This window comes from Triturus cristatus, chromosome 5_1 (genome assembly GCF_964204655.1).
Source record: "Triturus cristatus chromosome 5_1, aTriCri1.1, whole genome shotgun sequence".
NCBI classification, from domain to species: Eukaryota; Metazoa; Chordata; class Amphibia; order Caudata; family Salamandridae; genus Triturus; species Triturus cristatus.
In genome coordinates, this window is record NC_140587.1 from 337,939,440 (window position 1) to 338,083,618 (window position 144,179).

Genomic DNA, 144,179 nt, shown 5'->3' on the forward strand with positions numbered 1-144,179 from the left:
TTTAAAAAAAAGTTAAGAGGTAAGGTTGGCTCTTAAAAGAACCGTTGTGTTCATAAAGGGAAAGTGGAAAGAAAGAATGGGAATACTAACAAGGACCACAGACGTGCTGGTCTATCCTATTGTTTATGAGGGAAACACTGGTCTCCGCATGAACAATAAGGCCATGACATCTTGTGCACCTCATTGTAACCCTCCCAAAACGAGGGTTTATATCCAGAGGACCAGAAAAGGGTGATGCTCCCACCGCAGAGGAAGGGCTCAGCTGAGCTGCCGAAGATGTACTCGGATGAGCTTCTGCAGGTGTGCTTGGGTGACTTACTGGAGATGTTTCTCCAGTATGTCTAGCATAAGTCCTGGGATGTTTATCCTTAATGTGTCTAACCATAGAGTGATTTCCAAAGGAATACTTCTTCCTAGGATTCCCTCTAGATAAGACACGCTCACAAAGTGAGCAGGTGACTAAAGGAGCATTTACCTTTTTCTGCCCCTCTGGATAGGTGAAATATTCCCATACAAAAGAAGTCTTTTGTTTCCTCCTTCTCTCTCTGATGATGCTGCTACCTGGCTCACTCTCAGAAGAGGACTGCTGTTCTGCCATCGTATCACAAAGACAACTCAGCTCCTTCTCCTAAGGGATCACAAGCAGAAATGAGGGGAATGGGTGTGGTGTAGGAGAGTTCTAGAACTGAAAGTAGTTTAAACCAATCAAAAGTGTTGTTTCTTGATCACATGACCCACCGTGCGCATACGATACGCTTACAGAGCGCTTACGGAGCGCTTATGGTAAAAGTACGCATGCGCGTATAAAAGACACGCGCACGCGCGCATGTGCATAACAGGCACGCTCCAACACTTCCGCGTAACGTACGCTTGTAACGTATGCGCTTACGCGTCGCGTACGCAGTACAGACGTCTACGTAAATTGCGTAACCATACGCAAACAGAGTAGAAATATTACATACATAAAGCAAAACGTGCGCTTACGGTAAGCTTACCGTACGCGCACGTAAAAAAAATAAAAAAATAAAATAAAATTGGAAAAAAAGATTCACTATGGTATACTACTATATCTTACCTGTTTGGTTAAAAAAAAAGGTGGAAAATTATATATTGCAGAATTTTTTAAATTTTACCACAGTGTTTAAAGAGAATATAAAGTAAAAAAAAAAGATGTAAAAAACCTTGCAAAAATAAAAAAAATAAAAAATTTCACAAACGTTAAATATAAGAATTAGCATTTAAAAAACCATACAAATTCACTGAAAAAACCATGGGTTTCACACACGTTATAGTTAGGAATTAGCATTTAAAAAACCTTGCAAATTCAGTGAAAAAACCATAGGTTTCACAGACGTTATAGTTAGCTGGACATTTCACTCGTAAAAAACCAATGAAATTCCCCCGTTATAGTTAGTTAAGCTAACTATAACTCGCGCACCCGCAATCCACTGCTGATGACGTCACATATAACATCACTCATGACATGGTCACTGACATCACTGATGACATCACTGATGACATCTCAAATGACATCACTGATGACATCACTGATGACATCACTGATGACATCATCCTTGTGATAGAGTGGCAGACCTCCTCTCACCCTAATATAACCTTTGATACACACATTCAAAAATAGAGACTAAAAAATAAAAAAATATTGGAAATTCCAATACCAGTTTCAACAATCTCTTCTGTAATTCTAAGATCCACATACACATCTACTCATTCACCAACAGTCCTATACAGTCACTCATACATGTACTCACTCATATGTACTCATACACCTGTACATCCTGTTACACAATGCCACTCATCCATAGAGTTACTCACACACATAGTCACTCATGCTAATAAAGAATCAAACATCCATTTACCTTCATATACAGTTATACACACACCACCACACTTACTTCTACGGAAACTTACACATACTTAGTCTTTTAAACAATCACTTATAGAAACACATACTTATTGATACAGGAACTCTTCCAATCTCTCACTATCACATATACTCACTTATATACACCAATAGTCACATATACTAGTTTAAAACATAAGTAGTTACTCATGGAGACACTATTGAGACAGTCACTCACTCACTAACACACCCATACACACACTCATCCACCCATACAGTCCTGCACACATGCTGTGTTCAACACATACAGTGAGTCAAACATTCATGCACCTATGCACTACGTAATACCCCCCACCAAACCATGCAGACACTCAGACTGATACACAAAAAACCAACTAATAACCTAAATAGACACCCATGTAGCTACTCACCAACCCATGCAGCCACTTATACACAAAGTGAAAAAATGATACAGATATTTACATATTAAAACATTACTCACTAAGCCATGCATTCACTTTGATACACTTTATCAGTCAGTTACAAAATATATTTTTCAAAAAAAATCATCCATTTAGACACTTATATACATATTTATTCTTCCATCGACCTTGAGATATACATATATAAAACATATTTAATTTTCAGAAAAACACACATTCACTGGATGATGTCATCAGTGATGTCATCAGTGATGTCATTTGAGATGTCATCAGTGATGTCATGAGTGATGTCAGTGACCATGTCATGAGTGATGTTATATGTGACGTCATCAGCAGTGGATTGCGGGTGCGCGAGTTATAGTCAGCTTAACTAACTATAACGGGGGAATTTCATTGGTTTTTTACGAGTGAAATGTCCAGCTAACTATAACGTCTGTGAAACCTATGGTTTTTTCACTGAATATATATATATATATATATATATATATATATATATATATATATATATATATATATATATATATATATATATATATATATATATATGCAAACACCAGGCGCATTCTCCCACTTCCAGGCGGGCGAGGAAGAAAGCACACGGACACCAAATCGTGCTTCAAAGGGGTTTATTGGAAGTCAGCACCAACACAGCATGTCATTACGCGTTTCGGCCACAGGGTGGCCTTGATCACATAAATATATATATATATCCACGAAAAACCACTGCGTCAAACTCCTCCATCAAAGGGGAAAGAACCAACATTGGAGCCGTGGCCTCAAAGTTTTGAGGTCATGGCTCCAGAGTTGGTTCTTTCGCCTTTGATGGAGGAATTTGACGCAGTGGCTTTTCGTGGATAATTGGGGGCTACCCCTGCCGTGTGCCCGCCGAAAGAAAGAGGCTTGGGAACAGCCAGATACTGTGGTGGATATATATATATATATATAATATATATATATATATATATATATTATCTACTGGCGGTCGCCAGTAGATAGTTATAGTTAGGACCGTGTTTCCATAGGAAATCCGCAACATTCTATTTGGAATAACTTTGGCGCCGGTTGACGAATCCTGCCGAAATTTTCAAAATAGGTGGGGCGCTCCGCTCCTACCCTGAAAGTCTCGGGGGGATTCGTCAAGCGGGGGCTGAGAAAAAAGGGGGGTCCCAAAACGCGTTTTTCCCATGCAATTTTTCATAGGGACCTTTAGTCCAAGGTACAGCCCGAACGGCTGAACAGAATTACTTGAAATTTGGCAGAGAGGTAGTCCTCAGCTCAGGGATGTGCCTTTTGCATATATGGTGTCAATCTGTTCAGTAGTTCCTGAGAAAAGCAAAAGTAAAATCATATATATAGGTGGGCGGAGCCTAACGACACATCTCATCCTGAGATCTGATTGGCTGTCAGCACTTCATCCAAGAAGTGTTGGCAGCCATCTTGGGACCAATATAAATGATAGCACCTCATTAAAAAGCATTGCAGTTAATAGAAGGTTTTAAGACTTTAGTTACATTATAAATCATTTGTTGATGGTACCATACTCATTTTAGGAATTGTGGTATGTTCTAAGGTGATTTCACCATGTGAAAAAGCCTTCTGCTGGGATATCATGAGTGAGAGAAAAATATTTTCTCATGCTTTTCCCACAGAGGTTTGGAAGGTGATCTATAAGCTAAACTGAGAGCTTATTTTCTGTAAATTCACATTATCTTTCTCAGTCATGTGAGAATGAAGTCTGACATTCTCAGTAAAACATGTACATCCAACAAGGGCAGAGACTGTCAGTTGATTCCTTTGTGTTCTACTGCAGCTTCCCAGAGTGTTCCAAAGAACAACTAGAGCGCTAACAGTCCTACTTATGATAAACGTATGGCACACCTGAAGCCAGCTTGCTTGGATTAAAGTGGTAACTCTTAAAACATTTAATTTAAAAAGGAACAAAATGAGGGGGTTCATTTTTCCATAAAAAGTATGATTAGTGCTGCAGAAAGAAAAATTAGGGCACATTTTGAGTGACTTCTCAAATCCTCTTCTATTTCATTAAAAAATTCTGACATGCAGACTGAAACATGCACTTTCAATACCAGCAGCAGTTTTCCCTGGTGAGCAGTAGCTTTACTTCAGTGATCTAATGAGCAAAAAGAGTGCTAACATTCTGAATTTATGGCAAATGTGTGACACATCTGAATGCCTTCTTGATGGAATCAAAGTAAAAAACTGAAAGTATTTCCTACTGAGGAGACTGCAGTAAATGAGAAAATTAGGAAACTTCATAACAAATAAGTCTCCCAAGATGGCCACCAGAGACAAAAGAGCCCAAATGTAGCCCAAATATCACCAAGATGTAGCCCAAGTATAGCCCAATGACAGAATGTCCCAGAGTGTTCTTAAAAACAACTAGAGCGCTTACTGTCTTCATTATGACAAAAGTATGGCACACCTGAAGCCATCTTGATTGGAATAAACTGGTAACACTTAAAACATTTAATTTAAAAAGGAACACAATGAGGGGGTTCATTTTGCCATAGAAATTATGATTAATGCTGAAGAAAGAAAATGAGGGCATTTTTTGAGTGACTTCTCAAATCCTCTTCTATTTCATTAAAAAATTCTGACATGCAGACTGAAACATGCACTTTTAATACCAGGAGCAGACTTCCATTGTGAACAGTAGTTTTACTACAGCGATCTAATGAGCAACTAGAGTGCTAACATTCAGAATTTATGGCAAATGTGTGACATATCTGAATACCTTCATGATGGAATCAAAGTAAAAAACTGAAAGCATTTCCTACTGAGGAGACTGCAGTACATGAGGAAATTAGGAAACTTCATAACAAATAAATCTCCCAAGATGGCCACCGGAGACAAAAGAGCCCAAATGTAGCCCAAAATCACCCAGATGTAGCCCAAATATAGCCCAATGACAGAAGTGTGCAAAACACTTAATATTTTGTGTTTTTGCAGTGTTATATAGTGCAGACTTGTCAGGTATTGGAGTGCTTTACATGAGCATTGGTTACATCACACAAGAACAAATTCATTTTGGTTGTAGACATGGGGAGACTAAGTGATTTGACCAGAATCACAGAATGTCGAGCTGAAGCAGAAACTCCAACCTGGTTCCCCAGTTGCAAAGTCTGCAGTTCTGGAAGTAACACCACATCCTCTCCCCTAAGTGCAACATTTAATCAAGTGGTCAACTAGATAAAAAACATAAAGATAACAAATAATTTAAAAGTGCTTTGTCGCTATTTGAAAACTCAGAAAATATGTCCTTATTTTAGTCTTTTAGAGCACTAACCATAATTTTGATGCCAATAAGACGCTCTCATATATCAAATTTCTAAAGGAAATGCTCTAGGCATTACAGTTTTGATTACATCAAGATGACGTCAGGCGTTCCACACTTTTGTAATAAATATAGAATGTTAGCAATCTAGTTGTTCATTAGGATACTGTTGAGAGGCAGAGGCCAGGGGCACGGACTCTGAAAATTGAAGGCAGGTAGGAGGGTGCAAAGGCAACAATTTAACCACACTGAGCAGGCAGGAAGGGCCGTGGAAGCACAACAGACTATGGAGGGCAGCGGTAAGGGGGCAGGGGCAACAAACCAACAATACAGGACTTGCAAGAGAGGCTGTGGCAATGTAATAGACCATTGTGGGCAGAAGGAAGAGGCAATGGTAGTACAACCATACATGCCAACAGACCCGATTCAGCCAGGAAACCTCCAATGTTTTTAAGCTCAAATGGGCTTTATTTGATCTGTCTCCTGTCTACAATCTCCTCTTTTTCAATGTAACTCAAAGGGGAAAATCAATACCCCAGTTTTTTTTCAAAATCTCCCTCTTACCAAGTTCAAAATGTTCGCAAGTATGGTACATTGGATCATGGAAGGAAATGGGGTAGGGACATGGACTTTGATAACAGAGGACAGGAGGGACATGGAGAGATGCACCAAACTGACCCTGCAGGGCAGGCATCAGGGTTTGCAGCAGCACAATACACCACACAGGGCATGCGGGACGGGAGTGCAGCACAACAATCCATAGAAAGCAAGAGGGAGGGGACAGGAAGATGCACATGGACAACAGAGAACAGAGGGGCAAGAGGCAATGGTAGCTAGCTGACCATAATGGACAGACAGGAGAGAAAGCTGCAGCATAACAGACCATAAAGGGCAGGAGGGACGGATCAGGGGCATTACAATGGAACAGACAAGCCAGGAGGGAGGGAGTAGGGGTCTGCACATGTAAACAGAGGGCTGGGGGCAAGGGGGAAGGGCAGGAGCAGCAAGATAGCCATGGAGGTCAGGCAGGATGGGCACTAGAAGCAAGACACACCATGAAGAGCAACAGTGAGACTGTGATGGAATACACACAGACCATGGAGGGAAGGTGGGAGGGGGTCAGGGGCAGCTAACTGACCACACAGGGAAGGTGGGAGGGGCCATGGCAGCACAGAAGACCATGCATGGCAAGTGGGAGGGTTAGTGGCAGCACAATGGCTATAATGGGCAAGAAGGAGGGTGCAGGGGCATGCACAAAGGACGATGGAGGATAGAAGGGAGGGTCAGGACCTGTGCACAGACAAGAAAGTTCAGGGGAAGGGGCCTCACAACAGACCGCACGGGGCAGGCAGGAGGAGCAGTTGCAGCACAACAGACCAGGGAGGGCAGAAGGGTGTGGCAGTACAATGGACCATGTAGGACAGGAGGAAGAGGATAGGGGCATGGCATGTGGACAGGCAGGATTGAGGTGGCAGGGACAGGTTACAGTCATCTGACAATGCTAGGCAGGTGGGAGGGGAGAGGCAGCTCAACAGAACACTCAGAGTAGATAGGAGTGGCAGTTCCATGGAACATGGTGGGCAAAAAGGATGGAGCAGGGGCATGCACAAAGACATCGGATGGCAGGGTCAAGGAGAATAGGGGCAGCAAGCTAAGCACAGAGTTTAAGCAGGAGGTCAATGATGGTGCATAGAATTGGGCAATGGAGGGCAGGAGGAGTGGACTGGTACATCATACTAAATTGAGGGCAGTGGCAGCACATCAGACCATGCATGGCAGGAGGGAGGAGGCTAGTCCATGGATTCACACAACAGAGGATAGGGAGGAGGGGGATGGGGCAGCAAGCTAACTGTTCAGAGAAGGCGGGTATTAGGAACTTTATTGTTTTTAGAACGTGTGTCTGTGCGAACTACTTAAAATATGAACAAGTATGCAGCATAATCTCACTTTTATTCAGGAAGAAGAGGACGTTTGTGACTGTGACTCCGGGCTCACTTGGCAGAAACACCCCCTGACCCTCCACCCCCTACCGCAAAATGTAATGCCCGTGAAAAGGGTAGGTGAACACAGTGTTATATAGAACATAGTCCTGAGAGCATGATTGAAAATGAAAACTAGATATAGTGTATGGTATAAACTATGCACCAAAAAGTGTGATATAAGATGAACCGGGCGTGAAATATAATATGCAATACATTGTGCGCAATGACAGATTCATTGGAGAGCGCGAGATAGCACAGGCACTAGCGCGTGCTATGCGATATGAGCCTTGGAGTGTAATATGCACAGGGCAGTGTTGTGTAACCTAACTAGCCTCTAAAGTTGTAATATAAAATATGTGCTGGGGAGTGTAACGTTGCATATGCACTGTGACAAAGATATGGATCCCAGATTGTAATATGTATGGCATAGCACTGTGCGTTATAACATAGGCATCGAGGAAGGCACGTTAGATGGGGCAGTATAACCCGTGCGAAGACAAGTGTGGCATGACATATTCACGGGGTGGTGTTACAGTGCACATGGGCTAGAGAGTGTCATAGCATATGCACTAGCTGGTGGAATACAACACAGAGGTGTGTGGCACTCAGCAGGCAATGGTGGGTGTAACACAGCATTGGGCTCTGCCAGGAGCGTGCTGTGACTCTCAAGTGATGTTCGTCCCCTTTCCAGAGAGTAAAATAAAAAGTATTACACATCCGGCAGTGGATGTGTGTTTTATTAACCATGAGGGGGGTTTCTTGCATAGTTTTGGTCAAATTTTTGTCGAATCCCCTTTGAATGGCTTGGTGTGCATGTGTATTAAATGTGCCCGTCAATAGCTACCCATGTTTATATAAATAAACGACAAGGGTGTCTACCGGGATTAGGCACGGTAGGGCATCAGACATGTCAGAGCTTCACTAGTGGTGTAAATACATTCCACGTGGATTCATTGTATGCATAGTCGCCTTTTAATGAATATCACGCAAATCGTCATGGTGATAGGTGCGTACGGTTTGTCAAGCATGTCCTAGGTGTGTCTATAAATATATATTTTTTAAAAATAATAAAAAACAGTGGCCGGCCCTGGGGATTGGGGTCAAAAAAATATAATTAGGAGACAGGCCCTGGGGGATGGGGTCATCAGGGCCAATAAATTAGAATAAGAAGGGGAACCACACAGCCCCCCTTCTTAAAAAATTAAAATAAATAAAAGACTGGCATCGTGCCGGAGGCCACGCCCCCTCCTTGCAGCACTCTGCAAACGCGCCCCCTGGTGAGTTGTAAGTTGGGGAATTAATTCCTCTTCAATACTGAGGGTCCCTGAGGGCCAACTAGCCCAACAGGCATGTCCAGTATGCGCCAGGGAGCTGCGCTGCAGACAGGTGTTCTGAGGCCAAGCCCCTTTTTACACCTCTCTGCAACGCAGCTCTGTGGCGCTTACTGGAGGTACCTAGTGGTCTAGTTTGACCCTAGGGACCCTTAGGATTCAAGGGGACTTAATCTCTCAACTTAGAACAGACACAGGGTGCGTTTACACAGTGGTGAAGGGAGGGGACGGGGCCTGAGGTGACATGTGCAAACACGCACTATGGCACGTTTTAAATTGGGGATATAATTTCCCTTCAATACTGAGGGCCCCTGGGGGCTAACTAGCCCACCAAGTGCTTCCAGTAAGCGCCACTGAGCTGCATTGCAGAGAGGTGGTCCAGGCCGTGCCACTTTTTACACCTCTCTGCAACGCAGCTCTGTGGCACTTACTGGAGGTACCTAGTGGGCTAGTTGGACCCTAGGGACCCTCAGGATTCAAATGAACTTAATATCCCAACTAAAAACGGACACAGGGCGTGTTTACACAGTGGTGAAGGGAGGGGACGGGGCCTGAGTTAACGTGTGCAAAAACGCCCTGTGGCCTGTTTTAAGAGGTAGTTTTAATCCCCCTGCCCTATTATATACTAGGGGCTTACAGAGGAGGTCATGCTAATCACAGGGGGACCCCAACGCATAATGTTCCCTAGTGTATGTAGGTGTTTTCACTGTATTCTAAGTGTCTTTTAACATAGCACTGGCTCTAGGACTGGTTAGTCAGACTCCACCAGTATCCGTCTGAAAAAGTTGAGGGTACAGGATGATTTTGCAACAAGGCTTCTTTCTGCTCTTCTTTTTGTTCTTTCTGCACGTTATCCTTCTTCCTGCACTTTTCTTCGTCTTTGAGGACTTCTGTTGCTTCTTTCTGCACTTCTTTTTTTTCTTTCTGTGCATTTTTTCTTCTTTCTTCACATGTCCTATCTCTGTAGGCATAGTTAGAAATTATCATTTAAAAAACCTTTGAAATTCACAGAAAAAAACATAGGTTTCAGGCACGTTATAGTTAGGAATTAGCATTTAAAAAACCTCAGAAATTCACTGTCAAAACCATAGGTTTCAGGGGTGTTATAGTTAGCTGGACTTTTCACTTGTACAAAACCATTGAAATTCCCCCGTTATAGTTAGTTCAGCTAACCATAACTCGCGCGCTCGCAATGCACTGCTGATGACGTCACATATTACATCACTCATGACATGGTCAGTGACATCACTCATGACATCACTGATGACATCTCAAATGACATCACTGATGACATCACTGATTTTTTCAGTGAATATATATATATATATATATATATATATATATATATATATATATATATATATATATATATATATATATATATATATATATATATATATATATATATATATATATATGTTACCTGCGGTTGCCAGTAGGTAGTTATAGTTAAGACCTAGTTTCCATAGGAAAAGCATTTTCTGTTTTCCTAATAACTCTAACGCCGTTTGACGAATCTTTGCGAAAGTTTCAAAACTAGTGGGGGGCTCCGGTCAGCTCCTGTCTTGAAAGTTTCAGGGTGATTTGTGAAGTGGGGGCCGAGAAAAAAGGGGGGCCCAAAACGTTTTTTTCCCATGTTATTTTCTATAGGAAACTTTAGACACGGCTAAAGCCCGAACTGATGAACGGAATTATACCAAATTTGGCAAAAAGGTAGTGCTTTGTTCAGAAAGCGTCTTGTTTTTTTAAATGGTGTAAATCCATTCAGTAGTAGCTGAGAAATTAAAAAATAAAATTTTCGATATCTAGGTACGCGGTGGATTCGCGAACCCTCCCAACCACGAGCTTCACTGTGATTGGCTGCCAACACTCCAAACCAGGAAGTGTTGGCAGCCATCTTGTGACTCGGTAGAACCGAGACACAAGAAAATAGTAAAAGCAAAGGGGAAAAACAAGAAAAGGGGGCAGGGTAAAAACACCCTGAGCCCCCAGACCTGCTCAGGGTGTCCCACAAGGACCCCCAGTGCCCCAAAAAGCATTTGTTTTATAATTTCTGAGGAAATCGCGTTGGGGTCGTGAATCCCGCTGAATTTATTTTAAAAAAGCCTGTGTTTCCTTTTGTTTAAGCCCCCAGGTGGGCCAGGTCCCGGGGGCATTGTGTAATTTTTAATTTGTTATTGCAGGGGCCCACGGGGGCCCCCACAGCCCCGGGGACTGCCACCTCCCCGGGGCTATGTTTATAATATGCAGGAGGGCACGCGGCCCTCCCGCAGCCCCGGGGACTGCCAGCCCTGGGGCTTGTTCTTTAATTTGTGAGGGGGCCTCCAAGGCCCGCCAATCCCCTGGGACCACCACCCCCGGGACTTTTCTCAAATATTCGCGGGGCACACGGCACCCTGCAGCCCCGGGGACCTCCACCCCCATGGGCTTCTTTTGAAATAAATAATAAACCTGTGCAGGGGGGCTTGTGCCCTCCCACACACCCCAGGGACCACCACCTCCCCGTGGCTTCAATCACATTAGGTGGGGGGGCCGTGCAGCCCCCCTCCTGGTGCCCTCAATGGCCCTGGGGACCGCCACCCCCCAGAGCCAGCTCCTGCAGTGTCCCGGGGTGCCCACCTCTAGGACATTGCTGTTTGCTATGGCAGGGTGGGAGCCGTGTGGCTCCCTCCCTGTTATAGCAAACTTGCTTTGGAATTTGGAAGCGAGAGCAGGGAAACCTGCTCTCTCTTCCAAAATCCAAAGAAGATTGCTTTTCCACATGGGGAGCTGCATGTCAACAGCTCCCAATGTGGAAAAGCAATGCCAGCTCCTGCAGGAGGCCGGGAGCCAGCGGGATCGTGGGGGCATTGGGCCTCCCACCACGGTCCCTAACCATGAGGCCAGGTTCCGGGGATGGGGTCCCCGGGGACCAAAATGGCTTGTGAGGGGGGTGGTAGTCCCCACTCCTTCGTTAAAAAAAAAAATAATATATATATATATATCCCTGGGGGATGGGGTCCCTGGGGTGAAAGTAAATTAATGAAAGTGGACGTTTTTTTTATTTTTTATTTGGAGTTTGCGAACCTAGCGCGGCGCTCAGTGCGCCGCCCTGGTGTGCATGCGGGATGTGTGCGGCCCCCTAATGTGAACACAATGGGTGCGCGGCTCCCAGCACAGCCTCTGGTGTGAACGCAAGGGGTCCACGGCGCCCACCACGGCCCCATAGTGTGAACGCGATGGGTGCGCGGCTCTAAGTCACGCTGGGTGTGTGACTCCTAGCACAAATAATTAAGATTTTTTTATGTAAACCTAGGTTATATGTTGGGTTATTGGGTGGCTCTAAAAAGAGCCCTTGTGTTTATTATGAGTTTCCTGTAGCTACATGTAAGTGCAGATGCAGAGCTTTAGGTTGTTGAGAAACACTCTGTTCCCTTCATCAGTGAAGTGTACTCTGTCACTCCAGTAGATGCCCTCCATATGGAAACGTAGATTGTTGTTGTATATGGACCCCATACTATGGTCTCTGAGTTAAGCAGAAACAGCTTTACAAAGTAGTTTGGGGGAAAAGCAACATCAATTCTGCAAAGGTGTCCTTCATGAGCATTTCCAGACCTACCCCAGTGAATGTGCCTAGGTCATTGCCACCACAGTGCACAATGATGAGGTCAGGGGGTTGGAGATGCAAAAAGGCTTTAACCAATGGCATCAATTGGTGTCTCTTTAATCCTCTCTGTCCAATCCATTTAATGTCTACATTTTGCAAAGCTAGGTCTTTGTCAATAGCTCTGCATTCAGCATACCTTTTGCACCAGAATACATAGCTGTGCCCAACAATCTACACTGAAAGCATCTTGAAGAAATCTCTGTAGGTGATCAAAAGATGTCTGTAGCTGAGGTAGTCAGTTGGTAGAATGAGAGATATCTAAAATGGTGGAGAAGGGGCTGTTTTTAAGAAAGTAGAGATTTGATTGGCTGTTTAAGAAGATTATACATTCAAAAATAGGGTGCATTTTACTTTGTTTAAAAAGCATGTTTCTTATTGGTTAGTAAAAAATGTTTGAAAGGTACAGCAGAAAGGATAAGGGCATGTTTTGCAAAAGCAACCTCACTTGCTGTTCTTATTTGCAACATTCTGTGGTGAACTTTTGACCTGACAGTTAAGTTGAATGTTGCATGAGCTGTTGCTATGGAAACTGACATTAAGCAAAAGGGATGAAAAAGTCAGTTGAAATGTGTTATTATCTATGACCAATGGAAATGTGTTTTCAATTGGAAAATCTCTTGGAAGCAATGTGATTTGTTGCTTATGTGTATTTGTATAGCAATATAGAGGGAAATCTTGCCATTACTGGTTTCACCTTGCAGAGACTGGTGATCTATATTAACTGTGTGTAAAAGAAAATCCAGTCTGTGTGTGAGATGTTTCATTCAACAGATTTATTTTAAAGGTGAGTTATATATTTTTGAGGTTTATTTAAAATAGATTTGACATTATTGCAAAACTGTGTTGTTTGAAATATATTATTAAATGTAGAGATGTATATTGGTATTATTTTTATTGTACTTGAAGTTTGTTTAAAAAAACAGTCTGTACAGTGATATATATAATTTTAAGTCTGTTCAAAGGTATACCTAAATGATGCTTCTTATTTTTAGATAGTTGGTTGAGCATGCACTACAAATGTGTATTTTCAAAGGTGTTCATATAAGGTTTAGTTTATTAGACATCATTTTTTCTTCTTTCTACAAAGGTATAGTTTAATGATACTGCAAATTTATAGATAGTTTGGTATAATGTAGCACAACTGTGCTGTTTGAAAGATGATCATATAAGGTGTTAATAATTAAGTTTCTGTTATTAGTTCGTACAGAAGGTAAAGTTAAATGATGCCATATGTTTTAAGATAGAATGGTGAAATAAGGTGTTGTTAATTATGCTTCTTTTTGTAGTTTGAGCTAAGGTATAGTTGAATGATGCTACATAATTTTAGATATATTGAAGATGTATAATAAAAGTGTGGTATTAGAAATTATCATTAAAGGTGTTGTTTATTAGTCTTCTTCCTTAAGTCTGTTGAGAGGTATTGTTTGATGATGTCGCATATTTCTAGATTTAATGGTCAAGATGTAGCTCAAAAGTAAACCACCACATTTTACTCTCTCTGGTATGTTGTAGTTGTCTACTTAACTAGATAGTATGTAATTACTCATGTATGTGTTCAGATGGTATTTATATAGTTGTATGTATATTTACTGAATTATTGAGAGGTACTTGACTGATTACAGGAGTGCAAAGGTAGTGAATATATGATTTTATAAGTACGTGACAAATTATTTACTTATTCCATATTGTGCAATCACCCAGCTAGTATCCAAGCACTACCCATGCATTCATGCAATTACTCATGCACTAACTTATGCAGTGGTAAAATCTCCAAAGCACTACGCATGCAGTCCAGCAATCCTCCTGTCACTCCCTGTGGACTCTTTTAATCACCCTTCCATGTCCTTATGTAATCACGGTGCCAAAACCTAAGCACTTATAAATTCACCATACTGTCAGCTTGCAGCACTCTAAGTATCCAGTCACTATCCATGTACTTGTACAATCACTCAGGCATTAACACATGCAGTGCTACAATCAAATGTGCACTATCTATGCAGTCTCCGAACAACCTCCACACTATTGATTCACCCCTCCAATTACCCAAGTAGTACCCATGCAGTCTAGCAATCACACTGTCACTCTCTGTGTACTCCTGCAGTCATCCGGCCAGTACCATGTCCTTATCTAATCACTGCGCCAAAACCCAAGCACATATAAATTCACCATGCTGTCAAATTGCAGCACTCTAAGTATCCAGTCACTATCCATGTACTTGTACAGTGACTCAGGCATTAAGACATGCAGTGCTACAATCAAAGGTGCACTATCTATGCAGTCCCCTAACCACCTCCACACTACTGATTCACTCCTCCAATTACCCAGGTAGTACCCATGCCGTCCAGCAATCACACTGTCACTCTCTGTGCACTCCTCCAATCATCCAGCTAGTACCATGTCCTTATCTAATCACTGAGCCAAAACCCAAGCACTTATAAATTCATCATGCTCTCAACTTGCAGCATTCTAAGTATCCAGTCACTATCCATGTAAATGTACAATGACTCAGACATTAAGACATGCAGTGCTATAATCAAATGTGCACTATCTATGCAGTCCACTAACTATCTCCAAAAATTCTGATTCGATCCTCCAATTACCCAGGTAGTACCCATGCAGTCTAGCAATCACACTGTCACTCCCCGTGTACTCTTCCAATCACCGAGTCAGTACCATGTACTATTCCAATCACTTCGCTAAAAGCCAAGCAATTAGAAATTCACCATGCACTCTCCTTGCAGTACTCCAATCATCCAGTCAGTACCCATTTACAATCCTTTGAGTGCTATCTATACAGTTTAGTAATGTCCATGTTACTACCTATGCACTCCTCCAATTACCCAGCCAGTCCCATGTTCTTATCCAATCACCCTGCCAGAAACCAAGCACTTATAAATTCACCATGAACTCTCCTTGCAGCACTGTAGGTATTCTGTTGCTATCTATGTACTCATGTAATGACCCAGGGAGTACCATATGCAGTGTTATATTCACATGTGCACTATCAATATAGTCATGTAACCACCTGTCCACTACTGATTCACTCCTCCAATTATCCAAGTAGTACCCATGCAGTCCAGCAATAACACTGTCACTCCCCGTGTACTCTTCCAATCACCGATTCAGTGCCATGTACTATTCCAATCACTTTGCTAAAACCCAAGCACTTAGAAATTCACCATGCACTCTCCTTGCAGTACTCCAATCATCCAGTGAGTCCCCATTTACAATCCCTTCAGTGCTATCTATACAGTTTAGTAATCTCCATGTTACTACCTATGCACTCCTCCAATTAACCAGCCAGTCCCATGTCCTTATCCAATCCCTCTGCTACAACCCAGGCACTTATAAATTCACTATGCACTCTCCTTGCAGCACTCTAGGTATTTTGTCATTATCCATGTACTCATGCAACGACCCTGGGACTACCACAAACAGTGCTACAATCACATGTGCACTATCCATGCAGTCCTGTAACCAACTATTGATTCACTCCTCTATTACCCAGAGAGTACACATGCAGTCCAGCAATCACACTGTCACTCCTGTGCACTCTTCCAATCCCCCAGCCACTACCATGTACTAATCCAATCACTCTGCCAAAACCCAATTACTTAGAATTTCACCATGCATTCTCCTTGCAGTATTCCAATCATCCAGTCAGTACCCATGTACTCATGCAATTACTGAGGCCCTAACTCATACACTTCTACAATCCTTTGAGTGCTACCTATACAGTTTAGTAATCTCTATGTTACTACCTATGCACTCCTAGATTTACCCAGCCAGTCCCATGTGCTTATCCAATCACTCTGCCACAACTCAAGCACTTTTAAATTCAACATGCAGTCTCCTTGCAGCACTCTAGGTTATCCGTGTACTCATTCAATGACCCAGGGAGTAACACATGCTGCGCTATAATCACATGTGCACTATGCATGCAGTTTTCTAACCTAGGTAGTACTCATGCAATCCAGCGATCACCCTGTCACTACCCATGCACTCCTCCAATCACCCAGCCAATATTATGTACTAATCCAATCACTCCACCAAAGCACAAGCACTTATAAATTCACCATGCAGTCTCCTTACTGTTTTTTAATCAACCAGTCACTACCCATGTACATATGCAATGACCCAGGTATTAATACATGCACTGTTAAAATACTTTCTGCACTGCCCATGCACTCCTCTAAATAGCTAAACCATTGTCATTCACTACTACAATTATCCAGTTAGTATCTGTGTACTCCAGTACATGTATTGTGAAATCGAACAGTGAAATACATCCTGGGTGGGCCTGGAGAAATAGAGCCGATTGGCCAATCCAAAACAACTGGGGCCCTCGGCAACAGTGTGACGGTTTCTTTAGGGGATCAATCTATAACAATAACAACTCCTTGCAAACCCGGTATAATGAACTAAGACCACGATTCCAGGGGGAAGATTATCTAGGACGGTTTCCAAGTAATATCCCCCTAAGAAACCGCTTTGATGCACTTGCGGGCATGGAAGAGATAGACTGACTATCACTAAGTTCTCCCGGTGATACTAATGCTCTGATATCAGGAGAGCCGAGCCAGAGGGAGAAGGGAGAAAGCTGTGACGATAACTCACGGGAAAATGTTTCCGTTGGTGACGATTGTACATCCAACCCCCAAGTCCCTGAGGCTGGCCATACTAAAGAAAGCGAATCAAGTCCAATCATCTTAAGGCACAATCCGGAAGTACTACCTGAATTAGGCAGAAAAAACCAAAGCGCTGTAAGGATGCGCCTTATTTCCTGGAATATTGCTGGGCTCGCCTCAAGATTGGAGGACGAGGCATGGTTAGATTTTGTGGGTGACTATGACATCCTGTGCCTTCAGGAAACATGGAGCCGCTCCACTCAGAACATCGAGGGCTTTCAAGCTTTTAATACCCTTGCGATACCCTTCAAAGCGGGTAGGGCAAAAGGGGGCCTAATGATGGCAACATCTTTAAAACTATGTAAACTTGTAACTTCTAAGATAGTTGACTCCCCATGGTTTCAAGTGTTAATGCTGGTTAATTTGTTTCCTGAACCATTGCTGCTGATTAATTGGTATTACAACATCTTTGACAACAAAGAGACAAGTGTAATGTTGAAATTGGAGGAGGCCATAGCCAGGGCACGCCTCGAGCAACCCCTACTATTTGTCATCTGGGTGGGAGATTTTAACTGCTCATTATGCACCTACGGGGACTCGAAGGCGTGTGGTTTGAGTGACTCCCATGATCAACCCTTGTTACACTTTAAACATACACCCCAGGGGGACGCTCTAAACAACATCATTATCTTAAATGATCTATGTATAGTGGAACCATGGGTTGGTCCAAATTCTGCTCCAATACCGACGTTTCAGGGAAGTAGAGGTACGATGAGTTTTATTGACTTTGTAATTGTCTCTAGTGGACACCTCCATCATGTTGACAAGTTGGAAGTAATCGCTAATGCTGCTAGCGACCACAATCCTCTAAATTTATCCTTGCTTTGTCCCGTTAAACCCAAACATTCTGTCTGGGAGCAACCTGTAAAGTACAGTAGGAACAAAGGTATCACACTTAAATGGGGCAAAATAGACGCGGCAGGTCTTGAGGCTGAGATCCTAAATAGATATAGCTCTGAGTACGAGGCATGTTTAACACCTATAACTAAACCTGAAAAGGTTATAGGGAATTTTGAATCTTTATGTGGGTATGTAGCCGAACGCCTCACAAAACCAATTGGTAAAAGCAAAATGCTTGGTCCTAGATGGTTTGATGCCACATGTTCGGCAACACACAGATCCTTGAAAACGGCATTAAAACAAAAACCCAGGGACATAGAAGTGGTTAGAGCATCTAGACTGGCATATAAAGAAGCCATAAGAATAAGGAAGTTGGACCTAAAAAACCAAGCCTGGGAAGATCTAGAGAAGGCCTCGGAATTGAAGGACAGCAGGCTCTTCTGGGAAGTTATCAATTGCCCCCTTTTTACAAGTAATGGCAAGGATAACATTGTGATGCAGATTGCATGTGAAACATGGGAATCACATTTTGGGAACATTTTTAACCCACATGGTACTTTATCCAATGAACCATCACTAGGAGACGTTAGGGATTTGGTGGTCTCTCAGTCTTCTTTGTCTTTGAGCGCATCGTTCACCTTAAAAGAAGTGGAAGATGCTCTGTCGAAAGGCATACTATTAAAAGCACCCGGCCCTGATCTAGTGCCTTTGGACTTTTTTAAATATAATGTTAAGGTTTGGGCCCCCCTGTTATTAAATGTTTTTAGAGCAGTTGTTATCAGCCGTATTCCGGCATCATGGAAGGAGGCAGTAGTGGTGCCAATCTTTAAGAAGGGCGATAGATCAGATCCCCGATGCTATCGCCCAATTTCATTAATTGATGCATCGTGTAAGATACTGGGTAGGGTCATTTTAGCTAGATTGGAAACTTGGGCAGATTCGGTGGGCCTTATTGTGGATTCCCAATATGGGTTCAGGAAAGGTAAAGGTACTGTTGAACAGTGCCTGAACCTGGCCCTGATCATAGGCAAATACATGAAGGCAAGGAAATCCTCCATCCACCTTGCCTTCATGGACCTTTCAAGTGCATTTGATACTGTGTGTCGGAGCAAGCTATGGCAAATGATGGAGGTCATGGGTTTCGAGGAACCCTTGGTCACCTTGCTCCGCAGACTCCATGAATCAACTACTGTAGCCATAAGGTTTGGGCCAGGGGGAGAGAAAACTAAGTCTATCCTCTCAACTGAGGGCGTTCGACAAGGGTGCATATTAGCTCCTTTTTTGTTTCTTGTGTACACCAATGGTCTGGAAAAATACCTGTTGGATAACTGTCATGATTTTCCAAAGGTCAACGGCAGGAGCATTCCAATGCTTTCTTACGCCGACGACACGGTACTTATGACACTCACAGGAAACAGTATGCAGCACTGTCTTGATGCCTTCCACAAATTCATGTTGGACCTACATTTAAAAACTCTGTATAAAGCTAAATGTTTGTCGGTTGCTACTTATGGGGCAGGAGTTTGGGGGACTGAAAGCCCTGACTCATTACAGATCATGGAGAATAAATTTTTAAAGCGTGTATTGGCTATTCCATCAGGTTCCTCAAACAGATTTGTTCATAACGAAATAGGTCTAAGTTATGTGAGTGACACCATTCGCCTTTCACCTTTATTGTTATGGGGCAAAATATGGCAATCAGAGGACTTGCAGCTCACTAGAGATATCCTCCGGGATTGTTTAAAATTGGCAAACATGAAACAGATCCCCTGGCTATCTTATGTAAATGAAACGTTTCATAAATTAGGCCTGGGTGACATTTTTGACAACCCCGAAAATATACAGGGAAATATCAAAGCTGTAATTAAAACAACTTATTGGAAATCACCGTTTGTGAATTCCCTGGTTAGCCCTTATGCTCCTAAGGCTACTTTGCTGCACCAGTTTTATTTATCCTTCACAAACCATGTGCAATGGCGATTCTACCTGACAAGGTTTAGGTTACACACCCTGCACTTTCTCCTTGCGTTTCCTAAACAGGGGGGTTGGTGTGAGAGACTGCCCCCCTGTCCTTGTAATGACAAAGATAGCCAAAGCACGATGCATATTGTTCTTTTCTGTTCCCTATATAAGGACCCGAGAATCAGGTTTATTAAGCCGATCCTTAAGGAAAAGCAACCATGCAATTATGAAGAGGGCTATGATTATTTACTATCCCTATCTTCACCTGGTGTCTGCTGTGCCATGCTAAATTTTATACGGGTGTCACTTTTGATTAGAAAACGGTACGGTTAAATCTGGCACCATGAAGCTGACCCTTGATTATGTATATTGTATATTATTGCAGCGTGATTTTCTGATTTTCTTATTTGTTTTAACTGGCACTTCAATGTATGCCCTGGCACGAAGAACCAATGAAATCATCTAATTTGATTGGAAGTAACAGCTATGGGGTTTTCTTTTGTGATTATTTTAGCTAATGAATTTTAACAGTTTAGTGTTATAATTGTAAGAATGTCTTTTAAAAATGATTTTGAAATAATGTTTGTAAATGAAATTGTTTGACTTTTATGATTTTTTGTTCTGAATCGAATAAAGTTTTGAAATGAAATGATATCAAAACAAAGCGTTTAAATGGTTATTATGTAGAACGTGTTTCTTTAGTAATAGATTGGTATATTTTATAGATTTACATTAATAATATTACATTTTTTTTACAGATATTCTTCAGCATCATTAAAAAAGACTTATCATGACTAAAACAACAGTAAAGAGGTAACAACAAAAGAAAGACTCTTACTTGAAGAAAAGAGAACAGCAAGAATTAGATGATGTACAACATGTGGGAAAAAAAAAATCTTGCGGTAAGAGAACATAAAAATGTATTAAAAGACTTTTAAAGACAAGAAACAGTTTGCACAATGTAGAAAGTACAAAGAATACCTCAACAACAAAGAAGAATGAAAAGAAAAAAGGAGAAATTAACGGGAAATCTATGGTGAAAGGAGAAACAATCAATCTCATGAAATAAGGAATTTTTTTTTTCACATATAGAGTAGTACTTAATTTATTAAAACATGCCAAGAAATATAAAAAAAGATCAGTATTTTATAAAAAAAAAAGAAACAGGTTGAAACTATTGTTGAAAAGGCTTTTCAATTTAAAAGGAAATTATTAATTTTAATTTTAAACAGGATTCGATCATTAGATAAGCCAATAAATTTTATGAAGTCCAAAAGTAAAAAGAAAAGAGTAATTAACAGGACTAACTTTTGTGAATTTTTTGGGGGTGAATGGAAGCACAGTTCAAGTTCAGAGCCTTTTTTTAATGAAGAGAGCTATTTTCAAACCAATACATTAGTGTACGCAGTTGAAACCAGTGGTCATGCTTATGAAGTGAAGAACGATTGTCCAATTGAAAAAGAAAAGATGGTTCCTAGAAATGCAGAAGAAGAGATAGCTGATGAATTTCTAGGGAGACGTAGTAAAGGCCCAGTGTATACTTGGGATTGTAGTAGTATTTATAGTATACGACAGGAGTCTATTGATATTTTACACAATTTCTTACGAGCGTATAGTAAAAAAAGTGTTAAACAAAAGATTAAGATGTTGCAAGGACTAGATCCTTGCAAAGTGAGAAAAAATACTGGTTTGCAAGGTCATTCTCTGGCTTGTCTTTCTAGAAAAGTGTGTCAAAGTGTTTTTCATCATTTTAGAATGTTAGCAGTACATCACTCTCAAATGCGGAAGTTAGTCAGACGATTGTATTACGCAAAAAGTCCAGCAATATTTTTAAATGACTTAAACAGTGCTCTTTTGTATGGGTCAATATCAGATGTAAACAAGTTAGTGATGAAATAGAGTTTCATTACTTTGGTCCTGAAGAAGAGTGTGGACAAAGTGAGACATTGATAAAAGTAGGTGTTAAAGAAGACGTGGAACAAAGTAGTACTGAGAAGTTTGAAGAAGAAATGACAAAGTTTAAGGTAATTTTGTGTGAAAGATCAAATTATGCTTGTATTTGTTGACGACGAACTCACTATAGAAATCAGATTCAAAATATTGATCTGTATTTAAAAAGTGAAAGAGAAAATAATGATAAGTGGAATTAATTTGCAACTGATTTGTTGGTAGAGGATTGCCTTGATTTGGGTACTGATCAACGTATTTGTAAATATTGTTATAACAAATTATAGGACAACAAGATGCCAGCTAGAGCTGTCCATAATAATCTAGAGTTGGTAGATATTCCTCCAGAATTGTTAGATTTAAACACGTATGAGTCTATTCTCATTCAATCTGTGCACCCGTTTCAGGCTATTGTTCGTATGGAGCCTAAAACAGGTATATTTCCTCCCACAAATTTACAGAGAGGATTAAAAGGAAGAGTTGTATATTGACCTCTAGATTTAAAGAAAATATTGAAACTATTGGTGTAGAGAAAGAGGAAGCTGAACCAGTAGTTATTCTAGTTAATGGTGTTCCTACAAAGAGTAAGAAAATATGGCAAGAATGAGTAGATATCAGCAAAGTGTAAAAGGCAACATTGTATCTTATAAAAACAATGATTACTAAAAAAATGTGTATGTGGAAGAAGAATATATAGTTTTAGGAGATGACAGTAAAATGTCAAGTGGTCAAATTAAAAAAGTGGACATGTGCAAAAGTGAAGACATTTATGAACATTATAGTGTACATCCTTTACATTCCAAAGAAGTGATGGGGAATATTATTGAATTATTCCAAATGAAGAAATCGAAGCGGACTCCCATGTGTGTTTGGGAAAAAAGTTTGGAAGCTCGTTGTTTTCCACAGCTGTTTCCCACTGGAAAAGGTGGACAATATGATGAACGACCAGTACAGATTCCCGCATCAGAATATCGGACAACAAGAATGTACGCAGAAGATCCAATATTTCGACAATGTATCCCATATATTTTTCATCTTTTGTTTGAAAGTGACTTGTCCGGACTTTCATATGCAGTCAACCACATATTAAAAACAAGAGTTCATCTTCAAAATGTTTCTGCAAAGGAATTCATGGACAAAGCACATGAGAGAGATGATCATTTAGAATCTCAATTGATTAATTTGATGGCATGTCAGCGTGGTACTAATGAGTATTGGTATCATCATCATGGAAAACTTAAATACATGCTAAGGAACTTAGGAGCTCCTACGTGGTTTGTTACGCTAAGCTGTGCTGAATACGCATGGGACGATTTACTTCAGTTTCTTCGAGAAGCAAATTCAAATATTAAAAACATTGAATTCAAAACACCTGGAGAACTGTGTTCCTTGGATGCTGTAAATGTGTGCAGATATTTTAATCATGGGTTTCAAGCTATGATGTCTTTTATCTGCAATAAAATCAGTCCTCCTCTTGGAGAAGTTATTGATTTCTTTTGGAGAAAGGAGTATCAAGCTAGAGGTGTTCCTCATATACATATGCTTTTATGGATCAAGGATGCACCCAAATTTGGAACTGATTCAGATGAGACTGTTTTATCTTTTATAGAAAACTATGTTACATGTGGTATACCAAAAACAAGAGAAGAAAACACCTTAAGGCAACAAGTGTTACGGTTTCGAAATCATCGATGTGGGAAATACTGTTTTCAGAAATGCAAGTCGAAGGAAAAGTTATATACCAAATATCGTTTTGGATTTCCACGTCCAGTAATATCTAGAGGAAGAGTGAACAGTTTTATGTCAGCTGTGAGACGTACCATCACTAGAAAATCTCCCAAAAATACTTACAATTTAAAAAGAAATGAAGAATCAAAGTATATTAATGATTGTAATCCGGTTATTTTGTCGATGTGGAATGCTAATATGGATATTCAGTATGTTGCGGATAATTCCATTGCTGTTGCTCGGTATGTAACGTCATACATAACAAAGTCAGAAAAGACGGAGTTGAAAGAAATGTGGGAAGAAATTTCCCACGAGAAGAGTCTTAGTAAGAAATTGTACAGCTTTAGTTTGAAGATGCAGTCCCATCGAGGGATTGGATCCTACGAATGTTCAGATCACTTGTCCTCTGCAAGTTTATATTCAAAGTCAAGAGGAATAATTTGGGTTAGTCTAGGCCTTGCTGCAACACGAAATCGAGTACTTAAATCTGTACAAGAAATCGATGGGCAGATTTACAAGCCCCTTGCGCCACTTTTATGTCACTTTTAACATAGAAAATATGGCGCAAAAGTGGCACAAGGGGCATGTAAATCTGCCCCAGAATATTTAGTATTAAATTAAATAGAAAGCACAGATATTGTTAAAACAAACAGGTTGGATACATACTATCCAAACAGAAGTCCTCATCTTGAAAACATATGTCTTTATGAAGTGCTGCAATATTATACTTTTAAGATTATAATCCGATTATTTTGTCGATGTGGAATGCTAATATGGATATCCAGTATGTTGCGGATAATTCCATTGCTGTTGCTCGGTATGTAACGTCATACATAACAAAGTCAGAAAAGACGGAGTTGAAAGAAATGTGGGAAGAAATTTCCCACGAGAAGAGTCTTAGTAAGAAATTGTACAGCTTTAGTTTGAAGATGCCGTCCCATCGAGGGATTGGCTCCTACGAATGTTCAGATCGCTTGTCCTCTGCAAGTTTATATTCAAAGTCAAGAGGAATAATTTGGGTTAGTCTAGGTCTTGCTGCAACACGAAATCGAGTACTTAAATCTGTACAAGAAATCGAGGGGCAGATTTACAAGTCCCTTGCGCCACTTTTATGTCACTTTTAACATAGAAAAAATGGTGCAAAAGTGGCACAAGGGGCTTGTAAATCTGCCCCAGAATATTTAGCATTAAATGACATGGAAAGCACAGATATTGTTAAAACAAACATGTTGGATACATACTATCCAAACTGAAGTCCTCATCTTGAAAACATATGTCTTTATGAAGTGCTGAAATATTATACTTTTAAGAGAAATATCACAGAGAGCATAAATAAAGAAAAATATGCAGTGATTGGTTCAGAAGGATGTTTGGTGAAACATAGCAAAGGAAATCTGATTAATCACAGGAACTGAGTTGCAATACTCCTGATAAAAGGGAATTTTACTATTTAGCACTTCTGCAACTCTTCAAGCCTTGGCGTACGGAACTGGAATTACTTGGAGATTTTCAGTGCTATGAAGATTCTTTTAATGCATGTAAAGATAGCATTGAATGCACAGTTTTTCCAAATTATCTCAAAATGTTGAATGAAGAAATTGATCAAGAAGCTACTATTGCAGCTGAGATTGCTAGTGACAGTTCTTAAGATAGTCAAAGATCTGCTCCACTGAGTCAAGATCAACTAGGACAACCAATTGTGGAAAATGAAGCAGCAATCGCCATGAGTGAAGTGGAAACAACAATGCATCAAGCTCAACATGATATTATGGACTTAGGAAATGTGGAAGAACAACTAAATATTGAACAGAAAGAAATATATCAGCAAGTGAGGCAACAGATCAACCATGGTTTTCTTCATTAGATAAAAGAATGCATATGCACATCATTTCAACCTATCTGAATGTATGTCAGTGGTCAAACTGGTACAGGAAACAGTTTCTTAATTAAAGTTTTGACTAGTTATCTACAGAAAACCACTGACTCACAGTTATCTTATATTGTAACCGCTCCAACTGGGTTAGCAGCACACAACATTAAAGGAATTACATTACATCGCCTAGTAATGCTACCTGTTGAACATGAAAACAAATTGGAATACCACAAGCTATCTGGAGAAGCTTGTTATGAAGTTTCAAGAGTGCTAAAGAAAATTAAACTTCAAATTATTGATGAGGTGAGCATGGTCTCAAACTTAATGCTTGTCTTTGTGCATTTAGGAATGCAGCAAATTTAAAAAACAGAATATGATGTCCTATTTGGGGGAAAACATGTGATAGTTTTTGGCGATATACAGCAACTTACTCCTGTAAAAGGGCAACCAGTATTTAAAACACTTGTGCATGAAGACACCAGAAAGTCTTTGGGAAGTGTTGGAAACGTGAACATTTGGTCATATTTTGAATACAAAGAACTTATTAAAAATATGCGACAGGCAAGTGATGAAGATTATGGAACCATTCTTCAAGATATAAGAATTGGAGTATTGACAGAAGATGGCAAATAAGCTTTTCAAAGTCGGCTACTTACAAACTTTTTTCCAAATGAAAATGTAGCTCCAGAAAAAATATACCCAAAAATTGGAGAAAATAAATCTATAATCTGCCTAATGCCAACACTGCGAGAGTGTTCTACATTCAATGAAGAACTTTTAAAGCTGGAAAAACAACAAATAATAAAAATGGAAGTCATTGATAAAATAGAGCATGAAGGAATTACTATTATTTTGTCTGAAAAATTAAAAACAAAATTGGATTCTTTGGAAATATCTATATCTAAAACTGCTGGTTTAGAAAAGAATGCATTTGTATGTGAAAACTGTTGGGTAATTTTATGGCGTAATTTGGATGTGGAAAGAGGTTTAGTAAAAGGAGCAATGGGAAAAGTTGTTGATTTTGTTAATTATCAAAATAGAGATGGAATTGAATTTTTGAAAATCAAATTTGATCAGATTGAATAAGTAAAATAGATTGCTCGTTGTTCTGTTCGTTTTTTGCTTGTTAAAGATTTGTATGTTCGTAGAAAACAGTTTCCTCTTTCTTTAGCATTTGCAGTGTCCATTCATAAATCTCAAGGTTTAAGTGTAGACAGTGCTTTGATAAACATTGGAAGTACCATATGTTGCATTGTCCCGAGTCAGAACTTTATCTGGATTGTATTTGATTGATTTTGATGAGAGAAAGATTAGTGCAGATGCAAATTGTGTAAGAGAGTATAATCGGTTAAGAAGACTGTATGCTACCAACTTAGGTGAATCTCCTGTATATGAAAAGCGTGTAGTAGGTCGAAAACGAATATATGAGAATGTGTGTAGTGAAGTTGAAAAGAAGAAAAAAAATCAAGACAATGTTGAGATTCCAAACAAAAAGAAAAAGGACACTGTGGAAGAGATTGTAGGATATCAGTTAGAAAATAGTTCGGGTATCAACTGCTATGCTAATGTAGTGGTGAACGTTGTATTTTTTCTAGAAAATCTCCAACAGCAAATTATGGAGAATCGAGAAAAAAGGTTTAGGGGCATATTATCAAGGGCCTATCGCCGCTTTAGTGGCACTTTTCTACCGCTAAAGCGGCTATAATTTTATCGCCCTATTAGCAAGCTGCAGCTAACGGGCCTTAGCGCGAGTTTTTGGGCGATAGCGGCTTGTTTTTTTATCTCAAAGCATGTTAGCGATATTTATCGTTAATGACATGCAAAGTAGGCGTTCCCGTGCAAAAAGGCATGCAAACACCACTACTTCATATTATCAAGGGGGTCCTTGGAATTCTTAAGAGCCAAAAAACTGGCTCTAACTGCAGTTAGAGCCAGTTACTTAAGACCAGAAAATAGCTGGTCTTAAAACTGGTGATAAAACTTGGGCCCATATCTCTGCAGGTTTTGGTGCTGTCCAGCTCTGCAAGCAATCTTGCAGTGCTGCCCTGCCACAAAACTACAGTGTAGGAATGCACACAATCAATAAGATAGTGCACATTCCTGTGCCACAGTCATGAAAAGTGTTGCTACGCTGTGACAAGACAGCGTTGCAACACTTCTCACTACACCCTTCTTGCAACAGCATGGATGCGCTGTAATCACTGGACAGCGCTCCATGACGCAAGTAATGAAAGATACGTCAGGAATCCTGACGTATCTGCCTGCGCTAAAGTCACGCATTGCTGCAGTTGTTTCACAACCATGATGCAATTCCAGCAGTGCATGGGGTCAGCCTATCCCTGTGGCACTGCCTCACCCTCATGCCTGCCATCAGGCAGGTGGAAGGTACTGACGCAGTGCTGTTCATGACGGGTGCCCGAAAGTTGGCGCTGTTGGAGATCCATAGGTGGTGGTTGCGTGCTGCGGTGTCATCGTTTGGAAGCATTGGTGGAGTGTTGGTGCGGAGGGAGTTGACAAGATGTTCTTTGCTGGCCTTGATCCAGATGCAAGGGGGTGAGATGATGGCGGTGACGTCCAGTGGGCAAGGTGAAGACGTGATGTTACCAATGATGGTCGGTCCAGGAGAGTCCAGTGTTTTGGCTGTAGTTGAAGTACCCGCTGGCGGAGGTGACGTGCTTGACCGTGTGTCCTGCTATGTGGTCTGTTGAGGTGACTTGCTGCTTGCGTCTGATGTCGGTGACCCTCCCCAGGAAGGGGTGGTGCTCTGGTCACTGGGGTTGTTCAGGTGGAACTTGAGTTCACCGCATTGGATGTCATCGGTGGATGGGAGACCCTGGGGTGCAATGAGGTCTACAATGGTATTTGAGAATGGGGGGCCTCCACATGAGGGTGTCGCAGAGGATCTTCTTGGGCTTGGTCCGGATCTGGGAGTTGACGTGGTCCATGGTCACCCTTGGCACATTAGAGTGCATTGTCAGTCGGAGTGTGCCTCTGTAGGTGATGGCAATGCCTCCTCCTTGACGGTTGGGGTGATACTGCAGCCGTCAGTGATGGCAAAGGTGATGTCCGGCATGGAACAGAGGTTGGTCCTGGCAGGCAAGGTGGCGTCCAGGGTTGATGGCGAGTCAGGAGCTGGCGTCGTAGCGGTGGAGTGTCCAAGAGGAATGCTCCTTGGTGCTGAGCGAGGTCCAGGGGCAGACGGACGCAAAAGGTGTAGCCTATGGGTTGCCTTTGGCACAAGAGACAACCATTACAATGCAGGCAGTACATCGTTAATAACGCAACTCCGACAACGTGGGTTCCTTAACATCGCATTTGATCACAACATATTGTGAGGTCAGTAATGGGGTAATTTAAAGTTTCTCAGGTGTGTAAGGGTTTTGGGGTAACATTTGAAAATGTACTTTTGTCTTGGGGTAAAATATGAAAAATGGGGTGTTTGTTGGGGTAAAATATAACAAATGGTGTGTTTTCTAGGGTAAAATATGAAAAATCAGGTGTATTTTGGGGTAAAATATATAAAATCAGGTGTTTTTAGGGGTAAAATATGAAAAATGGGTTGTTTTGGGGGTAAAATATGAAAAATGGGGTGTTTCTTGGGGTATAATATGAAAAATGGGATGTGCATTTGTCTCACATGTGATTTTTGTGTGTGTATTGGGGGCTCAAAAAAGGAATTCCAGGGTTCACGGTTGGATTTGTGTTGCTAAGGTTAGTTTTGGGTTGCTCTCACTGAAGTTATGTCTCCGCTATGCAACACCCACTCTACTGTTGCAATGTGCCAAGTATTAGTACGCATTGGAATAGAATGCGAGGTGATGGCATGCTTCGCAACTACGTATGTGCCTTTAGCACACGAGTGGTACGCCCACTGTGCATGGGTGCACAGTGGCCACCATTGAGAAGTGCGGGGTGTGCTGGACAGCTGTGAGGTGGTAAACACCGGAAATAACACTGGATGGTGCGTAGACGCGGGGATGTGTGTGTGAGCGTGTGTTGTTCAAAATGTATTGAGGAAAGTCTTTCCTCGAAGATGTGTCCCGTGTCTTTGTAGCTCCTGCTCTCCTGTGTCTGCTTCCAGGAAAATGAAGTAAGCAGCCAGGCTCTCTCCCCTGAGTCAATCACAAAGCTGCGATGCAGCGGTGGGATTGGTAATCGGCAACGGGACAAGTCATGCAGCTAGGGGCCGGAGGGGTGGCCATGTTCTCCATGCAGGCTGTAATGCAGCCTGCATTTTGAACAGGGAAGTGCGCATGACTTCTTTGGACGGCCTGAGTGGGCCGACCAAACAGTCATTGCTCACTTGAGTGGGCATGCCAATCCGCCCATGCCCTGCTCTGTGTTTGGACACCCTCTGCATCCTCCGCAAGACCTTCAAATGGAGCCTCCCGGAGTCAAGGAAGACAGTCACCCATGCACTCATCACCAGCAGACTGGACTAAAGAATCGCATACTACACCGGCATTTACAAGTTCCTTCTCCGCAAACTCCAGACATTACAGAAAACCACCGCCAGACTCATCCTCAGCATCCCCCGGCATGAACACATCAGCCAATGCCTATGTAGACTCCATTGGCACCCCGTGGAGAAAAGAGTCACCTTCAAAATCCTCACTCACGCCGACAAAGGCCTACGCAGCAATGGAACCAAATACCTTAACGACAGAATCAACTTCCACATACCCAAAAGAGGCACCCGATCTTTCAAACTTGCACAGGCCGAAACCCTGTGCATCCACAGAACCAGAGCAGGAGGCAGATCCTTCTCCCACATTGCATCCAAGACCTGGAACGAGCTGCCGGCAGACATCTGATGCACCCTCTCCCTGAACACCTTCAGGAAGACCCTCATGACCTGGCTCTTCGGCCAACAGTTCTGCACCCCGTACCCCCTCAGTGCCTTGATACCCTCACGGGTGAGTAGCGTGCTTACAATTCCCCTGATTGATTAATTGATTGAGTTATCATCATGTGATGAAAGTTCGTCTTCTGCACTGCTTGAGGTGGTGGGGCAACGCCACTGGGGATGTGTCATCTACGTATGTTAGGCATGAGCGACTCACCACCAGCCCTCTTGCGCTACGCATCCCACCTTCTCCTTACCTGGACATTGACACCGTGGCACAATCCACTGCACTCTCTCCAAATCTGTGACTCAGCCAGTAGGAGCCTCAGCCAGGTGTGATTTCACTCGGCTGGGCACAGCAGTCGCCGCCTAGTATGCTGGCTGACCTCCCGATGCAGTTGATGCAGCAGGGTCCCCTTAGCCGTGAAGGCACAGCGCTCACGCCACACAAGTTCACTGTAGCACAGGGGCCTCAGCCTCCACAGCCTACGGCCAGCCCAACATCATCCGGCCTGTAATGCAGGGAGACGGCACACACCTCTGGGAATCCCCTCCGTGCACCCCGGTGTAGTGGTGGATTGTAGTATGCGATGCGGACCTCACTACATTGGTGCGCAGGAGCGCCTCTACCATTAACTGCTCCAAGGGTTGCAAGGCGGTCTTCTCACACAGGTCAGCTACGTGGCTCCATGACAGACATTACCACCAGGTACTGGTGATCATCATGCATCAATGTCTCCCGCCACGGCTCATCGACTCCACAGCTCCTCCACATCCCACTCCAGGCTCCAGCCGCAAGTCCAGCGAGGAATCCAGGCTCAAGACGCAGGTCCAGGGAGGCATTCAGGCTCAAGACAGTGGTCCAGGGAGGCATCCAGGCTCAAGACACAGGTCCAGCGGTGCATCCAGGCTCCAGACGCAGGTCCAGGGAGGCATCCAGGCTCAAGACGCAGGTCCAGGGAGGCATCCAGGCTCAAGACACAGGTCCAGCGGGGCATCCGGGCTCCAGGCGCAGGTCCTGGGAGGCATCCAGGCTCCAGACGCAGGTCCAGGGAGGCATTCAGGCTCAAGACAGAGGTCCAGCGGGGCATCCAGGCTCTCATCTTGGTCATCCTGGATGTTGTGTGGCTTGAGGGAGTTGCTGATGTGTGCTGCATTTGGACGTGGCTGCTCCAATCTGCATAAAACTTTTTTTTGGGGCATCTTTTCTATGGGACTGTTAGGCTATTTTTTAAGTTAGAGGGAAAAATCACTCATGTTGGGCTGCCTAACGTGCGTTTTTTTATTGCTCATGGGCTTATCACCACTTTTTTAATGTTAGCGCGAGGATTTTTATCGCCGTCCCGCTAATTTTATTGCCGGACATTTCAGCCGGTAAGAGAAACTATCGCCTGTTAGCGGCGTGTTGTTAATACGCCGCTAACACTGTGATAATTTTCCGTGGTAGACGGCGATAAAAAAAGAGTCACGCTAACTGCGGTTAGCAATATTTATCGCCACTTCTTGATAATATCCCCCTTAGTTCCTTGTTGCATTCTATTTTTGAAAAAGTGAGAACTGATAAAAACTAAAATCCAAAGTGTTTTTTGGTATTCGGAATCTTCTGGATATATATTCTGGTTCTTCGCAATTCACACAGAATGTGCAACAAGATGCTCAGGAACTTCTTATGTATATGCTTGCAGTACTGGAAGATGAAGGAATACAAATTGAAAATCTGTTTGGACTTTGTTATACATGGAAACATGAATGTAACAATTGCACATTTACTTCTACCACTAAGATAGACACTGAGCGATTCATATATTTGACAATACCAGATTGTAAAACAGTGTCTTTTAACAAATTAGTTAAATCAGCTAATCAAAATATGGAGTGTAGCCACTGCAAATCAGAAATGTTATCAACATTCTTTATACAAAGATTTGAAGAATATATAATTTTAATGATACAACGTTGTAGAGCAGATGTAAGAAAATTGGAAACTTTAATAACGATTTTTGTAGCAGGTTAACTATCAATATCAGGAAGAACTTTTGTAGCAGTAGTAATTATTTTCTATGATGGACCTTCTACGACATTTGGACACTTCACTGTCTATTTAAAGTGCAATAAAGGATGGACATATTGTAAGGATGCCCAATTGGTTTTCAAATATCGTTTGCCTAATGAATTACCAAATTCATAACTAATATTCTTAATGCCAAAGTTCGGAGAACATAATTCGGCCTAATGGGAATCTGTCAATATGAATTAATGAGATCATTTTGGATATTTTCAATATAAAGGATTTCAGGAATATCATTCGGCCTAGTGGAAAGATATCAATATGAATTAAGAAGTTTATTTTGGATATTCTTACTGCAAATGTTTTAAAGAATATCATTTAGACTATAGGGAAGTTATGAAGAATTGTTGATTCAATTATTGTTTCTGTTCCTTGATATTGTATTTAGAAAATTCTCTTACAAAGATGCATTTTATATATTTGATATTTGTATGATATGCAATGTTATTGAGGATGTTTATTTTAGGAAATGTGAAGTGATAGTTGACTTTGTTGTAAATATTTTGGACACAGATTTGTTTTTTTTTTAACAAGCATATTTATTGTATTTTTTTGCCCGCTGTTATATGATAAGTAACATTGAAATCACAGTCTACGGTGAAATTCAATACATTCTGAGAACAGCAAAAAAGGCAAACTGAATATGTTATATAATGGTAAAATTATGTTGTGTTCTTAAAATTACAATATTATATGTTATAACTATATTTTTTCTTCTCTTTTACAGACCCTAATTCTAAAGTTTGAAAGTTTTTGAAATGTAAATTATAAAAAACAACTACAAAAATTATTTCGAATACTTTGATATCTACTATTGTAAAGGTAAGATTAAGTAACACAAACACTATCTATGCACTACTACATTCACCTCTGCACTATCCACACAGTCCTCTAACCACCTAGACACTACTCATTAACATCTTAAATTCCCCAGGTACTATCTATGCAGTCCAGCAATCAACCTGTCACTCGCAATGCACTCCTTGAGTCCCCCAGTCAGTACCATGTAGTAATCCAATGCCTCAGCCAATATCCAAGCACTTGTAAATTCAGGCGCTCTGCTTGCAGTAATCTAATCATCCAGTCGCTTCCCATTTAGTCATGCAATGACCAAGTTACAAACACATGCACTGCTGCAATCCTTTCAGTGCTACCTATACAGTTTACTAATCTCCGTGTTACTACGTATGCACTCCTCCAATCACCCAGCCAGTCCCATGTCTTTATCCAATCACTCTGCCAAAACCCAAGCACTTATAAATTCACCATGCTGTAAACTTGCAGCACTCTAAGTATCCAGTCACTATCCATGTACTTGTACAATGACTCAGGCATTAACAGATGCAGTGCTACAATCAAATGTGCACTGTCCATGCAGTCCCGTAACTACCTCCACGCTACTGATTTACTCCTTCAATTACCCTGGTAGTACTCATGCAGCGGAGCAATCACACTGTCACTCTCTGTCCACTCTTCCAAACATCCAGAAAGTACCATGTCCTTATATAATCACTGCGTCAAAACCCAAGCACTTATAAAATCAAGATACTGTCAACTTGAGCACTCAAAGTATCCAGTCACTATCCATGTACTTGTACGATGACTCAGGCATTAACACATGCACTGCTACAATCAAATGTGCCCTGTCCATGCAGTCCTCTAACCACCTCCACACTACTGATTTACTCCTCCAATTACCCAGTTAGTATCCATGCAGTCCAGCAATCACACTGTCACTCTCCGTGCACTCCTGTAATCAGCCAGCCAGTACCATGTCCTTATCTAATCACTGTGCCAACACCTTAGGACATATAAATTCACTGTGCTGTCAACTTGCAGCACTCTAAGTATCCAGTCACTATCCATGTACTTGTACAATGACTCAGGCATTAACACATGCAGTGCTACAATCAAATGTGAACTATCCATGAAGTCCTCTAACCACCTCCACTCTACTGATTCACTCTTCCAATTACCCAGGTACTACTCATGTTGTCCAGCAGTCACACTGTCACTCTCTGTGCACTCCTCCAATCATCCAGCCAGTACCATGTCCTTATCTTAGCACCATGCTGTCAACTTGCAGCACAATAAGGGGCAGATTTATGTTCCCTGGCGCATCCCTGCAAATCAGCAGGGATGCGCCAGGGAAGATGCATCACGCAAGTTTGCTCTTGCGCCACCGCAGATGCGCCACATTTATAATGCGGTGCAACGTGGCGCAAGGACAAGCAGATGCGTGACGCATCTGCTGGCGTAAGATTTGCGCAGTGCTGAAGTTGTGTTGCAAGCGCGACGCAACTCCAGCACTGTTCCAACCTTCCCTATCCCTAACATGGTGCGTCACACCTTACAGCTGCTTGAAGCAGGCGTAAGGATTTGACGCATCAGCGTCGGAAAAGTGACTGCGTAAAATCTTGAAGATTTCACTGCATCACTTTTCCGAGGCTTTTTGCGACGTAACGCCCACCCTGCATACATTAAACCTGACGTGGGTTTAATGTGGCGTAGGGCTTTACAACGTGACGCATCTCCCTAGATGCGTCACGTTGTAAATCTGTCGCAGCATGGCGCTAGCTTTGCGCCGCCGCTGCGTCACAAAAGTGACGCAACGGTGGCGCAAAAGGGGCGCACGGGTCTTGTAAATCTGCCCCTAACTATCCAGTCACTATCCATGCACTCACATTGTAGTACTCTAATCATATAGTCAGTACCTATGTACTCATGCAATTAACCAGGAACTAACTCTTGCACTTTTACAATCCTTTGAGTGCTACCTATACAGTTTAGTGATCTCCATATTACTACCTATGTATCCCTTCAATTACCCACCCAGTCCCATGTCCTAATCCAATCACTCCGCCAAAACCCTACCACTTATATAATCACCATGCACTCTCCTTGCCGTAGTATAATCATCCAGTCAGTACCCATGTACTCCTACAATAACACAGGTACTAACACATGCAGACCTACAATTACCTGTGCATTACTCATGCAGTTCAGCCATCTCCCTGTCACTACCCATGCACTCTTAGAATCAATCATGTTCTACACATGTACTCTAGCGATCACGTAGATGTTAGCATGCAGTTATTTCTCTTTTTTAACTAAATAAAGTAGTTCTGTAGAGAACTGTTTTTTCTTCTTCTTTTGTTTACAGCATCAAAATGTCATTCTAACTGAATTTTATTTTTTTCAGCGATGATTTCTTGCTGCTGAACATACAGTGTTAACTGATTGCTCTCCACAGCATCAAATGGCATTGCATTTATACAATGCTGTTTTAGCGTCGCAAACTCTGTACGAATATCCAGACCGCGAGATACAGAGGTTAAGCCTCCAAAAGTACGAGGACCAGCTCCCTGGTCAGTTTGTGGTGTCGCCTCTTTAGCTCGTCGCAGTTATTCTCTTGCAAGTTGTCTGGGATGTATAGTCTGCAGATGTTTATACATAGTAGAAGTGCCATTTGAGTACTTTTTCTCGTGGCCTCTTGATAAAACTCTGGGACAAAGCGTGCAGCTTACCTTGCTTGCATTCACTTTTCTTTCTTCCTCCGGAATTGTAAAGAATTTCCAAACAATAGACTCTTGTCTTTTTTTTGAGGTGCAGTGCTACAATCAAATGTGCACTATCCATGCAGTCCCCTCACCACCTCCACACTATTGATTCACTCCTGCAATTACTCCTGCAATTATACATACATATATATCTCCACAAAGAAAAGTCTCCAAGCACAAGGAGCCCCCGACTCCTCATTAACAATGGGCATGGAGCAGCCCATCAATCATATAGGATATGGAAATATGTGCTGCTGCCTTCGGAATAAATGCTTTGATTTCTGAAATGGGCCCCACTGTTCATATATATATATATATATATATATATATATATATATATATATATATATATATATATATATTTTATCTACTGGCGGTCGCCAGTAGATAGTTATAGTTACAACCTAGTTTCCATAGGAAATCTCAAAATTCTATTTTGAATAACTTTGGCGCCGGTTGACGAATCCTCGCGAAATTTTCAGAACTAATGGGGCGCTCCATTCAGCTCCTAACCCTCAAAGTCTCGGGGTGATTCGTCAAGCGGGGGCCGAGAAAAAGGGGGGGTCCCAAAACGCGTTTTCCCCATGCATTTTTCCATAGGACCTTTAGTCGCAGCTACAGCCCGAACGGCTGAACAGAATTACGTGAAATTTGGCAGAGAGGTAGCCATAAGGTAAAGGAAGTGCCTTTTGCAGGTCTGGTGTAAATCTGTTCAGTATTTCCTGAGAAAATAGCATTTAAAAGCATATCAATATCTATACGCGCGCACCGTGCGCGCACCGTGCACGCACCCTGCGGTGCGCAAGCGCAATTCTGATTGGTTGTTAGATGTCGGTAAACATTCGAATCGGTCGAAACCAGGAAGTGTCGGCCGCCATTTTGTCTCTCGCAGTCTGAGGGGGTGGAAAAAAAAGGTGGAGAACGTGAAAAGGGGGCAGAGTGGACAGTTCCTGACCCCCTACCCTTGGTCAGGAGGTCACAGAACGACCTCCAAGGGCGAAGAAAACATTATTATTATTTTTTTTTTAATTGCGAGTCGCGCGCACGTAGTGCGCACGGCGAACCGTGGGTGCTTGGTGCGCGAAGTGCACCGAGCGCCCACAGCGCGCGCACGGTGCGCGCATGGTGAAAAACCTGAAAAAAAAAAAATAAATAAATACATAACTTAGCATTTAAAAAAACGTACAAATTCACTGAAAAAACCATAGGTTTCACACACGTTATAGTTACAAATTAGCATTTAAAAAACCTTGCAAATTCACTTAAAAAACCATAGGTTTCACACATGTTATAGTTAGCTGGACATTTCACTCGTAAAAAACCAATGAAATTCTCCCGTTATAGTTAGTGCAGGCAACTATAACTCACGCGACCGCAATCCTCTGCTGATGACGTCAGATATTACATCACTGATGACATATGTGTCTTTATGAAAAATAAATATTTGTAATATATGTATAGCTAAAGATTAATGGAAGAAGACATCGGTAAATAAGTGTCTAAATACAGTGATGTAATATCTGACGTCATCAGCAGAGGATTGCGGTCGCGTGAGTTATAGTTGCCTGCACTAACTATAACGGGGGAATTTCATCGTTTTTTTACGAGTGAAATGTCCAGCTAACTATAACATGTGTGAAACCTATGGTTTTTTCAGTGAATATATATATATTCACTGAAAAAACCATAGGTTTCACACACGTTATAGTTAGGAATTAGCGTTTAAAAAACCTTGCAAATTCACTGAAAAAACCATAGGTTTCACACATGTTATAGTTAGCTGGACATTTTACTGATAAAAAACCAATGAAATTCCCCCGTTATAGTTACTGTAGGCAACTATAACTCACGCGACCGTAATCCTCTGCTGATGCTAATACTGTATTTAGACACTTATTTGCCCATGTCTTCTTCGATTAAATTTTAGCTATACATATATTACAAATATTTTTTTTTCATAAAGACACATATGTCATCAGCAGAGGATTACGGTCGCGTGAGTTATAGTTGCCTACAGTAACTATAACGGGGGAATTTCATTGGTTTTTTATCAGTAAAATGTCCAGCTAACTATAACATGTGTGAAACCTATGGTTTTTTCAGTGAATTTGCAAGGTTTTTTAAATGCTAATTCCTAACTATAACGTGTGTGAAACCTATGGTTTTTTCAGTGAATTTGTACGGTTTTTTAAATGCTAAGTTACTTTACGCCATTTGTGGCGTGCGCGCCCACTTAACGCAGTTCGTTCCGTGCGCGCGCGGTGCGCTTCGCGCACCGCGTGCCCACGTTACGCTAGATGGGCCATGAACGCACGATGCGCTTCGCGCACCGTGCGCACATGGAGGACATATGATGAGCATCGTTGTGACAGGTAAAATATATGTTTTGTTTTGCTGTAATAAGCCATTCACAAATGGTGCCCTTCGGGCACCATTTGCAAACGGGGTGGGGAGAATGTGGATATTTTTTTTTTTTTTTATTATTTATTACCGCACGCATACGGTAAGCGTAATCGGCGAAATTTTCGAAAAAATTAAAATTGCCTTTTTTCACTTGGGGGATCGTTGGGGACTCCCTCGACATGGCTAGGTGCTTGGGAGCTGTCTAAACAGCCCCTTTACATGTTTTTGCACTTTGTTTTTCAACCCCCTGTCAGAGTGCGAGAGAGAAAATGGCGGCCGCCGCTTCCTGGTTTCGACCGATTCGAATGTTTACTAAGATCTAACGGCCAATCAGAATCGCGCTCGCGCACGTCACCGTACGCGTACGGTAAGCGCACCGTAAGCGCACCGTAAGCTGGCTCAGATATATATATTGATTTAAAGGCTATTTTCTCAGAATCTACTGAACAGATTTACACCAAACCTACAAAAGGCACTTCCTTGACCTGAGGACTACCTCTCTGCCAAATTTCATTAAATTCTGTTCAGCCGTTCGGGCTGTAGCTCTGTCTAAAGGTCCTATGGAAAAATGCATGGGAAAAACGCGTTTTGGGACCCCCCTTTTATCTCAGCCCCCGCTTGACGAATCCCCCCGAGACTTTAAGGGTAGGAGCGGAGCTCAACGCCCCACCTATTTTGAAAATCTTGCGAGGATTCATCAACCGGCGCCAAAGTTATTCAAAATAGAATGTTGCGGATTTCCTATGGTAAGAGGGTCCTAACTATAACTATCTACTGGCGACCGCCAGTAGATAATATATATATATATATATATATATATATATATATATATATATATATATATTACCTACTGGCGGTCGCCAGTAGGTAGTTATAGTTAGGACCACGTTTCCATAGGAAAACCTCAACATTCTATTTTGAATAACTTTGGCGCCGGTCGACGAATCCTCGCGAATTTCTCAAAATAGGTGGGGCGCTATGCTCCGCTCCTACCCTGAAAGTCTCGGGGGGATTCATCAAGCGGGGGCTGAGATAAAAGGGGGGTCCCAAAACGCGTTTTTCCCATGCATTTTTCCATAGGACCTTTAGAACGAGCTACAGCCCGAATGGCTGAACAGAATTACTCAAAATTTGGCAGAGAGGTAGTCCCTAGGTCAAGGAAGTGCCTTTTGTAGGTTTGGTGTAAATCTGTTCAGTAGATTCTGAGAAAATAGCCTTTAAATCAATATATATATCTGAGCCCGCTTACGGTACGCTTACCGTACGCTTACGGTAAGCGTACGGTGGCGTGCGCGAGCGCGATTCTGATTGGCTCTTAGATCTTAGTAAACATTCGAATCGGCCGAAACCAGGAAGCGGCGGCCGCCATTTTGTGTATTTCACTCTGAAAAAAAAGAGTGAAAACAAGGAAAGGGGGCAATGAGGAGAGTTACAGACCCCCTAACATTTGTAAGGGGGTCAAAGAAGGACAGAAAAGTACAATAAAAACATTTATTGATTTTAAAAAAAATCACGGGGTACGCGTACGGTAAGCTTACGGTAAGCGTACGGTAAAAAAAATAAAAATAAATAAATGAAAAGCAGATTTAAGAGTTTAGAAATTAGGGAGCTCTAAAAAGAGCTGTTGTGTTTATGAAGTCATTTTTTTAGTGGTACCTACAAGTAAGTACCGATGCAGAGTCTAAGGTTCAAGAGGAAGACTCTGTTCCCTTCATCATTGAAGTGCACACCATCTCCTCTATAAATGTCTTGCATGTCATAACGCAAGTTGTTGTGGTAAATGGCACCCATACCATAGTCACGGAGGAAAGCAGAAACAGATTTGTTGACGTGCTTTCTTGCTTTGTCAATCTGCGGACAGAAATGATTGGACCAGTTCCATTTTTTCCTTTGGCATATGTTGGAAAACACAAAGGCAGTTTTAGGGAAAAGTGTAAACAGTTGTGCAAAGGTGTCCTTCATAAGCATTTCCAGACCTACCCCAGTCAAAGTGCCTAGGTCATTGCCACCACAGTGCACTATTATGAGGTCAGGGTGTTGGATTTGAATGAAGGATTTTACCAATGGCATCAATTGGTGCCACTTTAACCCTCTCTGACCAATCCATTTAATGTCTACATTTGGCAAAGCAAGGTCTCTCACCATATCTGTTTTCTCTGCATACTTTTCACTCCAGAAGACATAGCTGTGCCCTACAATCCACACTGTGAACATCTTCAAAGGAGAACTGGATGCACTCAGGAGGTGTCTTTCAGTAGAATGGCAATAAGAAAAGAAAGACAGTTTGGAAATGGAGGCATACATATTTTTTACAAATTAAAAAGAACTGATTGGCTGTTTCAAACCATTCCAGAATAAAAACTAGGCTGTATGTGAAAATTAATAGAAGCATGTTTTGTATTGATACAAAAAAATGTGTAACCAAAGAACAGTACTATGGATTTGCTGTTAGGTTTGAAAAGTCAAGCACTCTTGCTCTGTGGAATTGAAACATTGTGTGTCGAACTTCTGACCTAACTGCACACAGCAATGTTCCATGAGCTGTTGCTATGGTAGCAGGCAGAAGTCAAGTTGGGGGAAGGGTACTAGGCAGAAGTCAAGTTGGGGGCAGGGTACTTTTGGAAAAGGGTTGGTTTTCAACCAATAGAAATGTGTGATTACATTTAAAAAAAAGGGGGAAGCACTGAGATTTGAAACTTACATGTATATGTGTGGAAAAATAGAGGGAAAGTTTGCCATTATCTGGTTCTGCTGAGAGGAGACAGGTGAACACAACAGAGATCCTGGCTCTGATAATCTGCTGTTTGAGTGTCACATTTCTTTCAGAACTAACTAATTTTAAAGGTGAGTTTACAGTTTGAGAGGGTATGTATGTGGTAACTTAAGAAATGAATAATAGAAATGGGAATTGTTTTTGTTGTAGTTACACATGGTGGTTTCATAATGTGTCAGTGTGTAAAAGTGATTTACATTTGCCCCTGAAAAAATAAAAGAGCAGTAAGTGTGCTTTGAAATTGGCAAAGAAATTTCGTTTTGGCACTAATGTGAAAACATGACTCTGTGTGCATAGAAGAATTATAGACAGAGATTTATTGCGTCTTGCTCTGGTGATTTCACAGTTGCATTAGATGGAAAGGGGGAGCGAATTTTTGGGGGAAGAAGCAGAGGCTTAGCACACACCCATGTCCTTGCCGTGCATAGTCATGCACAGTATGTACAAGCCAGTGGGGTTTTCAGGTTTAAGTCTGTAATGCAAATACATTCAGCATCACTAAGGCTGGTTGCCCTTGGTGGAGTGTAGGCAGTCACAGAGAATGCACATGGTGGTGGTCTGAAAAAAAAACAGCTTGGACACGTGCAATTAAATAAAGCAAAAATAGTGGTTTCATAATGTGTCAGTCTGTAAAAGTGATTTCAAATTGTAAAAAGAGATTTTCACTTGCCCCTGAAAAAATAAAAGAGCAGTAAGTGTGCTTTGAAATTGGCAAAGAAATTTCGTTTTGGCACTAATGTGAAAACATGACTCTGTGTGCATAGAAGAATTATAGACAGAGATTTATTGCGTCTTGCTCTGGTGATTTCACAGTTGCATTAGATGGAAAGGGGGAGCGAATTTTTGGGGGAAGAAGCAGAGGCTTAGCACACACCCATGTCCTTGCCGTGTATAGTCATGCACAGTATGTACAAGCCAGTGGGGTTTTCAGGTTTAAGTCTGTAATGCAAATACATTCAGCATCACTAAGGCTGGTTGCCCTTGGTGGAGTGTAGGCAGTCACAGAGAATGCACATGGTGGTGGTCTGAAAAAAAAACAGCTTGGACACGTGCAATTAAATAAAGCAAAAATAGTGGTTTCATAATGTGTCAGTCTGTAAAAGTGATTTCAAATTGTAAAAAGAGATTTTCACTTGCCCCTGAAAAAATAAAAGAGCAGTAAGTGTGCTTTGAAATTGGCAAAGAAATTTCGTTTTGGCACTAATGTGAAAACATGACTCTGTGTGCATAGAAGAATTATAGACAGAGATTTATTGCGTCTTGCTCTGGTGATTTCACAGTTGCATTAGATGGAAAGGGGGAGCGAATTTTTGGGGGAAGAAGCAGAGGCTTAGCACATACCCATGTCCTTGCCGTGTATAGTCATGCACAGTATGTACAAGCCAGTGGGGTTTTCAGGTTTAAGTCTGTAATGCAAATACATTCAGCATCACTAAGGCTGGTTGCCCTTGGTGGAGTGTAGGCAGTCACAGAGAATGCACATGGTGGTGGTCTGAAAAAAAAAACAGCTTGGACACGTGCAATTAAATAAAGCAAAAATAGTGGATTCATAATGTGTCAGTCTGTAAAAGTGATTTCAAATTGTAAAAAGAGATTTTCACTTGCCCCTGAAAAAATAAAAGAGCAGTAAGTGTGCTTTGAAATTGGCAAAGAAATTTCGTTTTGGCACTAATGTGAAAACATGACTCTGTGTGCATAGAAGAATTATAGACAGAGATTTATTGCGTCTTGCTCTGGTGATTTCACAGTTGCATTAGATGGAAAGGGGGAGCGAATTTTTTGGGGAAGAAGCAGAGGCTTAGCACACACCCATGTCCTTGCCGTGTATAGTCATGCACAGTATGTACAAGCCAGTGGGGTTTTCAGGTTTAAGTCTGTAATGCAAATACATTCAGCATCACTAAGGCTGGTTGCCCTTGGTGGAGTGTAGCACTGTGGACATGGGCTTTTTAAAAAATCTGAAAAGTGGTTTCATAATGTGACAGTTTGTAAAAGAGATTTTCACTTGCCCAAAAAAAAGAGCAGTTTGTGTGAATTCAAATTGGCAAAGAAATTTCGTTTTGTGACTATTGTGAAAAGAAATTTAGTAATATATTTAAATACAATAACGGATTTTTTTTTTAGTTTTTTTCAGGTATTGCTGAAGAACAGTGAACAAAATTTAAGATGCCTACAAAATCTCGAGTTCAAAAAACGCTAAAAAAAAAACTATATTTGAAGACAACTGGAGGACCAAAGTTAGTAGAAGATGCTGATGTTGGGAAAAAGAAAAAATCTTCTGGTAAGCAAAAAAAACAAATACTAAACAAAATATTCAAAACAAAGAAAAATGTACAAAATGTCTGTTCTCGGAAAAATGTAACAAAAAATAGAGAACAGCAAAAAATTGAGAATTTAGTTAATGCAAATATACCTTCTGCAATTGAAAAGTTTAACATAAACAGAAAAACAGCATTTAAAGAGATACGTAGAAAAATGTTTCAGAGAAGAGTTATGTCCAATTTGATAAAGGATATAAAGAAATATAAGCAAAAGGCAAAATATTACAAGAGAAAAAAAGAAATTGAAGCCATTGCAGCAAAGGCATTAGAATTAAAAAGGAAACTATTCATTTTAATTTTGAATAGGATGCGTACATTAGATAAAATGGTTAATGTACTGAAATCACAAAGCAAAAGCAAAAGAGTAGTGAACAGAACAAACTTTTGTAAAGTTTTTTTAGGAAAGTGGATGCATAGTTCAAGTAGTGAACCTTTTTTTAATGAAGAGAGCTATTTTCAAAGTAATAGTTTGCTGCATGCAGTTGACACCAGAGGTCGTTCATACGAAGTAAAAAATGGTTGCATAATGGAGAAGGAGATAATGGTTCCAAGAGATGAGGTACAAGTGATGGCAGATGAGGCAATGGGGAGACGTCCTAAAGCCCCAGTGTACACTTGGAATTGTAGTAGTATTTGCACTGTGCGTCAGGAATCTATTGACAGATTTCGAGAGTTTCTAAGAGAATATAGTAAAAAAAGTGTAAAACAAAAGATTAAGGTGCTTCAAAGTCTGGATCCATGCAGAGTGAGAGAGAATACTGGTTTGCAGGGTCATTCTCTTGCTTGTCTATCTAGAAAAGTGTGCAATAGTGTTTTCCATCATTTTAGGATGCTGGCTGTTCATCATACTGAAATGAGAAAGTTTGTGAGACGGTTGTATTTTGCCAAAAGTCCAGCAATAAAGTTAAATGAATTGAATAGGGCTCTGTTCCGAGGAACGGTATCAGATGTAGAGAAGGTTGTTGATGAAATTCAGTTTTGTTACTTTGGTCCTGAACAAAACAGTGCAGAGAAGGACACAGTAAATGAGGCAGAAGTGGAAGAGAATGTAGAACCTTGTGTAAGTAAGACATTTAATGATCACATAACAAAATTTGCAATAATCTCTAATGAAAGACCAAATGTTACTTGTATTTGTTGCCGCAGAACTCATTATAGAAAACAAACTAGGAATGTTGATCTCTACAGAAAGAGTGAAAATGAAGATAATTATAAGTGGATGGATTTTGCCACATATATATTTCTTGAAAATTGTTTTGAATTGGGTGAAGATCAGCGTATTTGTAAATACTGCTACAACAAGTTAGAGGAAAATAGAATGCCGACCAGAGCTGTACATAATAATTTAGAATTGGATGCTATTCCTGCTGAACTTTCTGAATTAAATACATATGAGTCTATACTCATTCAATGTGTTCATCCGTTCCAGACCATAGTACGTATGGAGCCCAAAACTGGTAAATTACCTCCTTCAGATTTACTGAGAGGTTTAAAAGGTAGAGTGGTGTATTTGCCCTTGGATTTGAAAAAAAATATGGAAACTATTGATGCGGATACTTTGGAAACTGAACCATTAATTATTCTGGTTAATGGTGTACCTACAAAGAATAAGAAGATTTGGCAGGAGTTGGTAGATGTGCGGAAAGTACAAAGAGCAAATTTGTATTTGAAAAAAAATAACAAATGGTATGAATCAATTTATATAGAAGAAGAAGAAGAAGAAGAAGAAGATTTACAAGGAGACACAGAAACACCAACTGGACAAATTGAAAAAGTGGACAAGTCAAAGGAAGAAGAAATTTATGAACATTTTAGCATACATCCTCTCCATTCGAAAGAAGTTATGGGAGACAATATTGATCTCTTTCAGATGAAGAAAGCAAAAGGAAATCCCGTGAGTGTATGGGAGGAGAGCTTGGAAGCTCGATGTTTTCCCCAGCTGTTTCCTAAAGGAAAAGGAGGACGATACGATGAACGTCCAGAACAGATTCCAGCTTCAGAGTATCGAACTACAAGACTATATGCTGAAGATCCCAGATTTCGACAAAGTATTCCTTATTTGTTCCATCTTTTATTTGAAAGCGACTTGTCTGCACTGTCTTATGCAGTAAATCACATTTTAAAAAGTGGAGTACATTTACAAAATGTGTCTGCTAAGGATTTTATGGAGAAAGTGCAGCACCGAGATGATCATTTGGAAACACAACTGATCAATCTGATGGCTTGTCAGCGTGGGACAAATGAATATTGGTACCGACGCCATGGTGAACTAAAATGCATGTTACGCAATTTAGGAACACCAACATGGTTCCTTACCCTAAGCTGTGCCGAGTACGCTTGGGATGATTTACTGGATTTTCTACGAGAGGCCAATTCAAACATTAAAAACATCGAATACAAGACAGCAGGAGAACTGTGCTCATTGGATCCGGTTAATGTTTGCAGATATTTCAATCATAGATTTGAGGCTATGATGTCCTTCATCTGCAATAAAAAAAATCCACCCCTTGGAGAAGTAGTGGATTTCTTTTGGAGAAAAGAGTACCAGGCAAGAGGTGCTCCTCATATTCATATGCTGCTGTGGATCAAGGATGCCCCAAAGTTTGGAACAGATACTGATGAAGCAGTGTTATCTTACATTGAAGAATATGCAACATGTGCTATACCTAAAAGCACAGAAGAGAACAAGTTAAAGGAGCAAGTTCTACGTTTCCAAAGTCATCGGTGTGGAAAATACTGTCGACGGAAATACAAGAGCAAAGAAAAATACTACACTAAATGTCGATTTGGATTTCCTAGACCTGTTCTTACAAATGGAAGAGTCAACAGTTTTATGTCAGCTGTGAGACATACTATCACAAGAAAATCACCTAAGAATACCTACAACCTTAAAAGAAAAGAAGAATCAAAAAATATAAATGACTACAACCCAGTCATTTTATCCATGTGGAACGCTAACATGGATATACAGTATGTTGCTGACAATTCCATTGCTGTTGCTCGATATGTAACGTCTTACATTACGAAATCAGAAAAAACAGAATTGAAGGAAATGTGGGAAGAGATTTCTCACGAGAAGACTGTCAGTAAGAAGCTGTACAGTTTCAGTTTGAAGATGTTATCGCATCGAGAAATTGGATCCTACGAATGTTCAGATAGGTTATCTTCTGCAAGTCTCTACTCGAAGTCAAGAAGAATAATTTGGGCAAGTTTAGGCCTTGCAGCAATGAGAAATCGGGTACTGAAATCTGTTGGAGAAATTGAATATTTGGCTGAGAATGACCCAGAAAGTACAGACATATTGAAAACAAACATGTTGGACACATATTATCCCAAGAGAAGTCATCATCTGGAGAACATGTGTCTCTATGAAGTGTTACAGAACTACATTTATTCACGGAAAGCTGCAGAAGACATCAACAGTGGAAAATATAAAGTTGTTGGTGAAGAAGGATGTTTGGTGAAGCAAACCAAAGGAAGTTTGATAAATCACCGGAAGCTGAGTTGCGACACTACCGACAAGAAAGAATTTTACTACTTGGCTCTTTTACAGTTGTTTAAACCATGGCGTACAGAGGATGAACTACTGGGAGAATTCCAGAGCTATGAAGATTCTTTTAATGCTTGCAAAGACAGCATACAATGCAGTACATTCTCAACTTATCTGCAAATGTTAAATGAAGAAATTGAACAGGAAACTACAATTGCAGCAGAAATAGCTAGAGACAGTTCTCAGGACAGCCAAAGTTCAGGAACACACAGTCAAGATCCCCTAGGACAACCAATCGTTGAAAATGAAGCATCAATAGCCATGAATGAAGTGGAAACGGCTATGAATCAAGCTCAAGAAGAATTTATAGACTTAGAAAATTTGGAAAGACAACTGAATCAAGAGCAGCAACAAATTTATGAAGAGATCAAAAACAAAATTGATCACGGATTTCTACATATCAAAAAAGAGTGCTCATGCACATCATTTCATCCAATCAGGATGTATGTAAGCGGACAAGCTGGCACTGGAAAAAGTTTCCTAATTAAAGTCATCAGAAGCTACCTAAAGCAAAAAACGGATTCTACTTTGTCTTGTGTGGTTACTGCTCCAACTGGGTTAGCAGCATATAACATAAAAGGAATCACCTTACATCGTTTGCTAATGTTACCAGTGGAGCATGAGAACAAAATACAATTCAACAAGCTAACTGGAGAAGCATCCTTGGAAGTTTCACGAGTATTGAAGAAGATGCAAGTTCTCATTATTGATGAGGTGAGCATGGTATCAAACTGAATGCTTGCCTTTGTGCATTTAAGAATGCAGCAAATTTTGAAGACAGACTATGACGTGTTATTTGGTGGAAAACACGTCATAGTTTTTGGGGATCTTTTGCAACTTACTCCAGTTAAAGGACAACCAGTGTTTAATACTGTGACACATGAAGACACAAAGAAGTCATTGGGAAGCATTGGAAATACAAATATTTGGTCCTTCTTTGAGTACAAGGAACTTACAACTAATATGAGGCAAGCAAACGATGAAGAATATGGAAGTATTCTGAAAGATATCAGGATTGGACTACTCACAGATGTTGGGAAAAAAGCATTACAGAGTCGGCTGCTACATAATTTATTTCCAAAGGAAGAAATAGTTGCAGAGAAAATATACAAGAATATTGCAGAAAACAAAAGTGTCATCTGCTTAATGCCAACTCTACGTGAATGCTCAATATTTAATGAGGAGCTTTTGAAATTGGAAAAGGAAGACATCAGGAAATTGGAAGCAGTGGACAAAATTGAGGATGGAAGAATTACAGTCACAGTAACAGGCAAACTGAAAAATAAATTGGACTCACTAGAGAAGAACATCTCCAAAACAGCAGGATTAGAAAAAAATTTTTATGTTTGCATGAACTGTAGAGTGTTTTTAAGGAGAAATTTGGATGTTGAGAAAGGCTTAGTGAATGGAGCGATGGGAAGAGTTGTGGGTTTTATTAATTATCAGAAAAAAGAAGGAATTGAATGTTTACAGATAAAATTTGATCAGATAGAGGAAGTTAAAGACATTTGTCGTTGTTCAGTTCGTTTCATGCTTGTGAAAGACTTATATGTACGTAGGAAGCAGTTTCCGTTTTCACTAGCATATGCTGTAACTATCCACAAGTCTCAAGGATTGACTGTAGATTGTGCATTTGTGAACATTGGTTCAACTGTGTTCAAAGAAGGTATGGCATATGTAGCTTTGTCACGAGTCAAAACATTATCAGGTTTATTCATGATAGACTTTGATGACTCAAAAGTTAGTGCTGATACAAACTGTGTAAAGGAGTATAATAGATTAAGAAGAAGCTATGCTCCTCATTTAGGTCAGTATCCTGTGTTGGAGAAACGTGTAGTTTCTCGTAAAAGGAGAAATGAGAATATCTGTAATGAAGATGTAGAGAAGAGGAAAAAAAAGAGGAGTGATGTAATTGCAAGCAAAAAGAATAAGGAAAATGAAGAACAGGTTGTAGGATGTCATTTTGAAAATAGCTCTGGTGTCAACTGCTACGCTAATGTAGTGCTGAATGTTGCATTTTATCTGGAAAGTTTGCAAGAGCAGATAATAGTAAATCAGGGAAAAAGATTCTGTTCAGAGCTCAGTCTCCTTTTTCAAAAGCTGAGTAAAGATAAAACTCAAATAGAAAGTGCTACTGAAATTAGAAAACTTTTAGATGTATGTTCAGGACGAACACAGTTTTCTCAAAATGAACAGCAAGATGCACACGAATTTTTGATGTATTTTCTTCAGGTAGTGGAAGAAGAAGGAGTTCCCATTGACATTTTTTTTGGTCTCTCTTATAAATGGGAACATAGTTGTGATAATTGTTATAATATATGTGGCTCTATTGTTGATAATGAAAGGTTTATTTATTTGACATTGCCAGAGAGTAAAACAGTCACTTTTGCAAAATTAGTTAAAGATGCTAATCATAGCATGAAATGTGGTGAGTGTAATTCTGACATGTTTTCAACATTAATTTTAAGGGAATACGGACAGTATGTAATTTTAATGATGCAACGATGTAGAGCTGATGGATCAAAATTGGATACTTTAATAAAGAAGTTTACAGGACAGCAATTATCAATTTCAGGAAAAACTTTTGTAACTGTTGCAATAATTTTCCATGATGGACCTACTGTTACTTCTGGACATTACACAGTTTATCTAAAATGTGAAAAAGGCTGGACACTGTGTAATGATTCCCAATTGATTTTCAAACAACGTTTGCCTTTTGATTTAGCAAATTCCTATCTAATCTTCCTGAAACCTAAATTTTAGAGAGATTTGGCAAGATCTGGACAAAATAATTTTACCATTTTACTGGATTACCATTGCAATTTTGTAGAAAAAAGATTTTTAAAATTATCATTTGGCCTAAAGGAAAGATAACCAATTGTAATGTGGACTTTTTTAAATTTTAATGCAATTTTCAAAAACCAATAATTTAGAGATAATCGGTAACTTCTGCACATTTTAAATTATGGAATGCTATTGGACTGCCATTGGAAATTTTTTCAAAAATGATTTAAAAAATTACTATTTGGCCATGTGGAAAAGTAAGCAATTCTATTGTGGACTAAATAAATTATTCAAAAAATTTTCGTGAACCAAAATGTTACAGAGAATTGGTGAGATCTGGACAGATTAAACTTTAGAATTTTAATGGTTTTCCCTTGGAAATTTATTCCAGGAAAAAAAAAAAATACTATTTGGCCTAAAGGAAATAAAATCAGATGTATTTTGGAGTTATTTGAGATATAATATTGTGATTATACTTCTGAAACAAACATATCAGACGGTATTTTAAAGAAAAAAGTATTGTTTTTAGATGATATTTTTTTAGAATAATATGCATTTCTGTAATGATAAGTTTAAGTGAGAAGACATTCTGGGCTTTTTTAATACAATCTTTGTGATTGTTAATTTTTTTTGCCCGCTGTAAAATGATGAATGCAATTGCTTTCACAATTAATAGTGAAATGCAATATATTCTGAAAACAGCAAAAATAAGGCAAAAATATTTTTTTGTAAAAAATGTAAATATGTGTATTGTATTATAAAATGGATAAAAAATATTAATACTTTTTTCTTTATTTTCAGATCGATATAGAAAATTTTCGGAAACTACAACCATTTTAAAAACTATTTTTTAAAAAAACAAATGAATAAATATTTTTTTGAGTGAGTATGGTAAGTTAAAAATAAAAATTGTAGTCTCTCAAGGACTTTGTAATGAGATAAATGATTTTTAGTGTTTTTTTTTAAAAAATAAAAAAAAGGTACGCTTACCGTACGCGTACGGTTAAAAAAAAAAAAAAAAGTTTTTAAAAAAAAAGAAAAAAAAAGATGAAAGATAAGGTTGGCTCTTAAAAGAACCGTTGTGTTCATGCAGGGACAGAGGAAAGAAAGATTGGGAATATTAGACGGTACGACAAGTGTGCTGATCTATTTTACTGTTCACCAGGGAAACACTGGTCTCCCTATAAGTAATTAGATCGTGACAAGTGGCGCACCGTACTTCAACCCTCGCAAACCGAGGGTTAATTTCCAGAGGGCCAGCAAAAGGAGATTCTCCCCCCACAGATGAAGGGCTCACCTGACCTGCAGAAGAAGGAGTCTGCCCTGCAGATGATGGTCCAGGCTGAGCTGCTGTGGATGCACTGGCTCGTCTTTCTGAAGAGTTACCTCCAAAAAGATGACCATGTGTCCTTCTGTGTACTTCCTGGAGGTGTCTCTTCATGGTGTGATTCCCAAAGGAATACTTCCTGTTAGGATTACCTCTAGAAAGTACACGCTTACACAGCTTGCAAGTAACTAAGGGTGCATTCACCTTTTGCTGGCCTTCTGGAAAAGTAAAATACTCCCAAACGTAAGAAGGCTTTACTTTCCTCGCTCTCTGCCTCAAGACAGTGCTGCTGGTGCTAGCCTCACTCTCAGAAGAGCTCTGCTGTTCTGCCATCGTATCCCAAAGACAAACCAGCTCCTTCTCCCAAGGGATCACAAGCAGAAATGAGGGGAATGGGTGTGGTGTAGGAGAGTTCTAGAACTGAAAGTAGTTTCAACCAATCAAAAGTTGTGTTTCAAGATCACATGACCTACCGTACGCTTACGGTACGCTTACGGTACGCTTACGGCAAAAAGTACGCGTGCGCGTAAAAAAGACACGCGCTTGCGCGCATGCGCATAACAGTCACTCCCCGGCACTTCCGCGTAACGTGCGCGTGTTGCGTAAGCGCGCACGCGTCCCACGCGTCCCACGCGCAGTACGCGCGGCTACGCAAAGTACGGAACTATACGCAAGCAGCGTAGATAGATTACGGGCGTTGCGTAAACCGTACGCTTACCGTGAGCTTACGGTACGCGTACTATAAAAAAAAATTAAAAAAAAAAAAAAAAAAAACTGGAAATAAATTTTACATGTTTATTTTAAAAAATATATATAAAAAAAATATTTAAGGATTTTAAAAATTTAAGCATAGTCTTTATAAAAGATAAGAAAATTAAATTAAAAATATGTTTGAAAAAAATGAAGAATAAAAAAAAAAATAGCATTTAAAAAACCTTGCAAATTCACTGAAAAAACCATGGGTTTCACACACGTTATATTTAGGAATTAGCATTTAAAAAACCTTTCAAATTCACTGAAAAAACCATGGGTTTCACACACGTTATAGTTAGGAATTAGCATTTAAAAAACCTTAGAAATTCACTGAAAAAACCATAGGTTTCACACACGTTATAGTTAGGAATTAGCATTTAAAAAACCTTAGAAATTCAGTGAAAAAACCATAGGTTTCACACATGTTATAGTTAGCTGGACATTTTACTCGTAACAAACCAATGAAATTGCCCCGTTATAGTTAGTTCAGCTAACTATAACTCGCGCGCCCGCAATGCACTGCTGATGACGTCACATATTACATCACTCATGACATGGTCAGTGACATCACTCATGACATCACTGATGACATCTCAAATGACATCACTGATGACATCACTGATGACATCATCCTTGTGATAGAGTGGCAGACCTCCTCTCACCTTAATATAAGCTTTGATACACACATTCAAAAATAGAGACTAAAAATTTCAAAACAATGGACATACCAATACCAGTTACAACAACCTCTTCAGTAATTCTAAGATCCACATACACATCCACTCATTCACCAACAGTCCTATACAGTCACTCATACATGTACTCACTCATCATATGTACTCATACATCTATACATCCTGTTACACAATGCCACTCATCCATAGAGTTACTCACACACATAGTCACTCATGCTAATAAAGAATAAAACATACATTTACTTGCATATACAGTAATACACACACCACCATACTTACTTCTACGGAAACTTACACATACTTAGTCTTTTAAACAATCACTTATAGAAACACATACTTATTCATACAGGAACTCTTTCAATCTCTCCCTCTCACATATACTCACATATATACACCAATAGTCACATATACTAGTTAAAAACATATGTAGTTACTCCTGAAGACACTATTGAGACAGTCATTCACTCAATAACACACCCATACACACACTCATCCACACATACAGTCCTGCACACATGCTGTCTTCAACACATACAAACAGTGAGTCACTCATTCATGCATCTATGCACTACGTAATACCCCCCACCGTACCATACAGACACTCAGACTGATACTCAAAAAAACAACTAATAACCTATATAGACACCCATGTAGCTACTCACCAACCCATGCAGCCACTTATACACAAAGTGAGAGATACACTTAATCAGTCAGTAACACAATCAATTTTTCAAAAACAAATCATCCATTTAGACACTTATATACCCATTTATTCTTCCATCGACCTTGAGATACACATATATAAAACATATTTAATTTTCAGAAAAACACACATTCACTGGATGATGTCATCAGTGATGTCATCAGTGATGTCATTTGAGATGTCATCAGTGATGTCATGAGTGATGTCACTGACCATGTCATGAGTGATGTAATATGTGACGTCATCAGCAGTGCATTGCGGGCGCGCGAGTTATAGTTAGCTGAACTAACTATAACGGGGCAATTTCATTGGTTTGTTACGAGTAAAATGTCCAGCTAACTATAACATGTGTGAAACCTATGGTTTTTTCACTGAATATATATATATATATATATATATATACATACATATATATTCACTGAAGAAACCATAGGTTTCAGGGGCGTTATAGTTAGCTGGACCTTTCTCTCATACAAAATCATTGAAATTCCCCCGTTATAGTTAGTTCAGCTAACTATAACTCGCGCGCCCGCAATGCACTGCTGATGACGTCACATATTACATCACTCATGACATGGTCAGTGACATCACTCATTACATCACTCATGACATCTCAAATGACATCACTGATGACATCATCCAGTGAATGTGTGTCTTTCTGAAAAATAAATATTTTTTATATATGTAGATCTCAAGGTCGATGGAAGAATAAATGGGTATATAAGTGTCTAAATGGATGATTTTTTTTTTGTAAAATTGATTGTATAACGGACTGATTAAGTGTATCTTAGTGAATACATGGGTTACTGAGTAATGTTTAAATATGTAAATATCTATCAGTCTCTCACTTTGTGTATAAGTGACTGCATGGGTTGGTGAGTAGCTACATGAGTGTCTACATGGGTTATGACTTGGTTTTTCAAGTATGAGTGTCTGAGCGTCTGTATGGTTCAGTGAAGGGTATTACTTAGTGCATAGATGCATGAATGAGTACGTCACTGTTTGTATGTGTTGAAGACAGACAGTATGTGTGCAGGACTGTATGGGTGGATGAGTGTGTGTATGGGTGTGTTAGTGAGTGAATGACTGTCTCAATAGTGTCTTTATAAGTAACTACATATGTTTTAAACTGGTATATGTGAGTATTGGTGTATATAAGTGCGTATATGTGAGAGTGAGAGATTGGAAGAGTTCCTGTATGAATAAGTATGTGTTTCTTTAAGTGATTTTTTAAAAGAGTAAGTATGTGTAACTTTCTGTAGAAGTAAGTGTGCTGGTGTGTGTATAACTGTATATGCAAGTAAATAGATGTTTGATTCTTTATTAGCATGGGTGACTATGTGTGTGAGTAACTATGGATGAGTGGCGGTGTGTAACAGGATGTATAGGTGCATGAATACATATGATGAGTGAGTACATGTATAGTGACTATATAGGACTGTTGGTGTATGAGTGGATGTGTATGTAGATCTTAGAATTACTGAATAGGTCGTTGTAACTGGTATTGGTATGACCGTTGCTTAGAAAATGTTAGTTTCTATTTTTGAGTGTGTGTATCAAAGGTTATATTAGGGTGAGAGGAGGTCTGCCATTCTATCACAAGGATGATGTCATCAGTGATGCCATTTGAGATGTCATCAGTGATGCCATGAGTGATGTCACTGACCATGTCATGAGTGATGTAATATGTGACGTCATCAGCAGTGCATTGCGGGCGCGCGAGTTATAGTTAGCTGAACTAACTATAACGGGGGAATTTCAATGGTTTTGTACGAGTGAAATGTCCAGCTAACTATAACGCCCCTGAAACCTATGGTTTTTTCAGTGAATTTCTAAGGATTTTTAAAAGCTAATTCCTAAGTATAACATGTCTGAAACCTATGTTTTTTTCAGTGAATTTCAAAGGTTTTGTAAATGTCAATTTTTCAATGTATTAATTGTTATATTTATTTTTTTGATACTGATTTACTACATTTTTTTAAACTATTTATTTAAGATATTTTATTTTTAAAATTACATTATAATTACATTATACATTACATTACAAAATATACTTTCTCAGAATGAATTACTTTAGTTTAAATACTTTGCAAATAGGCAATAGACTTTTAAGTACAGTAGTTACAGTTGTTGCAATGGGCAACACAATTTCAAACCCAATGCAACATTGAGCTCAATGGGAATTTCTAGTTAAATGCAATTAGTTACTTTATGGATTACTTTTCTAACTACAGGCCTGGATCCTAGATTCAGTCCTGGGACATCTCCTATAAACAGTTGAGTAAAAGCGTTTTGGTTACACTAGTGATTTTTAAGGAATATTATTGTATTTTAAAAGTTGACACTTAGAAACTTTTCTGGTGAAAACCAGACAATGGATTCCTATGGAAGGAAACACAACTCACTGGTAAGTATGGTTAGAATTACTTTTCAGGGTCAGTGCTGGGCTAAAAGATGCAGCACTGAGGTCTCTCCTGATAACAGGTGAGTAAATCGGAATTCGTAGTTCGGCTGATTTTACTTTGGTCCAGTATATATAGAACCACTTTCCTACACCATCCCCTCCCTTCACCACTTTGCAAACACGCCCTGTGGTGCGTTGTAAGTTGGGGAAATTATTCCCCTTCAATCCTGAGGGTTCCTAGAGTCCAACTAGCCCACTGCGAAAATTTCTGCCCCTGCTACCAGTCGAGTGTCGAAAAACGGTTGTTCACGCAACAATCACATCTCGACTTGACTATTCTAATGGCCTCTTTCTTGGTCTGCCCAAATATGCGGTGCAACGCTTACAGATCGTGCAGAATGCGGCTGCGAGATTGATAAAACGTGTCCCTTTCAGGCAGCATATCTCTCCGCATCTGCACGAGCTGCACTGGTTGCCAGTGGCAAGCAGAAGCAGAATTAAGTTCAAGGTGCTTACCTTGGCTTTCAGAGCACTAAAAGGCACGTGTCTCAACTATCTAAAACTTCGACTTCCCCGTTACCACCAAAAACGAGAGCTGCACTCAAACTCCTTGCTCAAACTAACTACTCCGCGTGTGAGGAAAGCTAGACTTGGAGGCAGGTCCTTCTCTGCCGGCACGGCTAAACTATGGAATACCTTGCCCCCTGCCATCCAATCTGCCACTACAGAAGCTAGCTTTAGGAAGCTCCTAAAAACTTGGCTCTTTATGCAATAATCTTGATCTTCCCCCTGACTACTCGCTCTTGGATGTAGGACTCGCTAGCGCCGGGACACCTCACCTGAGGTAGCTGTTCGCGCTCTACAAGCATCTGTATTATTATTATTATTATTAGGTACATCCAGTAAGCGCCACAGAGCTGCGTTGCAGAGAGGTGTAAAAAGGGGTGTGGCCTCTGAACGCCTGTCTGCAACGCAGCGCCCTGGCGCATACTGGAGGTACCTGGTGGGATAGTTGGCCCCCAGGGACCCTCAGGATTGACAAGGATTTAATTCCCCAACTTAAACCGCGCCACAGGATGTCTTTCAACACATGTGAACTCAGGCCCCGACCCCTCCCTTCACCACTGTGCAAACACGCCCTGTGGCACGTTTTAAGTTGGGCGATTAACTCCCCTTGAATACTGAGGGTCCCTGGGGTGCAACTAGCCCACCAGCTACCTCCAGTAAGCGCCACAGAGCTGCGCTGCAGAGAGGTGTAAAAAGGGGCGTGGCCTCAGAGCACCTCTCTGCAACGCAGCCCTCTGGCGCATACTGGAGGTTTCTGGTGGGCTAGTTGGCCCCCAGGGACCCCCAGTATTCAAGGGGAATTCGTTCCCCCTGTGCAAACGTGCCAGGGGGCGCATTTGCAGAGTGCTACAAGAAGGGGGCGTGGCCACCGGCGCGATGCCGGTCTTTTTCTTTTGTTTTTGTTTAAGAAGGGGGGCTGTGTGGCCCCCTTCTTTTCCTAATATTTTGGCCCTGGAGACCCCATCCCCCAGGACTGTCCCCTAATTTTTTTATTTAAATAAAAAATTCGGGAAGCGGGCCGTGTGGCCCCCCTCCCAAGGCCATAATCGGCCCGGGGACCCCATCCCCCGGGGCATGGCCATTTTGTAATAATTTTTTTGCATATAGGAGGGGGCTGCCTTGCCCTACTCCTTACGCCATTTATAGCCCCAGGGACCCCATCTCCCGGGGCCCGCCTTTTTTTTTTTTTTCGATTTTGGGGAGGGGGCGTGTGGCCCCCCTCCCGGGCCACTTGTAGCACCGGGGACCCCATCCCCTGGGGCTGGCCCTCTCCATTGGAGTCCGTGGGGGGTCCCCAATCCCCCCACGGTCCTGCCAGCTCCCTGCCTCCTGCGGGAGCCGGCATTGCTTTTCCACTCCAGAAGGGGTCCCTCCATGCACTTTGCAGGGGGGCCCCGTGAAGTTTTGTTACGCCACTGGGCCTACACTGTACCTCTTTCTGTTTTCAATGTTGCACATTTGTCTGCTCCCTCCACTGACTAGTATTGCTGCATGCTCACACTGCTTGTAAAATGCTCTAATGCTTCTGTGGCTCAGTCTGTGCTACAAAAATACACCAAGATATGAAAACAAGCAGCGCTCACCTTAGGCAGCATTGCCCCGTGTTAACAGTCAGCACTGCCCATGTTAGTCATCACTACTGGCCCATTTTTATCAGTGATCACTGTCCTCTGTTAGCAGTCAGCACTTCCCTGTGTAAACAGCCAGCATTACCTCATGGTAAATGTCACCTCAGCCTGTGTTTATAGTCCTGGCTGCTAACATGGGACAGCGCTGGCTCTAACAAATGGCAAAGTTAACATATGACCACTTATCACCGCTCCATGTAACCAGCCCTGTGTAGTCAGTCAGCAACAACATGTGTATCTGTAGTGCACAGGTGCACCCCTTGGGGCATCTTGCTTATTAATAACAGCCGTCGCTTGTTACCCAGCTCAATATTACTTGTTTATTGACCTCAGAAAGGTCTTGAATGCTCAACCTAAAAATATATACTTATGCTAGATCTGTTGGCGCTCAGAATTAAGAGAAAACCAAGCTACACGCGTTCAGTAATTTACATCGACTTTCATGAGGCAGTCCTTTCAGGATATAAAAACATATCTCCAAAACACAATGCCGGATGCACGTTATAAATATACAACTAGCAGACCCCGGGAGCGATGCAAGAGTGACATCACATCGCAAAAACATAACTTTGCTGCAGTTGGACTCCCAATCTATTTCTAAAAAGGTGTTTTTTTCTGCCATTTTCCTGCAGTTTGAGAGCACATCCCGCTGTTTATGTGCTCCTTCTGGCGGGGCTCACCCCGCAATTGTGCCCCTGTTAAAGAGTGGGAGCCCACCCCACCTTGACCCGCAGAAGAGGACCCGCTATGAGTGACATGTCAACAACTATGAGTGACACTTTCCTCGAAAGCAAAATCAAGCAATGAATACAAAGGAAACACATAAATATCAGAATTACACCTATTTGAGCAATGAGAAACTCTAATTTAACTGCTGCAAAGGCTAGCATAAACATTTTAAACAGCTTTCATTTATCAGACTCAAGCCAAAATTTCAGAAAATAGATAAAGCGGTGTGAGAGACGATCATAATTTAATTATAATCAGCTGAGTGACTACCAGACTTACTCGACTGCTTCGGTTACATGAGCAGTTAGCACAGCTGCATAGGAAAGCTTTGAGTGGGAGCCACTCGTTTAGGCCACAGCTAGACAGGTCTATGAATTGAAAATGTCTGTGCCACCTTTAATAGTGCGGTGCACTTAGTCGCTGCTCTAAATGCCAATAGACCAGCCTGAGGCAGGAGACTCCAGCTTTATTTATGTCCCGCTTCCCCCGCTGATGGCCCCGGAACAGCCCCACTCCAACACCCAGGCCTGGCTTGACAGCTCGACTGTCCTACAATCGTATGATCCTGTTTACGGGGCCCAACTGCACGCCCGTCTGTCCCAGCCCCGACGGCCTCCCAGAGATCAGGATCAGGACACCAAGGGCTTGCAGCAGAGCAGAACGGCACTGGAGTTAATCTGGTCAGAACACTTCCTGCCCCAGCCGGCGGTGCACAGCCTCTTTGTCTGTCTCTCGAAGCCATGTGTGTGGAGGGGGTGCAGCCCCCAGGGATAGGCCTTGGAACAGTGAGGCAAGGGGGCAAGACAACTGTGGCTGCTTCCAGTGCAGACCGCAACTCTACCTCGCCAGGGAGCCAGTGACCTGGACGACAACGGGATCAACTTGGTTGGGGAAATAAATGATGCATCACCGGGCGCCCCGGGACCACAGTAGTGACATCACAGTGCTGCAGGGGCTCCTAGTAGAGCTTCTGGAGAAAGAAAAGTGCTGGTAGCGTAAGGGAGTTGTCGCAGATCGTCAAGACACCACATTACCCACTGGGCGTTTCGTAGAGATACTATTCATACCGCGAAATAAAGCAAAAAATTGCCCGCTACTCTGATAACAGCACTTGGCGCAGAACGGTGCAAACTGAGAACAGAAGTAGGTCGGGGCAGAGACAGACACTACAGCTCAGGTGACACATCCATGCACTCCTTTAGAGGCCCCTTGTCCCAAGGCTGCATGATTGGCAGGTACAGACTGCAGGAAGCCCCCAGGCGCCACTTTCTGGATTGCAATACCTTGATTAGGGGCGGTTGCTCACACCCGGCTCAACTCTTCAAATAAAAGAACACGGAAAACATACAGAGCCGAGGATTTTCCGAATGCAGAAAAGCCAGAACACCAGTACGAATCGGTCAAGTCAGGTGCGTGACTGTGGCGACTCTCCTGAAACAGGCTTCCACTCATTTGAAAGTTGAAACAGCACTGGCTTCTTGATTATCTGGCTGCGTAGAAAGTGAAAGCGCGCAAGGCGATCTAAATGTAAGCAAAGCACGTCGTGACGTATACAGAAATAGTGCTGAATAAAAAACAAACATTGGCAATGCAATAGGACTCGCATTTACGTGAGACCTATTGCATTGAAAACGGAAGTGCCGGCAGGCAAGAAGACACAAATGGGAGTGGGGTGGGGGCGAGAAGTCACAGACTGAGGGGGGAGACAGGGAAGAAAATAGTGTTAGGAGTAAAGGGGCCAACAGCCGTGGAAGGATACAAATGAGGAATGAAGAGGGACTGACAAGCCTCAAACCAATTGGTAGCATTTAAGACAAAAGCCAATGGGCAGAGTGTGGGCGGAGCTTCTACGAAGCTTCCAGCTACAGTATATACTGCATGCCTCGCAAAGCGATTGCAACGTATACGCGCTGCAACGCTAGGCGAGACCACAAATTCATGGTTTAAAAGTTGTTTATCACTGTCTGAAGCCTGCTTTGGCAGTAATTATATTTCCCCAGCTGAAGTGAAAAGCGTGACGTGACACTTAGTAAAGAACACTGGACATTTGGGAATAAATAGACTGCCAGCAGAGCTGAGGCAGGAAGGCAAGAGGAGGCTAATTACAGGAACCTCCAGCCTTAGTTGTTAAGGAATTTAAGGGTAGGAGAAAGTGCCTATGACTTTCAGATAACAGGCAGGAACCCTTATAGTATGCTTGAACTAATCTAGGCGCAGGTGAAGCTCAAATATGAAGCTGGCCCTCTCCATAACCATAGCCAAGCTGACTCTTGTCATCCTAGGAAGTGCCCTAGGTCCAGAAATAATATGAGTGGATTTACTGCTAAGTGAAAGGTGAGGATCTCATGTTAATATGTCATCTTCTAGAAAGGCTGGGAGACACCGACACACTGGCCCTTGTGTTCTCGCACCTTGGGAGACCACCAGAATAGCACCTATTCGAATACTGTTACCTCAAACGTTCTGCACATGGCCTGGTGGGTTCAACCAACTTCAAAGACCCCAGAACAGAGCCATATGGGATGGATTTAGCCTAGATCAGTACATGTGCTTCAAATGTGTGATAGAGCTCAGTGTGGGATCTTGTCCAGGACAGGTCTGGGGCCCCAACCAACCACTGCTGAAGTTCTACTATTTATTGATGCTCCCAGCACCTCAGAACCCTGGGCATCTTGCAGCCATAGTTTGGCCACAAAGAAGATATTCCTCAACTTGAAAAGCTGTGACTGAACTTTGGCTGGGCTCTAGTTGAAGATAGCAGTTGAGACTTTTCCTCACTTCTATATGCGCCCTCATATCATGGAAGCTGTTGTCAGACTCAAGTCACCACTTAAACGTAGATCCTAATCTTGCTGAAGGAATGAGGTGGAAGCCACCAGTTACCTTCCCACTTGGAAGTGCTGAGCACATCCAGAACAATGGAAAGAGGGGTGAACAGTGACTGGGGTGTGACAGAAGGCACATAAGAGACATTGTTGGGTTGTAGTGTCTTATGTGTGACGGCTCTTTTATTCTAAATAGAACATAAGACTACTGCTACTCTCTCCTCTTACATTAATTTGAAATGCTCTCAGTTTTTGTACATGGATTTCTCATGAATGGTAACTATTGCCAGAATATTTGCAACAATTATTCTAGCAACAGGTGCACTATGGTAAACACTCAATGTGTCAATGTCACAGTTTGTTTATTGTATTGTATTGTATTGTATTGTATTGTAATTGCATTTATATAGAGCCTCCTACCCATGACGAAGTGTCAACGCATTTTTTTGGCGATTAGCACGCTACTCCGGTATCCATAATGGATTAGTGGTGAATTAGTATAGTGAAATATGAAATTAATTTGAGCGGTGGATATGTTAGTCTGTTATTTTGATTGAAAAGGATAGTGGAGGGATCGAAGAGGGAAGGGTTTGCTTTTATATAGTGCGTGCTACCACTGATGAGGTGTTCCGGAAACCAAACAGGATTAGTGTGGGATTAGTATAGGGAAATATGAAATTAATTTGAGTGGTGGACATGTTAGTCTCTAATTTTAATTGAAAAGGAATAGAGGAGGGGTAGAAGAGAAAAGGGTCTAGAAATCTTTTTGTTTTTTGGGGCTTTTTTTGGAGTTCATAGCAGTAGGAGGGGGTTTGGCATGAGTAAAGGGGAGGTGGAGGGAAGGGTTTAGAAAGACTTGTTTGGGAGATCTGAATAGTAAAAGAGGTATGAGATGATCCAGGGAGGGGTAGATGAGGGAAGAATCTAGAAATTGTTATTTTGGGGATCATAGTAGTGGTATGGGGTGTGGGATGAATGAGAGAGTTGAGGTAGAGGACATATTGAGAGCGGTATAGAGTGAGAAATAGAGTAGTGCTTTGCAGAGGGTAGTAGAATGAGGTCTGAGATGAGTCTAAGTGGAGGAAGAGGATATATTGTGAGAGATATTGGGTAAGATATAGGGTAGTGCATTGCATATCCTGAATTAGAAGCAAAGTAATAAATACAAAGATATATAAGTACTTGGAAAGTACATCTATGCATAAGGAAGGTAATATATGTAGATTAAAGTTGCATTTAATAAACTCAGACTTTCAAGTGTTGTACTTTAAATTAATTTATTTGTTTTCATGTTTTGTAATTCAATAGAGAAGCAATTGTAGATGCATAGTTATGATAAAAAGATGTACTATTTATGCAATCACTTATATACATGTTAAACATAAAATAACTATAAGTAATATGTAAAAAAATATTAGCAGAACTAACGAATATCTATATCTTTAAAAACATAATTATTATACACGTTTATACAAAGCAATACACATATGTGGGTACACATCTATAGTCCAAATAAATGTTTCTATACAGATGCTTAGATATCATGCTGGAGCTCAAAGACAGAGGTTCACGCAAGAGACAGTTGTTGCAAAGTAACTTTGAGGTTGTGGCAGAAATTCCAGCACATAGGTGCATTGATCACTAAAGGGGCCCAATAGGACTCCATTCATTCAGATAAAGAGATATAAATCGTCCTAGTTATCACTAACCTGAGGCTTCTGAAGGCAGCCCTTGCAGATTTCAAAGTCTTTCAAGAATGCAAGAGAATTTTTTTAACCTTAGCCGCAGATGGAGTCCCAAGATGCACCACAAGCAGAGGCTGAAAACATCTGGGAATATGACTCTGTGTCTGGCATAAATATAGTGTCATTTTGAGACCATAGATGAAGAGCAGAATCCAAGCAAAGGCTTCCTCTTACAAATATGGAAAAAGGCAAGTGCCTAGCCATGCCCTGGATGTGGCTTTTACAGACCACAGGATCCACAAATCCTGTGGTAGATCCATGATCCCGCTGAAGCCTGACACTCAGATGTGCATACTGTCGCACCTTTTGGGGTGCCTGCATGAGACAGTATTGGCTGTGTTGGTGCTGGGAGAATGACAACTGGGTAACAGGCATGTGGCAGCCACAACTATTAAAATTGTGGGATGCACATATTCTTATGGCAAAAGGAGCATGTGAATAAGCCAGACTCTCAATTAAATAAGAAATTTGAGTTTGCAAAACCTATGTCCCTAGCCTCCTAATGGTAAGACATTTTGGGAACATACCAGTAGTGCGTTTTGCACTTTTCTCTTAAACACTCTTCGCCGCAGTGCAAACATTTCCCTCCGGGAAGCAGGGGTGTAGCTTCAGGGGGGGTGTTTGAGGTGTTAACCCCCCCACAATAAATGTATTCTCTAGTAAATAGTTGTTTACAGCTGCTTTCGACTGGGTATGGTGAGGTGGCTGTCGGATTTCACCCAGGAATTTTACACGTGCGCGCGCACACACACACACATACACACTCTCTTTCTCTCTCTCTCTCTGTTTTGAAGTTCTTTAAACTGTTGATTATTTTAGAACCTATTGTCTTTTAAGAAACCCTTACAATTTGCACTGCTGTGCCTTCCCTCTGCTCCTTACGCCCCCTCATGCTCCGCTTCCCAAATAATGCATTTTACCATGCATTACCTGCGTGATTGTTGCGAGACTTGAAGCTCACACCTCCTCCCCTCCCCCTTCAGTTTAATTGGCCGAGCTACGCCCCTTCCGGGAAACCACCTTACTCAAAACTCCCATTAAATATGGAATTTTCGTGTCCATTACCTACCAAAGAAGCAAACCTACTCCTGACTTTTGCAAAACGTAGCTTCATGCATGACTCTCAGAAGAGAAAGGGCCATGGACATGTTTTCAAATACCTACAAATGAAGACGTTGTGGGTGTCCTCTAGCACTTCTTGCCCAACCCCAAAGCAGAATTACTGATGACCAACATACATTGAGCAGATCACCTTTTCAACATTATCTAGTGGAATTTCTCTTCATACAAATCTGTAAATACAGATTATCTGAATCAGGAGTTGCAATGCATGAATGTAAATTCAACTTTGCAGATACCTCAGTGAAATATTGATGTGCAAACGTTTTGTGAATGACCCTGAAATGCAAAAATATGTTATTTTTTCAAAACAAAAATAGACATTTAACATATTTATACTTAATTAGAAGGAAAAAAAGATTTAAAAAAAAGAACAAAAAATGAGATTATTTTGAAGATCAATGTAATAGGCTTAAGATTCACCTTCGATATGACATTTATCGAATGCTAAGATGAAAACTTACTTTCGCATTTTATGCCATGACACTTAGACCCTCCTTACAAGTGGCACAGGGTGTGATTTCCTGTGGGATACAACTCCAGGTCACTGTAACGTTTGTGGTGTCCTCAAACCCAGAATTACAAGTTCCATAAACTCAGGACCCTATAATTCTCGACCCATGGCCCCCTCACCCAGACTTCTCAGCGGAGCTCCAAGGGCTGTGGGCAGCGGATGCATTCTGTCTCTGCCTGTCGTCTCTAAAGCTTGTGGGAAAATAAACTTCTCTCCCAAACCTAAAGTACTTTCTGCAGGGTCACCACACTACCTGCAGAACAGGCCTCTTAAAAGACCCCCACGCACATTTACTGCACACTGCACCCACTTTAGAAGTTGGTAAATGCGTGCAGATTTGGGCCCAGTATTCCTGGAACCTCTTGTTATTCCCTATTCCAGGGAAATAACACTAACCCTCAGATTTAGGTGGGGGATACTAGCTAGAATCAGACATTGCAGCCCTCCACAGCTTTATCATACTTGAACTGTTCGAACTCGTAACGCGGAATAAGTGATGAATGACTACAGACTCATAGTAAGTCATGTGTGGGAGACACAGCTGAAGAGATGGGACACAAAGAATGCAAACCTCTAATAACATTTCTATACCGAAAGTAGCATCCTTGATTCCGAGTAGTCGGAGGACACAGAAGATACAGATTCGAAGAGGATCACGCCTACATGATGACTGTTCCAGCACTGGAGGTCTTCAGGTAGCCATGAGCTCTACATGACCATCAGAATAGAATGAAACTGTGCAAAGTGTAGTTACTTTAGTCGGTTTTTAAGTGAATCGTTCATTTTTTGTGCATCAATGATGAAAAAAACGCATTTGCACCCTGTGTGATCATGCATATTCTTTTCTAAGATAGAGGTCCCTTCCAAGCTATCGCCCGAAAGCACCACACACCATCCAGATATTATCACTGATTAACGCCAGCTATTAAGTGAGAGTGCAAGGACTTAGGTAAGCCTTTCTTTCTGCTGCAGCTTCAAACAGCTGAAACAAATGCAGGTGTAGTAGTTAGTGTAGTATAAACAGGAAAAAAGCAAGCGGGGATCCACACAAAGTAGATTCCACTCTCTTGCTGCAGCTACAGAAAAGGTTGTATTGGCGAAGGAGTCAGTCCTGGAGTTCAGAATGTCCAGCCCTTACTGGCCAGCTGAGTGCAAAGGTGGCTGCAGCCTGTGCATCTGAAATCTCGAGGTCAGAAAAGAAAGGGTAGCACTATCGGGCGTAGCTTCAGGGGGGTGGATGTTTGGGGTGTTACACCCCCCTAATAAATGTTTGATTAAGAAAAATGTTGGGTACAGGCGATTTCAGTCAGGTACTGTAAGGGGTCTGTCGGATTTCACCTTGGATATTTAAATACCCACTCAGACAAAAACACACACAGGCTCTCTGGTCTCTGTTTTAAATGTCTTAAAACATTTTTATTTGATAAAATACTGTGTGTCAAGTATCCCTGACAATCCGCATTCCTTTCCCTTTCGACTCCCCACCCCCCATCGCCCCCAGTCTTACTGACCACTATGAGTGACTTCCGAAGCTTGCCACTCACAGCTCAGTGGCTTTGCTAAGGCTTGAACAGATGCAGTAGAAGCATTAGAAAAAGAAGTAGTGTTTGGCATCCTTCCGGGCACGGTATTTAATATGCTACTTTGGGTCAGATGTAGGTCAATCTGAAACATCGATTTCTTAATAGCGAATTTTACCGATTCGCTATTAAGAAATCAGTATTTCCTATGTAGGTAAAGATTCGGTAAAAAAATACCAAATCCTTAATATTCCTTATTACCGAATCGGTAATTGAGATTCGTCATAAGGAATACATACCCATTCATTTCTATGGGCTTTGAGGCCCATAGGAATGAATCTGAAGACATTCACTATTAGCGATTCAGTATTACCGAGTCGCTAATAGCTGGAGCACTTTCAAGGGTGCCAGGGTGTTAAATGGACACCCTGTTGCACCCCTGAAATGTGCATGTGTGCACATGTGGCACACATACATGCCCTAAGGGCATGAATGTGTGCCACATGGCACTTAACAAAAAAAAAAGTGATTTTTTTTTAAAGGAAATCGGTAATTACCACCAACTTGAAGTTGGTGGTAATTACCAATTTCTTAAGGCTCAAAATCACTCTTTAATGTGCTTCCTACATTGCATTTAAGGAATTGGTATTACCAAAACCGATTCCTTAAATGCAAGAGCAATAAGGAATCGGTATTACCGATTCCTTAAATGCAAGAGCAATAAGGGATCGGTATTTACCGATTCCTTATTTACCGATTCCTTACCTACATTAGGAATGGCTGAATACCGGTCGGTAATGCTGAAATTTACCGAATTCTGGCGTTACCGACCGGTATTTAGCCACCTACATCTGGCCCTCCATTATTCCTTTCCAATGTGACAGTCCTGTTGCTTATAGCCGCCAGGCTCAGATGCAACGTTTTAGCTATCTTGGGACAGTATAGCAATTAAGTATCCAAAATACTATTTCAAGATGGTTGCCCTTTGGTACTTGCTTACCAATGCTTGGCAGCAATCGAACATGCAGCAGCAAAACCCTCTGCAATATACGGCTGGCAGACATACTTCTTGTTGGAACTCAATGAGAGATTGATCAACTTTGCCAATCCTTCTAATCTTTTGTATGCAAATACCGACAGGCATACTGCTTTAAAAAAAATCTGAAACATTCAATAGTTGTACAGTTTTAGCTCTGAAAGGAGCTCCAGCAGTAAGAAAATAGCACTGTAGGAAGGCAGCTGTTTCACAATTATAAATGGCAGTAATGTTTCATTAGTCCTCAAAACAAGCTAAAAATCAAGATCTGATATTTGAAATGTTGGTTACGCCTGACATGTTTACATTTTAAAGCTTTAATATTTAAATAGAATATGTTCTACATTTTTGAAAGTATCTTCTGGATACACAAAAGATACACATTTCAAGGCAGAAGATAGCTGAGCAGATCATTCTGGGCCCTGATGTATACATCAGCGATGATTTAAACGCATAACATTCGTGCTGTATTTTTCAAGAAAAGTCAGATATTTACATTGCTAGACCTTCTCTATTGCAGACTGCCAACTGACCGTAATGTACACACATGACAACATGTTACTTTTCTTCAAACAATGCTCATGCTCACTGCATAGCAGAAACTGTCATAGTTAATCTCTCAAGAACTTATCTCTGGTAGCTTTGCAGAACAGAGGTGGTGGAAATAGATTGAAGCTAAACCAAAGCTTTTATTTAATGAAACCTCAGAGGGAAAGCAAATGGGGAATGTTCAGCCTTTACTTTGCAAGAGAGCTTTAATCTTGGTGTAAAAAGTGTGGTAACCTGCACAGAAGGGGTTACTTGCTGTTAAGGAAGATTGCATGATATTTATTCACTTTAAACAGTTATATTTTCGGCCATTATCCCCTCACTGAAATCTAGCTAATATGAATTTATTGCAACAGAATGGGGAATAATCATGCATGCCTATTTTTTCTGGGTGAAATGCCACACTGTATTCTATGCTCAGGGGGATTAATGCTCCTCTTTACCATCTGTTCAGTGCAGGTGGTAAACTAGTTAATGTGTGTCAGGGTATATCCCATGTGGAGGTCGGGGGCGGTGGCAAGGCAAAGGTGCCACAGGAAGGGGGAGGCTGGTGTGAAGGAAGGGTGGAGTCTTGTATGTTCCTCTGTACCATAGCAGAGGGTCATTGGGGCAGGGCATGGGCCAGGGCCAGGCAATGTTTGCAGCCAAAGCTTCGTGTAATTATACCGGCCAGAATTCCCAACCAGTAACATTGAGCCTGGTATGCCTGTGTAGTCAAGTGCCCCTTTTTGCATGGCTACCCCCCCCCCACACCTTTTCTCTGATATCTGATGCACTTTGACTGAGTGTGCCCTGGGTCCATGTCAATCAAGTTCCCAGGGCCTGTGTCTTTCCCTAAACTGTAACTTTGTTTTCACAATTGGCACACCTCTGACTCACATGTAAGTCCCTTGTAAAGGGTACCAGTGGTACCAAGGGTCTTGTGACCCGAGAGGGTCTCTAAGGGCTGCAGCATGTATTGTGCCACCCTCAGAGACTCCTCACCAAACACATACATGCTGCCATTGCGGACTGTGTGTTCTGGTGTAGACAAAACTTAAGGGTTGATGGCACACATCCATGTGTGCCAAGCCCATCAACCCCTGCCTGTGGCATTGGTAAGTCACTCCTCTAGCAGCCCTCATAACCCTAAGGCAGGGTGCACTATACCACAGGTGAGGGTACAGCTGCAGGCGCAATGTGCCCCTACAGTGTATGTGCCATTCACAGACATTGTAAGTGCAGTGGAGCCATAGCGAGTACATGGACTGGGAGTTTATCATTACAAACTCCCAAACTCCATGATAGCTTTACTTATTGGCAAGGCATTTGGTATCAAACCCCTAAGCATAATAAACCAACACTGTTGCCAGTGTTGTATTTATTACAAAACGCACTCAGAGGGCATCTTAGAGATGCCCCTTGAACAACAACCAACTCCCTTGTGTCCAGCTGACTGGTCTGCACCAGCCTGCCACACACAGACATATTTCTGACCCCTGAGGTGGGATCCCTTGTGCTCTTTCGGGTCAGGGACAAAGGCTTCTTGGGATGGAGGTGCTTCATACCTGCCCCCAAGCAAAAACAACATTCAGGGCAGTGAGGTTCAAAGGCTTCCTGCCCTTTGATATGTTATACAGGGCTTCTCCAGATAGTGGAGAGGCCCGTCCCCATGCCCAGGCCACAATTTTGGCGGCAAGGTCGACGGGAAAATTAGTAGGCAGGAGAGGTGTATCCTCTCTCTGCCAGGACCACCCCTAAGTTTCCCTAGACTGGAGTGTCCCCCTTCTAAGGAAATCCTCCATCTTGAATGGAAGGATTTTACCCAATTAGGTTAGAGGAATGTCCTCTCCCCAAAGGGAAGGGCCATTTTAAGGCTGTAGTCTTCTGTCTTGGGCTGGGAGCTGGGAAGATGGGGAAGCCATAGAAAGTCTGTGCATACCCACAGAAGGTTTGAGGGTATTCCAGTAGTGCAGTACATGCAATAACCCTGGGAACCAGGGATGAAGAGGTCCACTATACTTCAATTAAAGCTGCCTTTAATAACCAACCAATGATTTGGGGTGAGGGGGTTCTTTGTTTTTAGGTCTCTTGGTACCCTATATGTGCCAATATACAAGTCTACAAATGTCTTGCCTCATTTTAAAGTGAAGTAAAGATCAGAGATTTATGTCTGTCAACGGCAGGATTAATCTGTTTCCAGGGTGTAAATGGTCAGCAAATTCCCACAATATTGATCAGGGGTGTAGCAAAAGGCATTTCTCTACGGAAAAAGTTAGCAAGTTAATTTTCACTTACTCTAAAATGTACAACTGAGCAAATATATGAGTATATTTGGAAATTGAATTTCCTGAGTTCACTGGCGCACTCCTTGAAAACATTGTGAATTCCAAAACAATCTACAATTAAGAGGAAACCTAGAGTAATTAATTTCTGCCTGTTTTCAGAAACAAATTTATTGACATTTCTGCGAGATAACAGTTGCCTGTTTCATTTATTATTGCATGAAAAGCAAGTCAACATATGTATGATCAACAATAAACATATAATTGCTGTCATGATCTGGGCCTCATTCCCAGAGCCGCAGGGGGCGTGTTCCTAACCCCGTGGTGCCAGAATTTAGTTCAATACAGCAACATAAACTAGAAATCCAGTTGAGTACGACCCATACACAGCCCACTCAGTGATACTGTGCAGGTGAAGTTTTCTGGTCACTATTAGTCAGACTAGAAGAGTTCACGGACAGAGTTAAAATGTTTATTCTAAAACCCAAATCTAGTACATAAAATATGAATGGTAACCACACAGAATCAGAAAATAAATGCAGAAATGTATGACATGGCCAAAAAAATGAACCTTCCTAACATGGTTAGCAAGTTGCTAGCATCCTAACACACAAACACTACTTATAAGCTCTATGCAAAATGTTAGCAGAAGCAGAAAAGAGCAAGACTATAAATCGAGTTTCTTAAGATGGATCACACAACATGCCTTTCCTCTGTAAAAAAAAAATAGCTATTTAGAGGGTGTGGTGAAGATGGTGGCTGTGGAGGAGCATTTCCACATAGCTCCAAAACCTGGCTCAACTGAGCTGCAGCCCCGTTTTGCTTTTATTTGGGCACAATGTAGTAGCTTACAGGTGAAATACCATGAGAGATCGCAGGAATCTGTTTTCAGAGGAGTGGAGTCTTTTCTACTGCAACCCACTGTGGATATACAAAATAGTGCTGTAGTGGTGCCAATGCTGAAGTGATTTGAGTTGGTGCCGCTCCATGCCCCTACTTCTGATGCCTCACCCACCTGCTGGCAGCGGCCTATTGGCACTGGCCCAATGCTGCACCCCTGTGGCTGGCCTCACCTAGCACTACTGAGGAAATCCTCGTAAATTTCATGACAGCTGGCAGGCAGCAGAGCTTCACACCTGTATCCCATGGCACACACGTGACCCAGTGGCCGCTGCAGCATTCAGGCTGATGCCGAGACATTGAGCAAGACCTCCAATGCTACTGCAGGAGATTCCCTACTCAGCTGGTCCCAGCAGAGCTCTCCACCAATCCATCACTCATCACTGGTGTGGCCTCGCTATCCGTGCCTGACTGGGCCCAATTTACAACTCTGGCAGCTGATGAACCCTGCAACCAATGATTAACAGTGAGAGTCTGAATCCCCTGCCGCGCACCCTGTACTGAGGCTATGTGAATACGCAGTCCCCACACTGCTGGAGATCGTAAAAAGGGGAGGACGGGGGGAACCAGACATTGCAGAACTGGTAGCCAAGGAGTCTGCTGACCGTGGGGCTGAGGGCGGGGACACCCTCTCTGAGGCCGGTGAAACTGCATTAGGGTCCCCGAAGCTGGGCTGGCCACCCATCTATCAACAGTTCAAGGTGCATGCTTCTCCCTGCACTGTAGAGTTAGTGGCATAAAGTGCTTATTTGAGAACAGGGGGACAGCTTTGTGAGACTCTTAAACTATCCTGACTCCACCTTGTGAGGAGATCCCAACATAGGGGTCTATTAGGATGGCGGTCAGAAAACGTCCCCGACCACCATGGTAGCGGGAAAAGACCGCCCGCAAGGACCGCGGCATAACCGCCGGTCCAATTAGGATGTTCCGCAGTCGTAATCCGACCGCGGCGGTCGGATTCTGGTCGATTAACATTGCGGCAGTTGCTGCTGCCAGCAGCACCGCCGCGGTTTGAAAAGGAGCATGTCATGCATGTCACTGCACTGCGTGGCAGGCACTGCACAGTGCCTGCCACCTGGTACAGAGACATGTAGGGAGCCCAGTGCACCCACACACACCCCAACATATTGGGGGCCCGCAATGGGCCCCCTGGAGACATTCTCCACATGCCTTTCCATGGCGGTTCCACCGCCGCAGAAATGTTGGTAACCACCGGCATCATAATCATGCCGGCGGAGCCTGGCCCTGCACCGGCATCATTGTAGCGGTCCATTTCCACCCTCTAGACATGCGTGCGGACTTGTACCAGCGGAAAAGTGGCGGGAAGAGATTCTCACCGCTGTGGTCGTCCCCGCCATACTAATGGGACCGGTGGTTTTCAGGGTTGCGATCGCGGGCGGATGTCTGCCGCCGGCACGGCGGCGGCCATCTGCCCGCCATCCTAATAGACCCCATAGACGGGGCCATAACCATTCACCTCCCATGGACACTTTGAGCAGCTACCATTCCCTCTCTACTAAGGTGGTGCACAGAACTAAAAAGGACTCCTCACTGAATGACATGCTGCTTAAAGACTCCTCCAAAACATCAGGCATGCTAGGAGACATATTGCCCAAATAGCAGGTGGACATTGAGGCACGGAATACGGAGGCCGACAAAGCAGATGCCAAAGCCCCACTCACTCACTCCTACATGGAGGTATTGTTTGGCAAGCTCAGAGAGGACATCACAGCACTTCCAAGCAACATTGCCACAGAAATCAAGGAAGGGAAATGTAACGTAGTTGAGAGCAGCCTACGGGTGACTATGCTGGAGCAAAGCAGCAATGCCAAAGAGGAAGAACCTGACATCTTTAGCACGAGTTACGGGAGCTCCGAACATACAATGCAGACCTACAACTCCACCTGGAACATATGGAAACAGATCTTGCCACTCTAACATCAGGATTAGGGGTGTCTCTCTCCTTGCGGACTCTGCCGACCTAGAAAGCTATGTTTCCCACCTCTTCCTTCACATACTCGAGGATCTAACTGACAAAGACATTATGGCAGATCCTGCCCATACAACAGGCCGTCCATTCACACCCACTGGAGCAATGCAGACCATTCTTACCTGTATTTGCCACTTCCAGCAGAAAGAAGCTATTATTACAACGGTCCGTTACCAAGGCCACATTCTATTGGAAGGTGTGAAAGTGGGCTCTACGAAGATTGATCATCTATCACCCTCCAGAGGCGCTGTTCAATCAAAGCAGTTACCACCTTTCTATGCGACAAGGGGGTTGAATACAAATGGGGCCACCCATTCCAGCTCACTTTCATATGGAATAATTAAATACACATGATTCACACAATGTAGGAGGCCCTTTGAGTCAGAGGGCTACGAGAGACCCCCGAGGGGACAGATCAGTCTGCTCGATACAAGACCCGCCCATGCTGAAAACGAACGGCAGAAGTGAACATCGGACCTCAAAGAGAAAAGTGCAAAAACAGTCAACGGCCTAATGCCTCCCAGAACGTTCAGCACTGCTCCACCAACTCCAGTACTGGGCCGCCCCCTAGAACTATGTCCCAATTCAACATCAGTATAGAAACACTTGAACACGGTGGAATGTACAATGCTAATACACCCTGAGCTGCACGATCACTGACACAGTTACTAACACAAGCCTAGGGTAGTAGCTACTTTTTACTTCTGGTTGGCAACAGGGTGGCAGAGGGTATGCACCTGCTTCGCACCTAACCTACTACATTGTTCATCAACACGACCGCCATACAAGTAGTGTTTATTGCCCCCATGGAGGTAGCAGTTGTGTTACACGTTACACCCTCAGTTAGCTTTTCTTTACTACCTATGGCTCCACTTCCCAGGCCACATCTATACTCGCACCCTGGAGGCAAAGCGCTCCCCAGTTAGGCAACTCAACCTAGCTCCATCACACACCTTCATGCTGCCACTTTCACTTTTCACACATGGTAAATATCTTGAGCTTCAATATTTGCAGACTGAACACACCAGTGAAACGCTAAGCGCTTTTGTCCCTGCTTAGAATCTTTGACTGTGTCATGTGCTTATTGCAAGAGACACATCTTCTGAAGAAAGACTGGACAAGGATGAAGTCTCGCTGGTTTGACAGTCAATATTTCTTGCCTAGGCCTACCAAGTAAGTGAGGGTGATAATCCTGTTGCCCACTAAATTTTAGGACACATTACACAGACTCAAGCAGAGCTGGCTGGGTGACTACTATCTCTAAAAATATCTAAAAAAAAATACACATTCACCCTTGCCACGCTCTACACACCCAATAACTGACAGGAACAGTATATCCTAAATGTTCTGGGCCTAGTTACTTCCTCTGCGCATACTGATATTATAAGAGGGGGAGAATTCAATCTTACCCATGAAACAGCGCTGGATAGGCCGGCTCAGAGAGTAGGGCAAACTGGCACTTTACACCGCAAATCCTCCGCTGTTTGAGAGCCGTGGGTCTCACCAATGCATGAAGGTTTCAACACCCTTCCACTAGAGACTTCACATTATTTTCTGCCTTCCACCAGACCTATGCCCACATAGACTACTTTCTAATCTCTCCCGTGTCTTTGCAGCTACCACACAGGCTGCGGTAGGTGTTCTAGCGTTCTCTAACCACTCCCCTTTCTCGATCTCCTTCCACGTCCGGGGTCAACTTTGCCTCATAGATCCTGGAAATCTAACAACATCCTCTTAACATACAGTTCCATGCTCAAGGAAATCTGGAGAGGATTCAAAACTTTCTACAGACGAATGACACACTGAACACCCCCATATCCCTGTTGCTAGGAAACAACATTTGGAAAGTCCCCTGGCAACTTAAATCTCTCCCATCATCAGAGCCATGGTAGAAGCATGGAATAGGGTCATGACCTCTAAGGGTTTGTTACCCCTCTCGCCCATTATAAGCAACCCCAAGTTTCCACCTGCTGCAGAGCAGCATTCTTTTGATGCTGTGCAAACAGATATTTGTAAAAGGATAGCAACCTATTTAACTACTCAGGCCTCATGGACTTCCCATAAATTCAAACAAGTTCTTGGCTCCCAGCCGAGGAGATCTGGCACTATAGAGCCATCAAGCACTGGGTCTCTCAGCCCCACATCCGCCTGCTGACAGAGAGACTCCGTATGGAATTTTAGAAATGGCTTATCACTAGACATGACAACAAGGGTCTTCTTTTGGATATCTATGCTATACGTTCTTTAACAAATCTGCAGAACCTTCCACGTGGATGAATTGGAGTGCACACTTACACTTAAGGTGTGGACTGACATTGTTGACAGTGCGCGCATTTTGCCTTGTAGTGCAACAGGGCAGGAGGCATGCTCAAGTTTAAGGATTAATAGTATTATACCCTCCAAAGGGTAGCCAAATGGAAAGCAAGCAGCATGGACTTCTGCTTGAGTCACTGCAGCCACACGGGCACCCTGTCACATCTCCTCTGGCAAACCCCAAACTTAAAATATATTAGGAAGAGGCACTCAAAGACGTTACTGAGATTTTTTGATGGAGACATCCCCACCTTGTCCAGCTTTATACTTTTAGGGCTGCCGAATATACTAACTACCCCCTACAAAGGAATGGCTATTACAAAGGCGCAGTGAAGCAGGCTATTATCTCTAAATGTGGCACTGATTTTTCACCTGACCATGCTGACTGGCTGCAAAAACTGTGAGATATCATCGGAATGGAAAAACTCACAGCCACTTTGGAATACGTGTGCAGTCAAAATATCGTTTTTTTTATATCGACCTACAATAATATCGAGTTTTTAATATCGTAGGGACAGAATATCGATGTCAAGAATATCGGTGACCAGAATATCGACCTTAAGGTAAGTAATATTGGTTTTTTTAAAATATCGAAGTAAGTAATATCAAAGTAAGTAATATCGTTAACAAAAATATTGTTGTTAATAATATCGATATTTATATTAGTGTTATGTATTTTAGTATGTATTATATATATATGTTTAACATTTTTTGTAATGTATTTTTTTATTTTTAAATATATGTAATAAATGTTTAGAAATTAGTAATTTTTTTAAAGTAAATTTTGCATTTTGGTATCAGAGCGGGTTGTGGGTTTATAGGGGAATGAGGTGGGAAGTAATTTAATTATAGTTATTAATTAATATGTTTTTATTTATTGTTAGTGATTATTAAGTTATTGTTAATTAATTATTAATTGGTAATTATTTTTTATTAATTGATTAATTTATCAGTATTTTAATTATAATTTATTTATTATTGTTTTGTATTTATTGTTATTATTAATTAATGTATTGTTAATTAATTATTAATTGGTAATTAATTGTTATTAATTGATTAATTGATAATTAAAATAATTATGTTAATTTTTATTTGTAGCGGGTTGTGGGTTTATAGGGGAATAGGGTGGGAAGTAATTTATTTATAATTAATTAATTAATATGTTTTTATTTATTGTTATTGATTAGTGATTAATTAATTAATTAATTTATAATCATAGCAATCATAATTAAATTATTATCTTTATTGTTATTATTAATTATTGCATTGTTAATTAATTATTAATTGGTAAAAAAAAATGTAATTGATGAATTGATAATTAAAATAATTATGTTAATTGTTATGTGTAGCTGGTGGTGGGTTTATAGGGGAATAGGGTGGGAAGTAATTTAATTATAATTAATTAATATGTTTTTATTTATTGTTATTTATTATTAATGTATTGGTAAATAATTATTAATTGGTAATATATTTTTAATAATTGAGTTATTTATAATTATATTAATTATAATGAAGTTATTATTATTTATTTATTGTTATTGTTAATTAATTTATTGTTACTTTTTTATTAATTGATAATACGTTTTTATTAATTGATTAATTGAAAAATAAATTAATTGTGTTATTCTTTATTTGTAGTGGGTTGTGTGTTTATGGGGGAATAGGGTGGGAAGTAATTTAATGTTATTTAAGTAAATATTAATTTAATTTTATTGGTATTTATTATTACATTTTTTAATTAATTTTTAATATGTTATTTATTTTACAAAATTAATTTAATTATTAAGTATGTTAATCTAACCCCTACACTATCCAATGTTTTCCCTACTGTTGCACTCACTGAAGTTGGAATAGTCATTTTAACCCCTACACCAGCCAACGCTTTCCCTACTGTTGCACTCATTGGAGTGGGAATAGTAATTTTAACCCATACGCTATCCAACACTTTCCCTACTGTTGCACTCACTGGAGTGGGAATAGTAATTTTAACCCCTACGCTATCCAACGCTTTCCCTACTGTTACACTCACTGGAGTGGGAACAGCAATTTTTACCCCTACGCTATCAAACACTTTCCCTACTGTTGCACTCGCTGGAGTGGGAATAGTAATTTTTACCCCTATGCTATCCAACGATTTCCTTACTGTTGCACTCACTGGAGTGAGATTTGTAATTTTTGCCACTACGCTATCCAACGCTTTCCCTACTGTTGCACTCCCTGGAGTGAGAATAGTAATTGTTACCCCTACGCTATCCAATGCTTTCCCTACTGTTGCACTCACTGGAGTGGAAATAGTAATTTTTACCCCTACGCCATCCAACGCTTTCCCTACTGTTCCACTCACTGGAGTGGGAATAGTAATTTTTACCCCTAGGCTATCCAACGCTTTCCCTACTGTTGCACTCTCTGGTGTGGGAATAGTACATTTTACCCCTACGCTATCCAACGATTTCCCTACTGTTACACTCTCTGGAGTGGGAATAGTAAATTTTACCCCTACGCTATCCAACGCTTTCCCTACTCTTTCACTATGTGGAGTAAGTATATGTATTAATTTATATGTATATGTTTAATATATATTAACATTATGGTGCCGATTCCAATCCTGTAAAACCCGGGTACGATTCGTCATACAGAGCGTATTCTCCATACGATTCGTACCCGGGAAATCCACCGTACAATCCAGCAAGTACGATTCGTACAGAAATACCATTTCCGTATGAATCGTACAAAACACCGTACGGCTAACAAATACCTACGAGTCTGATCCTGGACAGTTCGTACGCGACGTCCGTACAGAGTCAGGCAGCGTTTCACGGACCAGCAAGTACGATTCATCCCTACCTCACTCCACACAGCTATTTTTTTACGGCAGCCAAAAAAAGCCGGAAAACTGAGTCCAACGCGAAAACGGACCCCGGTACGCGACGGACAGCCATGGACCCCATCCTACGTGTCATCCCGGCCCTCTTATCCTACGACCTGGTGCACCGAACCCGACGCACACGCCGCAGAAGGTGAGAACAACACCCAGGGGCCAAGGGTGGGTGAGGGCCAGGAAACATACCCCCTACCCAAATTAAAACCTACAATATTGAGGACATACATTACCTCAAGGGTCTGGTCACTCTGGGGGGCGTGTCCACCAATCCCTGCGTCACACAACAACGGAAGTGGACGTGTACGCGTACCCCTACGGCAACACTACAATAGTGATACGCACTGCACTCACCCATATATAGCGTGGGTACGGATCGTAGCACTATATTAGTGGTGCCATGGGGGTACGCGTGGTATGGACCGTACACACGCCCGCAGAGCACGAGTACGGTCCGTAACACCATTGTAGTGGTGCTGTAGGGGTACGCGTGGTATGGACCGTACACACGCCCGCAGAGCACGTGTACGGTCCGTAACACCATTGTAGTGGTGCCGTAGGGGTACGCGCGGTATGGACCGTACACATGCCCTCAGAGCATGTGTACGGTCCGTATCACCATTGTAGTGGTGACGTAGAGGTACGCGTGGTACGGACCGTACACACGCCCTCAGAGCGTGTGTACGGTCCGTATCACCATTGTAGTGGTGATGTTGGGGTACGCGTGGAACGGACCATACACACGCTCTCAGGGCGTGTGTACGGGCCGTACCACATGTACTCCTACGGCACCACTACTATAGTGATACGAACCGCACCCACACATACATAGCGTGGGTACGGGCCATATCACCATTGTATTTGGGCCATAGGGGTACGCGTGGTACGGACCGTACACACCCCATGAATGCGGGGGTACAGTCCGTATCACACATACCCCTAAGGCACCAGTACATTTGGGATACAAGGCGTACACACGCCACGAGTGTTGGCCACGGCCTGGTGCAGCATATTACCTCTATATTGGTGTGTGTGTAGGCCCAGGACAGCAGTGTACTGCACCAAGGGGGTGGGTGGGTGGGTGGGTGGCTGCATAGGATTCCCAGCAGTGGACAGACATGTGAGGGGTGGGTGCAGAGGACTCCCAGCAGTGGACAGAGACATGGGGTCGGTGCAGAGGACTCCCAGCAGTGGCCTGCAATATGAGGGGTGGGTGCACATCACTCCCAGCAGTGGACAGACATGTGAGGGGTGGGTGCAGAGGACTCCCAGCAGTGGCCTGCAATATGAGGGGTGGGTGCATATCACTCCCAGCAGTGGGCAGACATGTGAGTGGTGGGTGCAGAGGACTCCAAGCAGTGGCCTGCAATATGAGGGGTGGTGCATATCACTCCCAGCAGTGGACAGACATGTGAGGGGTGGGTGCAGAGGACTCCCAGCAGTGGACAGAGACATGGGGTGGGTGCACAGGACTCCCAGCACTGGACAGAGACATGGGGGTGGGTGCACAGGACTCCCAGCAGTGGACAGAGACATGTGGGTGGGTGCATATCACTCCCAGCAGTGGAGAGACATGTGAGTGGTGGGTGCAGAGGACTCCCAGCAGTGGACAGAGACATGGGGGTGGGTGCACAGGACTCCCAGCAGTGGACAGAGACATGGGGGTGGGTTCAGAGGACTCCCAGCAGTGGACAGAGACATGGGAGTGGGTGCATATCACTCCCAGCAGTGGACAGACATGTGAGGGGTGGGTGTAGAGGACTCCCAGCAGTGGATAGAGACATGGGGGTGGGTGCACAGGACTCCCAGCAGTGACCTACATTATGAGGGGTGGGTGCATATCACTCCCAGCAGTGGACAGACATGTGAGGGGTGGGTGCAGAGGACTCACAGCAGTGGCCTGCAATATGAGAGGTGGGTGCATATCACTCCCAGCAGTAGACAGACATGTGAGGGGTGGGTGCAGAGGACTCCCAGCAGTGGTCTGCAATATGAGGGGTGGTGCATATCACCCCCAGCAGTAAACAGACATGTGAGGGGTGGGTGCAGAGGACTCCCAGCAGTGGACAGAGACATGGGGGTGGGTGCACAGGACTCCCAGCAGTGGACAGAGACATGGGGTGGGGGGGTGCACAGGACTCCCAGCAGTGGACAGAGACATGGGGATGGGTGCATATCACTCCCAGCAGTGGACAGGCATGTGAGGGGTGGGTGCAGAGGACTCCCAGCAGTGGACAGAGACATGGGGGTGGGTGCACAGGACTCCCAGCAGTGGACAGAGACATGGGGGTGGGTTCAGAGGACTCCCAGCAGTGGACAGAGACATGGGGGTGGGTGCATATTACTCCAAGCAGTGGACAGACATGTGAGGGGTGGGTGCAGAGGACTCCCAGCAATGGACAGAGACATGGGGGTGGGTGCACAGGACTCCCAGCAGTGACATGCAATATGAGGGGTGGGTGCATATCACTCCCAGCAGTGGACAGACATGTGAGGGGTGGGTGCAGAGGACTCCCAGCAGTGGACAGAGACATGGGGTGGGTGCACAGGACTCCCAGCAGTGGCCTGCAATATGAGGGGTGGGTGCATATCACTCCCAGCAGTGGACAGACATGTGAGGGGTGGGTGCAGAGGACTCCCAGCAGTGGCCTGCAATATGAGGGGTGGGTGCATATCACTCCCAGCAGTGGACAGACATGTGAGGGGTGGGTGCAGAGGACTCCCAGCAGTGGACAGAGACATGGCGGTGGGTGCGCAGGACTCCCAGCAGTGGCCTGCAATATGAGGGGTGGGTGCATATCACTCCCAGCAGTGGACAGACATGTGAGGGGTGGGTGCAGAGGACTCCCAGCAGTGGCCTGCAATATGAGGGGTGGGTGCATATCACTCCCAGCAGTGGACATACATGTGAGGGGTGGGTGCAGAGGACTCCCAACAGTGGACAGAGACATGGGGGGGGTGTACATCATTATCACATGACCACAACTCCATGGGTGTATGTACGCATCCCTAACTTTGGACAATGATGATAGTGCCATAACAACACATCACTGACAGCAGTGTCCCACTCCCAGGAGGATGGATGTCACTCCCCCACTGCATGACACACCACATGTGGGTGTGAGGACAAATAACACATGCATACCCACCCCTGGCGGATGCAGCACAATACACACACTGAGATCATGCCACAAGACTGTATAGTCATGTCACTGGCTACTAAACTAAGAGAGCCAAAGGGAACACACACTGTCACGCACATCCCAGGACTGATAGGAATGTTCAGGTGCTGGGCCAGCCACCAAGAAGTTGTCTCTCATGGAAGGACTAGGGTGGAGTTCCCACAGATACAATGCCCACAATTGTGAGTCAGGTGCCCAAATACCCTGCAGAAAAGTACCATATGTGTGCTAGGCCGGGAGTACACACATGCATAGTGCTGAAAAGGGAGAATTTCTCCATGAAGGCATTTCGACATACTCAATACACAAGTACAGTGACGAGCAAGGATGGCACAGACGATGCAGCCGGAGACATTGCTGAGCAGGCATGGCCATAGTTGAAGTGATCCATCACCAACAAAGGAAATGTAGACACAGGTCAGCACAACAATTGTGCAACTCTTTGCAGGGAAGATGTCAGGTGCCACAGAGGAAGGAACACTCCTTGGGGCAATGTCTCAAAACCAAAATAACACACACTACCAATGATTTTTTGCAGAGACCTTATGATGGCATGCAGATACTATGGTCCACCTCATGACCATCAGAGTAGAACATTTCTCAGAACCATAACACATTACCACAACACCTTCTCCAGGAGCCACAGCACCAACATCAATACCTGAAATGCAATAGTGTGCAAAGTAAAAAGAAAATGCTTTATTCAGCATAAAAAACAAATAATGAAATGACACTATATACAAAGGCCAATGGCCAGTCCATAATAGAAGTCCTTGGGGGGACACGTGGGCACGCGTCTCCCCTAGCTTGCCTGCACCTTGGAACCCTCAGGTTCACAGGGGGTGGGACAGCGGCAAAGGTGGATGTGAGCACGTCGCTGCACACTGCTGCCAGGGCATCCAGGGTAAGCCCTGCACCGGAAGAAACACAAGGGCCAACGGAGGGGGGGGTGGCCGAGGGATGGGGTGCAGTGCTCTTGGGGGAGGGGGTGGACAGGGGGTGGGACTTGACTACCCTGCCCGGGGACTTCCTCGCCCGCTTACGGGGTGGTGTCACAGTGGGGGTGAAGGGCAGCTCACCCATGTCGACCTCTTTGGGTGTCAATTTGGCAGGGGAGCCAAGGGGAGTGCTTTTGGAGAGACTGGGTTGTGAGGCCTGTGGACTCAGACTGTGGCTGCGTGCATGTCTTTTTGCCCCAGACCCAGTGGGTGTGCCAGGAGGTGTGCGCTTGCCCTTACTTGGTGGTGTGCTGCCTGTGTCTGGTGGGGTGCGTGCTTGGGAATGTCTGGGTGTGCATGGGACAGGGAAGTGTGGATGGGGCTGGGGTAGGGGGGACGAAGCGCTGCAGGAGACTCACTGCTGCCATCAGTGAAGAGTCCATGGACCGCAGAAACCTGAGTTGTTCAGACATCGATGCTGACATGCCCTCCATGAACGACACCATCTGTGTCAGCAGTGTTGTGTGGCCATGGAGGACAGTCAGCACCGATGCCTGCCCAACCTGCAACTGCTGCAGTATGTCCACAGACTCTGCACTGAGGGCAGCAGGGGTGACAGGGGCAGGGGGTGCGGTGCCTGTCCCGAAGGAGACATGGTGGTGCCCTGCACGGACAGAAGGGACCGGAGCAACTGGGAGGGCGGTGATGGGAATGGAGGAGGCGGGGACAGATGTTGGGCTGCTGCCAGGTGTTGAAGCAGCCTCCGCCCCCTCGATGAGGTCAGCCTCGGACCCGTCTGCGTCGTAGTTGGAATCGCCACCAGACAGGTCCTCTGACTGACTCCCCTCGCCCTCCGTGCCACTGGCTGCCGCAGACTCGCCAGCACTGGTGGCACTGGTGCTGGGTCCCTCATCCAGGTCCGTGCAGGTATCTCCCTTGGTTTCCAATGATGATGCTGTGGGCAAGGTGAAGATACAGAAAAACATCAGTCACCTGTATACATCTGACACATTAGTACAAAAACAATAGGTCACAGTGCATATCAGGCAATGCATCATGAGTAACAGCTAGATTACTCCGTACATATGTAAGCCCTGTACTCCCCAGTTGGTAGACCCGCCATGCCACTTGGACACAAGGAACAATAGGACACACCAGCCCAAAACTTGAATGAGAAAACACTGAGGAGCTAGTGTCTGGGAACAGGTGAGCACAGCAATACAATGAAGTCATGCCACCTCTTGTTTACCCTGAAAGAAACAGTAGTGGTGCACCCAAGGCAAAGTAACATACCTCAATACCAAAGGTGTCCCCACACTCAGAGACCTGTAAGTACTTTGGAACACAAAACGAAAACAAGTTGGTCCCTTGGGAATCACAATACTTGACACAATCGACATGGTCAGAATGTGGGAATGTGCCATTTTGTGAACAGAACACACATGTGCCTTCATAACAGATGGCTCCCAAGGAGGTGCATACAAAACGACATTTACCCAGTCATTGAAGAAGCTGGCAGCCTTCTTTAAAGAAGCCACTGTTTGAAAGAAATGTTGTTGCAGAAAGTACATATACATGGGCCCACGGAGGGCTTGATGACTTGACACTCGTAAGTTGGTATCACCAACAACCAAGGACTTACCCAATTTCCACAACACTGGGGGAACATGTATATGTATAATCTGAAAAACAGTCTCATTAGAACAGTGCCTTCTTTAAAATTGTGCCAGCGTGTTCCCTGAAAGTGTAAAGGTGGTTTGTTGTGCATTTCCTTGGGAGACATCTGTCATGCAGGCACATTATTGTTCTTAACAACAAAACATCAAAGTAAAGCATAGAAAACATGAAGACCTGTTGACAAGTGTTGTGAGTGCCAAGGTACAATACCTTGAGACTAACAACTTGAATTATGTCAGTTGTCACATGGCCATCCGTTACCTGATGACACATTTGCCAACACATCTGACCCACTGCCTGTCATGTGGAGTGGCACACATGTCCAAACCCAGGACAATGCATGAGCTAATGGGCCTGCTATTGTGTTGTAAAAAGGCATACCTGCACTGAGGAGTCACCCCCATGGCATGCCAGAATGTCCACACAGATTTCAGCACACAAAGACCAAACTACGTAGCATCTTGACCACACACTGGTGCAAAAAATGAATGAGCAGGAATCATGTATTTAAACAATTGACACATGCTGCAAAGCACAAACATTAAACCCTGCACAACATCACTGGGTCACTGCACGTTGAGTCTCTGTCCAGCCAATTATCACACACTGGTCAGACCTGGCAAGGAGACATAAGGTCTGGCCATGTAGGCCTCGCCCGCACAAATCCCCCATACCTGAGACAATGTGATTGAGACAGATCAAGAAGTGACACCTCTTAATCAGGCTTTACAAAAATGTGCAGCAAGAATTCCCAAATGTACTCCACATCACCTCGTGAGGCTGCCAACACATATTTGTGACAAACAACCATCGACAGATAGTTCTGAATAGAGACACAGGCACTGCCCGGTGTGAGTACGCACAAGCCAAATGGGGTCTCCCTGTCCAGTCGACACATTTAGCACACTTTGGATAAATACAAATGAGGCCAGGGAACAATGCCACAGAGGCAAACATATGCTGAACACACTGAGAATGGACACAGTGTTGGATGACACACATGATTACGAGGCAAGGGTGTCTCAGGGGACTGTAGTGGGCACACTGCTCCTTGTTCCTGGAATGATCTGACTGTAACATGAGCAACCGTCCTGGCACTATGCATATCTCCCACTCATGCACATCATGTCTGAGTCCACAACATTGGTCATGCATGCTGCAAGTGTGTTCATTTGAAACCTCACACTCCCATGTTGAGAATCATCATCAGTGCCAACAAATATGGACCCCCAACAGAGTGAACAGGACAGGGCACAGGCAAGGTAACAACACATGTCACAGACCTCCCTCCCACATGATGCGGAAAGCAATGTGCACTTGGATCAACTGGCAGGCTAGATGACCCTGTGCAATTGTGATTACACACAGACCAGGGGACACATGTCAAGCAGGGGAAGGGATGAATAAGAGCACCGGTTGACTTTGGGGAACAGAATATGCACTGCACATATAAACCCTGGTAGTGTATAAAGGCTACAAAGCACTTCCAAAAGCTGGGGACACACAACACAACAAACAGACAGGTACATACCCCCTCCTTGCTGCTGTCACTCCTGTAACTGCCTATCCAGGTCAGGGAAGACCACCGCCAAGACACGCATCATGTGGGTGGTCAGGCGTCGGCGCCCGCCGTGGGAGCGTGGAGGTGAGAGCCCCAGCTCGACCCGGGCGATCCGCCGGGTCCAGCACCTGATTTCCTGCCATCGTTTTCTGACTTGGGCTAGGCGCCGACTGCGACTCCCTGCCACTCTCACGGCCCTGACGATCTGCTTCCAGATCTCCCCCTTCTCGTAGGCAGTTACCTGTGAGGATGACAAAGTGAGACAACATCACTACACCTGCTCCATGTCACAGAGACACACATTTGAACATCGATGATATGTTCAACAGGGCATAGGATGCTGCCAAGGAATAGCATCTTACTCATATAGACATTGGCCTCTGTGGAAGCCCCAATGCACTACATGGCATTGAAACTACACAGGTGGCAGGAGGGGTGCGACACACTCCCTGATCATGGCACATACTGTGCATCACATGCAACACCAGGCTGATGGACAGCACCTCAAAGCAGTTACATGCCTCAGCCCACTGACGCAACCTCAGCAGAGTACACAGACACACACAGGCACAGATCAATCACCTGCCATTGGCAACAGCGGATACATACCTCACTCTGGACATGTGCCACTTGCCTGTGGGGTGTCACAGGTGTTGGGCTAGCTCAGCAAGTCAGACACACAGCACAGCTTACTTCTCACATCAGATGGGTATAGCTGTTGCCTCCTCCATGCAGCTGTGGTGCAAAACTTCACATAGACACTCACCCACATGACAAGGAACCTTCACACACATCAATGTCCAGGAGGGCGTACACATCACTTGGACACTCTCACCACAGCTCCACTCAACTCATACACATCTGTGGGTACAGTCACCTGTCACACCGGGGAGACCACTGAATCACCTCAGGACAATAGCCAGGCTGAATGTGTCATGCACTATGCAATGAATGTCACAGTAAGCACAATGCAAGTGAGGAGTGCACACAGGAACTACTTCATGCTCTGCATGACAGACATAAGCCTTTCACCCCCCTGGGACCCACTCTAAACCACATTGCATGTCTGTCACACCTGGGCAAAATGCCAGAAGTGACAGTCACAAAAAAGGTGCACAGTCAAAGGTAGTGGGGTCAGCACTCACCTGCTCCCCTGGTCTTCAATACAGGCTGGGGTACTGTGGGAGGAGGTCATTCAGCAAGGCCTCATTCTCCTCAAGTGTGAATGGCTGGGCCCTCTCCACAGTCCGCGACATGGTGCCAGAGGAAGCACAGACAGCAGCAGTGTGGTCAACAGGAAAGTTGTGCAGGCAAGTGCCCTCTCATGGGTTCTGGCTGACTTATATCTGTCTTGCTGGGGGCTTTCATTTACAGGAGTACAGAGTGATTGGTCAGACTCATTTGCATCCTACGTTTCCTCCAATCCCTTTAAACATACACCAATGACACAAATTTGCATGGTTCAAATTTTGAGCATCATAGCAAGGCAAACACCCCTTTGCAACATTGTAATTTTTGGCCCAACTGACTTTTCAAGCCCACATGATGGCCACATTGCAACTGAAATCTCTGCATCCATGACAACCAGCATGCATTTTGGGCCTAATACTTGTCCCCTATATAATTTTTGATTCCAAAAAACATGTACGGTGCGCTTCACACATACCCGTACACGTACGGCACCACTACAATAGTGATACGGACCGTACACAGGCTCTGAGAGCCTGTGTACGGTCCGTACCACGCGTATTCCTACGGCACCACTACTATAGTGATACGGAGCGTACACACGCTCTGAGAGCATGTGTACGGTCCGTACCACGTGTACTCCTACGGCACCACTACTATAGTGATATGGACCATACACACGCTCTGAGAGCGTGTGTATGGCCCGCACCACGCGTACACCTACAGCACCACTACTATAGTGATACGGACCGTACACACGCTCTGAGAGCCTGTGTAGGTCTGTATCACTATAGTAGTGGTGCCGTAGGAGTACGCGTGTGTGTACGGTCCGTACCACGCGTACTCCTACGGCACCACTATTATAGTGATACGGACCGTACACACGACGTGTGTACGGCCCGTACAATGCATACTCCTACGGCACCACTACTATAGTGATACGGACCGTACACATGCTCTGAGAGCGTGTGTACGGCCTGTACCACGCGTACTCCTACGGCACCACTACTATAGTGATACGGACCGTACACATGCTCTGAGAGCGTGTGTACGGCCTGTACCACGCGTACTCCTACGGCACCACTACTATAGTGATACGGACCGTACACACGACATGTGTACGGTCCATATCACTATAGTAGTGGTGCCGTAGGAGTACGCGTGGTACGGGCCGTACACACGCTCTCAGCGTGTGTGCAGTCCGTATCACTATAGTAGTGGTGCCGTAGGAGTATGCGTGGTACAGACCGTATACACACGCGTACTCCTACGGCACCACTACTATAATGATACGGACCATACCAACGACGTGTGTACTGTCCGTATCCCTATAGTAGTGGTGCCGTAGGAGTATGCGTGGTACGGGCCGTACACACGCTCCCAGCATGTGTACGGTCCGTATCACTATAGAAGTGGTGCCGTAGGAGTATGCGTGGTACGGACCGTACACACACGCGTACTCCTACAGCACCACTACTATAGTGATACGGACTGTACACACGACGTGTGTACGGTCCGTATCACTATAGTAGTGGTGCCGTAGGAGTACACGTGGTACGGACCGTACACACACGCGTACTCCTACAGCACCACTACTATAGTGATACAGACTGTACACACGACGTGTGTATGGTCCGTATCACTATAGTAGGGGTGCCGTAGGAGTACGCATGGTACGGGCCGTATACACACTCTCAGCGTGTGCACGGTCCGTATCACTATAGTAGTGGTGCCATAGGAGTATGCGTGGTACGGACCGTACATACACGCGTACTCCTACGGCATCTCTACTATAGTGCCAGGGACAGGGACACTAACAACTGACATTTCACAATCAGCGTGCCCCGATGTGACTATGTCATGTGTGTGTCATGTGTTCCCATGAGCTTGCTGTTAGTGTTCCGTCAACTACATCTGCGATTGCTGCATCCGACATGTGTCTGTGTGGAGACGGGCATGGCACACATCTACGCACACCATGCCACATGTGGATTCCCACGTAAGCAGGGTCTGTATGCATCGGACATGATATTTTCACATTAGGACATATCTGAGTCGTCACAATGTCTGTGTTTTCTGTTTTCACATGTACCCCTTCATTGCAATGTGTTGGATCTGTACATTTGACATTCCATGTGACCTGTGCGTCTAGCTTGCCGTCAGCTGTCTGTATGAGATGACATCCTTTAAATGCAGCTATGTGGATGTATGTCACTCCTGTGATGTCTCTGGCTGTTCACTCAGACTGGCCCCCAGCTCGTTTCAGGGCATGTCGTGTAGACTTGCCAATCAACGGGTGTATCTGGCTTTTCGTAGGAGTATCACCAAGCTAGCATACGTGTCCTGGATGTATTGCACACACCAGACTCTGTATTTAGCAGATGTGTAGTAGCAGTTGAGCATGTGCTCTGTTCATTGACATTGATGTTGTCATGCTCTCAATCTTCGTCATTCATCACAATTTTCTGCAGGGCACCGCCTGTCCCCCGACCAATGCCAGACTTGGGTGCCATGAGGGAATGTGCCTGCATCAACAGTTGATTGAGGACTTGACCGCCAAGGTAGCACCACACCTCCAACCGCGACACAGGTATCCTACTGCGCTGACCCCCAAGATGAAGGTGATGGCAGCCCTACATTTTTTTGCCACATGTACGTTTCAATTCACCATAGCTGATGTTGGTGGCATGTCACAGACAATGTTTAGCCGTGTCCTGCGTGATGTTTTGGCAGCCATGTTGGAGCACCTTTATGAATTCATCCATTTTCCGACTCCTGAGGATTTGACAGGTGTCAAGGGTGATTTCTATGCCCTGGGAGGGATGCCCCATGTCATTGGGTCCATTGATGGGACACATGTGGCTTTGGTACCACCACAGGCACAGGAGGTAGCCTATCGCAACCGTAAACATTACCATGCTAACATGCTGATTTCCCATGTCTGTGCACGTTTTCCAGGGTCTGCACACGATGCCTACATCATGTGGCGTAGCAGGGTGCCACAAATGATGCTGCGGCTGCACAACGAACGAGCATGTCTTGTTGGTGGGTATACTCTGTTTGTCCTGTGTGTTGCGGTATCTTTGGCTCTTACGGCATCTCCTGACCCACTTATTTACATGATGTTTCCATGTAGGGGACTCTGGCTATCCCAACATGCAATGGCTGATGACGCCTCTCCACAACCCAAGATCAGCTGCACATCACCGGTACAACAATGCACACGGGCACACCAGGCGAGTGATTGAGAGGACGTTTGGCCTCCTGAAGAGCCGATTCCGGTGCCTTCACAAGACAGGCGGGTCCCTCCCATATGCACCGGTGAAGGTCTGCAAAATCTTCCTCGTGTGCTGCATGCTGCACAACATGGCAGTGGAGAAGGCAGTGCCACTCATCCTGGAGCAGGATGAGCAGGAACCTCCACCCGTGGATGAGGAAGGGCTTGGTCACGAGGCAAGTGAGGAGAAGGAGGAGGAGGAGGATATCTGGAGTCAGCTCATACGCAACTTCTTCTCATAATGGTGAGTCCCTGGGTCTGAGTGTGCACACTTGTAGCCTTGGGTGGCATGTGTTGCAATGTGTGTGTCCAGCTGACTGTATGCTAAGTGACTTAGATGTGTGTTCTGATGCGTCAATCGAGTGATGATGTCATTCCACACATTTTAGCTGAGACACTTTCTTTTAAATTAGCATGGGGACAACATTGTTCATGTTTAGTATATTACCATGTATGCGGAGAAAATCTTTTAGCTGACTTCTTGTGTGTCTGTCATTCCCAGGTTCCTGCGCATGTTGTCTGCTCGTGTCTTCATTGTCCTCATACTATCCCTCATGAGTATTGCAACGTGTGCTGAATCATCGTTCCATGCACGGATATGGGGAAATGTCATTTTGGGTAAGGATTGCAGCAAGGCATTTTGGGGGTGGTACGTGTTTGGAATGTGTGGAGACTGCTTCTGTGCATGTTGTGTTACCATGCATACATGTCGACTCACCATGGGGCACATAACATGTAGCATGACTCCCATTAATTGACAGTCACCTTTCGTGACAGTCATCTGTAATGGTTTTTGGATTCTGATGAAGGCATCAATGTGTGTAAAACTTCCCTCTGAAACATACGGGATGCTACGGGTGGACATAGTGGGAACATCCCCATGACAGGCTGAATGGGGAAATGCAGCCTCTCCGTGTGCAGCAGGAGGTGCTTGGCTCATCCCCTTAACTTGTGTGCCAGTTCATTTGGATTTACAACATCCGTGTTGTGAAGGGGGTGTCCAGCGTAGGTCCCACATGTTCAGTCAAATGACCTGTGAGTCTGTTCATATTGATGCATTTCCCTTAGTGTGAGCTTGAGTAATAAAGGTGTTCCTCACCCTCCGAAGTGCCTCATCTCTGTCAATGCAGGTCTCTTGCAACTTTGCATGCGTCATCTCTGGCATAGTTGTCAAAGATTGTGCATAAGAGTGTATGTGTAGTTTGGCAACATGCATGCAGTTCTTCATGGCTAATAATCTCTATTGTGCATGAAGTCCATGGTTGTGTATGTATTTGGGCAGGTTGCTCCCACCAAAGGGCCGGCAACGCCTGCTGAGGGTGGGTCTCCTGTGCACAGCTTGGCCTTCTGTTTCCTGATCCTGTGTCAGTCATCTTTGGTGATTGTTCATCCATTTTCTCTGGGAGAGCCATGAGTAACCTGACACTCCTTCCTTTACATACACCTGTTGCAGTTGTCCTTTCTGACATCCTTGTCTTTGTGTGCTACTTTTGGCCTAGTTTCCAGTACATGCCGCCTGCTGCTGCGGGCCCTGCGGCAAGGGCCCACCAAGTTCCCAGATTCTGCAACCCACACGCCTCCAAGATGCTACTCCCTTCCTCCCTCCACCCATTCATTAGGCTGTCATCAGCTTGTCTGTGCCACTGTTGCGGCCATGCGGTGCCAAAGGCAGGACCGTCAGCGCATGCAACATGCACATTGCACGGCCCTCATGTCCTTGCAGGACCTACATCACACAACAGTCTCATGTTGCAGCCAACCTCCAAGCAATGTCCAAGCGAAAATCAACCGCCTGCTCTCAGGCATACCCTAAGCGCACACACCACACCTTCGCATGCTGAGTGTGCAACTCCAACTGCCTACACAGCGCTGCCCCGCCTTCCAGGCCCTGTCACACCAACCAGGTCATGTCCCTCCTACTCCACACCGGTTCCGTCCAACAGCACGCCATTGGACTCTGTTACCTCCTCAACACAACAGACCCACACATCTACCTTCATGACAGTGACCTGGATGAAAGCATCCGAAGCACACTACTTCTTCATTGCCATCTCAAACAGATACAAGAGAACCCGCAGGGACGGCACTAACAATCGCGGAGGATGAATTGATATCTATTCCCAAGTACGCACTCAGGGTCACAAATCTGGTTTGGCACAAACCCCCTGCAAACCCTCAGAGTAACACTCATCTACAGATCTCCAGGCCTACATCCACAATTCCGCAAAGCCATCAACACGTCCATCGTCACGCCTGCCCTCACATCCACAGGATACATGTGGCTGTGGGCCAGGAACTTCTGGCTGGATGAGAACCACACCAGCATCCATCATTGGTCCATCCACATTAGCATCCACGTCTCCGACGGGCAACACACTGCCACACACCCCGCTACCAATCCCCCAAAGATGCTTGATGTAAGTCAACACAGACATGCTGTGTGGGACACTGGAACCAACACCACCGCCACACCCTGCAACCTCACACACTGGATCAGCAACTGATCCAACAATCTAGCCACGTTGACGGACTTTCCTGTGACGCACATCAACAATTAAGCCACCTGGGACAAGGAAGACCTACTGGACTCATACATGTCCAGCAGTACTCTTGTGCACAGGTTGCAACACAAATAACCATCAGTGGCCTTACAACCCTGGAAATCGGCACATACAGCCATGACCATATCATCAGCAAGGACAATTGGAGATCCTTCAGATGGGGCCGAGGCCAAAAAACTGCACGAAATCAAGGAGCTCATCAGCATTGTGAGTGCACTGACATCAGCTCTCCATCCAAAAGACACCCCACCCTTGCCAGGCTGAGCCAATCCCTTGCAACTTTCTACCACTGCAAGCTCATGGACATACACGCAAACCTTGGGACACAGAGGCAGAACGCACTATTATACGCTGGACCAACCACCCTCAGGATTTGGACTTCCATCATCAGCAGATACAACACCGGCTCATGTGCAACATCCCCTGGGGATCTCCATCAGGACCCTTCCCACACAACATCTCAACCACATCATTCCCCATCCTTGTAGCCCACGACCAGAACGTCATGTATGTATCATTGGAGTTAGCCACATTTCATGGTAGATAGAGGCATGCAGTGACCCAGGCCCTTCTTAGACAATGGACGGCAGGAACGCTGGCTCTCAAGGAACCTCAACGTGCTTCCCTAGCCAGCAAACGTCATCAGGAAGACAGTCAACGAGCAACTGACAAACTTCCTCCACGCAAAGAGCTCCAGGCAACCTGCACAAGACCGTCTTCCACAGTAATCACCCCACTGCAACCGTCATCATTGCCACCAACACCGACAACTTTGCCCTGCTCAACAATGGTGAGGCCACCCTCCTTGACCTCTCCACAGCATTATGAACGATGTGCTCACACATCTCCAACACTGGAATCGAGGGGATGTACCAGGATGAAATCACCAAGTAGCTCACCAGCAAGGCCATGGGAGTGAGACTCAAGCCTTCAGCATGTAGTACAGTGGCGTCATCTGGCACATGGCGTGTGCCAGATGGCGTGTGTCAATCTTCAATGTGTCCATGACCCCCTCTCCACCATCACATGCGCACACAACCTCATCATCATCTCGTATGCCATTGACAGCCAGCTGCTCCTCACCCTCACCAAAGACACAGCCATTGCCAGTTCCAACCTTCAAGAAGGCATGAGGTCCGTTGATGAATGGCTGAACATCAGCCACCTGAGGCTGGACGTTTACAGGACTGAGGTAATCCTCTGAGGATTGTCCCCTTACAGCTGGGTCAACTCCTTGTGTCCCACCTGCAAGGGCACTGCACCAGCACCCAGTGGCCACGCACACAAGATGGTGTGCATCATGGACTCGTCGCTCACAATTGCCATGCAACTCACCAGCATCTGTACCTCATGCTGCAAAACCCTCCGCATGATGCACATGACCCACAGATAGATCCACTCCAAGGCAAGAAACCAGCCGTGTCAACTACAGCCCCGCCCTCTACGGAGCAAGTACAGCCAAACTCCCGGAAAACTTGTCCACATCCAGGGTGCATCTGCACACCTCAGCTTCAACATCCCGCGCCCCAGCCACATCACCGTCCACCTGAGATAGCTGCAATGGTTCACTGTCTGCTGCAGGATGACCGTCACACTCCTCACCCACACTCAGGAGGCAGTCCACAACCCCAGACCCCAAACCAACCTTGGACGTCTGTCATCCAAGACCCCATTGGGCCAACTTCGTGCATCCAACCTTGCCCTGGCCAACATTCTTCACCTCCACCGAACTCCAGCATGCAGGACATAGTTCTCCCACCTGGCTAAACATACCTGGGACTCCCTCCCCGGGAACCTCCACATGAGTCATGACCTCTATGCCTTAATGATACTCTTCTAAATTGGTCTGTCCTCACAGTATTGCAAGCGCCCCCTCAGCAGCTTGAGGCCTTCATGGGTGAGTATTGTGCTCCATGTCTGTATTGGATGATACATTGTGACCCATGTGTGTCCTGTACCGGACTCAGATCCCAGGGTATGGATGGCTGGAGTTAGTTCAACACTCAGGCATAAATTGACATTTCCCCACACATATGTTGTGGACTCATGCAAAATGACTGCAACATCTAATTAAAGAAATCTAGTTTTATTCTTGGTGGGGGGCGTGTATTGTGGGGAAAAATAGGTGCTATACAGTGTGCCTAGAATCCAAAGTTCACAGGGGGAGATGGGATCCTTGACATTTGAAGTCATCAGAGTCCATAACACAGTGTTTGTCATCATTGGTCAGACTGTGACCAGCAAGTCCATGTGTCAGAGAATGTCAGTGAATGAGGTGCTGCTGTTGCGCATGAAGGCCAGGTGCCAGGCCAGGTGACCTGGGAGATGTGGATGGTCCGCTACCTCTCACGGTCTTTTCCGTGGACGACCCACCTTCCTCGCGGGACCCTCAGATGCAGGCCTTGACGATGTTTGGGACGCTCCATCGGACGAATCCTCCTCCTCCTCCCTCCCTGTGGCTGGTGGTGGTCTTCGCCTGGTGGCACAGGGAGGGTTGCCCATGTTGTCGGCTATCTGAAGGAGTGAACGGCTTCTGTCCATTTGCACCGCCAGGAGCTCAGCAAGTCTTGCCTCCATCCGTCCTTGGTGTTGTTGTTGACTGGCGTGTTGCTCGGCCTGCTGGTTCTTAATCTCTGTGAGGGTCTCTACTACCTGGCTGATGGCCCTGGTGTCACGCCGGTATGCGTCCATGATGTTGCATATGTGTGACATACCGGTCCCTTCAGCTGGCTGGTCACGTTCTCGCCTCCGCCTGCCTCCACTCCCACCACCCCTGCCCACACGGGCCTGGCCTGCCGTTGTGGGCACATCGGGTCTACGGGATCCCTGAAGGATGGCAGTTGCGGGGTTGTCTGCCTCCTGCTGGGTGCCCAGGTGATGTATCTGTCCCCTCATGGTGCATGCTGCCATGACAGTGAGTGTGAGTTCCTGTCCTAGATATCTGAGCTTGTGGTGTTGGTGTTTGAGTTTACAGTGGTCACAGGAGGGCCTTGTGCTGCCTACAGCAGGGCCAAGTGTCAGCTACTTTGTCAGTAAATAAACCAAAATTTGTAGATCCTTCTTTGATTGATTCTTTTTTATATAAATGCGGCTTACTTAAAGTTCACCAGTTATCCAAGGATAGATTAGATTTACCTATTACTGAAAAAGAAATTAATTTAGCTATTAAAGGGATGATTAGTATGGCAGGTGGTTTTCAGTTCGCCCGCCACCCTAGCGGTAACTGAACTGCCCGCCTGCCATGAGGCGGTCTCGCCACCTCAATTATGATGGGACCACAACCGCGGTGGTCGCATCAGGCATTTTAACATTGCGGTGGGTGCTGCTGGTTGTAGCACCCGCTGCAATGGTGAAATGCCATGTTGTGCATTGCCATGCACAACGTGGCAGGCACCACACGGTGCCTGCCACCTTGTGCATGGCAATGTAGGGGGGTACCATAGGTACCCCCCAAGTGCAGGCAAACATCCCCCTTGGGGGCCCGCAACGGGCCCCCAAAGCAAATCCCCGCCAGCCTTTCCATGGCGGCAAAGGTCTTCAATGCCACACATCATAATCTAGATGCGGTGCCTGCTAGGCACCGCCACCATATATGTGCCCCAGCTTCGCCCGGCCGGCAATCGTAACAATTGTCAACCGGCGGAAGAGCGGCGGATGGACTTTCCATCTGCCAAGTTACCCACTGCCACTGTAATCTGGTGGTGGATAAATCAGGTTACGATGGCGGGCAGATCGACACCGCCAGGCCGGCGGTGGCGATCCGCCCGTCATCGTAATCAGCCCATAAGTCTCTTCAACAAAATAAATCTCCAGGCCCTGATAGCATTCCAGCTGAATTTTATAAAGAATTTGATTTACAACTTATTCCTTATTTGCTTAAACTTTTTACCATTTTAGTGCTACTGGATCAACTTCAGGATCTTTTACTAAAGCATTGATTGTAGTTATACCTAAACCAAACAAAGATCAGACACTTGTATCGAATTATCACCCTATTTCCTTAATAAATCAAGATTGTAAACTTTATGCCAAAATACTTGCAACCAGACTGCCCTCCGCATTGGATTCTCTTATCCATCCTGATCAGTCTGGTTTCATGAAAAATAGATATTCTGTCAATAATACAAGAACTTTATTACATGCTATCAAACAGGGCTCTACTTTATCCCTACCATCTGGAGTATGCGCATTGTATGCTGAAACAACTTTCGACAAAGTTAATTGGCAATTTTTATTCCATACTTTAGCAGCATTTAAGTTAGGTGATTTATTTATTCGTATGATATCTGCTCTCTATTCTACCCCTACCGCTCGTTTATTTATTAATGGCCAAATCTCTAATCAATTTTTCCTTTTTAGAGGGACTAGACAAGGTTGTTCACTATCCCCGTTACTATGTTTTCTTGTTATTATACCTTTGCTTGTTTCCATTAGAAAATGTAATGATATTGCTGGTATTAATATTAATGAAGTCATTATTAAAACATTAGCATATGCAGATGATGTACTCTTATTCATTAGCAATATTAATTCCTCTATTCCTCTTTTATTTGATATTATCTCATCATATTCTTTAATTTCTGGATATTCACTAAACACCAATAAAACTGAATTTTTTCCTTTAAATCCTCACTGTACCCCAGATATGTTACCCATAAAAGATATAATTTGGCAGAGAAATATGTTCAATTACCTTGGTATCCTATTATCTTCGTCTGTGAAAAAAAACAATAAACATTAAATTGTGAATCCATTTTAAATTACCTTAAAGAAAAAGTATTTAAATGGTCTTCGCTTCACCTTTCATGGTGGGGGAGAATGGATTCAATAAAAATGACTATAGCACCAAAAATCTTTTATTTTCTAGCTATGATCCCTAGTCAATTTCCCATGAAGTTTTATAAAATTGTTGATCAACACCTTTCTAAGTTTCTTTGGAATAATAAATCACCTTGTATTGATTATAAAAAACTAAAAATGGCAAAGTGTAATGGAGGATTTGGTTTACCGTTTTTTAAAATTATCATAAAGCATTTATCTTAAAACAAAGCTCTCTTTGGTGTAATCATCCCCACCTGATTAATCCCCCTACATTGCTTCTTATAGAAAGAAGTTTGGTAACTCCATTTACTTTGTCTGCCTTGTTAACCATGTCTAGCAAGTGATTATTATTTCGTAAGTCTACTATTTTGAAATCCACAAAACTAATATTAAATGATTTTGATTCACTTTTTCAAACAACTATTTCAAATACCGTAGATATGTCATTATGGTACAATCCATGACTAAAACTTACTTGATTTGTTAAATTTTGGCATTCATGGATAAAAGCTGGTATTTTTTACCTCAAGGTCATTTATCACAATAATACTTTTATATCATTTGATATATTACATGCAAAATTTAGCTTACCATCTTCTGATTTTCTCAAAAATGAACTTTTATGTAGATCTATATTAGATTCCTTTCCTAATAATGGTCCTTCAAATATTAATTCAGATTTGACAATTTATATTCAAATGGTATCCTCTTCGTCTCATTAATATACAAGAAGCTAAATGCATTTCAAGTTAACAATATTGATGCGGTTTCAATGTTTTGGAATAATGAACTTTCGACTTCTTTCTCATATGATACATGGAAAACATATGGTTGAATAATATCTCTGGATGGTTACCTGTAGCAATTTATCAAACTAATTCTTCTATTTTGTTTAATTGCTTATGGTCCCCCTTAAAAATTATTTCAATCTAAACTTCTTCTGAGTTCAAATTGTTGGCATTGTAATTCACATATTGGTTCGTTAAAACATATGCTTTTCGAATGTACATCTGTTTTTAAATTTTGGAATGAAGTTTGGGATGTTATACAAAAAATATTTAATATTTCTGATGAACTTTCATTTAACTTGTTGATATGTAAATCTGTTGCTCTTTCTAAAGAACAGTCTGATCTAGAATATAAACTTTTTAATTTTCTGATGTCAGCTGATTTAAAATCTACTACAACTTCTTGGAGAGATGTGTCATTATTATCTGTTCATGCTTGGTGGTCAGGGATTATTTTCACTACAAGAGGTGCCAATCTATCTTTGAATGGTATTATTCAGAACTGTAATTCTTATAATTTATTTTGGAAGCCAATAGATCACTATTTATTGTTTTAGTCATATTTACTTTTATTTATTGCATTATAGTATAAGTCACACATGTCTTAACTTATAGTAGCTCTACTCTAATTGCTTCTTATGATATTATATGCTTTTTCCTATCCCTTCCTTTTTATTTATGTTTTTTAAGCCTATATTAGAATATACCTGTTTTATATTCAATTATTTTTCTTCATAGATATGTTTCTTATATGGGTAATCTATACGGTGCTCTTGTTTGTAATGTCATTGTTTACTACATGAAAATTTAATAAAACATTTTGAACACTGGACGATAGAACTGGAAATTCCTCAAATGTGATGAGGAGTATGGCCATGGAGATCCTTGATGGCCAAGTACTGCATTATAGGGTTCTTTTCAGTGCCATTAATGGGGATCTGTATCTGTACTATTCCTGTCATCCTAACTGTGGACTCTCACCACCCATGCTAAATACCTGTCTCGTTCCATTCCGAATAATCTTACTAACTTTGAGGTGTCTGAAGTACTTCAGTAGTGCTGTCCTTGAGCCTCATTTTTATATTGAAAACCTGGTCCTTATTTGCTGTTGGGAGCTATAATTTAAAAAGTCGAACTAAGCTGCCACCAAAGTTTACATATGATTAAGGTTCGAAGGAACCGAAACGCGTGATGCTTTTCTACTTTTAAACCTTGCCTGAAATAAAGCACTTTTTACTGAAGCACATGGTGGGCCTGATTACTCATCACCGAAGTGGTGCGTGTTCTTCGTTTGGAATATGTGTATATGTATATATTTACATATATACATACATATATATATGGATAAGCCATGAGCAATATTCATGTACTGGCCTGTTCAGCTATCATTCTTTTTTTGCTTCCACCCCCATGGCATACAATATGAAGCAATGCGTCAGCCCACTTCAGCCATTTATTTTTGTGAACTGTGAAGAATTCTTCCCGATCACTTGTACACATCCACCTAAAAAACCGTAGTGTACTTCTGAGCCAGGGCCGGTGGACCACTTTCAAATTCAGTCTCCTATAGTGCTCTTATCGGCTCATGGTGTGAGAAATTGGGTTGTTAGTTGAGAGTGGTGTGATCCCTTCTCAAGCAACAGCCACAATTCCTATTAGGGTGAACAAACAAAAAAATCACCAAATCAACCTCTGCTTAACGCTCCAGTGGCCTGGCACAAAGGAAGTCAGGCTTAACTTAGAGGCACTGTGTAAAGTATTTAAGCAGCACTCAAACAGTAATAAAATAAAAACACTACTCAATAAAAATCCCACACTCATTCAGACATATAGAGTAAATTTGAATAACTTATTTGACACCAAAATGACACAAATCGAATCAATAGAACCAGAGTTATAAATGTTTAAGGGCTTTAGTAAAAACTGGTGTCTAAAAGATGAAAACACCAACAGAGGAAATCTAATCATGCAAAACAAGATCAACATTGAAAAATATGGCAGACTGCGTAGGAGTGCAGGTTGGATACAAGAAGAGGATTGGGCCTGGGTGGCCCTTGCCTTTGGTCTTAAAAGAAACTTTGAAGAAAAGGTTCTGAGGAAGTAATGTTCCGCTAGGCAAGGCTGCAGATCAGTGTGCAAAGAGAGAGCCTTGTCGTAGGGGAGCCACTGGACGAAGTCGCAGTAAAGATTTCTATATTCGGACGTAGTCACTTTTTGGAAGCCGAAAATCTTAAGTGGTATGAGGCAGAAGGCTGTAGCTAATGAGAATTTGAGGAGGCCAGATACCCGTTTGACGATGGACTGCTGAACAGGATTTGCTGCTATGGAGAAAAACCTCGTGAGATCAGCTGCAAAATCAGGCCAACTGGTGATGCAGATTGGTCCCAGTCTTCCCTTGGTTCTCAGAGCAGATTTTAGCCAAAGGTTTTCTACACCCTCAGTTTTGGATTTTGGCTACCTGGCACCTTCAACACCACCACCAAGACTTCCGGTCTGGAGGGGCACCTCTAGGGGAGTTAGGACTCACTTGGAGGCACTTTGGGAGTATTGGGATAAGGTGAAGAAGGAGCGCTCAAGCAGCTGTGGGTTCAAGTTAGACTTCAGGCAGCAAAGCAGTCCTTCCAGGTGTAACAAAGCAGTCTTGTGGAACACACAGCAGACCACAGCAGTAGGCACCAGTCCTTCCAGGTGTAACAAAGCAGTCTTGTGGAGCACACAGCAGACCACAGCAGTAGGCAGTTATCTGAGAGTCCTTACACAGGTCCAGAAAGTGAATTAAAGAGTGGGTCTGAGGGGCATATTTAGGAGACGTTTCTAGAGGTTTCTCTTTGAACTGCTTGGAATTTCATGACTTCCCTGCCCTGGTTCCAGGCTGGCTGCAAGAACAATGCAGTGTTGACAAACCCTTTGTGTGAAGGCAGAGCACAGCCTATTCTTTTGCAAGTGGGTCTGTGCCCAGCTCTGCCCCATCCTGGCAGCAGAAGGCCCATTCAGTCACACCTAATCCCTCTACTGTGTGACTGTCTAGGAGGAATTCACAAAGTCTAATTGCTAACTATATCCAGTCATGTGACCTAGTACAGACTGCAGGCACCAAATGGCTAAGGACAGTAAAATGCCAACGTTCTAAAAGGGGCATTTTCAAAATTGTCATTTTAAATTTGACTTTACTATTAAAGAATATTTTTAATCACAATTTCATAGATATCAAACATGAAATGCTTACCTGTCCCCAATCAAAGGTTAGCATTTACTGAATGCAACAGGGGCAACCTATGGGACAGGTAGGCCTTTGTTGGAAGTGGCCCTTTTTGCAAGGTTATCCTCAAACGTTTTGCTTCTTCCTCCTATTTTTCCTGACTTGTTTTTGTTGGGGTTAGGAATCTGTGCACTTTACCACTGCTATACAAAGAGAGAACTACGACTGACTACTAGTTTAGCACTTATAATCCCAAAGTCTCATAATTAGTATTCGGATCCTGTCACAATACTTCCGGAGTGCGTCGTAGGGCAACTCCACTGAGGGTCAGATACAGATGAGACAGACAAAAGAGGAAGGTGCACCAGTCAGAAGAAGTCCAAATCAAATCGGTATCTTTAGTTATTTCCTTTATTTTCTTACAGAGAGTCAGCCAACGCGTTTCGTTCCACACAGGAACTTCTTCAAGGCTGTAAGTAATTGACATGACAACATAGAAAAACATTTATAATATATAGACAACAAACATATATAACTTAAAACAGACTGTCATATGACACAAGCAAGTCTGCGAATATTTAAAGAATATCACAACTACAGAAATCAGAAAAGACATAAAAACCAGTCATAAAGAATAAACATATATATATATACAATCAAAGGCAATATACAAGTGAAACATTAATGCCAAAACATGTGTATCAGATAACCAGTACGGACAAGTTTATAGATTGCAGTGTTACTGTAAACAAAAATGTGTGTAAATTCCAATGGATGTCTAGTCTAAGATAATCTGACTAGCAGGAAGATTTAAAAAGAGCGGACCTGAGGCAAGATAGATCCGTTGTGTCTTGTAGTGTTGACACAATAGACAATAATATCAAAAGGCACTTTCATAGGTATAATAATGAAAACAACAAAGGAGGTGGGGTAAAAATATCGGAGGAGATAACATACAAAAGGGGTCCAGAACTCACCAAATTCAAATCTTTGTGGGCAGCGGATAAAGCAATGCAATGTGGCAGAATCCCACATACATCGATAAGGAACCATCAGTATTGCTATATGTCAATCTAAAATATGCAAGACCTGTTGTCCAATAGATGCTCAATGGTTATTATGTCCTTAGACAAGAGGAATATGAAATAACAGAAAAGGTGTAGGCCACCCCTTTTCAAGTAGTCCATAGTATACAGTATATTTTCCACCATGAAAAAGATAAAATCAGTGCTAAAGTGCATCAGATCTCTGTCTAAATTCAAATTATGATAGGTCATCCGTGATTGGCATATTTGATTTACTAGTAAGTCCCTAGGAAAGTGAATTGAGTGTGCCAGGGCCTGTAGATCAAATGCTTTTAGTGGGCTTGTAGCACTTGTTGTACCACCCACATGAGCAGCCATGCAAATGTGTCTCAGACCTACCACTGTAGTATCTGCACGTGCAGTTTGTAACTGCCTTGTTGACCTGGCAAGTGCACCCACTTGCCAGGCCCCAACCTTCCCTTTTACATGTATGCCACCCCTCAGGTAGGCCCAAGGTACCCGCATGGGCAGGGTGCAGTGAATGTGAAAGGTAGGACATGTACTGGTGTGTAACATGTCCTGATAGTGAAATACTGTGTATTTCATTTTTCACTATTGAAAGGTACCTGTCTCATAGGCTAACATGGGAGTATAGGAAAGTGGGTGCTTTCTACAGATAGCTGCTTTGTAACATCTTACAAGTATAACTTCCCATTGGGACAAGATAGAGAAATGGAGTTTAGGTTCTCTGAACTCAGAATTTAATTACACATCTTTTTAGGAAGATGGTTTTTAAGATGTTTTTTAAATTGTGCGTTTAAAAAAGCTGGTTGGAAAAGATTTCATTCAGAAAAAGCTATTAATAGTTAGCAAACACGGCAACTGGCCTGTTGTTTTACAACAGAATCCCAACCAGCTCTCACTGGCAGGAGGTTCACAATTGTTGTGGTTTTGTATTTAAATGTTAACATTTTTGTTTGTCTAGTTAAGACTGTGAAATGTATATAGGTAAATAACCACAAAAACGGTGGTCCTTCAATTGAAAGACATGTTATAAATATTCAAAACTCTTTCTAAAAAAAAAGAAAAAATTAATGTGAAATAAATCACTAAGACCACTATATTTACAAATGTGGTTTTATTGACAAACAGGATTATTGAATTGAAGCACCCATACACTGTATTGTTGTTTATATTTTTAGAAAATTGGCATTTTCTTGTTTAACCATTTTGTGTGCCTCTGCCTGTTTGTGTATTGACGGTTTTGAAGTGACAGGGCTGGCGATGTGCATTTACTGTAGACAGACACGGGGTGTGGTGTGGGGTGTTTCCTGCCTTACCTGGGTGACTGACAGTTGGGCTGAATAGGCCTGGTCTGCTTTTAGAATGGCGGGTGGAGTTTCACTGGAACCTGCATAGACTGTGCCTCCTTTTCACAAATGCTGTCTCCACCTCCTGTGGTCATGCTGCACCAGAGAGGACAGAACTGGTTTGGACTGAGCTCAGAGACTCTTGCCACAAAGAGAACAAAGAGAAAATGGGGTATAAGTATTGCCCCCTAAACCCCAGAGAATTAGATCACTTCTGGACTCCAGCGGAACCTCTGCCAAGGAGAAGAGCCAGAGAACTGTAAGGAGTACTGTTTCTTTGCTGTGTTGCTTTGTTGGGTTGGCCTACAGTTGCTGCTTCTGCCAAGGAGTTGACAAAGACTGGAATTTTGCTGTGAACCGGCTTGAAGAAGAATCTCCAAGGGCTTGTGTGTGCTGGCCTCCTGTTCTGAAGTCCCAGTGACACTAAGACTTCACCTGAAACCTACTGATGAGCACTTGGACTCCTGTGTGGACACCTGTAATCAAAAGGGCACCAATTCCAGTTCCTGGGCCCTGAGAAGTGTGTTGTTGATGCTGCAAATGCAAGAAAAACAACTCTGATGCCTTCAGCGATGCTGCCAGTGACTCCACGACCTGCGCCGAGGCCAGGGGCACAGCTCGTGTAGTGCATGACGCACCGCCCACTTGTACTGCAACTCTGATGCCCTTTGATGCCAGCTGATGCCTGCAGTTTTCAGCCTTCCTGACGCCAGCGCTCACACCGACGACATCACCACCAGCGTCTGCATGCCATTATCGCAGAGCCGATAACCGACCAGGGGTGACTTCACAAAATCATTGATTTCGCATCACCTCACCGAAACCAACGCCTCACCAGTGACGCAGCCTAACTTCCTCTTTCCTGGACTCAACACTTTACCTTCTCACAGACACCACGCTTCGCCTACCCCGTTGCAACCAGGTAACCGGCCTCGGCACCAATGACTCACCTCCATAACGCAGTGTATCCTCCATAGACTTTGTCTCCAAGGTACTTTTGGATTTATGCCTGTCACGATGTTGTAATAGCCCCAGATGGAGCTATTTGTTTTCCATAAGCTTTCTTTTAGAAATAACTGTTTTTAAGTGGTATTTTGATATGTGTATTTTGGATTCTTGTAATTTTGGTTTTGTTTGGTATAGATAAAGATACTTTATTTTTCTAAACCGGTGTAATGTCTATTTGTGGTGTTTTCACTGTGTTAATGTATGTTTGGGTACAAATATTTTACACATTGCCTTTGGGATAAGCCTGTCTGCTCATGCCAAGCTACCAAGGGGATGAGCAGGGTTTATCTAAAGTGTGTAACTCCCTTACCCTAACTAGAAGCAATGGTCCCTACTTGGAAAAAGGTGCATACCTCTGCCAATTAGAGTCCCCCATTTCTAACAGTTTCACAGTAGTGAAAAATTAATTTAGGAGTTTTTACTAGCAGCACATTCAAAACTTAAAAGTAAATGTCCAACTTTTTAAATACATTGAACCCTGTCCTTTTGGCTGTCCAGGGCCAACACTAGGGGTAACATATGTATTGAAAAGTAAGGTTTGGGTCTGGCAAAAGATTTATTTTGCCAGGTCGACATGGCAGTTTAAAACTGCACACACAAGGTTTGCAGTGGGAGGCCCGAGACATATTTAAAATGCTACTTAAGTGGGTGGTATAATCAGTGCTGCGGGCGCACAAGTACAATTTAATTTACATGCCCTGGGCACCTGTAGTGCCACTTTACTAGGGACTTAGAAGTAAATTAAATGTGCCAATTAGTTGTAAGACAATTCACAGTGTTTAAAGGAGAGAGCACAAGCACTTTCACACTGGTTAGCAGTGATAAAGTGCACATAGTCCTAGGGCGACAAAGATTAATTCAGCAAAAAAAGAAGGGTAAAAACAAAAGGTTTTTGGGTGACCCTGCAGAGAGGACCAGGTCCAAAAACCATCAACAAGAGGGCAGCACTTTGAGCGTCTCTTCTTATTCAACAAGAACACAATCTGTGAGACAGGCCTATGCCATGGTGCACAAACATGATCTGTGTTTGCCTATGACAACAAAAATCTGCGTTAGGTATCCAGACATCAGTACAGTTGGTTGGGCACTCAGGGCAGGGGGACATGCCAATTACCATGCAGAAGACTTTTCCATCTCAACACTGTATTTTAAAATAATTTGTTTAATCACCCTCTCTGCTGTAATTAGTGTGCACTGTGATTTCCATTCTGTCTATATGCTCATTTAAACCTGTCTAATCTTCTGTTCTGACTGCCTCTCCGTGAGAGGCTGGCCTGGTATATGAGGTCCGCTTATGTAAGTGGGCACCTTGCACAAGTCCAGACAACCCTTATGGTGATTTAAGAGGTCTCTGACAACCTTAGAAAGCTCTCTAAGTTGTAGCTGGTGAGAGCAGCCGTCAGGCTTAGTCCAGTAGGAGTGTAAAGCAGCTTGTTTTACAAGAATGTAATTTTATAGTATAGATTAAGTGCAAAGAACCACACCAAGTATTTATAAAAATATGTATTTATTATATAATACTCTCTAGAATGTTCAAGTATCTCCAACATGGAGATAAACACAATGCACACAATACTTTAGTAAGGAAACACAGCAAATAGCACGAAATACACAGTGGCCCCTTGGGGGGACCAAACCATATACTAAGAAAGTGGATTAAGAACCACGTCTCGAGTGAGGACAGTGTCGAGAGGACGTAGAATTGCTGGGGATTCACAGAACCACCCAAGGTAAGTAGATAGGGACCCCACGGAGAGCATGTGCAGTATGGGAACACAACTGTGTGCTCCGTACAAGTCTATGTGCAAGTCGCAGTTGAAGTTTTAAAGATTAAGGCTCATTCCCAGTGGACCCTGAAGAAACCCCATGGAAGACAGAAGGTTGGAGAGCCACCTCACCCAGAGATACCCTAGTGCCCATGTTACCTACACCAGGGAAACCGGGTGCATACTTGTGAAGTGGTGTCATAAACCACCGTCAAAGCCAATGGAGGACTTCAGGAAAGTGCAGCTGCTGGAAGAGGAGAAAGTGTCCATGGGAATCCAAACGTGGATTCTTGAAGAGGAGTACCTAGAAGCAGAGGGGACAGAATCTATGTCACTCAGTGGTGGCCAGGAGACTTGGAAGACGAATGTTGGGTGCTTCAGGAAAGATGATGATGACCTTGACTCTGCAGCTGTGAGGACCAGGCGATGCTGAGGAAGACCAGAACCCGGGTACGAGCTGTCCCACAAAGGATGTCGAGTGCTGAGGGGTCGGTGTCTGGCAGGAGCCCCAACAAGCCTTGGCAAAGGCAAACCACGCAGGAATCAAAGAAGGAGCAACGTCGGGACCAGATAGGTCCAGGGGACTCACCAACGGCAGGGGAGTCAGTGCAGGCCCAAGCAATCAGGGGAGCCCGAAAGTAACAAGTGTGACCCTCCAGTGGACACACAGGCTGGAGGCACTGGAGTCACGAGAGGACCTCAAGCAGCTCACCAAAAGATGCAGGCCACGATGCACACGATGCGGTGTGGCTGAAGATTCAGGTAAAAGAGATGCTCAAGGTTGGGGCTACTTGGAGCCTGAAGTTCTTCTTGCAAAGAAGCCAACAAACCTTTGCAACTGCAAGTTTGGTGCAGTACACAGGGGTTTGGTTATTGCAACCCCCACAAGGAATTCTGGCCTCAAGCTTGGTGAGAGGGTAGAGCAGGCCTTGAGAGCTGAGGGAAACCACCACCTGTGTTGTAGAGCCCACAGAGTCTGAAGGAGCTCAGGATCTGCAGACCGGTCGAATTAGTTGCGATCCCTGCAAATGCAGGGGAGTGACTCCTTCACTCCAAGGGAGATTACTTCAGGTGTCTTTGATGCTTCCCAGGCCTTTTAGGTTCCTGTATTATGCACAGGCACAGGTGATGCAGCAGACTGGAAGGGAGACAAAGGCAGGCCCAAAGAAGTCCAGCGAAGTCTAGGGTGCCCAGACGGTAGAAGTGCAGTGGTGTCTGATCTGAATCTTATCCCACGACAAATCTAGGGACCTACACTCAGGTAAGCCCTTAAGTACCCTAGGGAAAGGGTTGGGAAGATTCAGGAGACCCTCCGAGGGGAGAGTCTGGACAGGGGGGAGGTTACTCCCATGTCCTTTGTCCAGTTTTGCACCAGAGCAGGAGCCAACGGCTCCCAGAACTGGTTTGAACTGGACTATGCACAGGGACACCAAATGTCCCCTCATGCAGACTTTCAGGCACTGGCAAGCACAACCACTGGGTCCAAATACACTAAATCATGTCTGGGAGGTGGTCACACCTCCCTGTGACAGGATACCTATTGTTCCTCCTTACTCTGCTCGAGCTTGGCTCAGCAGCATGAGGGCAAAAATGTGTCTCTGTTCGGCAGCAACCATTTTGTGCTGTCCTAGAAGGTTGGCTCCGGGAACACTGAGAGCCTAACGGAGGGCTCTTTCAGTGCTTGGAATCATACCCCCACACCATCACCCTTTACGGTGTGGGGGTATGATTCCAACAAGTTTGATACCAAACATGATAGGATTCGTTGCAGCCATTTTTGAGATGATCATTGGGTATTTAGCGTTGCCCCTCTATATAATATATTGCTGCTTCACTGACAACCTGGGAGAATGGACGCAGTAGGCTGCAAGGGTGTCCTGCTTATGCAGGGGCACCCTCTCACTTAGAATCAAGCACCCTGCCTTCAGGATTACAAAGGCCTGCTATAGGGGTGACATAGGTTTTAAATGCAGTGACCCAAGATATAGTAAACCTATATCTTTAGTAAGTGGTACAAGCACCAATTTACACAGGCTGCAATGGCAGGCCTGTAGTTCAATTTTGAATGGTCTCTCATGGGTGGCACAATAGATGCTGCAGCCCGTGGGAGACCTCTGGGGTGCCTGTGCCCTGGGGACATGGGTACCATATACTAGGGACTGACAAGGGTACCCCAGTATCCAATATGGGATGTTCCTAAGTACTGAACAAACCAATGTAGGGAGGAAGCAGATAGACTGGGGTCCTGATTAGCAGGATCCCAGTCAAACTAGTCAAAAACTGCATCACATCAAGCAAAAAGTGGGGGTAACCATAGAAGTAGATCCTGCTTTCCTACACAGCCTCAATCTTTTTCAGCCTAGTTGCATTCCATTCATCATAGAACTTGACATGCTCTTGAACCATCTCATTATACACTACGTTAAATTAAAATCATATCATGTGACTTAGAAGCCTTTCTGCGAACAAAGACTTTAGACCATGCAGAACACCAGTGGGGGGTGCTGGTCTTCTTGAGGGTGGTGGTGTGGGGTCTAGATATGCTAAAGTGGACGATGGAGTGATCGGTCCACGTGAGTTCTGTGACATGGCTGTATTTGACGCGTTGCTGGAGGTGAAAATTGGGTGCGGTGTTATTGCCTTTGGGGATGTCAATATGAAAATTTAGGTCACAAAGGAAGATGTAGTCCTTGGAGTATAAGACTAGGGGCGCAATGAAGGCTGCGATGGTGTTTCAGAAGCTGGAGCATAGGCGCCTCTGTCTTGTCCTTGTGTGGAGATTCTTAAAGTTGAGATGTTCTATGACGGTGGTGGTGTTGTCGGTGGTGCACGGTATAGCCTCTTTGTGGTGAGGGCTGTTCCTCTTCCCGGCTTGTTGATACGTTTCTGGTGAGTGAATTTATATCCTTCGGAGATCGCTGTGGCAATATCTGGGGTTGAGCCAAGTCTCGGTGAGGGAGACAATGTCAGGTGCAAGGGTTGCAATGAGGTCCCATGATTCAGTGGAATGCTTGCATAGATAGCTTGTGTTGAGAAGGGCGCATGCAAGTTGGTGTTTTGTTTAGGTGGTGTTTGTGGTGTATTCGAGTAGGGCTGGTATTTGGGCTGGTCTGTGGGCTGGTGTGTGTGCTGTGGCATGTGAAGTGGCCGTGGCTGCAGGTGAAAGGTCCTACCGTGGAGCATGGTTCAGCACAGTGGCAGTATTTGTTGTGGCATCTAGGGCTGACGGTGCAGGGCTCGGCGATGGTATATCTTCGGGGGATGGGAGGACCAGTGGTCATGGCACTGGGCACAGTCCAGGCACGGATGGATGCAGATGGGCGCAGATGGGCTTGCCTTTGGCATGCCCCCTGCACACGTCCGCTGCATGGTCGTACTGCAGCCTGTATTAAATAGGTCCTGAGGTGGGTGGGTCTTTTGTTGGTGGGAAAAACAGTGAGTGAGAAAATCCAGACAGGAAACCCCGGGCAGCAACAGTGTCACTGGGTCAGTCCGGAACAAGCAGGAACTGGTGGCCACAGGTAAGTGGCAGGCTAGGTGCCTACTGATGCAGTCATGCTGCAGCCTGCATATAGTAGGTCCTTGGGAGGGTGACGCTTCTGTTGGTGGGAAGAACGGTGAGTATGAAAAACCAGGCCTGAAAACCCAGACAGAGTGGTGTCATTGGATTACCCAGGAACACGCAGGAACTGGAGGTCACAGGCAAGTTGCAGGCTACGTGTCCAGGTGCCTCCTAGGATACATAATTAAAAGAGTGGAAGGATATTGATAAACAGGGTTTCTATGATTTTTCTCTAAAAGATATCTCTGCAAACATTTCAGGAAAAATGTTCCCAGGTACAAAAAATAAATACGATCTTAGCAAGCATAGTGTCTCCGGCTTCATTGGCATCTGAAGAGGTGTCATTAGTAGATCATATTGACAAGAAAGTTGAGACCTCCCTGAAGAGGTCTCATGCAACCTTGAACTTTGCTCTTCGTGCTGCTACTTATGCTGCTTACTCTTCATAAACTTGATTGTTTGCAGGACAATAAAGATCCAACTGAAATTCTTGCATACATTGAGATTTTGGCACTTTTTTTTTCTCTGGTTTTTGGTGGCTTCCACTGGCGCATCAATTGCAACATGTCATCTATGGCTCCGATCCTGGAAGCTAGAGCAATCATAGAAAAATTTCAGAATGCGCCTGCTGTTCAAAGGTGATAAACTCCTTTCATCTCAAGTAGAGGATCTAGTAAAAAAGGAAGTGGAAGAGAAAAAGGTGTCACAGCTATGCAAGGCCTTCAAAACAAAGAGAAAATGTATTCAAAATGCATGGCTAAAGTTTTCACCAACAAGCAGCCCTTTCTAGGACTCAAGGTTGGGTAATGTGTTTGCAGGAAACTCCTGATCCCAGCTATGGGGAGATCTCCTTTTTGGGAGTATGGGAAGATCTCATTTCGGACAGATGGGTTCTCGAGATTGTCCAACAGCGATACAGAATAGAATTTCTTGCTTCTCCTAAAAAAACATATTTTGTCAAGACTCCTCTCCCAAGAGACTAAGTAAAAAGACACTGAGTACTAGAGGGAATTCAAGCCCTTTTGTAGAAAGGGGCTATAATACCAATTCCTCAGGAGGGAAAATGGCAAAGCTTTTATTCCACCATGTTTTTAGCTCCAAAGCCAGGGGGAAGTTCTGAACAGCGTCGATCTTGAAAACTCTGAACAAATCAGTCAAGAAGTTGAATTTCAAAATGATATCTCTTCAGCAGATCATTCCAGTGATAACTGAAGAGTTTTACATAATGACACTGGACCTTCAGGATGCCTATTTTCACAGTCTGATTCATTAGTACTATCAAAAGCTCCTTCGATTTGTGATTGAGGATGATCATTATCAGTTCAAGTTTCTTCCATTTGGTCTGGAAAGTTCACAGCGACTCTTCACGAAAGTACTAGAGTCTGTAGTTGCACATTTTCACTTACAAGTGGGCATGTGTATCCAAAACCAGATGATTGGCCAATTGTAGAATCTTCATTTTCCAAGAATCAAGACCAGACCAAGGTGGTGTTGAAGTCCCTCTCCCCCCTGGGCTTCTTTCTGACTCAAGCAAGAAGTGCATAGGGGCTTTCTTTGATACAGAGAAAGCTATGTTGTTTCTGCCCCAGGAAAGGGCATAGAATCTATAATTACATCTGCACTCTCTCCTACAGCAGCCTTCAGCTCCAGCTTGAAAGTGGCTATTGTTAGAGTCACAATGTTATTGCTGGTGTTGCAATTACTTCTGCAAAAAGCATTGGCAAATTGTCTTCTTCTGATAATGTTCCATCTTCCTTAAATATCAGTAGAGCATTGTTGATTTATCTCGGGAGAACTCAAGACTTTATGTTCTCTCAGACCTTGTTTGTCTCCTATGGTATTGCCTGCAGGGAAAAAAAGCATCTACTTGCACAATCAGCAGATGTGTACGATAGGCGATTTCTCTAACCTATGTAAGTTTGGGGTTGGAATTACCAGGCACCGTGGCGACAAGTTCAACCTGAGCAGTGGTGGCATCCTGGGCTGAAGCAGATGGGGTTTCCTTACAGAAATCTGCAGAGCTGACACAAGGGCAACCTCTAACACTTTCTTGTCTCATTATAAATTGGACATGTTTTCAACTGCCATGCATAATTACTTTTTTAAGTTTTAAAAACAGCAATGCAATAATTTTTGTCATAAAATGTCCCTTCTAGCAGGATGCAGCTGTGTCTGTCAATTCCTGCTTTGATATATCCTCACATTGCAAGGTCTATAACAAGGAGGTCAGACATTCAGACGTGGGGTAAAGAACCAATTACTTTTCGGTAGTCTTTATTATCCTCAGATTAGTCTTCCTCTTATAGCTACTCCCTCCCTCCCGTCTTAGACACAATTGACTGCTTTGAATGGAACAAGAGGCAGGGGAGGAGGGAGGGATCTTATGCGCATTATGCCCTTGAATTTAATAGAAAGAGAAGGAAGCTTTGCGAGCGTTCTGGGGGAGGTGGGGCAACCTCACACTGTAAGGAATATAACGAGGAAGACTATCCTGGGTGTAATGAAGATTAATTCATTTAATTAGTTCATTCTTATTTATTTTCATAATGACAGGAAACATCTCCAAAGGTAGGCATGAGTCTATGGAAATATAATTTTCTTATATCTGGCCCACTGCAGTTAATTTCAAAAGACTATGACCAGATCTTGTTTTCCTCCTCAACCATTAATGGCATATTCGAAATGGTCATATTGTGCATGAGAACTATAGGGAATTTAGAGATAATTCCGTTCATTCCTATATTTAGTATAAGATTTCATGATTCTGCAGTATGACATGTAATCTCATCAGAAAAATTATTGATTGCTCTTCAACTGCAAATTCTACAGCATTAACAACTAAAACAAGCATTGGCATAGCCAATGGGTCTCGCCTTTGGGACCTTATAAGTATTTAGTTATGAAGCACAATATGCTTGGTGCAACAAGATCAACTGTTGCATGGCTAAACACTTATAAGGTCCAAAAGGCAGTAGAGAGGTAGAGAGGTAGAGAGAGGTAGAGAGAGGTAGAGAGAGGTAGAGAGAGGTAGAGAGGTAGAGGTAGAGAGAGAGAGAGGTAGAGAGGTAGAGGTAGAGAGAGAGAGGTAGAGGTAGAGAGAGAGGTAGAGAGAGAGATAGAGAGGTAGAGGCAAAGAGAGAGGTAGAGAGGTAGAGGTAGAGCGAGAGGTAGAGAGGTAGAGAGAGAGAGGTAGAGAGGTAGAGGGAGAGAGGTAGAGAGGTAGAGGAAGAGAGAGAGGTAGAGAAGTAGAGGTAGAGAGAGAGGTAGAGGTAGAGAGAGAGAGGTAAAGAGGTAGAAAGAGAGGTAGAGAGGTAGGGAGAGAGGTAGAGAGAGTTAGAGAGGTAGAGGGAGAGAGGTAGAGAGAGGTAGAGAGGTAGCGGGAGAGAGGTAGAGAGAGAGGTAGAGAGGTATATGTAGAGAGAGAGGTAGAGAGAGAGGTAGAGAGGTAGAGGTAGAGAGAGAGGTAGAGAGGTAGAGAGAGAGGTAGAGAGGTAGAGAGAGAGGTAGAGGTAGAGAGAGAGGGAGAGAAGTAGAGGTAGAGAGAGAGGTAGAGAGGTAGAAGGAGAGAGATAGAGAGAGAGGTAGAGAGAGAGAGTTGGAGAGAGAGGTAGAGAGGTAGAGAGAGAGAGGTGGAGAGAGAGGTAGAGAGGTAGAGAGAGACGTAGAGGTAGAGAGGTTGAAAGGTAGAGAGGTAGAGGTAGAGAGAGAGGTAGAGAGGTAGAGGGAGAGGGAGAGGTAGAGAGGTAGAGGGAGAGAGAGAGAGAGAGAGGTAGAGAGAGAGAGGTAGAAGGAGAGAGAGGTAGAGAGGTAGAGAGAGAGGTAGAGAGGTAGGGAGAGAGGTAGAGAGGTAGAGAGAGGTAGAGAGGTAGAGGGAGAGAGGTAGAGAGGTAGAGGGAGAGAGGTAGAGAGAGGTAGAGAGAGAGAGGTAGAGACGTAGAGGGAGAGGTAGAGAGGTAGGGATAGAGGTAGAGAGGTAGAGAGAGTTAGAGAGGTAGAGAGAGAGAGAGGTAGAGAGAGGTAGAGAGGTGGAGGGAGAGAGGGAGAGAGGGAGAGAGAGAGGTATAGAGAGGTAGAGAGGTATAGGTAGAGAGAGAGGTAGAGAAGTAGAGGTAGAGAGAGAGGTAGAGAGGTAGAGGTAGAGAGAGAGGTAGAGGAAGAGAGAGAGGTAGAGAGTTAGAGAGAGAGGTAGAGGTAGAGAGAGAGGGAGAGGGGTAGAGAGAGAGGTAGAGAGAGGTAGAGAGGTAGAGGAAGAGAGAGAGGTAGAGACGTAGAGGTAGAGAGAGAGGTAGAGGAAGAGAGAGAGGTAGAGAGTTAGAGAGAGAGGTAGAGGTAGAGAGAGAGGGAGAGGGGTAGAGAGAGAGGTAGAGAGAGGTAGAGAGGTAGAGGAAGAGAGAGAGGTAGAGAAGTTGAGGTAGAGAGAGAGGTAGAGGTAGAGAGAGAGGTAGAGAGGTAGAGGTATAGAGAGAGAGGTAAAAAGGTAGAAAGAGAGGTAGAGAGGTAGGGAGAGAGGTAGAGAGGTAGAGAGAGTTAGAGAGGTAGAGGGAGAGAGGTAGAGAGAGGTAGAGAGGTATATGTAGAGAGAGAGGTAGAGAGAGAGGTAGAGAGGTAGAGGTAGAGAGAGAGGTAGAGAGGTAGAGAGAGAGAGAGAAGTAGAGAGGTAGAGAGAGAGGTAGAGGTAGAGAGGAAGAGAAGTAGAGGTAGAGAGAGAGGTAGAGAGGTAGAAGGAGAGAGATAGAGAGAGAGGTAGAGAGAGAGGTAGAGAGAGAGGTAGAGAGAGAGGTGGAGAGAGAGGTAGAGAGAGAGGTAGAGGTAGAGAGGTTGAAAGGTAGAGAGGTAGAGGTAGAGAGAGAGGTAGAGAGGTAGAGGGAGAGGGAGAGGTAGAGAGGTAGAGGGAGAGAGAGAGAGAGAGAGAGAGAGAGAGAGAGGTAGAGAGAGAGAGGTAGAAGGAGAGAGAGAGGTAGAGAGGTAGAGAGAGAGGGAGAGAGAGAGGGAGAGAGGTAGAGGGAGGTAGAAAGGTAGAGGGAGAGAGGTAGAGAGGTAGAGGGAGAGAGGTAGAGAGAGAGAGGTAGAGAGGTAGAGGTAGAGAGAGAGGTAGAGAAGTAGAGGTAGAGAGAGAGGTAGAGGTAGAGAGAGAGGTAAAGAGGTAGAGAGAGAGGTAGGGAGAGAGGTAGAGAGGTAGAGAGAGTTAGAGAGGTAGAGAGAGAGAGAGGTAGAGAGAGGTAGAGAGGTGGAGGGAGAGAGAGAGAGGTATAGAAAGGTAGAGAGGTATAGGTAGAGAGAGAGGTAGAGAAGTAGAGGTAGAGAGAGAGGTAGAGATAGAGAGAGGTAGAGATAGAGAGAGGTAGAGAGGTAGAGGTAGAGAGGTAGAGGTAGAGAGAGAGGTAGAGAGGTAGAGGTAGAGAGGTAGAAGAGAGAGAGGTAGAGGAAGAGAGAGAGGTAGAGAGTTAGACAGAGAGGTAGAGGTAGAGAGAGAGGGAGAGGGAGAGAGGTAGAGGTATAGGTGGAGAGAGAGGTAGAGGTAGAGGTAGAGAGGTAGAGGGAGAGAGGTAGAGAGGTAGAGGGAGAGAGGTAGAGAGAGGTAGAGAGGTAGAGGAAGAGAGAGAGGTAGAGAAGTAGAGGTAGAGAGAGAGGTAGAGAGAGAGGTAGCGAGGTAGAGGTAGAGAGAGAGGTAAAGAGGTAGAAAGAGAGGTAGAGAGGTAGGAAGAGAGGTAGAGAGATAGAGAGAGTTAGAGGGGTAGAGGGAGAGAGGTAGAGAGAGGTAGAGAGGTAGAGGGAGAGAGGTAGAGAGAGAGGTAGAGAGAGGTAGAGAGGTATATGTAGAGAGAGAGGTAGAGAGGTAGAGGTAGAGAGAGAGGTAGAGAGAGAGAGGTAGAGAGGTAGAGAGAGAGGTAGAGGTAGAGAGAGAGGGAGAGAAGTAGAGGTAGAGAGAGAGGTAGAGAGGTAGAAGGAGAGAGATAGAGAGAGAGGTAGAGAGAGAGAGGTGGAGAGAGAGGTAGAGAGAGAGGTGGAGAGAGAGGTAGAGAGGTAGAGAGAGAGAGGTAGAGGTAGAGAGGTTGAAAGGTAGAGAGGTAGAGGTAGAGAGATAGAGAGAGAGGTAGAGAGGTAGAGGGAGAGGGAGAGGTAGAGAGGTAGAAGGAGAGAGAGAGAGAGAGAGGTAGAGAGAGAGGTAGAAGGAGAGAGAGAGGTAGAAAGAGAGGTAGAGAGGTAGGGAGAGAGGTAGAGAGAGGTAGAGAGGTAGAGGGAGAGAGGTAGAGAGGTAGATGGAGAGAGGTAGAGAGAGGTAGAGAGAGAGAGGTAGAGAGGTAGAGGTAGAGAGAGAGGTAGAGAAGTAGAGGTAGAGAGAGAGGTAGAGGTAGAGAGAGAGGTAAAGAGGTAGGGAGAGAGGTAGAGAGGTAGAGAGAGTTAGAGAGGTAGAGAGAGAGAGAGAGGTAGAGAGAGGTAGAGAGGTGGTGGAGGGAGAGAGAGAGAGGTATAGAGAGGTAGAGAGGTATAGGTAGAGAGAGAGGTAGAGAAGTAGAGGTAGAGAGAGAGGTAGAGATAGAGAGAGGTAGAGAGGTAGAGGTAGAGAGGGAGGTAGAGAGGTAGAGGTAGAGAGAGAGGTAGAGGAAGAGAGAGAGGTAGAGAGTTAGAGAGAGAGGTAGAGGTAGAGAGAGAGGGAGAGAGAGAGAGGTAGAGGTATAGGTGGAGAGAGAGGTAGAGGTAGAGAGAGAGGTAGAGGTAGAGAGAGAGGGAGAGAGAGAGAGGTAGAGGTAGAGTGGTAGAGAGAGGTAGAGAGAGAGAGAGGTAGAGAGAGGTAGAGAGGTAGAAAGAGGTAGCGAGAGAGAGGTAGAGAGAGAGGTAGAGAGAGAGGTAGAGAGAGAGAGGTAATAATAATAATCCACATTTGTAAAGCACGAACAATCTCCTGTAAGAGTCTCTAGGCGCTGGGGGCCATCGGGAAGATTAAGCAAGCTATTGCCCAGAGTCACATGGTGCTGGGCTAATCTGCCGCCGGAGCCGGGGATCGAACCATGATCCCCAGATTCTGGAGTCAGTCGCTCTGGCCGCGGCGCCACACCTCTAGAGAGGTAGAGAGGTAGAGAGGTAGAGAGAGGTAGAGAGAGGTAGAGAGGTAGAGGTAGAGAGATAGGTAGAGAGGTAGAGGGAGAGAGGGAGAGAGAGAGAGAGGTAGAGAGGTAGAGAGAGAGGTAGAGAGGTAGAGAGAGGTAGAGAGGTAGAGAGGTAGAGGTAGAGAGATAGGTAGAGAGGTAGAGGGAGAGAGGGAGAGAAAGAGGTAGAGAGAGAGAGGTAGAGAGGTAGAGAGAGAGGTAGAGAGTGGTAGAGAGAGGTAGAGAGGTAGAGAGAGGTAGAGAGAGAGAGGTAGCGAGAGAGAGAGAGGTAGAGAGGTAGAGAGAGTGAGGTAGGTAGAGAGGTAGAGAGGTAGAAAGTGGTAGAGAGGTAGTGAGAGGTAGAGAGATAGAGAGGTAGAGAGATGGAGAGAGGTAGAGTGAGAGGTAGAGAGAGAGCAGTAGAGAGGTAGAGAGAGGTAGAGAGAGAGAGGTAGAGAGAGAGGTAGAGAGAGGTAGCGAGGTAGAGGTAGAGAGAGAAGTAGAGAGGTAGAGAGAGAGAGGAAGAAATAGAGGTAGAAGTAGAAACACGTTTATGTTCATACGAAAGCAACTTCCTGATAATAACTTATGGCTTGCAGAAGGGAAATATGGGTGCACATGCTAGGTACGCAGTGCATCAAAATATATCGACTAACCACCATGCCACTAGACAGGAAGCACATGCAACCTCTACATAAGGATAAACAGTGGAATTGTGGTGGCCGTAGTTGAAGCACTTGGTATGGCCATAGAAAGAGGACGTACATGAACGGACTCCGCACAGTTGCCATCGTTGAACCACGTGTTATTTATTTTACGGAAGGGAATGGCTAATAAAAGGCCTCAATTAAAAACAATTATGAAATCGCAGGCACTTCAAAACAGTACAGAAATTGCCACACAACGTTGTAAGCCATGGCCGCTTGCATTTTCGTTTAACTAAAATGCACAAAAATAAGGGTGAGCGGGAATCCCAAACTGTGCCATTCAGTATGGAGCAGCGTCTCCTGCTCCTGCAACTGCCCTGTTAGCTCTCGCTTTGTTGTGTGAGGGTGCAGACTGAGCCTGACAGGCCGAGTGACTGCGAGGTAGGATTGCGCTAACTACCCGCCGCTGCCGCCCGCAGCAACTGTTTTGAAGCACACTCGTGCTTGTGGCGGCATCCGCCTTGCAGGACCGAGCAACAGCCAGTTAGCATGCGCGCCGCTCATCGCCCCCGCAAGGTGGATGCCGCCACAAGCACAAGTATGTGCTTAAAAAAAGAGCAGAGCGACGGCTAAAGGCGCGCTGCATAGGCGAGACCTAACAATCAGTGTTGAATTTATTTTGATGATGCAACTTCAGAACACTTTTTCTTTACTAAACTAAAAAATAACATATAATAATATATTTTCCATGTGCCTTCCACATGACCATCATAGATTGAGAAAAGGCCTGTATGATTATCAGCAACAAGGAGCAACAGGTTATAGGGTGCCCTCCCTTCTCCCTTCTCATTTCCTCACCCACTGTTTTATTTTATTGTATTTTGTTTTACTTTAGTTTATTTTTTATTATTTAATTGACTGTAATTTAATTAATTTTTGTTATTTGTATTGTTTTGTAATTGCATTTATATAGCGCTTACTACCCCTGACGAGGCATCAAAGGGCTTTTTCGGTGAGTAGCATGCTACTCCGGAACCCAAAACGGATTAGTGGTGAATTAGTATAGTGAAATAAGAAATTCATTTGAGAGGTGGATATGTTAGTCTGTTCTCTGGATTGAGAAGGATAGTGGAGGGATAGAAGAGGAAAAGGTTTGCATTTATTTAGCGCTTGCTGCTCCTGATAAGGTGTTGAAGCTCTTTTCGGTGAGTAGCAAGCTACTCAGGAGGCAGAAAATGATTAGTGGTGAATTAGTCTAGGGAAGTATGAAATTAATTTGAGTGGTGGACATGTTAGTCTGTTATTTGGATTGAAAAGGATAGTGGAGGAACGGAAGGGGGAAGGGTTTGCAGTTATATAGCACTTGTTCCCCTGATGAGGTGTTGTAGCACCTTTTGGCAAGTAGCAGGCTACTTTGGACCCAAAAAAGGATTGGTTGTGAATTTGTGGAGGAAAATATGAAATGAATTTGATTTGAGTGGTAGACATGTTAGTCTGTCATTGAATTGTAAAAGGAATAGTAAAGGGATAGAAGAAGGAAGGGCTTAAACATTTTTTTTTGGTCATAGCCGTGGGAGGGGGTTTGGGATGTGTAAAGGGGAGGTGGAGGGGGTAAAAGTCAGAGGGAAGGGTTTAGAAAGGCTCGATTAGGAGATCCGAATAGTAAAAGAGGTAGGGGTAGAGGAGAGAAGAGTCTAGAAAGGGTTAAATTGGGAATCATAGTAGTGGTATGGGTTTGGGCTGAATGAGGGATATATTGAGAGGGGTATAGGGTGAGAAATAGGGTAGTGCATTGGAGAGAGTAGTTGAATGAGGTTTGAGATGAGTCAGAGTGGAGGTAGATATATTGTGAGAGATATAGGGTGAGATATAGGCTAGAGCATTTGATATGCTGAATTAGAAGCAAAATAATAAATATAAAGATAAGGATATGTAAGTACATGGACGGTATAGCATAAGAACATGGGAGTTATGTATGTATTAGGAAGGTAATATATGTAGATTATGATATGTGTACACAATAAAAACAAAATTACATTGGATTTTCCATGAGAACATTCAATAGGAGAATCATTCTGGCAAGAATGGAAAAAGGGACTCTTGTACCTTCTCCTGCCACAACCTCTTCTGCTCCAAGTTCTAAAGATGAACAAAAACCGGGCCCAAGTCATGCTAATTTCCCCAAAATGGGCTAGCGGAGGGTGGTACCTCAAACTCCTCAACATGAGAATGTCTCCCCCTCTTAGGCTACCATTTCAGGAAGATCTCTTGCCTCAGTAACAGGGCAGGATACTTGATTCAAACCACCACTATTTACAATTCCATGCATAGAGATAGAGCAGCAGCAATAGAGTGCATTTGGTCAGGTAAGATGATGGCTAATCACCCTTGCTGGGAATAACTTTTTGGGGACAAGGACCACGTGGACTAGGAAAATAGTCAACTAAACTTGCCCTGCTGCAGCTCCCGACCAGGAGAGCATAATCCTGTCACGTCCTGTAATGCCTGAGGTATTGTACCCCCACGGATGAGGGAATGAGTACATAGAAGCAGTGAAGCCACTACTGGGACCCAGGGGAAGTCTCTGCATTACTCAAAAGGAGAGTGATAGACTCATGTGATGGTCCCACTGTGGAGTGGCCTGGTGTGGAGTGGTCCGCTGCCTGGCAGAGAATTGCAACAGCTGGCGAAGCTGAGTGCCTGTGTCCATTTAGGAGATGGAGCACTGCTGGAGAAAACTGTACGAGCCAAATTGAGCTGCAGACCCTGCTGGAAGCATTAAAATTGTGGCAATAATTAAGATGGCGGCCCCACATATGGAGGGACATTAAAGGCATCTCTGGCTCTGGACACTGGAGTGGGGATCATGGCGAGCCCAACAACAGTTTCCAACTCAACGGACGGCTCAGATGTAGGTGAGCACCTCGCCTTCTCTGGTGGAATATGGGAGGGAGGGAGCCCACACTACGATCAGCAGATGCTACAGGACAAAATGCGCTGCAATGTGAATGTCCCCCACAACTACTACCCTTGAGACGGGGGCTGCCTCGGATGCCAATTCGGACTGCATGAAAACTGGGTGCCTGGAGACCAGTGGACGGGTTATGATTGCAGAGGCTCTTGGTCACTTGGGCACTAGACCCGAGTATAAGGGCCCTGAACCTGGAGGTGCCGCTCGTCACAGCCAGCAATTAAGATGGCTGCCATGAGAGGGAAAAACCTTTGAAGACCCCAGCACACCGAAACTCGGGCACGAAGATTGTGGCCCCGTCGCCACCACTGAGTGCTTTCCCTGGCAATTGAGGTGTGGCCCGAGGTGGTCTTTTCAAGTGAAACCAGCAGGGAGCCCCATGCAGAGGTCAAGAGGTGCACACAGGCAAAGTGCAAAATGCGCTGCGCAGGAAGCTGGCTCTTTTATATAGTATACCAAAAAGAGGTATACTGTGCAAAGAGTCCCCTTATAATTGGACAGGGGCTTGCTCTAGCCATCCCAAGGTACTCTTCTAGGGGGTAGTGTGGTCGAGCAGCCTTAGGCTTATCAAAGAGAAGTGTTAGGCATCTGCAAGTACGCACAATAGTCAATAAATAATGCACAGTACTCAATAAAGGAATCCACATTAATTAATAAAAATAACACGTCTTTATATATATTTAGGCACCAAAATCAATATTAATAGGGAAAAACGTTTTGCAAGAGAAATACTTTTGCATTTAAAAAGTCGGCACAGCGTATTTTTCAGATGTTGCCATGTTATCCTATAGGAGGATAAACAATAAATATTTAGGTAAAGTAGAACAACTTACGGGCCTGCTCGCCACTGAGATCGGGCGGAGGCCGGGATCTGGCGTGGGGCACGGGCTCGCCCATGGTGTGGACAGCCCAGCACGCTACTGAGCGAGGCCCGCTATGAGCCCAGAGGCATCAGGAGTATTAAGGAGTTTGGCTGCACGCTGGGACACTCGTGCGACCATCACCCTTCCGCAGTGGCACATACTCTGCACGACCCGCGCTACCATATCAACGAGCCACGGGAGGGCAGACACACAGTGTGGCGACCCCTGTGTGGTGCTTGCGGGCGGCCGCGCGGCCTGACACCAGTGCCGCCCCGGGGACAGCTGGCGAGAGGACAGTGCCAGCAGTTTTGGGAGACCCATTGGGGGATGGTATGGTGAGTGACAGCGCCCGCATTGGCCCGCACCGGCCTGAACACCTCGCCCCTGTGTCTACCTTTCTGCCAGGATGCGCCACTGTGTATATCCCTAGGATTTGAGGCCCGGTGGGGCTTGGACATTGCGAACACAAACTGAAGGCCCCTGGGGTGAAGCGAAGGACTTCCCCTGATCCCACCCCGTGAACACAGTGGGCATCTCCCCTACAGTGGAGAGCGTCACTCCGCCAGAGGCCCCATAATTTACAACGCCAACCATTACCGACATGCGCGTCTCCCCGGGGTGGGGCCTAAGCCTCTGACTTGGGCCACCATACCGGCCGGAGCGGTCTAGGAAGGTCCCGCCACGCTCCAGGGTACTGTGCACATGAGGGAAAGGGCACAACCGGCCAAAATCAAGCAGCACCATCGCCAAGCAACCTTTACTGTGCCACTAGTTCTCTGTACCTGGCCTCTGGACCTGCATTGGCCTACTTGACACTGCCTACTACTACACAGTCCTGCTATCAGCCAACCCTGTCGGATACTCTGTGGGAAGGGTTATCTTGCTGACTCTCCTGCGACGGAAAAATCCCCCTCCAGCTACCAGACTTCCCTCTCTGACAGCATAGTTCTGACGGCAATGCATACCCAAGGTCTACTGGGGAGAAGACTGGACCTACTCCTGCAATTGCCCAGAGTATCGCTAACACTCCTCCTAATCACCCACTGGGAAGGGACTGCTTCACGCCTATCTGGGAACCCGCATCATGGGTAGAGTCCGGGCGAAGACGCTAGATGGCCAACAAGGAACAGGCCCTCCATCCGCCATAACAGAACTCCCTAGTTGACCTTCCTCGCCATGGGCTACGTCTTCAGAGCTTATGGAGGGGACACCTGATAAGCTAGACTTAATCCTTAAGGAAATCCGCGACTCCAGGACGGCACTCAAACTACAGATTGGTATGCTCACTACAGGCCTTACATTACTCAGGGCGGACCACGGGAAGCTGGCGGACACAGTCAAGGACCACGAGCAATCCCTCACGGACCTGGCCCCCCGAGTCACGGCAAATTCATCAACCTTACAACAACTACAACAACAGATGACAGGCCTCCTGGATCGGGTGGAAGATGCAGAGGGCAGAAACAGGTGCAACAATATAAGTGTCATTGGCCTACCTGAACGCAGTGAAGGGGTTAAGGCAGCAGAATTTATGGAAGCATGGTTCAGGGACCATATAGCACCTGAGGGACTCTCTCCGTACTTTTGTGTCGAGCGGGCCCATAGAGTACCAACTGGGCCGCCCAAGCCAGGCGCACTGCCTCGCCCTCTGATAGTGAAAATCCTAAATTATAGGGACCGCGATGTCCTACAGCAGAAAGCAAGAGAAAAAGCATTTATGCAGTTCTAAAACCACCGCATATCGCCGTACCCCGACTATACCATCATGGTGCAGAGGCAGAGATCGTCCTATCAAGCAGTGAAGAAGAAACTCCAGAAAACACAACTCAAATACGCACTTCTGTACCCTGGCCGGCTGAAAGTTATTTACGACAAAAAAAATCACTTCTTCGAGAGCCCAGCAGATGTCAAAGAATGGCTTGAAGTTATGTGCCTTGGCTCTAGCCAGCTCATCCACTCCGATTTCTCTACGCAGGGCTCAGGCAAACTGCCGAAACTGGGCTCTCGCTGATCTCAAAACTCCAACCAGAGCAAGGGCGGCGCCGGACCATCGCGCGAATAACGTCGTGACCAGGAAGGGGTCCTTGCATTTGCCGGGGCATTCCGAGACGACTCCAACAAAATCCTCACGGATTCGAGGAGCAGCGCCCTGGATTCAGACTCTGAGCACAGTATAACTCTCTTCCCCACGATTACACCCCGGGCGCGGACGACATCATTGATAACTGAAAGCTGAAGGGGTAGCTCGACGAACTTGAACTGATTCTGGTGATATTATTTTGTGCACGCTTCTATGGACAACATGGACTCCAACTCCCGGAGCCCATCATATCCTTTTTTTGTAATTGTAAATATGAACTTTGTCACTCTGCTATAGCCTGTGTATTAATGTAGAGGGTTCGGATTGGTTGCTAAAATGGTAAATATCGATCATCTCTATTTATATGCGAATTGGGCTCTGTTTTTGCGGGGACTCCGGCCATATCTTACATTATTTTATTTATTTTTATTTTGAAGGTTTTATATAGCGCGAACAAGACTCTTGCGAGTATCAGAGCGCTTTACAGGATGGAAGAAGGCAAAGTATAGTATACATAGACAACAGACAATAAGAAAAATAACAATGAGTAGATATAGAGTTCAAGTGAATTTAGCCATGAGGATAACTTTCACTTCTCTTTTGAAGGATGAAGTGGAAGGGTTCATTCTTGTTTCACTGGGCAAAGCGTTCCAAATCTTCAGAGCCATACCCGAAAGGAACGGTTATACGTTTTTTTCTTGGCAAATCGTTGAGGTTGTAGGAGAAGGGTTTTGGCACTCCTAGAGGCTCTGTTGCCCGCAGAGAGAACCAGTTTCTGTGCTAGGTATTGTGGGGTTTTGTGGTAGAGGGCCTTGTGCGTCATGCAGGCAATTTTTAGGTGAATTCTGGCTTCAAATGGAAGCCAGTTGATGGCTCTCAAGTCAGGGGAGATGTGAGCGTTTCTTTTTGATCCTGTGATGAGTCTCGCAGCTGAATTGATCGTGGCTCTTAACGGTGCTGTTGAGGATCTTGGGAGGCCGCATAGGGTAACTGCTCCGAATTACTAGGGTTTGAACTGCTTGTGTGAAATTGTGTGCAGGCAGAAAGGGTTTCAGTTTTCGCAGGGTCTTTAGTTGGAAGTTAGCTCCTTTAGTTGCGGTGCTAATGTGTTTCTGCATCCTTAAGTTACTGTCTAGCGTTATCCCCAGAGATTTCGCTGAGTCGACTATGAGCGTGTGACCATTTAGAGCTGTTAGGTGCTTCATCCAGTCCAGGATAGTGTGGGTTTTGTTAGGGGGGGGGGGATTAAAAGGAATTCCGTTTTGAGAGAATTAAGTTTCAGATGGTTTTCTGCCAACCATGTTTGGGTTTTTTGAAGTGTGGTGTTGAGCGATTTGATGTACTCTAGTGAGTGTATCTTGATGTATATTTGTGTGTCATCTGCGTACATGTGGAAATGTATCTTGGTAAGGCTTAGGAGATCTGTGAGAGGTTCCATGAAGAGGTTGAACAAGGTGGGTGAGAGAGAGGAGCCTTGAGGGACTCCTAATGTGACTGGCATAGGGTTGGACAGGGATTGGTTGACCTTGAATCTTTGGGATCTATTTTGGAGGAAGGAGGTGAACCAGTTCAATACATTTCCAGATATTCCCATTCTGTGTTTTAGGAGGTCAAGTAGGTTGTCGTGGTTGACGGTGTCAAAAGCTGATGACAGGTGGAGTAGGATTAGTAGACAAGCTTCATTTTGGTCTAGGATTTTGATCGCGTCGTCTACAACATGAGCCATGGCTGATTCGGTGCTGTGACCTGCTCTGAAGCCTGATTGAAATTGGTTCAGCAAGTTGTATCGATCAATGTGACTGTTCAGCTGTAAGTTAACACATTTTTCCAGGAGTTTGGCTAACATAGGGATATTAGATATCGGACGATAGTTGTTGGGGTCCGAGGGGTCCGCTGTGGTTTTCTTAAGGATAGGTGAGACCTGCCCAGTTTTCAGGATGTCAGGGATGGAGCCTTGAAGGAGGGAAGTGTTAATGATCTTGGTCCAGCTGGGTAGTATGAGAGGAATGAAGTCTTTTAGGTAGTTCGTAGGGAGCGGGTCAGTGAAGTGATTGGAGGGCTTCAGAGTGTTGAGTGTTTTTAATATGGAGTCTTCAGAGTAAATGTCAAAATGGAACCAAGTTGCATTGTTTTTTAGTTTAAATAATAGGCGGATATTAGCTAAAGCACCATCAAGGGGGAGTGAAGGGCTCTTAGTCAAATCTGATAAGGATCTAAGGTCCTTGAGTAGGTCCGATTTAATGGATTCTGTCTTGGAGGCGAAAAAGGAAGCAAACTCCTCACAGTTGGGTAGAGAGAGTGGGCTGGCGTTGAGGGCATTAGGTAGGCTTTTAGTTTGGGTTTTGATAAGGTCGAATAGCTTTTTGGGGCGGTTCTTGGCAAGGTCTAATTGAGACCTGAAGAAATCAGTTTTAGATTTTTTGATCTTTCTAAAATAGGCGTTTCTGGAAGTTCTCAGAGTTTGGAGGAGGTCCGTTGAGGGAGTATCTCTCCATCGGCGTTCAATTAATCTAAGCGAGCGTCTGTCATCATTTAGCCTCCCATCGTACCATGGTTTAGAGTCTTTTGAGGAGGTTCTTTTCAGTTGTAATGGGGCCATTTTGTCAAGCAGGTTGTTCATGGAGTGAAAGTAGTGATTTGTCAGCCCCTGTACATCATTCATGTCTTCCGGGGGACGGAGAGGGTTTGCGTTATCTAAGGATGAGAGGTCAGATCCGATGTTTTTCAGGTTTCTCTTCCAAATCTTAGTTCTCAGGGGTTGTGTCGGGCGTCGTTTAAAAGATTCAAGGATTTGGAAAGTAATGATATGATGGTCAGACCAGTCGCATGGGTGTATCGAGTCTAGCTGTGTGGAATCCGCTTTGGAGATAATTAGGTCGAGCGTTGCACCCTTGTCGTGTGTAGGGCTGTTGCAAATTTGAGTGAGATTGAGGTCTGTGAGGAAGGCTTTGAGACTGTTAACCGCAGGGTCGTTCTGGTCATCCCAGTGAAGGTTAAAGACCCCTAAGAAAATTTGTTTAACATGTTGATTGTCATTAGAGGCTAATATGTCCATGAAGTGTTCTATGAAGTTGAGGTTATCTCCCGGAGGATGGTAGAAGGTGTGGAGAGAACAGATTTGTTTGTTGTTGTTGGCGATGTTTAAGCATAGGTATTCGCAGGATGGTGTAGCAGGGGCATAGGAATTGGTCACAGTTAGGTTGGTCTGGTGTATGCAAGCTATCCCACCGCCTGGCCTGTCAGTTCTGTCAAGTCTGGGGATGTCATAGTTGGGAGGTAACAAGATGTCCAGGATGGGAGTAGAAGTTTCATTTAGCCATGTTTCTGTCAAGATCAAAATGTCTGGTTCGTTCGTGATGAGTAAGTCGGCAATATCAGCTGCGTGTCATGTGTTTGCTTAAGGCGGGAATACTGTCTTAGACATGTCTAATGATATCACCGATAGTGCAGGGTTCCGTAGAGCCGCCAGGTTGCTAACCTTACTGTGACCATGACCATGAACATGACTAAGGGCGGCAGCCTCCCTACACGCATATGCACCGTTATCTGTTATGTAATTCTTGTAAACTGTTGTTGGGCCAAGCGTAGTTCAGGCGCTGAGCCATGTTTTGTTAATGATCTGGGGAAAGGGGACTCCTGGTCGATCTCGGTCTACTGGCTCCACAAGACATGGAGTTTCACCCTATATATAGTGACATGCCCAGACCAGTTACCACTCTAGGGTCTTACAACCTAATCACATGGAACATACGTGGGTATGGGGCGATTCAGAAACGGCATCGGGTACATGCATATCTCCTCAGGCATAAGGCACATATAGCGTTCCTACAAGAATCCCATTTAACTGAGTCGGAAACACTAAAAACACGCAAACAATGTAGGGGACAGATATACTCTACTAACTATTCGGCATTTGCCAGGGGTGCGACCATTTGGGTACACCACGGGGTCCCATTTCTTGAACTGGAACGCCAGGTTGATGACCAAGGGAGATAAATCCTGTTGAAAAGTAAACTAGACGGTTCCCTGGTGATCCTCGGCAGCGTTTATGCCCCTAACTTTGATCAGGACCGCATCCTGCATCAACTGGGAGCGGCATTGGTGGATTGGGATGGTATCCCGTGGGTGCTGGGAGGAGATTGGAACGCTGTATTAGACACTACCCTGGATAGATCACACCCTCCCCTTCATGGTACGAATGCCAGTAAATTGGCCGACCTGTTTACTACATGGGCTGACGGATGGGCGCTCTCTGATGCATGGTGATGCTTACACCCTACTCACAAAGAATATTCATTTTATTCTCCAGTACATAGTCTCCATACCAGAATCGATGGGTTCCTCTGCTCTAGATCCAGTATCACTGTGGTCTGCCAGTCCACATATCTAGCAAAAACCTTCTCAGACCATAACCCCCTAGAGCTCACACTTAACTGGGGTAATGTGCCCACCCCAGTGCTCAACTGGAAGTTACACCCGCAATTGCCAGAGGATGCTCCATTTTGTACAGCCCTTTCCAATACTATAACTAATAATTTAGCTGAAAACTGGAACACGGCCTCCTCTAACTTAATTGAATGGGACGCCTGAAGGTGGTGGTACGGGGGGCATTGATAGGACAGTTGGTAGGGGCCCGACAGGAGACACACCAACATTTACTAAGGATCGAATAACGGATGGACACACTTGAACAGGAGGCAGTGACGGACCTTGACAAAAAAGAGGCATTGTAGTCTGCCCGTATAGACCACACTGAAACACTAGAGACACTGCGGACAATAGACCATAGAGCATTTCTACAACGCACACACACAGAGGCGGACAGGTCTGGTGCACTGCTTGCCCGCATAGTTCGGGATAGGCCCGATCCCCCGATCATAACTAGAATCCGTACACCTGAGGGACATATAGCCCATACCCAACGAGAAATAAACACAACCTTTCATGATCACCTTAGTGCGCTTTATGCAGCACCTACTCCTGAGGAGAGCTCCTCTATAGCAGAGTTTTTGCAGGATCTCCCCTTTCCGGTAATCTTCAAAGACATACAAAAAGAAATAGATGGCCCCATAACCCAACGAGAAATTCGAGCTGCGATTAAGGGTCTGAATCGTAACAAAGCACCAGGGATTGAATTCTACCATACATACTTAGAGACTCTGGTACCCACACTGGAATCAGTATACAAAACTGCCTTTGAGGCTGGTCAACTACCACATTCCACCATGCAAGCGCTGGTCACGTCGATACCCAAACCAGGACGTGATGGCTTAGAGTTGTCTAATTATAGACCCCTTTCCCTACTAGCGACTGAATATAACATTTTAAGTAAGGCCCTTGCCAATCGTATACAGCCATATCTTAATACACTCATACACAGTGACCAATGTGGCTTCCTGCCGCACTGTAGCACACCCTTAATACCAGATGGTTACACTACGTCATGAAGGTCACTCCGCATGCTTACCAGTCTGCGGGATGTATACCGTTGGACCTTCGGCAGGCCTTTGATTCTTTCTCCTGGGACTTTATGTTCGCGACTCTCCAACGCTTTGGGTTCCCGAACACATATCTCAAATGGGTACGCTTATTATACACATCCCCCACAGCCAGAGCACACACAGGTCGCTACATTTCAGACCAATATACAATCCATAGAGGTACAATTGCACTGGAGGCCCTAGCTATAGCACTTAGAAGATCGGCAGACCGGATTGGCATACCCATCGATGGTGCGACCCACCTAATTTCCATTTACACAAATGACATCCTCTTGTATCTACGGGATCTGACAGCTGACAATACCCCACTTCCCGATGTATTTGCCAATTATGAACGCCTCTCGGGTTTGGCTATAAACCCGGGAAAATCTATGGCTTACTTCTTTCAGGAAACACCTTACCCAAATAATCTGCAGTTTGGCGACTACGCCCTACCAGTGGCCCCCACCACCTTTAAATATTTAGGCATCCACGTCTTCAGAACGCAGGCGGATTAAATTGAAGGTAACATAGTGCGGGCCATAACGGCCCTTCGTGCCAGTGTAGCCTGTTAGTCCTCTCTGCCGTTATCGGTGATGGGGCGAATCGCCATCTCGAAGATGGTGATGCTCCCTCGCCTATTATACATTTGTGAATTTGCCTGTTGTCATCTCACAGTCTATTTTCAACACATTGAATACTATCCTAGTGAACCTTATTTGGGGAACGGGCTGCAGACAAGTGAGTCTGCGTAAGCTCCAACTGGAGACCCAGAGTGGTGGCCTGGGAGTTCCTGACTTCAGGGCCTACTACTACGCCAGCCAGCTCCAATGGCTGTCGTACTGGACTGCGGGGAGAAATTTACAGGAAACTGGGTATACACTTCGAGATTTGGACCGGGGCGAGCTGCACTCACTGCTCTTGCATAAAGCCAAAATTCCCGTAGATAGCCCCCCCTTTTGAAAACTGGTCTACAATGCTGGAGGAAGGCGTTGTCATATACCTCCCTGATGACCCCCTACGCAATGAACATCCCCCTATTGGGCATTCCCACACCACAAGGCAGGCTCACGAAGGCCAGGATACTGGATTGGACAGAGGCACAGCCGGGAGCTCTGCTAGAAATTGGATCTTTTAAATACTTATGTAAATTGTTTTTAAAACTTGCGTACTTCTCCCTTACCTGTTAGGCTGGTTGGGGCATCTATCCGGTACCTAATTACCCGCGCAGCCGATCTGAACGCTGCCACGGGGTTGGGAATTCGCAAGCACCGCCATCAGCGACCCAGCCTGTTCACAGGCCACGCCCACTTCACCAGGCCACGCCCCCCCTGATTATATAAAGCACCGACGCCCAGCCCTTCTTAGTATCTGTACTCCTGAGGCACAGCCAGGAGCTCTGCTAGAAATTGGATCTTTTAAATACTTATGTAAATTGTTTTTAAAACGTGCGTACTTCTCCCTTACCTGTTAGGCTGGTTGGGGCATCTATCCGGTACCTAATTACCCGCGCAGCCGATCTGAACGCTGCCACGGGGTTGGGAATTCGCAAGCACCGCCATCAGCGACCCAGCCTGTTCACAGGCCACGCCCACTTCTCCAGGCCACGCCCCCCCTGAATATATAAAGAACCGACGCCCAGCCCTTCTTAGTATCTGTACTCCTGAGGCACAGCCGGGAGCTCTGCTAGAAATTGGATCTTTTAAATACTTATGTAAATTGTTTTTAAAACTTGCGTACTTCTCCCTTACCTGTTAGGCTGGTTGGGGCATCTATCCGGTACCTAATTACCCGCGCAGCCGATCTGAACGCTGCCACGGGGTTGGGAATTCGCAAGCACCGCCATCAGCGACCCAGCCTGTTCACAGGCCACGCCCACTTCTCCAGGCCACGCCCCCCCTGATTATATAAAGCACCGACGCCCAGCCCTTCTTAGTATCTGTACTCCTGAGGCACAGCCGGGAGCTCTGCTAGAAATTGGATCTTTTAAATACTTATGTAAATTGTTTTTAAAACTTGCGTACTTCTCCCTTACCTGTTAGGCTGGTTGGGGCATCTATCCGGTACCTAATTACCCGCGCAGCCGATCTGAACGCTGCCACGGGGTTGGGAATTCGCAAGCACCGCCATCAGCGACCCAGCCTGTTCACAGGCCACGCCCACTTCTCCAGGCCACGCCCCCCCCCGATTATATAAAGCACCGACGCCCAGCCCTTCTTAGTATCTGTACTCCTGAGGCACAGCCGGGAGCTCTGCTAGAAATTGGATCTTTGAAATACTTATGTAAATTGTTTTTAAAACTTGCGTACTTCTCCCTTACCTGTTAGGCTGGTTGGGGCATCTATCCGGTACCTAATTACCCGCGCAGCCGATCTGAACGCTGCCACGGGGTTGGGAATTCGCAAGCACCGCCATCAGCGACCCAGCCTGTTCACAGGCCACGCCCACTTCTCCAGGCCACGCCCCCCCTGATTATATAAAGCACCGACGCCCAGCCCTTCTTAGTATCTGTACTCCTGAGGCACAGCCGGGAGCTCTGCTAGAAATTGGATCTTTTAAATACTTATGTAAATTGTTTTTAAAACTTGCGTACTTCTCCATTACCTGTTAGGCTGGTTGGGGCATCTATCCGGTACCTAATTACCCGCGCAGCCGATCTGAACGCTGCCACGGGGTTGGGAATTCGCAAGCACCGCCATCAGCGACCCAGCCTGTTCACAGGCCACGCCCACTTCTCCAGGCCACGCCCCCCCTGATTATATAAAGCACCGACGCCCAGCCCTTCTTAGTATCTGTACTCCTGAGGCACAGCCGGGAGCTCTGCTAGAAATTGGATCTTTTAAATACTTATGTAAATTGTTTTTAAAACTTGCGTACTTCTCCCTTACCTGTTAGGCTGGTTGGGGCATCTATCCGGTACCTAATTACCCGCGCAGCCGATCTGAACGCTGCCACGGGGTTGGGAATTCGCAAGCACCGCCATCAGCGACCCAGCCTGTTCACAGGCCACGCCCACTTCTCCAGGCCACGCCCCCCCTGATTATATAAAGCACCGACGCCCAGCCCTTCTTAGTATCTGTACTCCTGAGGCACAGCCGGGAGCTCTGCTAGAAATTGGATCTTTTAAATACTTATGTAAATTGTTTTTAAAACTTACGTACTTCTCCCTTACCTGTTAGGCTGGTTGGGGCATCTATCCGGTACCTAATTACCCGTGCAGCCTATCTGAACGCTGCCACGGGGTTGGGAATTCGCAAGCACCGCCATCAGCGACCCAGCCTGTTCACAGGCCACGCCCACTTCTCCAGGCCACACCCTCTACGTCCTCTTCCCGCATAAAATTATGCACAGTACTCGGACGCGCAGCGGACGGGCGCAGCGGGCGCGCCGTCAGCGCGCCGAAGGCGCGCCAAAGGCAAGCCCGTCTGGGCCCGTCCGGGCCCAGCCGGACCCAGGCCCAGGAACTCTGCCGGATTTGTTGCAGGATCGCCTGGTGTACACAAGTGACATGCTTCGGGCCCTTCACCAGAAAAATCTCAGGACTGCCACTACGTCCATGCCGAAGGTAAATCCTTTATCAATTGTGCACGTTGTAACTCAGCCGAATACGGCCCGGGAAAGCCGGGACTACAGATGGGCCTCCTTAACTGCCGCTCACTCCCTAAGCATGCGCACGAAATCAATTTGCTGATACAGGATCATGGCCTGGTCGCTCTGTTTCTCACAGAAACCTGGCTCTCCACCAGCACGGACTCGGACATTGTCAATGCCCTACCCCCAGGCTATCTCATTCAAACCTTACATCGACCTAAGGGGAGAGGAGGAGGGCTGGCAATCATCTACAGAGAACATCTTGCCTGTAGGATTAGCAATGCCAATATTGAAGATTGCGAAAGCTGCTACTTTGTCCTTCAAATTTCCCCGGCACACTCCCTTTCAGGACTGTTGCTCTACCGCCCTCCGGGGACACCAGGGAATTTCCTCAACGCCCTCACTGACACGGCGTCACAATCAGTTTCCTCCACCTCGAACTTTCTCGTCGTGGGCGATCTCAACCTTCATCTTAATGACCCCACAGATTCTTCAGCTTCGGATCTTCTTCAGGACCTTAGGTCTTTCAATATCCGACTGATTAACAACGAACCTACCCATGACAAGGGTCACCTTTTGGACCCCGTCCTGACCAACATCAGGGATATCACCTCGGGTCCCCCCATCCCTCTCCCTTGGTCAGATCACTTCCTTGTTCCCTTTTTCTGGCACCTTACCACTGCACTCCCCCAACCCCCCAAAATCCGAGTGACAGACCGTCGTTGGCACAAGCTTGAACCGGTGGAATGGGCCAGTTTGCTCTCTGATTCTACACCTATCCTCTCCACGGACCCGGTCACGGCCGACGAACAGTTCAATTTTTGGCTCACATCCTCACTGGACAAACTCCTCCCCAAAACTATCACCCTTAAACATACCAAAAGAGTGACTCCTGCCCCCTGGTATACTCCGGCACTCAAATCCCTTCGACAGGAGTGTAAGAGAACAGAACGCTCCTGGAGAAAGGATAAATCTAATGAAAAGAAGGCTGCCTATCACACCGCCTTACAAAACTATAAAACCACCCTCCGCAATACCAAAACTCTATTCTTCCAAGAAAGAATAGAACAATCCGCTAGCTCCAGTAAGGAATCTTTCACCATCTTAAATGAACTCCTCAAAATCCCGGACCCGAGACTGAGAGACCCCCCAAACCCCAAAGGTGATGAGGAAAAGTGCTACAAGTTAGCGAATTTCTTCAAGGAGAAAATCCAAAAAATCCGGGACTCTATTCCATCCATAAGTCCGAGCGAGGAAAAAGAAGCCTACAACTTTCCTACCCCCCCATGTCTCACTTCCTGGGGACAAGTGACGGCAGATGAGGTTAAAGATACGCTGAACATCATTAAAAGCGGGTCTCCCAGGGATCCGGCCCCCTTACGTATTCTCAAAAAGGTAGCATCCACGATCGTTCCCCCCCTTACCCACCTTATTAACGCCTCCCTTCAACAAGGAGTCGTCCCTCCCAGCTGGAAGGCGGCAGTCGTCAAGGCACTTTTAAAAAAACCCTCCCTTGACCCTGTCGACCTAGCAAATTACAGACCAATCTCCCTCCTCCCGGGAACTAGTAAGATCGCGGAAAAGCTTGTGAACAGAAAACTTTCACAATTTCTGGAGAACAACAACCGTCTAAAAAGTTCGCAGACGGGATTCCGCCCCGGGCAGGGCACCGACATCGCCCTCCTCATGGCGGTGGAAGAGGCCAGAGCACTCCTAGATGAAGGAGGATCAGTGGCAGGGATCCTCCTCGACCTGAGTGCGGCCTTTGACACCGTCAATCACCAACTTCTTATCCAACGACTCATGAGTGTCGGTGTTGAAGGAACTGCTCTGTCCTGGCTATCGTCCTTTCTGAGTCAACGCTCCTTTCAAATCTGGGAGAATAACACCCGCTCCTCCGACACTCCCCTCCAATGTGGCGTGCCTCAGGGCTCCTCCCTTAGCCCCACATTATTTAACATCTACATGTCCCCATTGGAGGAGGTTGTTACTCCGTTCGGAGTGAGCATCGTTAGTTATGCTGACGACACACAGTTAGTGGTGTCCCTTTCACATCCCAGACAACAACCTGCGGACCTGTACAACTGTCTGACACAGATACAAGGATGGATGAACAGATCGTCTCTGAAACTTAACGGTTCAAAGACTGACATTCTCCTCCTTGGTCAAAAGGGACCCTCTCCACTACAAAACATCTGGCCACCCAGCTTAGGCCCGCCCCCAGACCCGAAACCAGAGGTAAAAAGCCTGGGTGTTTGGCTAGATAAGGACCTCTCATTCGTAACACAAGCAAAAAAAGTAGCCGGGACGTGCTTTGGGCTGCTTAGGTCAATTCGAAAGATCTTGCCCCTGCTCCCTCACAAATCCCAGAAACTGTTGATTCAAGGCCTGATACTCTCCAGGCTCGACTTTAGTAATTCCATCTACTTAGGGGCCCCAGAGGCAACCATGAACAAACTACAAAGGGTCCAAAATGCAGCTGCCCGGATCCTCACTAACACCCCTGCCAGAGCTTCGGTCAAACCAGCTCTGAAGCGTCTCCACTGGCTCCCGGTGAGAGAACGTGTGATGTTCAAGGCCCTCTGCCTGGCACATAGACTGCTTCAAAACAATGGCCCCCCAAGCCTGGAAAAATGTATCAAACCCTACAAATCTCCTAGATCCCTCCGTTCCGATCAGGAACATCTTATCGTCACTCCCAGAGTGAAGAAGGCACGAGCAGGAGGAAGACGCTTCTCGGTTCACACCGCACGTCTCTGGAACGCCCTACCTCACCTCCTGAGAACTGAACCTAATTACCTACGGTTCAGGAAGCAATTGAAAACCCACCTTTTCCCTTAACCGACCTCCCTCCCTGCCTCCGCTGACTCCCCAGTTGTACTGATCTTAGCGCTGGGATACTTACGGGTGACTACGCGCTCTATAAAAATAAATAATAATAATAATAATAATAACAGACGCGGGAGTGGAGGACGTCGGGGCGCCCTTCGGGGATGGTACCATGCTCGATCACGACTCTTTTCTTCAGGCTACGGGCGCACCACCACGCTTATACCTACTACACGCTGCGGTGTCCCATTATATTAGGAACACATGGGCCCCACAGCGTAGTGAACCCTCACAACATAACTTGGTACACCTCTTATACTACATGGGAAATGGGGGACACCTGGTCCGCTGGCTGTACACGGGTATCCGGACACATGCAGCAATTGCACTCACGGCCCTCAGAGCGCACTGGTCCAAGAATTCTACTACTGAAATTACTGACAAGGCTTGGAAGTGCATGCTAGAACACCCCAAAAAAGTGTCACGTAATGCGAAACTAAAGTTAATTCAGACGATGATCCTTCATAGGTCATATCTCACCCCTAAGAGGATTCATCGAATGTTCCCAGACTCTTCACATTGCTGCCCCCGCTGTAAAGGAGATGAGGTGGACTTCCTTCATATGCTATGGTCCTGCCCCTGCCTTCGTGACTACTGGGTGGGAGTTCGTCACGCTCTGAGCGAAGTCACACAAATCCCGGTCTCGGATGACGTTCTGAACTATCTCATGGGTCTCCGCAGACGCACGAAGGTGCAGAAGGTACGACTGAGATGGACTTGGCCCTCACATTGGCAGTAAGAGCCCTCACCATGAGGTGGAAATCCCCCAGGTGTCCTGCGGTGTCCAATTGGCAGGCCAATATGCTTCAGTGGGGGAGGGCAGAGGGTGCAGCTTTTTGCAGAGAAGAAGAGAGGGGGCTGAGGAAGCAACCCATTTCGATGGAATGGGAGATCATGCTACACGAGTTAGAATCACTTGACTTATTACCCCCACAGGGTACCCCACCCTCATAACACACAGTGTCGCTCAGCGACTCTTTATCTTTGGGTACCGAGACCCAGACCCATGCATTATAAGTCAAGGGCACTGCAGACCTCCCAGAGTTACACCACTAGCATCCTCCTTTGATTATTATGGAAGTTAAATATCGACTGACCAGGAGTCGGGTTTGGGTGGGTTAGGAAGGGAGGGGACATGGTTGAATAAGTTATCATCGTTAATTGGAAATGTAAGGACTTTATGCAGTCAATTCCTTTGCTGTGACTACAATGTTTCAGTACTCACGTTGTCATTAGAGATCATTTGCCCTTCGATTCTTCTCGAATAGAGTGCAAAATATATGGAATTTGCTGCGACATATGTGCTGTACCTATTAAAAATACAAAAGACTGTCTCTGCATGATTCACTGCATTGGATAGAATGTCAAGGTCATCAATAAAGTATGTTAAAAAAAAAAAGTAGAACATCTTACGAAACCAATCTCCTAGACGTCAGGTGAGTATGGGGAAAGGTCCAAGGTGGCACCATCAGATCCCCTCCAGTGACACTAGCCAGCCGGGTGCCCAACGTTAATCAATGGCAATTGGTCTTTGGAAAAAGAGGCTGCAGGTTTGGACTAGGAGGCTAGTCAGGTTGAATCAACCAGATGGTTCAAGTCTTGCGATGCTAGGGGATGTGGGGATACTAGTGTTCCTCTTCTGATCAGGCCGGGGCGGCCGGGTGCAGAGGGTCTTTGAGGTGTCAGGTTTCTTCATCCGGAAGCACTCACGGTTGACGGGGCTTGCAAACAGAGGCTGCAGGCAGCATCTGGGAGTTCACGATGGAAACCAAAGTGCACCCTGTCTCTTGAGGGCTTGGTGACCACGCTGTGACCGTTGGTCATCTTCAACCCAGGCTGGGGAGCCTACAGGTGCATTGGTGCTTGATGGGGTTGGGTTTTGGCAGATCTGGGGTCCATGCGGTTCATTTGGGGTGTCTGCATAATGCAGAAAAGCAGCTCCACTGCTCCACAGAAGTCCTACAGTCTTTATTGAAGGCAGGTAGTCTTCCCAGACTTTGGAGGCACAGCAGCTTGCAGGAAGAGACTACTCTAACGCAATTCGTTGGGGAACAGCAGACAGGCCTGCAGGGCTCATGCCAAGTCTTTCACTCTTTTTCAGTCTTTCCTTTCGCTGCTCTTCAATGTCCTTCTTAATAGGTCAGCAGGATCTTATTTTCTGGTGCTGGAGGCTCCATTAAATACTGAATTATGGGGTGTTACTGGAAAGTAGAGTAGTTGCAAATGGGCTACCTACACCTGGGGTCACTACACTTCCTATATGACCACTTCCTGTGGGAACTGGGCATACCCATGTTCCAGAGTTCCTAAGGATGCCATCACAAAGATATCTAACTTTGAAAAGTATCCCCCACTTCAGGTAGACCACCTTAGGGATGGTACTTGCTTGAGGGTGGAAACACCTATCTGACGAGCTTATTTTCCCGCTCGAATCAGAAGGGGAGGGAAAGGGGAGTCTTAGTCCATTCGGCTTCCCTGTAAAAGTATCAAAATCAAGAGGGAGAATGAACCACTTGAACCTGTGTAACCAGGGTCAATTAGTTTGCGAATGTTCCTAAAAAAACCTCATTCATGTACACAAGTTGTGGGAGGTATATCTTGGTTCTCAGCCTGTCAGTAACGCAACACCATCATCATTGGGTTTGTGTCATAGGTATGCTGACCTCCACCTGGAGGAAGACCAACTGGTATTACAGTAGTGTCCAGGGATGAAAAAGGTGGGTGCAGTGCTCGTGTGAAGTGAATTAAAATTCCCTACGCTACCATTTAAGAGGTTTCTTTAATGGTATGGTGGTGTGGAAAAAACAAAAACGTCTATGTGCGAATGTAGATCAAGTTACCAATCTGGCGCACTCTTAGGTTCATCGATGGTCGACATGCTTCAGCCTCATTGTCCAGTAGGATCTAGGGGCTTTCTTCAGGACCAGAAAAATGTAGATGCACGTTGCGGCAACCACGGTAGGTGTGTCATAGACTTACCACTCTAGTTGTATCAGGCCAGGTCAGTATTACCTGTAGCTCATTGTCCCCAAATGCGGGCGACTTCAGGGTACCGGAAGGCTCTACCGTAGTTGCCGCAACGGGGTTTCAAGTGAGTATAGCCTCAACGTTTGGTCCAAACCACTCTCAATGGCACTCCAACGCTGCTCTCCGGGGAGTAACCTCCAGTTAATTAAAACAGGATGGTCATGGGGGCATGGCTAGGAGCTCAAGGAAGATGGCATTGTGAGCGAGTAGCTCTGCCTCAAGGGGACGCTTAAACAGGCCTTTCTTGAAGCATCATAGCAAGGAGACCTCTCATGCCAACAAGAGGAGATGCTGCCGCGACAAGGAACGAGAAGCTAGCGATTTGAGAACTCCAGATGGTGTCCCTGGCATGCTCTGGTTCCCGACACTGAACCACTGAACCGCGGATCCGGAGGCCATCCAGATCCTTGCAGAGCTTACAGAGACCACCATGGTCATCGCTAAAACTGTTTCAGAGGAACTGACAGTTATAGCAATAAACTGGGTTAAACTCCACATCGGCGCATGCACCAAGCTCCACCATGGAAGAATCCGATAGAAGAAAGAACCAGAGAGACTAAGACAGCAGACAGCAGACAAAATATCGGGCCGGATATAGGATGTCATTGAAAGGTAACAAAGGTGGGAAGAGATGAACAACTATTCAGGCAACTCACCACAATACGATCTCAGCTGAACCAACTCCGTGTTGAAGCCAGAAAACCATGTGATTGGAACAAGGCGGTCGGGCATTCCCAAAATGGCGTCTGAATTGTGACAACAGCTAGACTGTTGATTGCCTGACCCAAAATGGCGCCTGAATTGTGACAGCGGCTGGACTGTTGATTGCCTTAATTTAACATGGCGTATGTCATGTGAAGCACACACAGCTTGGGCAATATAATAAACAAGTTCACCAGAATATCATAATACTTAAATGCCCAATGAGAGATTCAGGAAAAACGCCTGCACAATAAAGTAGTATGGCTTGGGAATACGGAGGGTCACAACCAATGTTCCCTCTAATTTTCTTCCTCTGTGTGCGGCAGTGTAAGGTCTCTGTGCGCTGCAGCCAAGGCTATGTGCGCGAGGAACCCAACTGGTGGACAGTATAGTTTAGGAGTGCGTGGTCTGGAGGAGCACAAACTCAGGTTTTCAAACATAACACCATAGTTGGGGGTTACATTTAATAATAAGAATATTTTTTTTTTTACAGAAATGAACCTATTTTGCAAGGTTAGAATAATGAAAGGCTGGGAGGAAAAGCATAACGCTATAATAATAATATACTTTGCAGTTTGCATGCAGCTCTTTGATGTCAGCTATTAGCTCACTGTTTTATATTAGCATTTTAACTTATATACTGCAAAGAACAAAAGGATCTCTCTGACAAAAGCACTGACCTCTTTACATTATATGCACTTTGTGATCTGCACGTAAACGTACTTTGCATCAGGCATATTAACCCACTGCACTACTTTTGGTTGAGTCAAAACTTCCACTAAACAAAACTCTGATCTCACTCCAGGACCAAAATACCTAAACCACCACCTCTCCTTTTACACACTGACCAGACATCTCCGCTACACCCATCTGGCCCTGGCCACTGTCCCATGGATCCGCAAGACCTCGGCTGGAGGAAGATCCTTCTCCTACCTCGCTGCGAAGACCTGGAACTCCCTACCTCTGCATCTCAGTCAATCACTGTCACTGCCTCAATTCAGGAAGGACCTCAAGACCTGGCTCTTCAACTGAACTGCAGACCTCCCCCAAACCCCCTACCACACCAGCGCCTTGAGATCCTTACGGGTGATTAGTCATGCTCTACTAGTCATCCTGACTGAAGTGAATATGGATACAGTAGTAGGCAATTAAGTGTTAGAATAATAATTGCCCGTAGTGTTGTTATTTGCCTTAGGAGCATGTTAATTCCTTGTATTATCTACCATGCATTGCACAAATAGCATAACAGATAATTTTGGCAGTTATATCTGGCATCGAAGAAGGCCATCATTCTCAATGCTCTCGATGATCTGATTAGCTCAACTGCCTTAATTACTTTAAATGCTCTTAATGTGAGAAAGGTTCCAAAAGTTCTTAGACTAAATTATAAAGGTTAGAGTGGTATTTGCTACGAAATATCAGGTTAACTAGCGTCCCTATAGAGGAACGCCTTCCTTGTTTTCGCCATGTCTGTTGCTATTGGGGGGTGGGTGGGAGGTGGGGGTAAGGGACGGGGAAGGCGGCAAATGGGTTTTGTTGTTATGTTATTTTTATTGGTACATCTGGTGCTTATTTCTTCTTTTTCCTCCTCTCTGTTTTGATTTTCCCCACTGGAACACTCGCTCACTACAACTGTTCTAACAGCACTCATAAGTTGAGGGATCCACTTACACGTAATTTTTACTACAATCACTGACACAGGCGCTGACACAAACCATAAGAGAATACTGCTCAATAGTAAAGGGACTGGTAACTGTTGTGGGTAACTTGATGCGACAGCAGACTCTACGTATTCAAGAGACACAACTTTGCCAATTGAAACTAAAGACATGATGTCTTACAAATAATAAATGACACACCAACAACAACAAAATATTAAAATAGCATCACTAAACATTAAGAGCCTGAACCACCCAGTTAAAAGGAGAAAAATCTGTAAGCGGAATGCGAATATTCTTCTGCTGCAAGAAACAAAAATAGACGCTAGGCTAACGGAATGCCTATGTAATAGTCAATTTACAGATGTTGCCGACTCAGCTGCCATAGGCAAGAAAAACGGAGTAATAACACTGATGACAAGGAAAGCTAAAACAGAATTACACTAATTCACGGCTGACACACAAGGTAGATGGGTGATAGCAAAATGAGAAAAACAAAACTCAACACTATACATAGCAAACATCTATAAGCCCACTGATGATGAGCCAGAGTTCTGGGAGGACCTAGAGACACAAATCAAATCCATACCAGAAGCAGAAACCCTAATAATTGCTGGGGATTTCAATCTCCCCATTGACCTCACCCTCGACAAGAAGTCTGCTTGCCAATTTGGACCGAATAAAGCTCACAAGGCCTTAAAGAAACTCTGCATCAAATATAACTTGTTAGACGCATGGAGATTACAACAGAAAAAGACTACACCTTCTACTCCTTTCCTCACAATTCGTTTTTCCTTATCGATTATCTCTTAATCTCAGGCAACTCTACTAACAGAATAGACCAAACAACCATTTAACCAAGAGTAATATCTGACCGCTCCTGTATCACTCTCTCCATTACAGATTTGACCCCCCCACTTAGAGAGCCTGTATGGAGATTCAATGACGATGTTCTGAATTGAAAGTCAAATAAAGTACTAATTGAAGAGGTGACCAAAAACTTTCTATTAGGAAACAAAGAAAATGATACCTCGCAGCTCACCAGATGGGAAGCTCTGAAATCTGTCAACAGAGGAGTTGTGATTAAATTCAAATCAAACATGAATAAGAAGCTAATGACAAGCTATTGAATTTAGAGAGTCAAATAACTGAACTGGAAAAACTACACATACTTAAAAATGACCCCGTGACTTAAACAAAATGCTAAACAAAAAATATGAACACAACAAAATTATCAGTACAAAGGCAGGGGTGTGGATAAACAAACAGAAAAGCCTAAGATTATGCGAGGCAAATAAAGCCGGAAAGTCACTAGCCTCATACTTAAAGTATAAGATACAAAAGTATGGTATTAACGCCATTAAAGATGAGGAAGGTAATACACAAATGAACCCACAAAAGACCACCTATACATTCAAGAGCTTTTACCAAAAATTATACGAAGCTAATCCCAATCTCCTGAAATCGAATAACAAGAAATATTTAGAGGAAATATTACTTAACTCTCTGACAGAGCAAGAAATGGCTCCAATTAATGGTCCAATTAACCTACAAGAAATTGAAAATGAAATCAAGAACATCAAATCAGGGAAGGCCCCAGTGCCGGATGGCTACAATGCCACCTTCTATAAAACATTCATGGAAAAGTTACAATTCCCGCTTCTAAACCTCTATGAGCAATTTGCCTCCACTGGACAAGTATCTGGCACCCCAGCAGAGGCCTTATATTGGTATTGCCCAAAGAAGGCAAAAATCCTCTGTTCACCAAAAACTACATACCAATATCCCTGATTAATGTTGACTGCAAATTATATGCTATAATGGCTACAAAAACATTTACGTAAACGTATTCATTCATCTCATGTAGGGTTCCTCAAACACAGACTATCTAGCGATAATACAAGAACATTCTATCATGCAATAGAAAAAAGCAAACGTATCCGATCTCCCAATGGTTGCTATAACACTCGATGAGGTGAAAGCGTTCGACAAAGTAGGCTGGACATTCCTGCTACGGTGGAATGCCTATCGGTTCCGTTAACAAATGTGGACAATATTCTCAAAACTAAAATAAAAGACCAGTCAAATTAAAACGAGGCTTGGAATTAAGACCAGTAGTTTCTCTGATTAAATATTTTGTACACATCAGCATCCATCACCTACCCACTAATGTTGACACTTTCTTATGCTCTAACAGAATACAGGACTACTGCATATGTCTTAAATTCCTGGAAGATATCCTTGGTTAATGGGAACTGTAACATGCTATGTCGTTTTCTTTTTTATTCTTGTTGTATACCTTCTAAAATAAAAATTCGTCGAAAATGAAATAAAACAGGTTGGTCATGGCCATCATCATTGGTTTGGGATAGGATCACTCCTATCCCATGTTCAGAGGCATTTGTCTGCACTATGAACTGCTTATGTAGAGCCTTTAGAATGGGTGCTGAGCACATTGCTTCCTTCAGAGTCTCAAAAGCCTTTTGACAGCTCACGGTCCAATTTACTTTCTTTGGCATTTTCTTAGAGGTCAGTTCTTGGAGGGGTGCCACAATAGTACCAAACCTCCTAAAGTATCTAGTCAAGCCAAGGAATGCCCTGACTTGAGTCTGGTTGGTTGGAGCTACTCAGTCCAATCCAATTGTCTGTATCTTGGGTTGTAAGGGTTGAACCTGGCCTCCACCTACAAGGCGGCCCAAGTACACAACAGAGCCCTGCCCTATCTATTTCGAGCGTGTTTTCCTTGGAACTCTACATAGAACAGTAACAAAAACTTACAGTACATAACACTAAACATTATAACGATGCAAAAAAGGGTGCTAAAGCTATGCCTGAAAAAAGTTACTAGAAACTATTAATGAATGTCGTATGAAAGAGTTAGGATTTCTAAGAAGCCTGCGATA